Source organism: Perca fluviatilis, chromosome 10 (assembly GCF_010015445.1).
Source record: "Perca fluviatilis chromosome 10, GENO_Pfluv_1.0, whole genome shotgun sequence".
Classification (NCBI taxonomy): Eukaryota; Metazoa; Chordata; class Actinopteri; order Perciformes; family Percidae; genus Perca; species Perca fluviatilis.
Window position 1 is genome coordinate 27,928,175 of NC_053121.1, and position 120,800 is coordinate 28,048,974.

General features: G+C 39.5%; 11 protein-coding genes and 2 long non-coding RNA genes across 15 annotated transcripts; 4 read left to right on the forward strand and 9 right to left on the reverse strand.

The window, feature by feature from the left end:
• Nucleotides 1-6,119: 6,119 nt before the first annotated feature.
• On the reverse strand, nt 6,120-8,361 carry LOC120566988 (signal-regulatory protein beta-2-like). Its single transcript, XM_039813756.1, has 6 exons — nt 8,319-8,361; nt 7,866-8,195; nt 6,974-7,330; nt 6,762-6,887; nt 6,346-6,407; nt 6,120-6,242 (listed from the first exon to the last, which is right to left on the reverse strand). The coding sequence occupies exons 1-6, from the start codon at nt 8,359-8,361 to the stop codon at nt 6,120-6,122; spliced, it is 1,041 nt and encodes a 346-aa protein (XP_039669690.1).
• Nucleotides 8,362-11,882: 3,521 nt separating this feature from the next.
• On the reverse strand, nt 11,883-14,172 carry LOC120566990. Its single transcript, XM_039813758.1, has 6 exons — nt 14,130-14,172; nt 13,647-13,976; nt 12,755-13,111; nt 12,543-12,668; nt 12,125-12,186; nt 11,883-12,020 (listed from the first exon to the last, which is right to left on the reverse strand). The coding sequence occupies exons 1-6, from the start codon at nt 14,170-14,172 to the stop codon at nt 11,898-11,900; spliced, it is 1,041 nt and encodes a 346-aa protein (XP_039669692.1). The 3' UTR covers nt 11,883-11,897.
• A 3,007-nt stretch (nt 14,173-17,179) lies between these two features.
• On the reverse strand, nt 17,180-54,382 carry LOC120566986. The gene is made up of 6 exons (XM_039813754.1): nt 54,314-54,382; nt 18,340-18,645; nt 17,881-18,228; nt 17,600-17,740; nt 17,451-17,509; nt 17,180-17,343 (listed from the first exon to the last, which is right to left on the reverse strand). Exons 1-6 carry the CDS (start codon nt 54,354-54,356, stop codon nt 17,212-17,214), a joined length of 1,029 nt encoding a protein of 342 aa, XP_039669688.1. The 5' UTR covers nt 54,357-54,382; the 3' UTR covers nt 17,180-17,211.
• LOC120566991 lies at nt 24,082-27,520 on the reverse strand. Of its 2 annotated transcripts, XM_039813759.1 has the most exons (6): nt 27,430-27,520; nt 25,742-26,074; nt 25,147-25,503; nt 24,858-24,989; nt 24,663-24,718; nt 24,082-24,550 (listed from the first exon to the last, which is right to left on the reverse strand). In XM_039813759.1, the coding sequence occupies exons 2-6, from the start codon at nt 25,776-25,778 to the stop codon at nt 24,416-24,418; spliced, it is 717 nt and encodes a 238-aa protein (XP_039669693.1). In that variant the 5' UTR covers nt 25,779-26,074; nt 27,430-27,520; the 3' UTR covers nt 24,082-24,415. The 2 variants fall into 2 exon arrangements, with proteins under 2 accessions (XP_039669693.1, XP_039669694.1); XM_039813760.1 differs by lacking the exon at nt 27,430-27,520 and having other exon boundaries at nt 25,742-26,160.
• Nucleotides 34,356-36,696, reverse strand: LOC120566992 (signal-regulatory protein beta-2-like). Its single transcript, XM_039813761.1, has 6 exons — nt 36,596-36,696; nt 36,127-36,456; nt 35,236-35,592; nt 35,024-35,149; nt 34,621-34,682; nt 34,356-34,524 (listed from the first exon to the last, which is right to left on the reverse strand). The coding sequence occupies exons 1-6, from the start codon at nt 36,672-36,674 to the stop codon at nt 34,402-34,404; spliced, it is 1,077 nt and encodes a 358-aa protein (XP_039669695.1). The 5' UTR covers nt 36,675-36,696; the 3' UTR covers nt 34,356-34,401.
• On the reverse strand, nt 39,890-42,188 carry LOC120566995. Its single transcript, XR_005640501.1, has 3 exons — nt 42,143-42,188; nt 40,212-42,023; nt 39,890-40,098 (listed from the first exon to the last, which is right to left on the reverse strand). It is a non-coding gene; the product is annotated as an uncharacterized LOC120566995 (long non-coding RNA).
• On the forward strand, nt 48,153-51,753 carry LOC120566985. Its single transcript, XM_039813753.1, has 6 exons — nt 48,153-48,208; nt 48,354-48,695; nt 48,812-49,147; nt 49,291-49,407; nt 51,161-51,225; nt 51,582-51,753. The coding sequence occupies exons 1-6, from the start codon at nt 48,166-48,168 to the stop codon at nt 51,732-51,734; spliced, it is 1,056 nt and encodes a 351-aa protein (XP_039669687.1). The 5' UTR covers nt 48,153-48,165; the 3' UTR covers nt 51,735-51,753.
• A 1,523-nt stretch (nt 54,383-55,905) lies between the features above and the next one.
• LOC120566546 (signal-regulatory protein beta-2-like) lies at nt 55,906-57,491 on the reverse strand. Its single transcript, XM_039813070.1, has 4 exons — nt 57,482-57,491; nt 56,774-57,106; nt 56,185-56,541; nt 55,906-56,033 (listed from the first exon to the last, which is right to left on the reverse strand). Exons 1-4 carry the CDS (start codon nt 57,489-57,491, stop codon nt 55,906-55,908), a joined length of 828 nt encoding a protein of 275 aa, XP_039669004.1.
• An 8,799-nt stretch (nt 57,492-66,290) lies between these two features.
• Nucleotides 66,291-68,740, forward strand: LOC120566983. Its single transcript, XM_039813752.1, has 6 exons — nt 66,291-66,348; nt 66,492-66,833; nt 66,936-67,271; nt 67,457-67,573; nt 68,033-68,097; nt 68,475-68,740. The coding sequence occupies exons 1-6, from the start codon at nt 66,306-66,308 to the stop codon at nt 68,619-68,621; spliced, it is 1,050 nt and encodes a 349-aa protein (XP_039669686.1). The 5' UTR covers nt 66,291-66,305; the 3' UTR covers nt 68,622-68,740.
• Nucleotides 68,741-75,359: 6,619 nt separating this feature from the next.
• LOC120566994 lies at nt 75,360-76,675 on the reverse strand. 2 transcript variants are annotated; one of them, XR_005640500.1, is made up of 4 exons: nt 76,612-76,675; nt 76,148-76,448; nt 75,715-76,036; nt 75,360-75,571 (listed from the first exon to the last, which is right to left on the reverse strand). It is a non-coding gene; the product is annotated as an uncharacterized LOC120566994 (long non-coding RNA). The 2 variants fall into 2 exon arrangements; XR_005640499.1 differs by having other exon boundaries at nt 75,360-75,574.
• Nucleotides 76,676-102,528: 25,853 nt separating this feature from the next.
• LOC120566547 (signal-regulatory protein beta-2-like) lies at nt 102,529-110,526 on the reverse strand. Its single transcript, XM_039813071.1, has 4 exons — nt 110,505-110,526; nt 103,397-103,729; nt 102,808-103,164; nt 102,529-102,656 (listed from the first exon to the last, which is right to left on the reverse strand). The coding sequence occupies exons 1-4, from the start codon at nt 110,524-110,526 to the stop codon at nt 102,529-102,531; spliced, it is 840 nt and encodes a 279-aa protein (XP_039669005.1).
• A 1,147-nt stretch (nt 110,527-111,673) lies between these two features.
• LOC120566548 lies at nt 111,674-114,194 on the forward strand. Its single transcript, XM_039813072.1, has 5 exons — nt 111,674-111,722; nt 111,825-112,160; nt 112,346-112,462; nt 112,922-112,986; nt 113,364-114,194. The coding sequence occupies exons 1-5, from the start codon at nt 111,674-111,676 to the stop codon at nt 113,532-113,534; spliced, it is 738 nt and encodes a 245-aa protein (XP_039669006.1). The 3' UTR covers nt 113,535-114,194.
• A 2,794-nt stretch (nt 114,195-116,988) lies between these two features.
• LOC120566550 lies at nt 116,989-117,980 on the forward strand. The gene is made up of 3 exons (XM_039813073.1): nt 116,989-117,056; nt 117,189-117,530; nt 117,628-117,980. Exons 1-3 carry the CDS (start codon nt 117,014-117,016, stop codon nt 117,978-117,980), a joined length of 738 nt encoding a protein of 245 aa, XP_039669007.1. The 5' UTR covers nt 116,989-117,013.
• The last annotated feature ends 2,820 nt before the right edge of the window (nt 117,981-120,800 follow it).

Genomic DNA, 120,800 nt, shown 5'->3' on the forward strand with positions numbered 1-120,800 from the left:
CAAGAAGGTCAGAAAAAATATTGTGTAATAATACCTCAACAAAAACATCATACAATTTTAGAAATAAGTATTCACAATGTATTCAACAATAACACCAGTACATGAAATGTACAGATGATGAGCACAAATATGTAAACAGTCTACACTAGGCGCGGCACTAAGTGCAGAATGTGTAAGTGACGTGTGCCATGAAAAAAATGCCTCATTTTTACTTTTTGTTTCAGTTAACAACAATGTTTTTTCCCACCTAGTTTTCGTTATTTCGTTCATTTTCGTTAAAGGGATACTTCACCGTTTAGCTTTAAGCTTTGTATCAGTAGAAACCCGGTAGTATTTTCGAATGACCGTGCTTCCCTCCCTCATGTCCCCTGAGACGAGAGAACTCTGTATTGTGTGTCTTGATCAAAACCTCTGATAACGCAAAAATTTTCGTTTTGCGTCATCGAAGTCATTTTTGCCCAGAGGCTATGGACTACAGCCAGCTAGTTCTGCATGTTTTCAACCCGCCCATAGGGGGTGGGACTGTCACTACCCGATGTGATTCGAGTGTCAGCCATCTTGAAGCTAAGCTAACAGGCTCTCTCTTTTCAGCAGCAACCTTGCAATTATGTGTATTCAAACTACCGCACATGTGTACCACCGGGATATATTGGTACAGATCGGAGAATATGCAGGAATCGTTATTACAGACGGAATACACGACACTCTACGCGAGCTTCGCCTGCTACGGAGACCGACACCTCAGCCTGCGGTGTCGCTCGATGCTGCTAGCCGGGGAAGGGGACATCGAAAGTGGTGCGCGAGAAAGCGGAAAAGCGGAAAGAGGGCAGGAGTTCGAGCTAGGTGGAAAGCTAACGCTAGCCGGCCACCTGTCCCACCCATCCTGATTGCAAGTGTCCGCTCATTAGACAACAAACTGGACTACCTCCAATTTCAACGAAACTCCCAACACCAGTTCAGAGACTGCTGTGTTTTTGTGGAAACATGGCTGAACAACAGTGTACCGGACTCCGCTATCCAGCTACGAGGCCTGATAGCCTGCCAAGCAGATAGAGATGCTCTGTCGGGTAAGACTCGTGGAGGTGGGCTGTGTTAACACGGACTGGTGCAGAAATGGTGCTTGTATCCAACTACTGCTCACCGCTGATGGAGTTTGTGACTGTTAAATGGCAACCATTTGCCATTCCATGCAAATTCATGATTGTTTTTATACTCGGTGTTTACATCCCACCAAGCGCTAATGCTACCAATTTGTTAGCTGAACTTTACGGAGCCTATAATGTGTGTGCACTAAATGTAGCTGCTAGTTTCGTATATCATTTTTATATAATGTCTTTTTTATATATTTTAAATGTGTAACACCACTTGAGCCACGGTGAAATGTTGTTTCGTGTATATGGTTGAAATGACAATAAAACACACTTGACTTGACTGCCTCTGTGTAACCAGTAGGCATGGCTTGGGAGTGGCCTCGTAGGGAAGCGAAGCAAGTGCATTCTGGGAGTTGTTGTCTTTCATCCACATGAGCCAAAAATACATTTTCTGTCTTTTCTCGGATTAGAAGGCACCAACTTCTACTACTACATAAATGACCCAATTTAATACATATTCATCTTTCCAGCAGTGAAATATCCCTTTAACGATTTTAAGCTTGATCACCAGTGAAAGGTCATCATTGAAGCTTTAGTGCGTAACTTTTATATATTAATGAACGTCCATTACATTCAAGCCATTGACAAATGATTTAAATCAAAGCTAATTAAGCTTATCAGCTCCACAAAACTCTCTCTGTATTTCTCAGTATGGCTATGTTTAGAAAATGGTGTCGTCCGATGACTTTTGCATGAGAAACTTGAGTGAAAATAATTACCTCTTCTGAAGAGTCCATATTGTTTTTCAATCCTCCTTGGTTACAAGCAACTACGTAGAGGAGGGGTGGGGGTGGAGCGCGATTCTGGGGCTTGTGTGATAAGGCATGGATACCCGACCCGAGTCCGCCGGGACCCAAAGGGCCGGGCTGGGTTCGGACAGATATTTAGAACACATTTAGGTCACATCAGCGTGATAAGGCATTTGTTGTAAAATGGTGCTGCGGCTCCTTTAAGAGAGCTCAGTGCGTGTGTGTGTGTGTGTGTGTGTGTGTGTGTGTGTGTGTGTGGAAAGTGGGCAGAAGAGAGACAGAGAAAGAGGAAGCAGACGTGTTGTAGGCTATGCAACCAGAGCAGAGTTGGTGGACAAAGCTTAAGTTTTGTATGTGTGTGTGTGTGGTGTCCGAAATAAACCCCAGACTGAAAGCCAAGTTCATTAATTTGCTCACCAGAAACGGGATATTAACCGACGTTATTCATGTTATAACGTCGGCCCCGGAGGTAGCGAGTATCCCCTGGTTTTCTGATCATGGTCGGAAACGAAGCAAGCAGGAAAGGTTAACAAATTGAACATTTTAACAGCGTATTAACGTGCGCTTGTTGCCCCGTGTGCGCTGATGCGCTCATCTGTTGACATTTCCGAATGCCTTCCTACAGTTGCTTAATAAAAGCGGGTTTTCCACACAAAAACGTAGCCTAGGCTACATGTGTCATTAATATGAGAAGAAATGAGATTTTAACTGTGTCGTGCTCGGGTCGGGCTCGGACACAAATTTCTTAATGCCTGTCGGGCTCAGGCCGGGTTTGGTCACGGCTCTGTCGGATGCGGGCCGGACTCGGACAGAAAAATTTGGCCTGATCCGGACTCTATTGTGTGATGAGGATGCAACCACAGTTGTATTATCGTTGCTTAGAGTTCCTCATGGGGAGACAAAAACTACGCACTATAACTTTAAGTTCTCATAGGAAGTACAACACAATAATCAATTTAGTGAACATAAATGTAGAGTCCACAAGAATACAAGTGGGAAAGAGTAGAATATATAACAGTCAATAAACAGTTGCTTAACATGTTGTATGAGCACAAGACAGCTTGGCACTAGAATGGCAAGCTCTTCATTCTGTTTCGCGATCAATAATCTTTTTGTTAGTTTTCTCTTCTTTGATTTGGCTACACAACACCATCCATTCAACACAACAAACACTACTAACCTACAGACTACATTACAAAGTTATGAATAATATATTAGTTAACTTACTTAAAATCCTGTGTGGTCTCCATCTTTGTCTAGCTATTTGAGCTAATTGTTGAAGGTGTGTCTGTCAGAGAACCTGAGGACCAGGATGAACATTATGCTTCCTCCACAAATGACAATGTCCAGCCTCACAGACACCACAACTAATGCTATTGTAGGGTGGTCTTTCAGTAATAATAATAAAAATAATTAAATAAGTTTATCACCAGGGGTTAACCTCAAATGGCGGACATATTGAATCCCAGCGGTAAACTGGAACTATCATGATTTGTGATGCTTCACTTTCACATGGACAACTGACCAAAAGTGCAGCACGTTATGTGTGTAACAACTTTCATACAAGTTCAGTGTGATAACAAGAGTGCTAGAATGTATGCCTGGTTATAAGTTTATCTGCAGAGGTTTTCATTAGTACACTTAATGGGTTAAATTTACCAGTGACCTCTGACCACCTGAACACAAACACCTAATGCCAGATAGCATGCAGTTTATTTTACTTATATTCTGTTATACTCTTTTTTCATCTCTCGGTAGTGTCAATATTGTTTTGTTTAAACAGAAAAATTATATTTAAGACTATGATAAAAACAAGACTAAGAGTCTTCAGCCATGCTAGTGCTCATAATGACAATGCTATAACATGCTGATAAGCAGCAAAATGCTTGGGTGTAACAAGTGTTGACATTTGTTAATTACCACTAAACACAAAGTACAGCTGAGGCTGATGGGAATGTCAATAGTTTTGCAGGTACTCAATCATAAACCAAAACATTAGGCAAATTGATATGGTCACTGGTGCAAGAAAAAAAAGTCAGGTGTCGTCTAAACTTATTAGAGTTCATCCTTTGGGCACGATGGATATCTGTACCAAATTCCATGGCAATACTTTCAATAACTTTTTAGATATTTCTGTCTAGACCAAAGTGTTGGACTGACTAATGGACCAACTGACTAGAGTCTGTGCTGCTTACAAGGGTACAAATAAGGGAAATCATTCATCACCATATATAGCAAATTAAGAGAAGGCTTGAACATGTCAACAGCTGGCCTTTAAAAATATATTTTTTGAACATTCCCTATGGAGTGCCACAAGGTTCAGTTCTGGGTTTATTACTCTGAGTCATAAGCCGTATTTACATTATTATGGAATAACAACTTTTGTGCTAGCCGTCTCTATACTGTGTATGTGGTGTGTTGCAATGGTCTTACACTGATGTTTATGGTGTTTAGAGCAGCACTGTGTCAAAAGTTCAAATTTGTTGAACTTTGGCCAGAGTTGCGCTGACCTTTGTGACCAAAACCAAAGTATACTATACTGCAGTGCTTGAAGTTGGTCAGTACCCTCCGCTATGGCGTACTAGCACTTATGATTTTTTTAGTTTTGAGTAGCTGTAATTCATATGATGTACAAGTCCCTACGTATAAACTAAAACAGTGGTTCAAATTTGCATGTCGTTTCTGCTAAGTTACAGTCATTCAATAAACAAGTCTTTAATTTCATTGTCAGTTTGGTAGCTCTTCATGAAGTATATTTATTTATTTATTAAGAAGAAAGCAACAATACACAACCACCAATTCCAGTTAGTACAGGCTATAAGAGCCTTATCATCAGAACGCTGACCACCGCTGTCAAACGCCTACACTGTTTGCAGACGCCGGCCAGCAGGCCGAAAAAACTCTGTTCCTGCACAGCAATCCTCTTCGATCGCAAGTGAGGCTCTGTGATTTCTCCTGTAGGTGGACACGGATCATCAAAGGACAAAACCTTTGCCCTTTCTTTGAGCCGCTATCGGAGACGACGACCCCCACAGGCTGGAGATACAAATCTGACAAAAGTAGGCTAGATCAAACATGCTGATTGATTTAAAGTTGATGTCTCATTCTGTCTTCTGTTGAGTCAAGTTAAATTCGTCGTTGTCTGTCTATTTAACCTTTTTTTTATTTATCCAGGTAAGTTGATTGAGAACAAATTCTCATTTGAAATGACGACCTTTCACATTCACACAGTTACACATTCATACCTGGAAGCTGCCCAGTACAACCACAGTCTGATCTGCTGGCCACTGAGCAGCTCCACTGGAGCGGTATTCTATTATTCATGTCAATTTGCAGCTAAGAATGTCACGGTATTCCATTTGAGACTGAAATAGCCTACTATAATTTTTAATTAACATATCATGTGTGATTCATTTACAATATACTTTAGATTTGATGGTTTAATCCATTCAATCTGAGCGTCTTCGGCTCTTAAAAAAAAGTGGTGCCCTATATTTTACGAGTGAAAATTATATTAATCCATAAAGTTGATCGATAAAATTAAATTTGAAATTAATTTCCAAAATCTAATATGTGTGTAGTACACCATTTATTGACGCTACACTTACAGAGATCAGAATTACATAGACCAATAACTAAAAACGTGAACCGATCCTTTAATACTTCATAGATTATAGCAGAGTTTATTATTTTACTTTTAAATGAAAGAATGAACATGAATTACAATTACATCATACTAAAGGTTTAAACAACATATTTTTTTCTGATATATTCTGAACATTGATCTATGACCATATCAATTGTGAATGATTTGAGGTAGCTTTTTTAAAATTGATGGATACAAAGAGATTGATATGTCATCTGTCATGGCTCAGGCCTATGATGTGTACCTGGGGCTCTTCTATTGAGAAGTATGTGGATCTATGCAAGTACATGTTCTGTATTAAGTTAGTTAGACCATTGAGAGTGGAGTTTCTGTTTCAAGATCAGGTCTTCTGCAAGTGAAACCAGCTTGGGTTAACATTTCTAAGATAAAAGAATGACAACACATAAAATGATGCAAGGATCAAATAATGGTAAATGCTATGATTGTGACTCTTGTATAAAACACCTCACTATCAAAAAAGTTAGAGGGGAACCCACAACGTTTAAAATGATCATCATTGTAAGAGGTCAGTACTCTAAACCAACCTTTATGATTTTATAGACACATTCACATTCAGCATTTAACTTGAGAGTACACACTTTCTTCAGTTTTCAACTCTGTCTTCTTTCTTCCTCTTGTAGGTTTTTTTCCAGAGAAATGCAATGCAGCGTAGTTCAGATCAGGTCCATCTTCAGTCTGTGCAGCAAATAAAAGGATGATTGTATTAATGTTGTTAAAAGCTGCTGTGAGTAATTATGTTTATGAAATACAACAAATGTAATTTGGTATCATTACTTACAATATCATGTACTGATTGTCTTGAGTTGTCATGTCTTGCTTGGGAAGAGGCACTTTCTATTCCTAATGATAAAAGAAAATAGAAATCTTATATACTGAATCTAAGTTTTCAATAAAGTTCCTCAGCTGGCAAAAGGTTTTAATTAATAAAAAGAAATGAATAAAATTGGAAACTATCCTTCATTAATGAAATTGTGTACCGCAAAGGTAAAGCTTAACGTAACACAAAATGTCAGTTGATACATTAATTTATGAATAATGTGAAAATAACTGACTTCTACTGATATCTATTATTTAATCCAACAACATGAAGTTGAGGTTCGTCATGTCCTGTCTGTTACACTTTCTACACTATATAAACTTTTTAAGTAAGACCATCGGCGAATAAAAATTCCTGACTCAGTCAACACAACTTACCTTTAAATTGTGAACATACTGGTGTTGAAGTTCGGTAACAGATGAAAACAATGTTTCCAGTCATAGAAATGACCAAGCAGACTGTTGCTATCACCAGCGCAATAAATTCAACACTTGCTGTTCGCTCTAGATAACAAAGTAAAAAACGTATCAGTGAAGATGTTATTAACATGTTTTGTATATCACCTCCAGTGTTGAACACAGAATCATACCGATTTGCAGTTTAGTTACATCTCCAAATAAAATCTCCCCACATGTGGCCACAGCACAGTAGTAAGTCCCGGCATCAGAGGAGCTGACGTTCTTAGAGAAACGATAAACACAACTCTTCTGAGTGTCACATCTCTTGTCACATTCATTATGTCTTCTTCCGTCAGTGTAGATGATGTCTGGATAAGATTTATTTGATCCGGCTCTGAACCAGAACACACTGTCATCTCCTGGACACGTCTTGTTCCCAGAGTCGGAGAGGACTGAACACTGGAGAGTCACAGAGTCTCCTGGACGGACTGGATCTGATACTGTCGGCCACTGAACAACAGTGTAGTTTGATGTCCTCTGAGTGTTTCCTGCATCATACAAAACTGTGTTAAAAGGATTTCCAAGCACATTTTGAAAGCCAAAGTAGAATTTAAGTATATCTCATATGTGACTTTAATAGTTTTTACATGATACTCTGCTGAAATGTAGCAAATTTATAGCCCTTTTCGTCCAGTGCATGTGTTCTCAGAGTAAAATACAGTTGTTGAAACAATGATTGGACCTACGGGAGTCATTGACAATCAACCTATTCTGTCATTTAGATATGAGAAAGTGTTGGACAAAACACAGGAACATGTTTAGTGTTAAGTGGTTGAAAAGATTATTTCGTCAAATAAGTAAGACAACACATACACAGCAACAATCAGTTACTCACAAACATTTGGAAATAATTAGATGACCTGTGTCTGTATATTTAATTGGACTGACATGGGAAGTTTTTAGATTTTTTCAAAACAGGCTTTTGATCTTTACACAGTTATTTTTCTTAAACATTACCAAAGTGAATGTTTAGATCAGTGTCTGAGGCATTTGCCAAACTCTATAAAAGTAGATCATAATTACCTTTTATTAACAAATATGTCCCACTCCATACAGGACTTGTAAGCCACTCCGTGGATGTGCAGTGATACATTCCCTCATCTTCTTGGATTGTCCTCAAAATGGTCAGATTGCTAAAATTGTTATCATTTTTCATTTCCAATCTTGATTCAGAAAACTCTGGTGCATACTCAGGTTTTGTAGATTCACGCTTTGTCACAATTAATTTCAGAGTTTCCCCGGCTCTCTGCTTGTACCAGTCGAGCTGTGGACGGCCAGTCTCCTTATAATGGAGAGCACACGTGAAGGTTGCAGGTTCACCAAGTCGAACTGTGTTAACTGGAACTAGCGAATCTAAAATAAATAAAAACATACCATACATGAAAAAAAAAAGACAATTAGTGTATGATGTATAACATTTGTCATGCAAATGCAAATTCTTAACTGAATACTTGCACAGAATAAAGTAGCACTTACATCCTTGATGAAGAACAAACAGTGTAACCCATAACAGGATCATCTTGACATTGTGTCTTGTGCACTTCCTGTCACATTGGTCTCATCCTGGCCTTTGAGAAGCATTTCACCTCATTCTTCTCTTCACACACTTAGTATTTTTTACTGGATACAATTGTGAAAATGTGACAACAGTATTGGACAACAAATTTCATGATAGGTATAATAAATAAAAAAGGATGACATTCTATTAAAAGGTGTTGGACCAAAGTAAAATGTAAAATGTGTAAAAAGGAAACTAGATTTACAAAAGCATAGACTAGCTGTCAAATGAGTTACATTGTGCTTCATGTCAGAAAACAAAGCATCACCAGCAAGGTTATTATAGTTTTTCATTTTTCATTTGTTTTTTATTTTTATTTCGTTTTGAATTTTTGTTTTCAAATTCAGTTTAGTTTTAATTTTAAAGCGGTTTTGTTAGTTTACTTTTTATTTTTTTGAAAATGCTTAGTTTTTGTGTAAGTTTGACTCTTTTTTTTGTAATATGGGTTATTTGTCAGGGGCAAGATACAAAAAGGTCAGCAAAAGTGTTGTGTAATAATAACTCAACAAAAACATCATACAATTTTAGAAATATGTATTCACAATGTATTCAACAATCACACCAGTACATGAAATGTACAGATGATGAGCACAAATATGTGAACAGTCTACACAAGAGTGCCATGCAAAAACCTAAATAGCCAATGGACTAAAGAAGACATACATGAACAGGTGTTTTGAACTTCGGTTCGAGAAAAATGGCGAACTTTTTGAAGTCAATCGACTCACACAGTTGTGTAGACATCCCAGTATCAATACACATTTTATTCCACGCTTCCTCCCGCTTTTGGTGTTCCTGCGTATTTACTAACCAGCAGCTATCGGGTCGCAGGTGAAAGCACGCCTGTAGTGTTCGCTGTCCTACGGTTGTCTCCATCATGCTGCCTGGCCCTGTACCCATACATCCATGCCCTGTACTGGGGTTAACTTCTGTGCTGCAAAGTTCTGAAGTGGGAATCTGTCATGAAGGTGCTAGTGTCTGTATAAACTTCATCAGAGCAAACGGACTTAAACACAGGCAGTTCCAAGCAGTTCTCTCCGAGCTAGAGTCTGCGCACGGAGATGTGCTTTACCACACACAAGTCTGAAGGTTAAGCCAGGGCAGAGTTTTGAGGCGTTTTTTATGAGCTGCTACCCAAAATCAACGCCTTTCTTCTGACAAAGGGAAAAACTGTCCCAGAACTGATCGATACAGAATGGAAATGGGACCTTGCCTTTATAACATACGTGACAGAAATGTTGAACAGCCTCAACGTGCAGCTCCAAGGCAAGGGGAAACTAGTATGCAACACGTATGCCCACATAAAAGTATTTGAGGTGAAACTAACACTGCTTGTGGGAAAAGTGCAAAAACAAGACTTCACCCATCTCCCTACTACCCAACGCCTCTCAGCTGAGAAACCAGAGGCCCCATTCCCAGCTAAAAAGTCTGTGGAAGCGCTGGAAATGCTTAAGGCGGAGTTTGTTGTGCGATTCCGTGAGCTACATGTCCACGCTAAAGAAATCCACCTTTTCCAGAACCCCTTTGCTGTCGACATTGACGAAGCCCTGCCTTCTTTTCATTTTGAGTTGGCTGAGTTACAGAATTGTGATGTTTTGAAAGACGCATTTAAACCCAACAGTCCCATTGAATTCTATGCTGCCGTCCCTAACGAGACATACCCAAAAATCAAAAGGCATGCAATGAAGATGTCCACACTTTTTGGCAGCACGTATATCTGTGGGCAAACCTTTTCACGTATGAAACTGATGAAAACTCCCCTGAGATCAAGACTAACTGATGAACATTTGCATCAGTCTTTGAGACTGGCTGTGACAGGAAATGAACCTGACATTGGACATCTCACCAGCCAGAAGCAAGCCCACAGTTCACACTGAATGTATGTATGTTTTGATTTCAATAGCAATAAATATGAAACAATTTCATTATGATAGTAATAATGCTCTTTTAATAGGGTGTATTTCTCTTGAAAAGTAATGTTCCTTTGTCTGTGCAGTGCATAACGAAATAATAATCTAACATTAATCTAGATTTAGGAGGCATACTAAATATATTTAAAATCATAAAAGAATCTCCACAATAATACTGTTAGTCACTCCTGCCCATGTAACTTTTTGTCACAGACCGACCCGGCCCCCCATTAGAGAAATGGAAAATGATTTGGCCCTCACAGAAAAAAGTTTAGGGACCCCTGGCTTACTGTGTTTATGTTTCTTAAGAAAAACAACTTGACTTTGTGTCACCAAGCATTTTTGGAGAGGATTTCTAAATTCATCATACAATATACAATACATTTCAAATATTCAATCAAAATGTTGTGTTAGGTATATGACTCTGTTTAGTCAATGTTGAGGTTAACTATCTAATTAATGTCCTGGAAAATGTATTTGTTAATATTTCTGCAGAGTATTACGTCAAATCCATGTTACATTTGAACTATTCTTAAAAACTTTTTAATATTTTAAAATTTGTGGTGATCGTAAACTTTTGATAATTCTGTGCAGTTTCATTACTGTGCAATATCATTACTTCACACTGCATATCACACACTGTATATAAAACCATAGTTATCTTTTTATTTTTTATATATGTATATAGCGTCTCAGAACTGTGCACCTTTACCAGCCCCTTCGTTCTCAATGGCAAAACACTGCTACAACACACACGAGTTCCCCATAATCTACAAAAGAACTACTTACATGTCCCTGTTCTGCAGGTATTCCACACAAAGTTGGAAGTGCGCTCTCATTTAGAAGAAGTCTCCCGGCTAATCCTGCCTTGTACTGACTGAAGTTAGAGAAACAGCTAGCTAGCTGATGTGATCCTTACCTAGCTACTGCACATGTGCGAATTCCAACAAAGATAGTACAGTAGTGAGATGTCTCACTCTGTAGCTAAAATAGAAACCCGAACACACAGAGTGAAAAGAGGAGCCGCAGCAATGTGCAGTACAACAAAAATATGGTGTTTTTTGAAAATGAAACCATGTAAACCTATTCTGGTCAAACCTCAAAATACAATTATGAACCTGAAAATGAGCAGAATATGGGCGCTTTAAACTATATGTTGTGCAGTGGCCAAAAGTATCAGATCCAGTCCGTCCAGGAGACTCGATGACTCTCTAGTGATTAACATTTATGTGTAATAAATGTGTATAGACCCAGCATATTTTCACATTAAAATTGGTGTATCAAGGTGTTATTTCAACCAAATCAGCGTGGTGATTGTTGGAACAGCCCTGATAATAATTTCAGGGCTGTTTCATGTTAACAAAAAGGATCTTACTCTTTAAAGGTTAACATTTTGAAGATAAAAGAATGACAACACATACAGACACATAACATGATGCAAGGATCAAATAATGGTAAATGCTATGAATTTGACTCTTGGTATAAAACACCTCACTCTCAAAAAAGTTAGAGGGGAACCCACAACGTTTAAAATGATCATCATAGTACTCTAAACCAACCTTTATGATTTTATAGACACATTCACATTCAGCATTTAACTTGAGAGTACACACTTTCTTCAGTTTTCAACTCTGTCTTCTTCCTTCCTCTTGTAGGTTTTTTTCCAGAGAAATGCAATGCAGCATAGTTCAGATCAAATCCATATTCAGGCTGTGCAGCAAATAAAAGGATGATTGTATTAATGTTGTTAAATGGTGCTGTGAGTAATTGTGTTTATGAAATACCAACAAATGTCATTTGGTATTGTTACTTACAATATCATGTACTGATTGTCTTGAGTTGTCATGTCTTGCTTGGGAAGAGGCGCTTTCTATTCCTAATGATAAAAGAAATCAGAAATCTTATATACTGAATCTAAGTTTTCAATAAAGTTCCTCAGCTGGCAAAAGGTTTTAATTAATAAAAAGAAATGAATAAAATTGGAAGCTATCCTTAATTAATGACATTGTGTACAGCAAAGGTAAAGCTTAACGTAACGCAAAATGTCTGCTGATACATTAATTTATTAATAATGTGTGAAAATAACTGACTTCTACTGATATCTATTATTTAATCCAACAACATGAAGTTGAGGTTCGTCATGTCCTGTCTGTTACACTTTCTACACTATATAAACTTTTTAAGTAAGACCATCAGCAAATTAAAATTTCTGACTCAGTCAACACAACTTACCTTTAAATTGTGAACATACTGGTGTTGAAGTTCGGTAACAGATGAAAAAAATGTTTCCAGTCATAGAAATGACCAAGCAGACTGTTGCTATCACCAGCGCAATAAATTCAACACTTGCTGTTCGCTCTAGATAACAAAGTAAAAAACGTATCAGTGAAGATGTTATTAACATGTTTTGAATATCACCTCCAGTGTTGAACACAGAATCATACCGATTTGCAGTTTAATTCCATCTCCAAATAATATCTCCCCACATGTGGCCACAGCACAGTAGTAAGTCCCGGCATCAGAGGAGCTGATGTTCTTAGAAAAACGATAAACACAACTCTTCTGAGTGTCAGATCTCTTGTCCCATTCATTATGTCTTCTTCGATCAGTGTAGATGATGTCCGGATAAGATTTATTCGATCCGGCTCTGAACCAGAACACACTGTCATCTCCTGGACACGTCTTGTTCCCAGAGTCGGAGAGGACTGAACACTGGAGAGTCACAGAGTCTCCTGGACGGACTGGATCTGATACTGTCGGCCACTGAACAACAGTATAGTTTGATGTCCTCTGAGTGTTTTCTGCGTCATACAAAACTGTGTTAAAAAGATTTCCAAGCACATTTTGAAAGCCAAAGTAGAATTTAAGTATATCTCAAATGCGACTTTAGTAAATTTTACATGATACTCTGCTGAAATGTAGCAAATTTATAGCCCTTTTCGTCCAGTGCATGTGTTCTCAGAGTAAAATACGGTTGTTGAAACATTGATTGGACCTACGGGAGTCATTGACAATCAACCTATTCTGTCGTTTAGATATGAGGATGTGTTGGAAAAAACACAGGAACATGTTTAGTGTTAAGTGGTTGAAAAGATTATTTTGTCAAATAAGTAAGACAACACATACACAGCAACAATCAGTTACTCACAAACATTTGGAAATAATTAAATGACCTGTGTCTGTATATTTAATTGGATTGACATGGGAAGTTTTTAGATTCTTTCAAAACAGGCTTGTGATCCTTAAACAGTTATTTTTCTTAAACATTACCAAAGTGAAGGTTTGGATCAGTGTCTGAGGTATTTGCCAAACTCTATAAAAGTAGATCATAATTACCTTTTATTAACAAATATGTCCCACTCCATACAGGACTTGTATACCGCTCCGTGGATGTACAGTGATACATTCCCTCATCTTCTTGGATTGTCTTCAGAATGGTCAGGTTGCTAAAATTGTTATCATTGTTCATTTTCATTCTTGATTCAGAAAACTCTGGTGCATACTCAGGTTTTGTAGATTCACGCTTTGTCACAATTAATTTCAGAGTTTCCCCGGCACTCTGCTTGTACCAGTCGAGCTGTGGACGGCCAGTCTCCTTATAATGGAGAGCACACGTGAAGGTTGCAGGTTCACCAAGTCTAACTGTGCTAACTGGAACTAGCGAATCTAAAATAAATGAAAACATACAATACATGAAAAAATAAATGACAATTAGTGTATGATGTATACCATTTAGCATGCAAAACCTCCATATCCACAGTAGCTAGTTGGCATGCAAATTCTTAACTGAATACTTGCACAGAATAAAGTAGCACTTACATCCTTGATGAAGAACAAGCAGTGTAACCCATAACAGGATCATCTTGACATTGTGTCTTGTTAGAAAAATTGTTGGCATTTCAGTGAGAAAATGGGTGATGTCACAGGGCCATGATAATGTATGTCACACTGTCAAATGCATCTGATTGGTTATCACAGAATAAATATTCAAAAGTGCACTTCCTGTCACATTGGTCTCATCCTGGCCTTTGAGAAGCATGTCACCTCATTCTTGTCTTCACACACTTCCAATGAGGGTTAAAGACAGCGGATTGCCTTCGTAGTTTTTACTGGATACAATTGTAAAATTGTGACAACAGAATTGGACAACTATTCCATAATAGGTATAACAAATAAAAAAAGGATGACATTCCATTAAAAGGTGTTGGACCAAAGGTATTGTAAAATGTGTAAAAAGAAAACTAGATTTACAAAAGCATAGACTAGCTGTCAAATGAGTTACATTGTGCTTCATGTCAGAAAACAAAGCATCACCAGCAAGGTTATTATAGTTTTGCATTTTTCATTAGTTTTTATTTTTATTTCGTTTTTACTTTTTGTTTTCAAATTCAGTTTACTTTTTATTTTTTAGTTTTTGAAAGCGGTTTTGCTAGGTTAGTTTAGTTTTTATTTTTTGAAAATGCTTAGTTTTAGTCTTTTATTGTAATATGGGTTATTTGTCAGGGGCAAGATTCAAAAAGATTTGCAGCTATCGGGTCGCTGGTGAAAGCACGCCTGTAGTGTTCGCTGTCCTACGGTTGTCTCCGTCATGCTGCCTGGCCCTGTACCCAAACATCCATGCCCTGTACCAGGGTTAGCTTCTGTTTCGGGGAAAGGGGGCTTTGCGTTCTCCTTTACCTTTTTAAGGTAAGCTAGGTTAGCCTCTTTGTGCACGCTTCTCAAATGTACTTTAAAATTCCTGGGATTTTTGTATTTAATAAATTGTCCACATATTTTACCACCTTCCACTTCAAGGCACTTGCTTTTATGTGACAGAGTCATAATCAAACAGGACTCTGCCGCTTTCTTCCGACTTTCGGTACCGCCATGATGCCAGGCGAAGGGCATGGAATATGTTGTGTTCTCTTTGACATGGAATGGTTGTGTGTAACAACTTTCATACAAGTCCAGTGTGATAACAAGAGTGCTAGAATGTATGCCTTGTTTTAAGTTTATCTACAGAGGGTTTTCAGTAGTACACTTAATGGGTCAGATTTACCAGTGACCTCTGACCACTTGAACACAAACAAACCCATAATGCCAGAAAGCATGCAGTTTATTTTACTTATATTCTGTTTATACTCTTTCTTCATCTCTTGGTGGTGTGGATATTGTTTTGTTAAAACAGAAAAATTATATTTATGGCTATGATAAAAACAAAACAAGACTAATAGTCTACAGTCATGTTAGCGGCTCAGTGAGGCTGTACTGTACTTAGGCATCAGCATGCTAACATGCTCATAATGACAATGCTATAACATGCTGACAAGCAGCAAAATACTTGGGTGTAACACATGTGGTGTAAGAAACAAATGTCAGGTGATGTCTAACCTTGACTATTACGCCACTGTTCATCACACCCCCAACCGGCACCGTCAGACACCGCCTACCAAGAGTCTGGGTCTGCCGAGGTTTCTTCCTAAAAGGGAGTTTTTCCTCGCCACTGTCGCAATAGCCACTGCTAATGCTTGCTCTTGAGGGAATTACTGTAATTCTTGGGGCTTTGTAAATTATAGAGTGTGGTCTAGATCTACTCTATCTGTAAAGTGTCTCGAGATAACTCTTGTTATGATTTGATACTATAAATAAAATTGAATTGAATTGAATTGTTAGAGTTCATCCTTTGGACACCATGGATATTTGTACCAAATTCCATGGCAATCCATTCAATAACTTTTTAGATATTCCGTCTGGACCAAAGTGTTGAACTGACTGACCAATGGACCAACTGACTAGAGTCTATGCTGCTTACAAGGGTCCAAGAAGATTTTTTCTTTTTTTGAACATTCCCTATGGAGTGCCACAAGGTTCAGTTCTGGGTTTATTACTTTGAGTCATAAGCCGTATTTACATTATTATGGAAAAACAACTTTTGTGCTAGCCTTCTCTATACTGTGTATGTGGTGTGTTGCAATGGTCTTACACTGATATATATGGTGTTTAGAGCAGCACTGTGTCAAAAGTTCAAATTTGTTGAACTTTGACCTGGGTTGTGCTGACCTTTGTGAGCAAAACCAAAGTATGCTATACTGCATTGCTTGAAGTGGGTCAGTACCCTCCGCTATGGAATACTAGCACTGATTTTTTTAGTTTTGAGTAGCCGTACTTCATATGTCATGTACAAGTCCCTACGTATAAACAAAAGAAAAATAACGAAACAGCGGAAATTTTATAATTTCAGGGCTAGCTTAAGTTACTCATGTGTTTATATCTATTAGTCACACCCAATGCGGGGAATTTTTTTAATTTGGCATGAATCTGGATTGCATCACCATGTTTTGTTACTAATGCTGAAATGAGTAAAAACTATAAAAGTAATGTAATATACCAGTATTTGAATCTACCGAGTAATTACTTTTAATAGTCGTTTATGTTAAGTTGCAGTCATTCCATAAACAAGTCTTTAATTTCATTATCAGTTTGGTAGCTCTTCATAAAGTATATTTATTTATTTATTAAGAAGAAAGCAACAATACACAACCACCAATTCCTGTTAGTACAGTACCTTTGCATAGCATTGACAAAGACAGCGCGCGTAATGTAGGCTAATGGAGGAAGATAACAGACTTGAAAGTTCATGATGTACAAAGGGAAAGATAAGCTAATTTTCTCAGAGTTTAAAAACTTTGATAAGAATTAAACAAATGTTTATAGATATGGGATCCCTACAGCACAGGTTTATTACTAAAATGCTTAACTATTGTATTACTTTTACAAAACAGATAAATATAATCTCAGATGAAATATAAGCTATTACATGTTTTTTATTATCTAAAATAAAGAATTATTTACCAACTTTAGAGGTACTTTTATTTTTACCATGTGCAGACAGAAATGAGTAGCAAATCTAGTGTTTAGAGTGTTATTCCAACCCCAGAGCCCTGACGTCAGAGTAGACACTCTCTTCCTCCTCTGTTTTTGCATCCCTTGTCCCTCCTTTGCTAGCTTTCCTACTGGTAAAGATTGGTGCAGAATAAACCAAGTCCTCATCTGTCTGAGAAAATGTAAGAAAAACTGTTATGAGACGACATATTTTTACACATGCAGAGAGAAAAACATACTGATAACTTTCCAGCTACATCTTTCCTTCATATACCTTACCTGCTGACTTTGCTGATGACCACTGGCTGTTGCAGCATTTGTTTGCAGTCCAACAGCAGCTGTATTATAAAATAAAAACACAGCATTAATGTGAATCCACATTTGCCAAACACCGTTTGATGGTTATATGTATGAGTGACTTTGCTTACTGTTGCAACAACCACAAGATTTTTTCTTGAGCTTCTTGATTGAATAAATGAGAAAGGCTATAACAATCAGACTTATAGCCAAAGCAGCACCTAACAGACAGATAACTGTATGGTCCTTCTGAGAGTCCTGCATGTTGACTGCTGACACAATATGAAAAGTTAACAATTAGTGAAAGTGTAATTAAGAGTAATTCATACATATTTAATGTTGTGGCACTTGACCTTAATCGAACACACACATATTCTAATTATCTTATTACATTTAAATATGATGCAGTTACCTTCAGTTTCGAGTTTTGATCCGTTTCCAGAAAATATCTCCCCACATGTGACCACAGCACAGTGATAAGTCTCGCCATCAGAGGAGCTGACGTTCTTAAAGAAGCTGTAGATACATTTCTTTGTCGAGAGTCCCTCTGGATTCTTTTCATGTTCTTCAACACTGTTTCCTTGAGTATAATTAAAACCTGGGCCACAATGATGTGATCCAGCTCTGAAACAGAACACACTTTGTTCTTCTGGACACGTCTTGTTCTCAGAGTCCGAGAGGACTGAACACTGCAGAGTCACTGAGTCTCCTGGACCGACTGGATCAGATGGAGGGACAGCAGTGGGATCAGGTTCTGGTCCTAGGAAATGTAATAAAGTTTAAAACTTCAAACATTGATTTTCAAACAAAAGACAACTGTCCCCATACTTTTTAAGAATAACTCTGTAATGAAATTAAGGAATGCATTTACCTTCAACTCTCAGGTCTGCTCCTTTCAAAAATGTGAAGTTGTGTTGATGTATTCTCATACAGTAGTAAACTGCAGTATCACTTAGCCTTGCTTTTGCAATATGCAGAACAAATGTCCCGGGCTCCTCTGTGGCGGTAATGCGAGGATCACTCTCAAAGCTAAATGTTTTTCCTAAGACTTTAGGAAATTCTCCAGAAACGAGCCTGATCCAAAACAAGCTTCCCGTAGACTTGCGAGGACAAGTCAGTCTCACATCGCCTCCCACACCAACAGTCCTGGTCTCAAAGATCTGATCATCTGTGCATCCTGAAAATATATATATATTACATTAACAATGGAGAAATAGTTAAACTGTATTACTCTAAAATAATAACAATACTTTAAATATACATCTGGAGTCAATCTGATATTTCTAACATATACTTACGCCCCACTCTGAGTATCAGCAGTAAATAAACCACAATCATCATTTCCAGGTTATTCCACTTGAGACTGCTGTAATTTAGATCACATTATGAAATGATTCATCGCAATCTGTACATCAAGTGGGAGGGAACAGTGTCAGGGCAATTTGATTGGCCCCTCATTATGTTAGAGTTTACCACCCCAGTGGAAATGAAATGAACCATATTTCCAACCTAAACACATGACAACAACAACAACAGCATCCGTTGGTTTCATGTTTCATGGTGGGTTTCTATAACTGACACAGTAAACACAACAGATGATTTGATCTTAATGTGAACTACAGTTATCCAAAAACGAAAAGCAAAGAAACAATATGATACAATACATTTCTGAGTTGTACATCTTTAGTATTCCATTGGGCTTGTTCTGCAAACCCAAGATTACGTTCAATGATGATATTTTCAAACGTTCAATGCGCTCTTTTTATTTATTTTATTTTCACAACATGGTTATGTTATGATTGAGGTTGAGCAACTAAAACTACTTGGTTTATGAAATATTGGCAAAAAACAACAATGATGAAAGTCAGGATTAACATATGCTAAATGATTGAATGAAAGTTATTTGTGATTTCCACCTCTACAGTAGCAGAAAACTTTGATGAGAGCGGTGAGAGTCAACAACGAGCGGAATGATGCTGAAACCCTCTGAAGAGCCGAGGGGAGCAGCAGGGTCAGGTTTTGACTCTGTGGTTTTGTTTTTGCATGCAGCCTCTCTCACATACAGTTAGTCCAATATGAATATATTGACCGTAGCAGCTTTAAATAGGAATTTAATAAAAAAAAAGTATTTGTGACAGTATTACAGAGGAGCAGTCTGATTGTGAATGTAGTCTGAAATAGCCAGACCTAACGCTACAACACAGCAGACAGGGGGTGGGGGGGTTACACCATCCTACCACTATACCTGCTAAATTCCTACTCAGTGAGGTAAAAGGCTGGAGCAGAAATTTTGATTCAACTGACCTGCATGTTTCGATTTGAAGTAGGTAATCCATGTAAACCTGGGAGGAGATAAAATAATATTGGATTTGAACCCAAGACCTTGTCGTGAGACAGCATGGTTTATTTTTATTTATTTTTTAATAAAAAGGAAGCTTTTTACAGTGAAAGGAACATCTGACAAGTTAATGCAGTCCAGTACACCTCAAACACGAGATTTTACCAAAATAGAGTGGGGGTTTCTAGCACAAAACATTTGTCAGACCGCTGCGTTGTGGTTTGGGGCCTTCATCGCTTCATCATGTGGTTTAACAATAAAGTTGTTCTTATTACAAGTGTTGCTGGACAATAAAAAATGACCATACAGTTAAATCCTTATCCCCTGACACAATGTTGTTTCCAGCCCCTGTACCAGAGATGGGAAGTAACGAAGTACAAATACTTCGTTACTGTACTTAAGTAGATTTTTCGGATATTTCTACTTTACTTTACTATTTTTTTTTGTGGCGACTTTTTACTTTTACTCCTTACATTTTAACACGAATATCGGTACTTTCTACTCCTTACATTTTAAAAATTGGCTCGTTACTTTAGTTTTGTACAAGAAGTGTCGTAATGTCGGAGAATAAGCGGACAGCGCCTCACACCCGATGGCGGGCGCGTGCATACACAGAAAAAGTGAGAAAAAAAGAAAGAGACTGCTGTCGGCGGATAATCAGTTGAGTGCGTGTGTCCTTGAGAACTGTAAAGTCGTAATACATATGTTGTCAGTTAATGTAAGCCTGTTGTTGTATTGGTCTATAGTTCCTGCACAGTTAAAGTAGGTTAGCTAGTGATTTAGTTGTTTGTGTTCTTCACCTGTTAGCTAGGTTTCCACGTTGCTACACGCAACGTCATTCCCAAGCATCAAAAAAGAGAAGTTGTCCGTGTTTTACAGACACACCTGGGGAGAAGTTTTAAACCAGCATCAGCTTTAAATACGGTCCTAATCTAGTCCTCACTAGCAAATTTCAAATAATTTCACTGGAGTTACCGTTATTATTTTTCACGTGATCAATACTGAATTCAATCTAATTGGATGGGAATATACTGTAGGCTACGTTGCATGTAACGCACCACTACAAGACGACTCGACAGATTCGGCCGCATTCTGCATTCATTTGCGGCAAATAATTGCAGCATGATGGTGGTAACGTTAGCACTAGTAGTATGGACGGCGACATGATTGAAAATGAAGAAAACGGAGATCCCAGAGATCCCAGAGATTAGGCAGACAAGCAGCAAGACATTCCCAATCATCCCTGGCCTTATCTGAGAGAGATGTTTGAGATAGGTTAGGAGGCATCAAGTATGACTCCTGGCCAATGTGCTGTGTAACTCTAAAAGTATGGGGAACTTCTTAATTAATCTATGTTTAGTAATTCATATTGTATCCTTTATTTTCTTTCTATATTTGAGCACACACACATACATGTAGATTCCTTTAAATGTTAAGGGGACCATTAAAAAAGAGAAACTGGATCTGTGAATTCTCACAGAATCACAATTGAATTCATATCTTGCTACTCAGTCAGAATCTTATTAAGCTGGAGTCCCAGTCTCTGTCACAATAATCATATATGTGATGTTTGGCAGACATCCATTTAAAATGTAGACAATGGCATATAAAGAGCCTGGTTTTTATGTCCACTGAAGTTTCTCAGCTTGCACTCTAGTAACGTGTGTGGTCCAGGTAGCTTTGCATAAAAAGTGGTTGTCATTCGCAAGCCTACTTTTACTTTTATACTTTAAGTACATTTCAAAGCCTGTACTTTGTTACTTTTACTTAAGTAAAGAAGTTAAATCAGTACTTCTACTTTTACCAGAGTATTTTTTAACACAAGTATCTGTACTTCTACTTAAGTACGGGAAGTGAGTACTTTTGCCATCTCTGCCCTGTACACATAACATACAAATGAAAGAACGCAGGAAAAGTAAAATGTAATTTAAACAAAAGCAGAATATACTTTCATGTACTTTGTGTACTGCTTTGTACCATCTGCTTTTTCTTAGTGTGCACAGCACTGCTTGCACCTGAGAAACACAGACGGACACAGATAGATACATGTTCAGTCACCACTGATAAACAAATGATGCATGGAAACTTCAGCATTGCTGTGGTTGGGCTTTCAAACTTGAGGTGTCAAAACAGAGGGGCTTTTTTCTACCTTTCTCACTGTTTTAGCATCAGGAAGCTGACTTCTGTTTTAAAAAAGGCAAGTGGAAAAACACAACAGTCACACTTTCATGACTATTAATAATATCACAACAACTTACAGCAAGGGTAAAGTCACGTTTTTGTTTGCATACTATTTTTTTTTTTTTATCAACACCTGCGTTTGTTTGTTTTTGTTGTTGTCAGGGGGAAGGTTGTTTGCTTGTTTACAGGTGGGTCATTGAGGAATCTGTTACATTTATATTAAAGGAAAAAATATAAAAAACAAAAAAAAATAATATACATCTGTGATATTTTCAGATGCAGATGCATACGATTGTAGTTGTATCTTTGAAAACACAAGAAAGAAAGACATGATTTGTATTTTGAATGAGCACATTAATAAGTAAGAGTAGTAAGTAAATCAATCATTTGAGTTTGTTGAATTAAATATAGCCTGCTGAAGCCTCTAGTAGCTCTTCCCTCACTACACATCCTGTTGAAGCCCATAGTCAGGTCTGTTCTGAGTAAACAGCCTTGATGGTTGGTCAAAGGGTGGAGAAATGGCCCACCACAGCTTATGTCTGTCAGTGTAGCTGTTGCATGTGGCTTTGCTTGTTATTCTCATGACAGACATGAAGAAGGCCTTTACAAAGTGCTGTCAGAACAGAAAGAGGGAGGAGTTTATTTAGTTGAGTGGTTGACCTCTGACATTTTTTCATAATGTATATTTATGTAGGAAGTTGTGGTGGCCAGTTACAAAGCAGTTCACTGACATGAACTGGTGATGCTGCAGTTTATGTTTGGCATCTTAACTGCGGGACACAGAGCTGTCTGCCCCTGCCATGTAATTCTTACATCACTGTGTACATTGCACTGCACTCCGTTCAGTAACACATTACACACAACACCAACTATGTCAACCTGCTCATGGCACTAGATGAAAAGTTAGGAGATCAAAATACTTATTAGGAAACATCGCCTGGAAACCTTGACTCTACGAACTTTCATGGCAATCCATCCAACATTTGCTGAGATATTTCAGTCTGAACCAAAGTAACTGACTGACCGACAGAGCCATGCTACTATTGTGGCTGAAATAAACATTTGGCATACGAATTGCTATCGGCATGAGTTAGTGTTGTTAGTCCAATGAGTGACATATTGTGTAGATTTAGTCCATTTCATCAGCGTCCATTTTCCTAATGCTTCTCAATCTGTCTGTTCTTATAACTAGGCCTTCCTTCACCTCTGTCCTCCTCAGACTGTGTGTAACTCTCTGCATCTAACAGTAACAGTCACACTCAAACAAAATCAGCACAGACACATCTCAGAAACCAACTACACACAAATATTGTCACTAACCCATCATAAATCAGCATGTAAGTAGTCTGTGTTTTTATTTTTTCACGAGCAAATGTGAGGAACATGTTTGCGCTGAGAATTATAAATACTAATGAAAATTAGGAAAATGAATTGATATAAGTGTGAAAAAGATCAGCATGAGCAAGCATAAGTAAGAAACATTAAGCAATATGATTGATGATACAATATGATTGGGCCATTATAGCCTACTGGGTATTTATTTCTACTGTTACACATTAAAAAAGAAAACCAACCAATATTATTTTTTAGAGTGCATGAGTATACATGAGAGCAATTAAAGTTATTTTCAACATAAACAAATCATGACTACATATTTAAAAATGAAACAAAATTTACCATAATAAAAGCAAATAGAAAACAAAACTTTTAAAAAGCCTGAAAATGGTGCACCTTAACAATTGCATTGAAACATATATGAGAAGTAAACAGCCTGAAACTGCATGTCAGACAAAAGAGACGGATAGGAAACCTTCCTTAAAGTGTAACTCTAGCCAAAATGCAACCCATGGTCTTTTTGTGAATGTACCCGAGTCAAACTTTCGTTTAAAAACATAATTAGGACGGAAGCGCCACTTTTAAGATTAACCGTATTATCGTTTTCGGTCAAATGGTCTTTTGAATGGGAGTGCTAGGGGCACTGCTATGATAGCATCAAAATTGCTATTTTTAAAACACTAAGAAGGCTCGACACAACATGAAACTTTGCTTGAAGTATCACCAGGGGCTCTACACATGAACTCACAAAAAGACCCTAGGTTGCATTTTGGCGAGAGTTACACTTTAACCGCGCTCTTTCAAGGTCAATCTGTCAAACAGTCTGTTTGAATGGTAGCACTATAAACTTCTTCAAAGACTTTAATAAAGAAAGAGTGCTGTAGAATATCACCAAAAGTCAATACAAAAGATTTTTGCATCATGACATTCCCTTTTATAAAAAAAGTCATACAATTATTGCAATCAGATTTAACATTTGTTAAGGTTATTCAGATAAAATATTGTTACTGCTCAGATGTGAATATTAAGCAGCATATTTACAGTGTGCCAGATAAGAATCATATTATCTTTAATAAGCAAAGCCAGATGATTATTAATCGATCACTAGAGTCCTGACATCTGTGTAGACTGTCTCTCCCTCCGCTGTTTTAACATTCCTTCTCTCTGCTCTGCCAGTTTTCCTTTTGTTAAAGGTTGGTGCAGAATAAGCCAATAAGTCAGTGTCTCTCTGAGGAAATATATGGAAAAATATTATGAGACAAAATATTTTAATATATGTTAGAGAGAAAATATGCCACTATTTTTTTCCCCCATTGTCATCCTTTCTTTATGTGCCTTACCTGCTGACTTTGCTGATCACCGCTGGCTGTTGCAGCATTTGTTTGCAGATCGGCAGCTGTATTAAGAAATAAAAAGAAAGATTTAAGATGATGATGCCAGAGGTTAATTTACACAAATTAGAAATGTAAATCCTGTGAAGTTAACTTTTGCAAAATGCTGTTTAATAGATTGATGTATGAGAAATGTAAGATTACCGTTGCAGCAATCACAAGTTTTCTTCTTGATGGTATAAATCAAGAAGGCAATAATGATCAGACTTATAGCAAAAGCTGCACATAACACAAACAGAACTGTGTTGAACTTTTGCAAATCCCACACGTTGAATGCTGAAACAATATAAGGAGCAAATAATAAAAGTTAGCATCTATTTTGACAAGATTTCATAATGCAATAGGAACAAATGTTTTGTGATACATCATCTTAATGTTTTCAAAAACAAATTAATGATTAGTAATGATTTATATAAAAATGTTCTGCAGGTACCTTCAATGTCCAGTTTTGTTCCACTTCCAAATAAAATCTCCCCGCATGTGGCCACAGCACAGTAGTAAGCCCCAGCATCAGAGGAGCTGACGATTTTAGAGAAGTTGTAAACACATTTCTGTGGAGAGTAAGCCTCAGGACTCTTCTCACATTCATCACCGTGGTTTCCATGAGCATAAATTAAACTGGGATGAGATTCATCTGATCCGGCTCTGAACCAGAACACACCGTGTTCACCGGGACATGTTTTCTTCTCAGAGTCCCTGAGGACTGAACACTGAAGAGTCACTGAGTCTCCTGGATGGACTGGAACAGATGGATGGTCTTGGATGATGGCAGTAATATTAAGTTCTGATTCTGGGAAATATAAAGATGAAAGTAAAATTGCTTTACTCCCTTTGATGAAGAAGAAAACAATAAATGTGAAAAATTTCTAATATAAAACACTTTCCTTTGAACAATTCAAACGTATCCTTATATAACATATAGGAACATTTTAAGCATTTAATCTGCTATCATCAATGGTGTTTGATAAAAGCAGAATTATTCCTTTTTTTAAAGAATGTGAAAGGTCTGTTTGCTGAATTGTATTTACCTTTGATTCTCAGAAGTGTTCCATTCAAAAATGTCATTTCGGTCTGTCTTTCTACCTTTATGCAGTAGTAAACTCCAGTATCGCTCGGTTTTGCTTTATTAATATGCAGAATAAATGTTCCAGGTTCTTGTTTTGCTGAAAAGTGAGGAGTCTTGTTAACAACATCAAAATTAATGGCAAGTGTTCCTGCCAAGAATTCAGGAAAGTTTCCAGAAACTAGTCTGATCCAAAACAAGGCTCCTGTGTACTCAGATTTCTGCCGGTTACAATTTAAAGTCACATCCTCTCCAACACCAACAGTCTTTGTCTCAAAGATCTGATCACCTATGCATCCTAAAAATAATAGAGAAACACAGATGAGTGATAAACAACAGAGAAAGAATCATCTATGTCCTGCCAAATCACTTTGAGAACATGACAATGCATTCAATATATATCTGGAGTAAATCTAACATTTCAACATATACTTACGGCCGACTCTGAGCATCAGCAGAAAATAAAATATGGTTATCATTTTCTGGTTGTTCGACTTGTAACTGCACTTAAAATAAATTGATCAGAAGATAATGCACCTTAAAGTAATCATATCAAGTGGGAGGGAACAATGTCAGAGGTTGGCCTCTCGTTATGTTAGCCTTTCACTGTACCACCACAGTGGAAATAATATCAACCATCTTTCCAACCTAAACACATGAAAACAACACCAACAGCACTTTGTTTCATGTTTCATGGTGAGTTTCTATATTTGACACTGAAACTAAATACAGGTAAATGTGTCTTTTAACATTGACGTCTCCAGTTTGCCATGCAGAGTTCCTGGAATACATTTCCAAACCCACTGATGGACGGAAATGACACACAGCAGAAAGGTCCAATATAAATGTATGCCAAAGGAGACCATAGAGCATATTACATTTAGGGATTGTAGGATTTATATATTCAAAAATGAAATTTCCTGAGATCCTGTTGCTTTGTTGCCAAAGCATGGCTCCTAAAAAGTTTTGGGATTAGATTAGATTGCCAGTGCAAACCCATGCAAAACAATTTTAATTCAACATACATAGTTTGTCCGGATTTTCTGAATGGAATGCCGTCGAAGAAAGAGCATCAAGCCTGAAATGCCGCGGAAATTCCTGAGGGTCCAAGCGTATTTTTTGTGTGTTTATGCCATTGGGTGCCTGTATTTGTGCAGATATTTAGCATATAAATGGTTCTGTGCATTGAATACCTCTTCTGTGTTTGATTGGACATTAATAATTTGCTCTTTTTTACATCCCTGCCGCCATATTTGAGTGAAACTCAAATGATTTAACAAACAGAAGATACATAATTAACTTTTTTCAGAAGCTATTTTAAAAAAGGCACTGATAGCACTAATCTTTAAATATGAATGCATCACCTGTACTGTAACTCTAAATATATAGGCCTATGTCTAGGCATGATAAAAAAAATACTACAACAGTTACAACAGTAGCCCTCAGTTAAAAATGAATTTAATGTTGATATGTGTGCATTTGCTGAAGTGACACACTAAAACAGAGGAGCCATCTTATATATTGTAAGAGCCAGCCAGTTCAGATGCTCCACATCATTAATGATGACCCCCCAACTCTGCCTGTCAGTCACTTCAGCAGGAAGAGCACAGCATACAGAGGAGGGCTTTCAAACCATCCATCCTCTATACTCACTTCTTTTCAGTGGTGATGAAAGGCAGCAGCAGAAAGACTCTCTCACAGTATCACAGGAACAAATTCACCTCGAGGTGATTTACAGTTACTGACCTGCATATTTTTATCTGAGGGAGAAAGTCACAAATAAAATAACGCTGTGATTAACAAGGTAATTAACATAAAACAATCCTGTGCAACCATCCTTTATTGGTTGACACCCTCACTATAATGTGGACAGGAATGCCTGACTATATAATACAGTCCTGTTAAACACCACAAACTCTGGCATTAAAAAATTACCAAAACAGAGAAGAGGTTTATTGCCAACTTGAAAGATAGTATAGAGAATAAAAATAAACAGAGACAACGTATCTGCCATAACACAACTTGTACTTTCACGTAAACAGAAACAGATAAAGACACATTTATAGTCACCACAAATGATGCATGGAAACTTTGTGGTTGTGCTTCAATTTAAAGTGTTAAGGGCTTTTGTACCTTTCTCACTTTCTGTTTTGGCCTCAGGAGAAAGGCAGTTTTACCTTCTATTTTTTAAAGGCAAGGAATACCACTATATTATTTGTATGAATATTTCAACATTTATAACAACAACTTATATCAGAAGGTAAAAGACACACACACGTGCACACGCACACACACACACACACACACACACACACACACACACACACACACACACACACACACACACACACACACACACACACACACACACACACACACACACACACACACACACACACACACACACACACACACACATAGCCCCAGTCACACTATATGACCAGTGCATTTCATTGGTAGTTGCTGTCAGAGATGGGAATGGGAGGTGCTAATCATTCACTTGTCCCACCCTGGTGCCTCTCTTAGTCATGCTATTATAATTCTAGACTGCCGGGGAAGTTCCTTCCTTCCTATGAGACACTGAGCTGCTCTCTCCTCTCTTTTTTCATGTCTTTCCTTTTGTATGCATCCTGTTCCAGAAATGCTTGTTACTAACCTAGCTCTGGGGACTTTACTCCCCGGAGTCCTTATGCTTCCTCTTCAATGCCCGGCTGTGTCCTGCTGCATCATGCTGCGTCATGCTGCGTCTGCCGCACCCACCCATGCTCTGCAGTGCCACGTTAATGCTTGCTCTTGGGGGAATTACTGTAATTGTTGGGGTTTTGGAACTTATAGTGTGGTCTAGACCTACTCTATCTGTAAAGTGTCTCGAGATAACTCTTGTTATGATACTATAAATAAAATTGAAGTGAATTGAATTGGTCTTCTTCCAATAGACGGAGTTTGAACTGTGATCTTAAGTTAATTTGCCCTGTTATCCGCCAAAGCAATGACAGCGTGCTAAAGTCACTTGATGCAGTGATGGACTGGAAGCCTGTTTTAATTAATAGTGAATGAAAGAATCAACATTAAAACTAAATAGAAAATGAATGTGCTAATGTGCATCTGTGATAATTGAAGAGCGCATATAGTTGCTTCTTTACAAACACACAAAAGATAGACATTATTTGTACTTTGAATGAGCACATTAACAAACACGACTAAAACTATAATTTAGCCTGCTGAAGCCTCTTGTAGCTCTTCACTCACTACACATCCTGTTGAAGCCCATACTCAGGTCTGTTCTGAGTAAACAGCCTTGATGGTTGGTCAAAGGGGGGAGAAATGGCCCACCACAGCTTATGTCTGTCAGTGTAGCTGTTGCATGTGGCTTTGCTTGTTGTTCTCACGACAGACATGCAGAAGGCCTTTACAAAGTGCTGTCAGAACAGAAAGAGGGAGTTTATTCATTTGAGTAGCAAGTTGTGCGCTGACATATATATATATATATATATATATATATATATATATATATATATATATATATATATATATATATATATATATATATATTTTTTTTTTTATATATATTTTTAAACTGTTTATTTTCTAACAAAGGAAGACTTATTATGTCTACAACATACAAGTTATACATTTTTGTAAGCTATGCTTCTGTCTACCGTTGGGGGAAGTTGTGGTGGACAGATACACAAATGTGCACATGGCAAAAAGTTGAGTGAAACCAAAGTGGATAAGACCTTTTTCACTGCAGACATTTAGACTGGTTAAACACAGGTGTTACTAGTAAAACGTTTAATTGCAATCATATCTGAAATGGGCCCATCTTTAATGTTACTGGTTTCACTTTCACTTTTCCTGCTATGCAAAGTCAAAATGTCCATTTGTGAAATATGTTTTACAAAACTGATGCATTTGGGAACGATAAACAGCAACATCTAATAGTTCTTGCAAGACTATAAAGTTTTAGGTTAGCAATATGAGTACTGGGAGTTCACTGCCAATATATCATGGGAGCCTTGTGTATTTGGTGAACAAACCGTTATGAACAAAATAAAGACATGAGAACATACACATAGAAAATGTAGTCATCCCCTGCCCACCCACCAACATAAACACACAAAAAAAAAAAAAAAAGAGAAAGACAGAGAGAGAGAGAGAGAGAGATAGAGACAGGCAGAGAGATGAAGGCAAGCTAGCCATAGGCCTGAGAGAACAGGGAGGTCTCATGCTTGCTTTTAAAAGAAGAAAAGTTGTGGTACATCTTATATCACCAGAAAGTTTGTCCCAGAGAGTAGGCCCATAATAACTGAATGCACCATCATCAGATTTAGCATTTAGCCTTTAGATTTTGTAAGTAGTGAGCAGGTCAGAGAAGTCATTAGGACCAAAGCCATTAAATGATTTGTAGCAATGAGCAAAACTTTAAAATCAATTCTGTATTTTATCTAAAGGTAGTGAAGTGATCTAAGTATAGGAGTAATATCTCTCACATATAGATTTACCTGCGAACTCTTCACATCTCATATTCTGTGGTTTTGGACACATTTCTTCTCACCTTGCAACTGTCCCTCAAACTTGCAGGCTACCACCTACGCTGTAGCTAACATTATTAGAAAAGTTCCCTAAACACAGGAAGTAAAACAGCTAGCCTACCCTGAAAGGGGACAATGCAGTTTTCAACAACTCGCAGGGCCCTATTTTAATGATCTGAAACGCAAGTATAAAACGCAAAACGCAAGTAGCTTTGTGGGCGGATTTCGGGCTCTGTTGCTATTTTACCGGCGGGATAAATGACTCTTGCGCCCGACACAAATCTAAAATGGGTTGGTCTGAAGTAGCAAGGTGTGGTTTGGGCGTAATGTGCAATAAACCAATCAGAGCGTCATCTCACATTCCCTTTAAGAGCAGGGCGCTTGTTCCATGGCGGATTGCTATTATGGCGGGCGGATTGCCTGGCGCACGCCAGCGGGAGCTGTCGATGCGAGATGCGGCAAAGTAATAAATGCCCGTCTTGGCCGGGGGGCGATGTTGCTGCGGCCCCTCGGGCGCATCTCCTCAAGTCTGGAGAGGATTGCTGCAGCCATGGAGCGTGGGCCTCCAAACGCACCACCTGCACCTGTTGTGCCCCTTCCTCCTCCCCCCACTCCATCTCCGTCCACCCGCTCCACCAGGAGCACATCGCGCATTACTCCCGGACCAGATCCCGCTGTAGTTCAACATCACGTCTCCTTAAGTCCTCTAATATTTCCTCATTTATGTCATCAACACATCCATGATTCATGGAAATGTTGTGTAAAACACAACAAGCCACAAAGAATGCTGCGACTTTTTGAGGACTGTACTGTAAAGTGCCTCCTGATCTATCCAAACACCTGAAGCGCATTTTCAGTAATATTTTCCTTTTGTAATTATGTACTGTATGGTTTGCAAAAATGGGAACTGCTGCATCCATTTAGATGAGAGAAGTGTATGCACGTTGTGCACACCTACATTATGGCCAAGCACGCGCCCCTAAAATAGCATCTGAATAACGCGCTACTGACTTTAGACTAGCGCCACTGACTTTAGACCAGGTTTTTCCTGGTCAGTGGCAGAATTGTTTTCTGAAACTGCAGAATAGCACTAAGTAACGTTTGCGCCGGAACACGCCTCCTCTTTTCGCTGAACCGCCCCCAGGAGCGCAAATACATTCCCTAATTTACCGACGTGCGTCTGTGGAGGGAAAAGTCTGCTGTGCGTCTGGTGCAAAATAGGAATGATACATGCGTCGATGTACAAAGGCAATTGCGCTGAGTGCAAGATAGGGCCCCAATAGTGTCTTGTTTACATGATGCATCTCATTAGCTAGCAACGGAGCCACCTCTACATCCAAGAAATGATCAGGTTTCGTTCAGTTACAAAAGTGTGCTAAGCCAGCAACGTCACTGTGAGAATAGTTTGATAGAGTTACAAATCACGTTTACAAAATAGTTACACTCACCTACAACAAAACAGATAATGGTATGGATTCAGATGTAGAAACTAAATACACAGGGTAAATGAGAAAACAAGGAAAACGAAGCCTGGGGAACAGGTGCAACACATTAGGAGTGGGCAGGGTAATCAAAAAGGTTGGAAAACACAGGAAGTAAAACTAGACAAGACAAGGGAGAAAAACAGACTATCAAAATAAAACAGGAAACAGAAATATAAACAACCACAACAGAAATATACACAACCGGAAACAGAAATATACACAACCATAACAGAAATATACACAACAGTTTCTGTGTTCACTATGTCTATTGTCAGATCCTTTTGTTTCTGTAGTGTCTCCCTGTGTCAGTTCAAGTCAAGTTCTGTGCTCCCCGAATTTCCTTTTGTCTCAAGTTCCTGGTTTTTGTACTACCTTTGTTTTTTGGATTCCCTGTTCTTGGTTGCTACACTCTGGGATTAGTATTTGCCTGCTACTCTCAGGACTCCCTTTGTTGATGAATACTTTGTTCTTTTTGTCCAAATAAATCCTCAAGATCAAACGTTCCCTCACCTGCTCTCTGCGTTTGGGTTCTCTAATTCCCTGGATTGTGACAATGGGCCCTATCTTGCACTCAGCGCAAATGCCTTTGTACACCGACGCATGTATCATTCCTGTTTTGCACCCGACGCACAGCGGACTTTTCCCTCCACAGACGCACGTCGGTAAATTACGGAATGTATTTGCGCTCCAGGGGGCGGTTCAGCAGTCCTATTTTGCAGTTTCAGAAAACAATTCCGCCACTGACCAGGAAAAACCTGGTCTAAAGTCAGTGGCGCTAGTCTAAAGTCAGTAGCGCGTTATTCAGCAGATGCTATTTTAGGGGCGCATGCTTGGCCATAATGTAGTGTGTGCACAACGCGCATACACTTCTCTCATCTACAGCAGTTCCTATTTTTGAAAACCATGCATAATTACAAAGAAAAATATTACTGAAAATGCGCTTCATGTGTTTGGATAGATCAGGAGGCATTTTACAGTACAATCCTCAAAAAGTCGCAGCATTCTTTGTGGCTTGTTGTGTTTTACACATTTCCATGAATCATGGATGTGTTGATGACATAAATGAGGAAATATTAGAGGACTTAAGGAGACGTGATGTTGAACTACGGTGGGATTGGACAGTCCGGCGGAATCTGGTCCGGGAGTAATGCGCGGTGCGGTCCTGGTGGATCGGGTGGACGGAGATGGAGAGGGGGGAAGAGGAAGGGGCACAACAGGTGCAGGTGGTGCATTTGGAGGCCCACGTTCCATGGCTGCAGAATCCTCTCCAGACTTGAGGAGATGCGCCCGAGAGGCCGCAGCAACATCGCCACCCGGCCAAGACGGGCATTTATTACTTTGCCACATCCCGGACAGCTCCCGCTGGCGTGCGCCAGGCAAATCCACCGTTATAATAGCAATCCGCCATGGAACAAGCGCGCCTGCTCTTAAAGGGAATGAGAGATGACGCTCTGATTGGTTATTTTCACGTTACGCCCAAACCACACCTAGCTACTTCAGACCAACCCATTTTAGATTTGCATCGGGCGCAAGAGTCATTTATCCCGCCGGTAAAATAGCAACAGCGCCCGAGATCCGCCCACAAAGCTACTTGCGTTTGGCGTTTCATACTTGCGTTTCAGATCGTTAAAATAGGGCCCAATATCTCTTGAAAGTAATGTTCGTTTGTCTGTACAGTGCCTAACAAAATAATAATCTAACATTAATCTAGATTTAGGAGGCATACTAAATGCATTTAAAATCATAAAAGAATCTCCACAATAATACTGTTAGTCACTCCTGCCCATGTAATCTTTTGTCACAGACCGACCCGGCCCCCCGTTAGAGAAATGGAAAATGATGTGGCCCTCACTTACTGTGTTAATGTTTCAATGTGCAATATTATTATTTCACATTGCATCACACTATATAAAACCATATTTATCTTATCTTTTAGCATCTCAGAACTGTGCACCTTTACCCCCCCCTTTCTTTTGCTCTACTTATTTTATTCCATGTTGTTACATTTCTTTTACGTACATTTGGACAGTGGAAAAGGAGTTGCTTTTAAACTCGTTGTGCCTGTGTATAATGACAATAAAATGCATTCTATTCTACTCTATTCTATTTTACCAGTTTTGTTTGACACAGGAAACACTCAAGAGGACTTTAAACTATACTGTTGTGCAGTGGCCAAAAGTATCAGATCCAGTCTGTCCAGGAGACTCGATGACTCTCTAGTGATTAACATTTATGTGTAATAAATGTGTATAGAGCCAGCATATTTTCACATTAAAATTGCTGAATCAAGGTGTTATTTCAACCAAATCAGTGTGGTAATTGTTGGAACAGTGGGTTTGGCGATAGTAAATTCAGGGCTGTTTCATTTTAACAAAAAGGATCTTACTCTTCAAAGGTTAACATTTCCAAGATAAAAGAATGACCACACATATAGACACATAAAATGATGCAAGGATAAAATAATGGTAAATGCTATGATTTTGACTCTTGGTATAAAACACCTCACTCTCAAAAAAGTTAGAGGGGAACCCACAAGGTTTAAAATTATCATCATTGTAAGAGGTCAGTACTCTAAACCAACCTTTACGATTTTATAGACACATTCACATTCAGCATTTAACTTGAGAGTACACACTTTCTTCAGTTTTCAACTCTGTCTTCTTCCTTCCTCTTGTAGGTTTTTTTCTAGAGAAATGCAACGCAGCGTAGTTCAGATCAAATCCATCTTCAGTCTGTGCAGCAAATAAAAGGCTTATCATTGTTAAATGGTGCTGTGAGTAATTATGTTCATGAAATACCAACAAATGTCATTTAGTATCGTTACTTACAATATCATGTACTGATTGTCTTGAGTTGTCATGTCTTGCTTTGGAAGAGGCACTTTCTATTCCTAATGATAAAAGAAAACAGAAATCTTATATACTGAATCTAAGTTTTCAATAAAGTTCCTCAGCTGGCAACAGGTTTTAATTAATAAAAATTAAATAAAATTTGAAACTATCTTTCATTAATAACATTGTGTACTGCAAAGGTAAAGCTTAACGTAACACAAAATGTCAGTTGATACATTAATTTATTAATAATGTGAAAATAACTGACTTCTACTGATATCTATTATTTAATCCAACAACATGAAGTTGAGGTTTGTCATGTCCTGTCTGTTACACTTTCTACACTATATAAACTTTTTAAATAAGACCATCGGCAAATTAAAATTTCAACACAACTTACCTTTAAATTGTGGACATACTGGTGTTGAAGTTCGGTAACAGATGAAAACAATGTTTCCAGTCATAGAAATGACCAAGCAGACTGTTGCTATCACCAGCGCAATAAATTCAACACTTGCTGTTCGCTCTAGATAACAAAGTAAAAAACGTATCAGTGAAGATGTTATTAACATGTTTTGAATATCACCTCCAGTGTTGAACACAGAATCATACCGATTTGCAGTTTAGTTCCATCTCCAAATAAAATCTCCCCACATGTGGCCACAGCACAGTAGTAAGTCCCGTCATCAGAGGAGCTGATGTTCTTAGAGAAGCGATAAACACAACTCTTCTGAGTGTCAGATCTCTTGTCACATTCATTATGTCTTCTTCCATCAGTGTAGATGATGTCCGGATAAGATTTATTCGATCCGGCTCTAAACCAGAACACACTGTCATCTCCTGGACACGTCTTGTTCCCAGAGTCGGAGAGGACTGAACACTGGAGAGTCACAGAGTCTCCTGGACGGACTGGATCTGATACTGTCGGCCACTGAACAACAGTATAGTTTGATGTCCTCTGAGTGTTTCCTGCATCATACAAAACTGTGTTAAAAGGATTTCCAAGCACATTTTGAAAGCCAAAGTAGAATTTAAGTATATCTCAAATGCGACTTCAGTAGTTTGACATGATATTTTGCTGAAATGTAGCAAATTTGGAGCCCTTTTAGTCCAGTGCATGTGTTCTCAGAGTAAAATACGGTTGTTGAAACATTGATTGGACCTACGGGAGTCATTGACAATCAACCTATTCTGTCATTTAGATATGAGAATGTGTTGGACAAAACACAGGAATATTTTTAGTGTTAAGTGGTTGAAAAGATTATTTTGTCAAATAATTAAGACAACACATACACAGCGGCAATCAGGTATTCACAAACATTTGGAAATAATTAGATGACCTGTGTCTGTATATTTAATTGGATTGACATGGGAAGTTTTTAGATTTTTTCAAAACAGGCTTGTGATCCTTAAACAGTTATTTTTCTTAAACATTACCACAGTGAAGGTTTGGATCAGTGTCTGAGGCATTTGCTAAACTCTATAAAAGTAGATCATAATTACCTTTTATTAACAAATATGTCCCACTCCATACAGGACTTGTAAGCCACTCCGTGGATGCACAGTGATACATTCCCTCATCTTCTTGGATTGTCCTCAGAATGGTCAGGTTGCTAAAATTGTTATCATTGTTCATTTCCAATCTTGATTCAGAAAACTCTGGTTCATACGCAGGTTTTGTAGATTTACCCTTTCTAACAATTATTTTCAGAGTTTCCCCGGCACTCTGCTTGTACCAGTGGAGCTGTGGACGGTCAATCTCCCTATCAGGCAGAGCACACGTGAAGGTTGCAGGTTCACCAAGTCGAACTGTGGTAACTGGAACTAGTGAATCTAAAATAAATGAGAACATACAATACATGAAAAAATAAATGACAATGCATAACATTTATCATGCAAAACCTCCTTATCCACAGTAGCGAGTTGGCATGCAAATTCTTAACTGAATACTTATAAATAAAATAGCACTTACATCCTTGATGAAGAACAAGCAGTGTAACCCATAACAGGATCATCTTGACATTGTGTCTTGTTAGAATAATTGTTGGCATTTCAGTGAGAAAAGGAGTGATATCTCAGGGCCATGATAATGTATGTCACACTGTCAAATGCATCTGATTGGTTATCACAGAATAAATATTCAAAGTGCACTTCCTGTCACATTGGTCTCATCCTGGCCTTTGAGAAGCATTTCACCTCATTCTTCTCTTCACACACCAGGTGTTGGACCAAAGGTATTGTAAAATGTGTAAAAAGAAAACTGGATTTACAAAAGCATAGACTAGCTGTCAAATGAGTTACATTGTGCTTCATGTCAGAAAACAAAGCATCACCAGCAAGGTTATTATAGTTTTGCATTTTTCATTAGTTATTTTTATTTCGTTTATTTTCATTCAGTTTAGTTTTTATTAGTTTTTATAGCGGTTTTGCTAGTTTAGTTTATTTTTTATTTTTTGAAATGCTTAGTTTTATTCCCTTTTTGTAATATGGGTTATTTGTCAGGGGCAAAATTCAAAAAGGTCAGCAGCTATCGGGTCGCTGGTGAAAGCACGCCTGTAGTGTTCTCTGTCTTACGGTTGTCTCCGTCATGCTGCCTGGCCCTGTACCCAAACATCCATGTCCTGTACCAGGGTTAGCTTCTGTTTCGGGGAAGGGGGCTTTGCGTTCTCCTTTACCTTGTTAAGGTAAGCTAGGTTAGCCTCCTTGTGTGCGCTTCTCAAATGTACTTTAAAATTCCTGGGATTTTTCCATTTAATTAATTGTCCACATATTTTACCACCTTCCACTGCAAGGCACTTGCTTTTATGTGACAGAGTCATAATCAAACAGGACTCTGCCGCTTTCTTACGACTTTCGGTACCGCCATGATGCCAGGCGAGGGGCATGGACTATGTTGTGTTCTCTTTGACATGGAATGTCGGAATTTCTGTTGTGTGTAACAAGTCCAGTGTGATAACAAGAGTGCTAGAATGTATGCCTTGTTTTAACTTTATCTACAGAGGGGTTTCATTAGTACACTTAATGGGTCAGATTTACCAGTGACCTCCAACCACCTGAACACAAAGAAACACCTAATGCCAGAAAGCATGCAGTTTATTTTACTTATATTCTATAATACTCTTTCTTTATCTTTTGGCAGTGTGGATATTGTTTTGTTAAAAAAAAAAAAAAAAGTATGGCTATGAGAAAAAAAAAAAAAAATAATAATTTTACATTCTAAACCCCTTTTTTTTTTTTTTTCACAAAAAAAAAAAAAACAAAATGCTATAACATGCTGACAAGCAGCAAAATGCTTGGGTGTAACACATGTTGGCATTTGCTAATTACCACTAAACACAAAGTACAGCTGAAACTGATGGGAATGTTGATAGTTTTGCAGGTATTCAATCATAAACCAAAACATTAGGCAAATTGATATGGTCATTGGTGCAAGAAAAAAATGTCAGGTGATGTCTATTCTTATTAGAGTTCATCCTTTGGGCACCATGGATATTTGTACCAAATTCCATGGCAATCCATTCAATAACTAGATATTTCCGTCTGGACCAAAGTGGTAGACTGACTGACCAATGGACCGACTGACTAGAGTCTGCTGCTCACAAGAGTACAAATAAGATATATTTTTTTAACATTCCCTATGGAGTGCCACAAGGTTCAGTTCTGGGTTTATTACTTTGAGTTATAAGCTGTATTACATTATTATGGAAAAATAACTTTTGTGCCAGCCTTCTCTATACTGTGTATGTGGTGTGTTGCAATGGTATTACACTTATATATGGTGTTTAGAGCAGCACTGTGTCAAAAGTTCAAATTTGTTGAACTTTGACCTGGGTTGCTCTGACCTTTGTGAGCAAAACCAAAGTATACTATACTGCAGTGCTTGAAGTGGGTCAGTACCCTCCACTATGGAGTACTAGCACTTCTGATTTTTTTTGTTTTGATTACCCGTACTTCATATGATGTACAAGTCCCTACGTATAAACTAAAACAGTGGTTCAAATTTGCATGTTGAAAACACTTGAGAATACCAAAAGAAAAATAACTAAACAGCAGAAATTTTATAATTTTATATCAGTTTGATATTATTGAATTCACGGTTACTTCAGGGCTAGCTTCAGTTACTCTTGTGTTTATGTCTATAAAGGCCGGGACACATCAGGCCGATTATCGGCCGTGGGATAGTCTGGCGAGGTCAGTGACTCGAGTCTGTTCGGTGTGTCCCGTGCCTTCGTCCGTCTGAGGGGCTGTCGGCGTTCATTTTGGCCGACCTGACATGTTCAGTCGGCGGCAGGGAAGTCGGAACTCACCCGGAAATGACGAGCGCAATGAGGTGACTACAGTCTCTCAAAATCTGGTGTAAATCTTTTAAACTGACCTCTCAGAAACACGTTTCAGTGAACTATTTTAGTACAATATGAGATCGTATTCTGAAGGGCCACCATGACAGTCTGGCTCTGAATTTCCGGAGAAAACAAACCCATGTGACGCGTTTGTCCAATCAGCTGCCGGTTTTCATTTCTTGGGCAACATTACAGATTAGCACCGCCTGCTGTTATAGGGATGTATTACGTCTCGTCTCCCCTCGTCTTTTTGGTCTGTTCTGTGGCAGTTTTTTGGACCTCGCGGACGCGACTGATCATATTGACGGGGTTTTCTGTCAACGGTCGCCCGTCGGCTGTATGTATCTACACCATTAGTCACACCCAATGCGGGGAATTTTTCAAATTTGGCATGAATCTGGATTGCATGTGTGTTAACAGATCACCATGTTTCGTGAGTATGTAAAAACTATAAAAGTAATGTAATATATCAGTATTTGAATCTACTGAGTAATTACTTTTAATAGTCGTTTATGTTAAGTTGCAGTCATTCAATAAACAAGTCTTTAATTTCATTATCAGTTTGGTAGCTCTTCATAAAGTATATTTATTCATTTATTAAGAAGCAAGCAACAATACATGTCATGACCACCAATTCCTGTTAGTACAGTACCTTTGCATAGCATTGACACAGACAGCACGAATGTAATGGAGGCTAATGGAGGAAGATAACAGACTTGAAAGTTCATGATGTACAAAGGGAAAGATAAGAAAATCTTCTCAGAGTTAAAAACTTTGATAAGAATTAAACAAATGTTTATAGATACGGGATCCCTACAGCACAGGTTTATTGCTAAAAAGCTTAACTATTATATTACTTTTACAAAACATAAATATAATCTCATATGAAATATAGACTATTACATGTTTTTTATTATCCAAAATAAAGTATTATTTACCAACTTTAGAGGCAAATGTTTTTACCATGTGCAGACTAAAATGAGTAGCAAATCTAGTGTTTAGAGTGTTATTCCAACCCCAGAGCCCTGACATCAGAGTAGACACTCTTCCTCCTCTGTTTTGCATCCCTTGTCCCTCATTTGCTAGCTTTCCTACTGGTAAAGATTGGTGCAGAATAAACCAAGTCCTCATCTGCCTGAGAAAATGTAAGAAAAACTGTTATGAAACGACAGATGTTAATTTTTACATATGCAGAGAGAAAAACATTCTGATAACTTTCCAGCTACATTTTTCCTTCATATACCTTACCTGCTGACTTTGCTGATGACCACTGGCTGTTGCAGCATTTGTTTGCAGTGCAACAGCAGCTGTATTATAAAATAAAAACACAGCATTAATGCCAGTGGGCCTGATAGCCGAGCAGAGTTGTATCGCTGGTCGTGAACCAGAGCTGTGTGGTGCTCTTCGTCTTGTCATTACTCCCTCAGTGGAGGGATTGTGTTATTGGTTGGATTAGTGGCTTGTTTAGTTTGAATGGTCTTTCACCTCCATTCTTTTAGGGTGGTTGTTTTGTGTTAATAGTGGGCTCATTTATGTCTAAATAAATAGTTTAATGGTACGAATCGTTCTGTTTCCTTTCTTTCTTTGAACACCCAGCTTATTATTTATTGTTGCTCCCCTTTTCCCCTGGACACCACAAATGAAGCTCAGCGTAAGTTCTTACAGGAAGACTTCAAATCTCTTTTTTCATCACTCCTAATTGATCAGCTGTTCCATGGCCTCCATTGGTTTCGGCTGTTTCATTGTTAGCTAAACCAATCAGATTCAGCCATGTATCACAAGCCAATCACAGCATAACATCCTGTTTTAAATCTTCTCTCTCCTCTGCAGTTGTCAACTGTCGTTTCAGGAACAGAGTCCTCCGGGGATCGTCAGCTGAATGGCAATCTTGATTGGGTCCTGGGCGCCTTCATCACCACCACCAGTGTCTGGACTCCATCGGGGGATATGTTTGGGTTCACTACCCCTTTTATAACATGGATTTGATGGAGTCTAATCTCCAGAGACTTTGCACATTTCATTTTCGATATTTTGTCCTGTACAATAAACATGTTCATATTTGCAAGGAAGTCTCTCCTGATTGAAATGGGGACGTAACAAGCTTCTTGATTGAATAAATGAGAAAGGCTATAACAATCAGACTTATAGCCAAAGCAGCACCTAACAGAACAGTATGGTCCTTCTGAGAGTCCTGCATGTTGACTGCTGACACAATATGAAAAGTTAACAATTAGTGAAAGTGTAATTAAGAGTAATTCATACATATTTAATGTTGTGGTACTTGACCTTAATTGAACACACACATTCTCATTATCTTATTACATTTAAATACAATGCGGTTACCTTCAGTTTCGAGTTCTGATCCGTTTCCAGAATATATCTCCCCACATGTGACCACAGCACAGTGATAAGTCCCGCCATCAGAGGAGCTGACGTTCTTAAAGAAGCTGTAGATACATTTCTTTGTCAAGAGTCCCTCTGGATTCTTGAGTATAATTAAAATCTGAGTCACATTGATGTGATCCAGCTCTGAAACAGAACACACTTTGTTTTTCTGGACAAGTTCTCAGAGTCAGAAAGGAATGAACACTGCAGAGTCACTGAGTCTCCTGGACCAACTGGATCAGATGGAGGGACAGCAGTGGGATAAGGTTCTTGTCTTGGGAAATTTAATAAAGTATAAAACTTCAACATTGATTTTCAAACAAAAGACAACTGTCACCATACTTTTTAAGAATAACTCTGTAATGAAATTAAAGAATGCATTGCATGCTCCTTTTAAAAATGTGAAGTTGTGTTGATGTATTCTCATACAGTAGTAAACTGCAGTATCACTTAGCCTTGCTTTTGCAATATGCAGAACAAATGTCCCGGGCTCCTCTGTGGCGGTAATGCGAGGATCACTCTCAAAGCTAAATGTTTTTCCTAAGACTTTAGGAAATTCTCCAGAAACGAGCCTTATCCAAAACAAGCTTCCTGTAGACTTGCGAGGACAAGTCAGTCTCACATCGCCTCCCACACCAACAGTCCTGTTCTCAAAGATCTGATCATCTGTGCATCCTGAAAATATATATATTACATTAACAACGGATAAATAGTTCAACTGTATTACTGTAAGATAATAACAATACTTTAAACATACATCTGGAGTCAATCTGATATTTCTAACATATACTTACGCCCCACTTTGAGTATCAGCAGTAAATAAACAACAGTCATCATTTCCAGGTTATTCCACTTGAGACTTCTGTAATTTAGATCACATTATGAAATGATTCATCGCAATCTGTACATCAAGTGGGAGGGAACAGTGTCAGGGCAATTTGATTGGCCCCTCATTATGTTGGAGTTTACCACCCCAGTGGAAATGAAATGAACCATATTTCCAACCTAAACACATGAAACAACAGCATGCGTTGGTTTCATGTTTCATGGTGGGTTTCTATAACTGACACAGAGTAAACACAACAGATGATTTGATCTTAATGTGAACTACAGTTATCCAAAAATGAAAAGCAAAGAAACAATATGATACAATACAATACATTTTTGAGTTGTACATCTTTAGTATTCCATTGGGCTGGTAGCCTGATTTCCAGAAACCCTGAAATAGACAGCACCTGCTATTATTTTTGTGATTAAAGGGTGTTGTTCTGTCTTAACTCTGATTTTGATTAATTCTGCAAACCCAAGATTACGTTCAATGATGATATTTTCAAACGTTCAATGCGCTCTTTTTATTTATTTTATTTTCACAACATGGTTATGTCATGATTGAGGTTGAGCAACTAAAACTACTTGGTTTATGAAATATTGGCAAAAAAGGGTTAGGGTTTTAATTAAAAAAAAAATGTATTTGTGACAGTAATACAGAGGAGCAGACTGATTGAGAATGTAGTCTGAAATAGCCAGACCTAATGGTGCGTTCTTTTTGTCTTGTAATCGCGACTAGTAGCTCGAGCGTGACGTCACATCCGTGTCGAAAAACGGATAACCGCGGGTTGTTGCATTCTTTTTGTCACACAATACTACGAGTCGGAGAAAAGATGGATTTTTGTAACATTTTTAGTAGCATTTAGGATTCTATTCACCCAGTTATTGACATATTACACACATATATTTCACAGTTTGATACATGACAATTACGTTTTGATTAACGTTAACGTTAGGCTACTGCTCTGCTTTCTGCTCAAGACTCGGCTTAAAGCCATTGTTGTCATATAGCAACCGAGCGTCTCTAGCCAATTTCAGCTGCACAAGCTACAAAATAACTAATTAGGCGGTATTTAACGCCTAATAAGACTGTAGCGACATGCCTATAGGTAGCAGTATACAGCGCTATGTGTACGACTTCTTCAATTGGTTACAACAAAGACAAAAGTGCTTAAAATTGTAGATAACCACAATGTTTACAAAGTGTGATGCACGACGTAGCCATCTTTGAAAGTGAGCTCGGGGTCCTCTGAGTTCAGACGACTTGACGAGTCGTAAATACGACCTCAGGGGCATTCTTTTTGCAACTTCCGGGTCGTAACTCCGGAAAACAACTCGTAAAACGACTTCGGTGGACAAAAAGAACGGACCATAATGCTACAACACAGCAGACAGAGAGGGGGGGGGGGAGGGGGCTTTTACACCATCCTACCACTATACCTGCTAAATTCCTACTCAGTGAGGTAAAAAGCTGGAGCAAAAATTTTGATTTAACTGACCTGCATGTTTTGATTTGAAGTAGAGAATCCATGTAAACCTGGGAGGAGATAAAATAATATTGGATTTGAACCCAATGACTTTGTGGTAAGACAGCATGATTATTTTATTTTTTTTAATAAAAAGGAAGCTTCTTACAGTGACAGGAACATCTGACAAGTTAATGCAGTCCAGTACACCTCAAACACGAGACGTTACCAAAATAGAGTGGGGGTTTCTAGCACAAAACATTTGTCAGACCGCTGCGTTGTGGTTTGGGGCCTTCACTGTGGTCAATTTTGTTGATCGCATGCAAAAACATGATTTAACAATAAAGTTGTTCTTATTACACAATAAAAAATGGACAATAAAAAATTAGCATACAGTTAAATCCTTATCCCCTGACACAATGTTGTTTCCAGCCCCTGTACACATAACATACAAATGAAAGAACGCAGGAAAAGTAAAATGTAATTTAAACAAAAGCAGAATATACTTTCATGTACTTTGTGTCCTGCTTTGTACCATCTGCTTTTTCTTAGTGTGCACAGCACTGCTTGTACCTGAGAAACACAGACGGACAGAGAGACACACGTTCAGTCACCACTGACAAACAAATGATGCATGGAAACTTCAGCATTGCTGTGGTTGGACACACACACACACACACACACACACACACACACACACACACACACACACACACACACACACACACACACACACACACACACACACACACACACACACACACACAGCCCCAGTCACACTATATGACCGGCACTTTTCATTGGTAGTTGCTGTCAGAGATGGGAATGGGAGTTTGAACTGTGATCTTAAGTTAATTTGCCCTGTTATCTGCCAAAGCAATGACAGCCTTGCTAAAGTCACTTGATGCAGTGATGGACTGGAAGCCTGTTTTAATTAATGGTGAATGAAAAAAATCTACATTAAAACTAAATAAAAAATGAACTAATATGCATCTGTGATAATTGAAGGTTGCATATAGTTGCTTCTTTACAAACACACAAAAGATAGACATTATTTGTACTTTGAATGAGCACATTAACAAACATGACTAAAACTATAATTTAGCCTGCTGAAGCCTCTTGTAGCTCTTCACTCACTACACATCCTGTTGAAGCCCATAGTCAGGTCTGTTCTGAGTAAACAGCCTTGATGGTTGGTCAAAGGGGGGAGAAATGGCCCACCACAGCTTATGTCTGTCAGTGTAGCTGTTGCATGTGGCTTTGCTTGTTCTCACGACAGACATGCAGAAGGCCTTTACAAAGTGCTGTCAGAACAGAAAGAGGGAGTTTATTCATTTGAGTAGCAAGTTGTGCGCTGACATATATATATATATATATATATATTTGTTTTTGTTTATTTTTTAACAAAGGAAGACTTATTATGTCTACAACCTACAAGGCTCCGTATGCATTTTTGTAAGCTATACTTTTGTCGTGGGAAGTTGTGGTGGACAGATACACAAATGTGCACATGGCAAAATGTTGAGTGAAACCAAAGCGGTATTAAAACGGCGGATTTGCCTGGCGCACGCCAGCGGGAGCTGTCCGGGATTCGGCAAAGTAATAAATGCCCGTCTTGACTGGGTGGCGATGTTGCTGCGGCCTCTAGGGCGCATCTCCTCAAGTCTGGAGAGGATTGCTGCAGCCATGGAGCGTGGGCCTCCAAACGCACCACCTGCTCCTGTTGGGCCCCTTCCTCCTCCCCCCACTCCATCTCCGTCCACCCGCTCCACCAGGAGCGCATCGCGCATTATGCCACTCCCGGACCAGATTCCGCCGGAGTGTCCAATCCCGCCGTAGTTCAACATCACGTCTCCTTAAGTCCTCTAATATTTCCTCATTTATGTCATCAACACATCCATGATTCATGGAAATGTGTAAAACACAACAAGCCACAAAGAATGCTGCGACTTTTTGAGGACGGTACTGTAAAGTGCCTCCTGATCTATCCAAACACCTGAAGCGCATTTTCAGTAATATTTTCCTTTTGTAATTATGTATGGTTTGCAAAAATGGGAACTGCTGCATCCATTTGCGCGTTGTGCACACCTACATTATGGCCAAGCATGCGCCCCTAAAATAGCATCTGAATAACGCGCTACTGACTTTAGACTAGCGCCACTGACTTTAGACCAGGTTTTTCCTGGTCAGTGGCGGAATTGTTTTCTGAAACTGCAAAATAGCACCAGGTAACGTTTGCGCCTGAACACGCCTCCTCTTTTTGCTGAACCGCCCCCTGCAGCGCAAAAACATTCCCTAATTTACCGACGTGCGTCTGTGGAGTGAAAAGTCTGCTGTGCGGAATGATACATGTGTCGGTGTACAAAGGCAATTGCGCTGAGTGCAAGATAGGGCCCTTAAAGCTGTTATATACTAGACGCAGCCAAGGTGGCGCGCGACATCGTGACGTCAAAATGATGTAACATCCGGCCGGCGCGTCCGATTTATGGCGCGCGAGCCGAGGTCGCGCACGGCTCTTTTTTTTTCAGCGGCGTGCGACAAAGCGGAAACAGGAGGCCTGAATAAGTTCGCCGACAACCGGATGCCAGGACTCTCAGGGGTAATTTACGAGATACAAACGTGGGTCCGTTAGCCCCTGCGCTAAGCTATTCAGCTGATAACGCTACTCTACGCTAACGCTCCCAATGTTAGACCCAGGTGAAAAAAGCTTCTGGGGGGGTGTTTGGCTCGAGGTCATGGTGCAAAGGACCCTAGGGTGAATTACTCCGAACCATCACTTTAATCTTACTGGTTTCACTTTCACTTTTCCTGCTATGAAAAGTCAAAATGTCCGTTTGTGAAATACGTTTTATAAAACGGATGCATTTGGGAACGATAAACAGCAACATTCAATAGTTCTTGCAAGACTATAAAGTTTTAGGTTAGCAATATGAGTACTGGGAGTTCACTGCCAATATATCATGGGAGCCTTGTGTAGGCTATTTGGTGAACAAACAAAATAAAGACATGACAACGTACACATAGAAATTGTAGTTATCCCCTGCCCACCAACATAAACACACATACCCAAAGGAGAGAGAGAGAGAGAGAGAGAGAGAGAGAGAGAGAGAGAGAGAGATAGAGACAGGCAGAGAGATGAAGGCAAGCTAGCCACAGGCCTGAGAGAACAGGGAGGTCTCATGCTTGCTTTTAAAAGACAACACAGTTGTGGTACGTCTTATATCACCAGAAAGTTTGTCCCAGAGAGTAGGCCCATAATAACTGAATGCACCATCATCAGATTTAGCCTTTAGCCTTTAGATTTTGTAAGCAGTGAGCAGGTCAGAGAAGTCATTAGGACCGAGGCCATTAAATGATTTGTAGCAATGAACAACATTTTAAAATCAATTCTGTATTTTATTTAAGCTAGTGAAGTGATCTAAGTATAGGAGTAATATGTTCGGTTTATCGAACCGAGAGCCCTCTTTCTCTCACATATAGATTTACCTGCGAACTCTTCACATCTCATATTCTGTGGTTTTGGACACATTTCTTCTCACCTTGCAACTCTCCTTCAAACCTGCAGACTGCCACCTACGCTGTAGCTAACATTATTTCAAAAGTTCCCTAAACACAGGAAGCAAAACAGCCAGCCTACACTGAAAGGGGACAATGCAGCTTTCAACAACTCCAATAGTGTCTTGTTTACATGATGCATCTAATTAGCTAGCCACCGCTACATCCAAAAAAACATCAGGTTTCGTTCAGTTAGAAAAGTGTGCTAAGCCAGCAACGTCACTGTGAGAATAGGACTTCAGCCATTCAGTGGACTACCATTTTGAAGTGACCATATGTGGAGGAGAGGGTGGAGCTGAGGAGGAGCGAGGGGTGGATCTGACTGACACCCGAGGATATCGCCGTGGTAGCGACTTGTCTATCACAAGGGAGCGACGCCCTAAAACATATCCCTGCTTTATCGTCTATTTTACTGTAAATGGGAATCAAAATTTACAAAAGGAACATCATGCTGTATTAAAGAGGACTTTAAACTAGTGATTGAGGCCATAAACTCATAAGGAAAATGTTAACTGAGGTATTACATCAAGTGAGAAGTAGGGGCATTTCAATTACGACTTCTATATAATCAGACTTTTTGCAACCAGTGGAGTCGCCCCCCCGCTGGCCATTAAATAGAATGCAGGTTTAAGGCAGGTTTAAGGCACTTTTGCATTAGCTTCACTTTTTAGGTCCAGAGTTTGACTGTTGAGTGCAACCTCTAAATACACACATACAGTGTGTCAGTAAGACCGATTTAGCAGAAACAATAAAAAAACACCGGCTTTTGAAAAAACAACAACCTAGAACATGTAGATTTCCTATCAAATTAAAATGGATCACAGGTTTGCTAAATGAAGGGGGGAAGGTCATTTTCTACATTTCAGCCAATCACTACAATTTCTGCTTTGTAAACCTTGATCAACTCACTACATCTTCCATTTGAGCGTTGAGACATCAGTAGTGTAAGAGAAAGCTGCTGCACCACAATGATCAGAAGACTGGCTGTTTTGATTCTACTTAGTACCACGTGTAAGTGCAATTCTTACCTAGTGTGAGACCATGTACTGTACTGTAATCATCTAACGGTAAGCCATTTACATTATTTATTGTCTTTGTTTTTTTTCTTTGTTCTCTCATGTTTAAACTGTTACTGTTTGTCTGTTTTTTTCTTCAGACCTGATTCGAACTGCAGAGGTTCCTCACCAGATCTCTTTAACTGTGGTTGAAGTTGGTAGAAATGTAACTTTGGAGTGTCCAGTTTCGGAGACAGGAGGCAAATTCTTTTACTGGTACAAGCAGCCTCTTGGATATACGTTCCAACGTGTTGTTGCTGAAATTCATGGCAAATTAACTATTAGTAAAGAATTTAACAACTCACATTTCACAGCTACAAAAAGGGATGCTCAGTATTTTCTTACCATTACAAATATCAGCAAAGTGGACGAAGCAACATACTTCTGTCACTATGGAGAGACATATACAGAGAGTTCAAATGGCTTCTTCTTGGCTGTGAACGGTAAAACATATTTTACTTTCCGTGTTTGTGCACGTTTTTGCACGTACAAGTTTTATGTCAAGCAAATCATTTATATCATGAATTTCTTTTGATGTCTTTTTTAATGAATCATGCAGATCATAATCAGCAGAAAGCTCTGTATGCAAAACAAAGACCGGAGACTGAGTTGGTCCAGCCGGGCGACTCAGTGACTCTCCAGTGTTCCCTTCTCTCCAAGACCAAAGGAAACACAGATCAGTGTCCAGGTGAACACAGTGTGTACTGGTTCAGATCTGGATCAGGAGAATCTTACCCAGGCATCATTTACACTCACAGTGATGAAGAAGAGGAAAGAAGTTGTGTCTACAGTCTGTCCAAAACTATACAGAACTCCTCTGATACTGGGACTTACTACTGTGCTGTGGTCACGTGTGGAGAGATCCTGTTTGGTGAAGGAACTAAAGTGGAGACAAGTATGTTTTTAAAAGTTTTAGGCCTATCAAAATCATGTATGCATACAAATTGTGCCTGGTGACAAACATAATTAATTTTCTAAGTGATTACTCCCAAGGGTCCAGAATAAAATAATTCTTATTTAGAAGTGTATGTGATTCAGGATCAGAACTGGAGCCAGATGTCCTTGTTCTTGGAGTCCTGTTGGCCTGCTGTGTGACTGTAATCGCCGCCCTTATTTTCTACGGAAATCGAAGGAAAGTTTGTGAACATTGTAAAGGTAGGTTCACCACACTTACTTTTTTAATTTCACTTAAGTCTGACTGTCTGAACCATAACAATACCATAATATACATTTGTATTTCTAATTAACAAAATATGATGACAGTGAAAATAATCAAATACTTTACCCAAATAAAACTATCACTACGGCAGACTAAATATTCTTTATGTAAATAAATATATATTGTATGTGAAGTAAGGCAACACCAACCTACTGGTTATCAGTGATGGGAGTAACGCGTTACCAAAGTAACGCAATTACAGTAATGTATTCCTTTTTGCTGTAACGCAGTAATATAACGCATTACTAATAAAATGTCGGTAATATTATACCAATTACAATCTCAGTAGCGCGAGTTACAACACATTTTAACTAGGGGTGGGGGAAAAAATCGATACAGCATAGTATCGCAATATTTTCCGTGGCAATACTGTATCGATACACAGACGCTCAAGTATCGATCTTTTATTATATATGTGTTGGTCTGCTTGACAATCCCATTTTGCTGCAATACAATTGAAATGAGATGAACAAACAGAGACATGTATCTTTTTAGACAAAACAGATGTTGACAGTTTTCTTTTGGGGACATAATTTGAAATTTGGAAAAATTTGAAGTTGGAAAAAAGGTAATAAATTGCAATATATCGCAGAATATTGCAATATCTTTAAAATCGCAATAATATTGTATCGTGACGTAAGTATCGTGATGATATTGTATCGTGAGGCCTGTGGTGATTCCCACCCCTAATTTTAACCCAACATTTAGTGGCGTTTTTTTTTTTTTTTGAAGAATTCACCAACACCGCGAAAACATTTCAGCACAGAAAAGAAAGTCCACGAGTGTTATTTCTTGTTGCTGTATTCAATGGTTGAGATGACTGCAGAGACAGATACATTTGCGAGATGGACATTATTTTTTACGCTGCGTGAGCTGTCCCGTCACCGTTCCCGTGGTCAGAGCCAGAACCAGAGACGGTAGGCTAGGGACATCTGTGTCCTGTCAGTGGCGACAGCAGTGTGTCCGAGCTGCAGACAGATAACATGTCGGGAATTCATGTTGAGGCTTGCTACAGAAGTAACTACTGTAGGCTACTTCGATTCAATTGTAACGTGATTTTAATTGTCATTTTCTCCTACTTATTAGGCTACTTCTAGTCGACCACAACTCAGAGTCAATAGGCTATTGTACGATTTACTATACTATTTATTTTATAGCTTTAGTTACTTTGCAGATTCAGATTAATAATACAAAATAATATGAATAAATTATGATTTATATAGTGGATTAAAAATGTTGGTGAAATTCACAAGCTGCCTGCCAAGTCATACGTCTGCTTTTATTTTGGTGAAAGTAACTCAAAAGTAACGCAAAAGTAGTGTAAAGCATTACAATTCAGAGACAGAAATATTGTAATGTAACTAATTACTCTCAAATGACACTAACTAGTAATCAATAATGTATTACATTTTGGAAGTAACTTGCCCAACACTGCTGGTTATTATAGATAATGTCCCACCACCATATCCTATTGCAGCAGAAACATCTAATTATAGAAGTTACATGCTATTACAAACTACTGTCCAGTTGCTCTTGAGCAAATCACTTCACCCGCAACTGCTCAAAGCTGTAGTGTAGTTAATAAGTGGTTATCATTATAACACTGAAGGTGTATTGAACACATTATGTCCTCTAGTGATAGGGTGAAAAAACACGCTGGAGGATGTTATCTTCTTTTTTTTTTAACAGGAGCATTGAGTGCCTCCCATCATCGTGATAATGACAGGTCAACTGTGGATCAATCAAATGATCTGGTAAATATGTAGCGGTGTGTTGTCTGTTTTGCACTGGCTGTGGGTTTGTGATAAATATTCTGCCTATACTCTCACTCTTTTTATTCATCAGATTATCTGGACATGACACATAATATTAGTCATAACAAAACCAATATAAAACTAACTGTTGAGCTGGTACGACATCGGTTACTGTATGATAAATGGGTTTAAAGTCAAACAATCTACTGATGAATGAGAAATTATGACATAAAAGAAACTGTTAAGCTCACTGTAAATTCACTGTAAAGCAATCTATACTCTAGAGATGTTTTTTTTATGTCACAGACCTAATCTCTGAAATATTTGTACTTGACACAAATATTACATGTTTGCAGGATGGTGAAGCAAGGGCAATGAACTACGCAGGACTGGATTTCTCAACGAGAAAAGTGAAAAGAGGGAAGAGGAAGAAGAGAGAGTCACCATCAGAGTGTGTGTACTCTGTTGTTAAAGCACATGACCACAACCAGCACCAGCCATCTCTGTAGACAGAGCAGGGTCTGTGGAACTGTTACAGAGTCTGTACAGAGAGACACGTAGCTTTTTATTCCCAATTGCCATCCAATAGTGATAGGGTGTGTATCAGTCTGACTGTGAATATTTTCTTTAGAAGTTTTGCACTCAGCTGATTTTGTGAAAGATCTTCAGATCTTCAGATTTTCAGTTGCTTTTTTACTTTAATGTCAAAGCATATGTGCCTGTATTTCTGTAAGAGGACATGTTGTCAACATTTCTGTTTGCTTTCACAGAAATCTGCAGCAAAACCAACACTTGTTTATTTGACAGATCCCACCAACTTTAGTCTGGCTAGTCCACACAACAGGAGAAAAACCTGCTGTGGTTTATTGAAATTTCTTTAAACCAACCACAATCGTCAGGTGCAATAATGGTGCCGCTGCAAAATAGCCTCGGGAAGGAACTTGTTTTGGTGGAACATGTGTACGTTCAAAAGTTGTTTTAGTCGTGCAACAGAAAAGTCAGATTGGACAGATAGTCTAGCTAGCAGTCTGGATTTACCCTGCAGAGATCTGAGGAGCAGTTAACCATAGTCCTCATAAGTCGACCGGAGTTGAGAATGCCAACATAAAGAAAACGGAAATTGAGGGACATCTGGACAAAAATGCGCGGAATCTCCTAAATGAATCGTCGTCGATATTTAGACTACACCAGCAGCAACAGTTTGGCACTAAAAAGCAGTGTGTTTCATTTATTCACATTGTTTGATAGAGTTACAAATCACAAATAGTTACACTCACCTACAACAAAACAAAAAACAGATAATGGATGCAAAATCAGAACAGAACAGAATTTCTCGATTGTTAGGATTTGTTATGTATCAATGTCAACACTGCTCCAGAAGTAACATTTTCTTTTTTTCTGTGTAGCAAAATTAGGAATAACCCTGTTGTCATAGATATGTTTTATTTATTGACATTGTTTGATAGAGTTACAAATCATGTTTACAAATAGTTACACAGCAACAACAATAAAATTCACATTTGCATAAAAGAGACACAAGTTAAAACTTATTTAGAGTGATATAACACTTACAGCATTACCTAAAAGCCACAGATAGCAAACCATATAGCTCCAAACAGATTAACATACAGTACCAACTGATGGCAAACAGACCTGTTAACTCACTAATCCAACCCAAAAGCCTTGACAGCAGCGTAGCTCCTCTGTCTCTCTGCTGCTTTTGAATCCTTTATCGCACCACTTCCAGTTTTCATCACAGTGAAGACGACAGCAGAATAAATACTTCTGTCTTTATCTCTCTGAGGAAATGAATGAGACGACAAAATAAAAAAAAAAGTCATAACAATTTTAATAAGGTTACTTCTACTGTACCATTATGGTTTTTACCTGTGGAATTTTCTGACCACCACTGTGTTTTTTCACGCTAACAGCAGCTGAAATGATGAAACAGAAAATATATAGATATTAAATAAGAATGCAGTATTTTTTATGTACTGCTGTTAGATAGAGAACTATGAGTAGATTCACTTACTGTTGTTTCTCTTGATGGCGGAAAGATAATAGTATTGGCCTTCTGTGACCACCCGCTGGTTCCTGAAACATTATCAAATGGAAAAAAAATAGGTAAAAGTAAATTATGTTTTATGTCACCTGCTGGTAAAATAATTTAAAAACACAATACTTGATTTTAATAGCTTACCTGACAATCTAGCACTTAAGTAAGCAAATGTCCTAATTAACAGCACAATGACAGTTACCTTCACTGTCCAGTTTTGATCCGTTTTCAGAAAATATCTCCCCACATGTGACCACAGCACAGTGATAAGTCCCGTCATCAGAGGAGCTGACGTTCTTAAAGAAGCTGTAGATACATTTCTTTGTTGAGAGTCCAACTGGATTCTTTTCATGTTCTTCAAAACTCTTTCTTTGAATATAATTAAAACCTGGGCCACATGGATGTGATCCAGCTCTGAAACAGAACACACTTTGTTCTTCTGGACACGTCTTGTTCTCAGAGTCTAAGAGGACTGAACACTGCAGAGTCACTGAGTCTCCTTGACCAACTGGAGGGACAGCAGTGGGATCAGGTTCTGGTCCTGGGAAATAAAAAGTTAAATAAACTGTTAACATAATTTTTTTTAAACAAAGTTGTAATAAAATCAAGGAATGCATTTACCTTCAACTCTCAGGTCTGCTCCTTTCAAAAATGTGAAGTTGTGTTGATGTATTCTCATACAGTAGTAAACTGCAGTATCACTTAGCCTTGCTTTTGCAATATGCAGAACAAATGTCCCGGGCTTCTCTGTGGCGGTAATGCGAGGATCACTCTCAAAGCTAAATGTTTTTCCTAAGACTTTAGGAAATTCTCCAGAAACGAGCCTGATCCAAAACAAGCTTCCCGTAGACTTGCGAGTACAAGTCAGTCTCACATCCCAACAGTCCTGTTCTCAAAGATCTGATCATCTGTGCATCCTGAAAATATATATTGCATTAACAATATATTAAGAATTAAACGTATTACTGTAAGAACATGACAATACTTTAAATATATATGTAGAGTAAATCTGACATTTCAACATATACTTACGCCCCACTCTGAGCATCAGCAGTAAGTAAACCACAATCATCATTTTCTGGTTATTCCTACTTATTCCTACTATACTTGAGACTGTTGTAATTCAGATGGCATTATGAAAATGATTGACCATAATCTATATCAAGTGGGAGGGAACAGTTTCAGAGCAATCTGATTGGCCTCTCATGTGTTGCAGTTTATGACCACGGTGGAAAACAAATCAACCATCTTTCCAACCTAAACACATGAAACAATACCAACAACACACTTTGGTTTCATGGTGAGTTTCTATAACTGACACTGAGAGTAAACACAAGTTAATATGTCTTTTAAACTTGACATCTCCAGTTTACAATGCAAGGTTCCTGTTGTTGTCTCCAAACCCACTGAAGGACATGAATGACACACTGCAGAAAAGTCCCATATTAATCTGTTTCTAAAGGAGACCAGGCAGAATTACTGCCACTAATTTTTTGTATATGTGTTTGTGTATACATTTAAGGATCAAACAAGTCTCCTAAGATCCCTGTCAGTTTGTGGCTTAAAGGTCCTATGACATGGTGCTCTTTGGATGCTTTTATATACCTTTAGTGGTCCCCTCATCACTGTATCTGAAGTCTCTCCTGAACTGCCTTGGTGCAGAATTACAGCCACTACGAGCCAGTCCCACAATGAGCTTCCTTAGCACGCGCGCCATTTCTGTGTCTGTGTTTTAAATGCTATTGAGGAGAGGTAAGCAAGGTGGAGGGTGGGGGTGTGGCCTTGACCAGCCTTTGCCTGGTTGTAGCCTCCTATTTCCTCACGGTGGGCCAAATTCTCTTGGGCAGCCAGGGCGGCGGCAAAGCAGACAAAGGGAGGCAATCTTTCCCTCTTATGACTAGAGATGAACCGACATAACTTCTAGGCCGATTCATTTGAGTTAGCCAAATGAGCACCGATTTTAATGATTCGGATTTCCATAAATTTAACCACTACAGCACACAATAAATATTTATTTTCTATCTTTCTTTAATAGAATGTGAATTTGTTTTTGGTGTCTTCCTCCATCACTTCTACTTTCCTTTGTGTTGCATATATGCCATCAGGGCACTCTGCTATGTAACTTTTAACTGTACACATTTGCATGAAAGAGACACAAGTTAAAATGTTAGTCAAAGTGATATATAGCCTAATGCTACAGCATTACCTCAGATAAACCCTTTAGCTCCAAACAGACTAACATACAGTACCAACTGATGGCAAACAGACCTGTTAACTCACTAATCCAACACAAAAGCCTTGACAGCAAGCGTAGCTCCTCTGTCTCTCTTGCTGCTGCTTTTGAATCCTTTATGCGCACCACTTCCAGTTTTCATCACAGTGAAGACGACAGCAGAATAAATACTTCTGTCTTCATCTCTGCGGGAAATGTGAGATGACAAAGTCAAATAATTAAAATAACTATTTTAATAAGGTTACTTCTGTACTGTTGTGTTTTAACCTGTGGAATTTTCTGACCACCACTGTGTTTTGCTCAGCCAGCGCAGCTGAAATTATGAAACAGAAAATATATAGATAATAAATACAGATACAGTAGTTTTTATGTAATACTGTTGCACAGAGAACTATGAGTAGTTTCTATTACCGTTGTTTCTCTTGATGGTGTAAATGAGGAAGGCTGTAACAATCAGACTTATGGCCGAGATAACCGAGAAAATAATTGTATTGGCCTTCTGTGACCACATGCTGGTTCCTGAAACATTATCAAATGGAAAAAACAATAGGTAAAAGTAAATGGTGTTTAATTCAACTCATGGTTGTATAATTTTGCTTGTAAAATAATATAAAAAATAATATTTAAAATAAAACACTTTAATAAGCAAATTTACTTATTACACAGTTACCTTCAATGTCCAGTTTAGTTCCATCTCCAAATAATATCTCCCCACATGTGGCCACAGCACAGTAATAAGTCCCAGCATCAGAGGAGCTGACGATTTTAGAGAAGTTGTAAACACATTTCTGTGGAGAGTAAGCCTCAGGACTCTTCTCACATTCATCACCGTGGTTTCCATGAGCATAAATTAAACTGGGATGAGATTCGTCTGATCCGGCTCTGAACCAGAACACACCGTGGTCACCGGGACATGTTTTCTTCTCAGAGTCCGACAGGACTGAACACTGAAGAGTCACTGAGTCTTCTGGATGGACTGGAACAGATGGATGGTCTTGGATGATGGCAGTAATATTAGGTTCTGATTCTGGGAAATGGAAAAGTAAAATTGTTTTACTACCTTTGATGAAGAAGAAAACAATAAATGTGAAAAATTTCTAATATAAAACACTTTCCTTTGAACAATTCAAACATATCTTTATATAACATATAGGAACATTTTAACCATTTAATCTGCTGTCATCAATGGTGTTTGATAAAAGCAGAATTATTCCTTTTTTTAAAGAATGTGAAAGGTCTGTTTGCTGAATTGTATTTACCTTTGATTCTCAGAAGTGTTCCATTCAAAAATGTCATTTCGGTCTGTCTTTCTACCTTTATGCAGTAGTAAACTCCAGTATCGCTCGGTTTTGCTTTATTAATATGCAGAATAAATGTTCCAGGTTGTTGTTTTGATGAAAAGTGAGGAGTCTTGTTAACAACATCAAAATTAATGGCAAGTGTTCCTGCCAAGAATTCAGGAAAGTTTCCAGAAACAAGTCTGATCCAAAAGAAGGCATCTGTGTACTCAGATTTCTGCCGGTTACAATTTAAAGTCACATACTCTCCAACACCAACAGTCTTTGTCTCAAAGATCTGATCACCTATGCATCCTAAAAATAATAGAGAAACACAGATGAGTGATAAACAACAGAGAAATAATCATCTATGTCCTGCCAAATGACAATGTATTCAATATATATCTGGTGTAAATCTAACATTTCAACATATACTTACGGCCGACTCTGAGCATCAGCAGAAAATAAAATACGGTTATCATTTTCTGGTTGTTCGACTTGTAACTGCACTTAAAATAAATTGATCAGAAGATAATGCACCTTAAAATAATCATATCAAGTGGGAGGGAACAATTTCAGAGCAATTTGATTGGCCTCTCGTTATGTTGGCCTTTCACTGTACCACCACAGTGGAAATAATATCAACCATCTTTCCAACCTAAACACATGAAAACAACACCAACAGCACACTTTGTTTCATGTTTCATGGTGAGTTTCTATATTTGACACTGAAACTAAATACAGGTAAATGTGTCTTTTAACATTGACGTCTTCAGTTTGCCAGCCTCCCTGGTAAAGTCTACTCCAAGGTGCTGGAAAGGAGGGTTCGGCCGATAGTCGAACCTCAGGTTGAGGAGGAACAATGCGGATTCCGTCCTGGTCGTGGAACAACGGACCAGCTCTTCACTCTCGCAAGGATCCTGGAGGGGGCCTGGGAGTATGCCCAACCGGTCTACATGTGTTTTGTGGATTTGAGAAGGCGTATGACCCGGGTCCCCCCGGAGAATACTGTGGGACGTGCTGCGGGAGTATGGGGTGAGGGGTCTCTACTCAGGGCCATCCAATCTCTGTACGACCAAAGTGAGAGCTGTGTCCGGGTTCTCGGCGTAAGTTGGACTCGTTTCAGGTGAGGGTTGGCCTCACCAATCCTGTTTGTAATATTTATGGACAGGATATCGAGGCGTAGTCGGGGTGGGGAGGGGTTGCAGTTCGGTGGGCTGGGGATCTCATTGCTGCTTTTTGCAGATGATGTGGTCCTGATGGCATCATCGGCTTGCGACCTTCAGCACTCACTGGATCGGTTACGCAGCCGAGTGTGAAGCGGTTGGGATGAGGATCAGCACCTCTAAATCGGAGGCCATGGTTCTCAGCAGGGAAACCGATGGAATGCCTTCTCCAGGTAGGGAATGAGTCCTTACCCCAAGTGAAGGAGTTCAAGTACCTTGGGGTTTTGTTCGGCGAGTGAGGGACAATGGCGCGGAGATTGGTCGGAGAATCGGGGCGGGTGCGGTATTACATTCCATCTATTGCACCCGTTGTGACGAAAGAGAGCTAAGCCAAAAGGCAAAGCTCTCGATCTACCGGTCAGTTTTCGTTCCTACCCTCACCTATGGTCATGAAGGCTGGGTCATGACCGAAGAAACGAATCCAGGGTACGCGGCCGAAATGGGTTTTCCTCAGGAGGGTGGCTGGCGTCTCCCTTAGAGATAGGGTGAGAAGCTCAGTCATCCGTGAGGAGCTTCGGAGTAGAGCCGCTGCTCGCTTGCGTCCGAAAGGAGCCAGTTGAGGTGGTTCGGGCATCTGGTAAGGATGCCCCTGGGCGCCCTCCCCAGGGAGGTGTTCCGACACGTCCAGCTGGGAGGAGGCCTCGGGGAAGACCCAGGACTAGGTGGAGGGATTATATCTCCAACCTGGCCTGGGAACGCCTCGGGATCCCCCAGTCGGAGCTGGTTAATGTTGCTCGGGAAAGGGAAGTTTGGGGTCCCCTGCTGGAGCTGCTCCCCCCACGACCCGACAGCGGATAAGCGGACGAAGATGGATGGATGGATGGATGGTCTCCAGTTTGCCATGCAGAGTTCCTGGAATACATTTCCAAACCCACTGATGGACGTAAATGACACACAGCAGAAAGGTCCAATATAAATGTATGCCAAAGGAGACCATAGAGCATATTACATTTAGGGATTGTAGGATTTATATATTCAAAACTGAAATTTCCTGAGATCCTGTTGCTTTGTTGCCAAAGCATGGCTCCTAAAAAGTTTTGGGATTAGATTAGATTGCCAGTGTGTAACCCATGCAAAACAATTTTAATTCAACATACATAGTTTGTCTGGATTTTTGGAATGGAATGCTGTCAAATAAAGAGCATCAAGCCTGAAATGTCCTCTGCCGATCCAAGCATATTTTTTTGTGTGTTCATGCAATTGGGTGCCTGTATTTGTGCAGATATTTAGCAAATCAATTGTTCTGTGCATTAAATATCTCTTCTGTGTTAGATTGGACATTAATCATTTGCTCTTTTTTACATCCCTGCCGCCATATTTGAGTAAAACTCAAATGATTTAACAAACAGAACATACATAATTAACTTTTTTCAGAAGCTATTTTAAAAAGGGCACTGATAACCTTTAAATATGAATACATCTCATGTACTGTAACTCTAAATATATAGACCTATGTCTAGGCCTGATAAAAAAAATCCTAATTTAATTTAATATTGATATGTGTGCATTTAAAAAAGATGAATCCAGCCATTTGATGAAGTGACACACAAAGACAGAGGAGCCATCTTAAATATTGTAAGAGCCAGCCAATTCAGATGCTCCACATCATTAATGATGACCCGCCCACTCTGCCTGTCAGTCACTTCAGCAGGAAGAGCACACCATACAGAGGAGCGCTGTCAAACCATCCATCCTCTATACTCACTTCTTTTCAGTGGTGGTGAAAGGCAGCAGCAGAGAGACTCTCTCACAGTATCACAGCAACACATTCACCTCGAGGTGATTTACAGTTACTGACCTGCATATTTTTATCTGAGGGAGAAAGTCACAAATAAAATAACCCAGTGGTTAACAAGGTGATAAACATGAAACAATCCTGTGCAACCATCCTTTATTGGTTGACACCCTCACTATAATGTGGACAGGAATGCCTGACTATATAATACAGTCCTGTTAAACACCACAGGGTGAACGTGAACGTACTGTTTTACTGCCTGATGAACGTTACCGTGAACTCGTTCATTCTGGTGTCTGTGAACGGCACGCTCTCTCAGTTTAACTTGGTTCAATAGGGTGCCAGATTTCTATAGAGCCTTCCAGGTGAAAACCCGGCTAAAACACACCGTAAACAGGCCTTAATATGTAGGAAAAAACACCCAATCTGGCAACACGAGCCACCAGTGTTGCACCGCTGCCGTGTATCAAAACAGAAAGCAGCATGTAGGCGACAAAGCAGCAAGTAGGTGTCATATGATTATTTAAACGAGTTTCATGACAAGGTCAATGAGTATGGGAAAAATCTTACATTTCTGTGCAAACTTTGCCAGCCGGCTTTCAAAAAGAAAATCCGCACTTCAGTCACATCCACAGCAAACCTGAAACGGCACATTGAACTGAAGCACCCCGCGAGCCTTTCAATTTTGAAAAATAGCTCGCAGCAACATATTGAAAAAATTAACTATGAACTAGTTCATTTTTGGAACTGTGAACTTAGTTCAAAATTTTGAAGTATGAACTATGAACTGAACTAATTAATTTTAAAATTTGTGAACTGAACTTTGAACTAGTTCATGTAGAAAGTGAACTTTCCCAACACTGGACACCCTCAGTATAATGTGGACAGGAATGCCTGTGAGGTATATGGTCATCTTATTGTATCTGCATATTCCATATGATTTGTATTTAAGCTCTGGGTAACAAAGAAACCCAGATGAACTTTGGGCTACTTTCAGAAAACACATCTGGAAAAAGCATTATCAATGGGGCCCTCCAGGACAGAGACAGTTGGCATGAAGCCATAGGTCAGTTATCGATTCCACCCCAATTCATGGAATATACACATGTGGCACACACACAAAGAACTTTAGAGTGACTTTTGAGAATCTGGGAAACTGGTCGCTCTCCGGGCTCTTCAGAGCTTGTAAATTGATGCTGAATTCCTTGTTGTAAATAAACCTTTATAATCAAGAAACAGTGTCGGCAGATTCCTCTCTACACAGCAACCCATCATCGATACCAATTAAACAACACCTGACAACAGGACTGTTCAACACCACAAACTCTGGCATCAAAAAAATTACCATAACAGACAAGAGGTTTATTGCCAACTTGAAAGATGTATACAGAATAAAAATAAACAGAGACAATGTATCTGCCATAACACAATTTGTACTTTCACGTAAACAGAAACAGATGAACACACATTTACAGTCACCACAAATGATGCATGGAAACTTAAGTGGTTGGGCTTCAATTTAACCCTCCTGTTATCCTTGGGGTCAATTTGACCCCATTCAATGTTTAACATCTCTAAAAAAGTGCTTGACATCATTTTTTTGCTTCATATTGAATGACTTTTCCGAATTTAATGGGGACAACTGGGTAAACATAAAATTAACATGATGATATATTTTCAATGTCCTGTATGCATAGTAACACTATATTATTTGTATGAATATTTCAATATAACAACTTATAGCAGAAGGTAAAGTCACAATCACAATCACACACACACACACACACACACACACACACACACACACACACACACACACACACACACACACACACACACACACACACACACACACACACACACACACACTCACACACACACACACACAGCCCCAATCACACTATATAACCATTGTTTATATAGTGTGATTTTCATTGGTAGTTGCTGTCAGAGATGGGAATGGGAGGTGGTAATCATTCACTTGTCCCACCCTGGTCTTCTTCCAAAAGACAGAGTTTGAACTGTGATCTTAAGTTAATTTGCCCTGTTATCTGCCAAAGCAATGACAGCCTTGCTAAAGTCACTTGATGCAGTGATGGACTGGAAGCCTGTTTTAATTAATGGTGAATGAAAAAAATCTACATAAAAACTAAATAAAAAAATGAACTAATATGCATCTGTGATAACTGAAGATACATATAGTTGCTTCTTTACAAACACACAAAAGATAGACATAATTTGTACTTTGAATGAGCACATTAACAAACACGACTATAATTTAGCCTGCTGAAGCCTCTTGTTGCTCTTCCCTCACTACACATCCTGTTGAAGCCCATAGTCAGGTCTGTTCTGAGTAAACAGCCTTGATGGTTGTAGGGGTCGAGAAATGGCCCACCACAGCTTATGTCTGTCAGTGTAGCTGTTGCATGTGGCTTTGCTTGTTGTTCTAACGACAGACATGAAGAAGGCCTTTACAAAGTGCTGTCAGAACAGAAAGAGGGAGGAGTTTATTTAGTTGAGTGGTTGTCCTCTCGCACTTTTTCATAATGTGTATTTATGTAACAATGGTTGTAAGAAGTTGTGGTGGCCGTTACACAGCAGTTCACTGACATGAACTGGGGACGCTGCAGTTTATGTTTGGCCTCTTAACCGCGGACACAGAGCTGTCTGCCTCTGCCATGTAATTCTTACATCACTGTGCATTGCACTGCACTCCATTCAGTAGACATTACACACAACACCAACTATGCCAACCTGCTGATGGCACTAGATGAAAAGTTAGGAGATCAAAATACTTATTAGGAAATATTGCCGGCAGCAAACCTTGACTCATCCAACATTTGCTGAGATATTTCAGTCTTAACCAAAGTAATTGACTGACCGACAGAGCCATGCTACTGTTGTGGCTGAAATAAACATTTGGCATATGAATTGCTATCAGCATGAGTTAATGTTGTTAGTCAAATCAGTGACATATTGTGTGGATTAAGTCCATTTCATCAGGTTCCATTTTCCTAATGCTTCTCAATCTGTCTGTTCTTACAACTAGACCTTCCTTCACCTCTGTCCGCCTCAGACTGTGTGTAACTCTCTGCATCTAACAGTAACAGTCACACTCAAACAAAATCAGCACAGACAGATCTCAGAAACCAACTACACACAAATATTGTCACTAACCCAGCGTTAATCAGCATTATACAAGTTGAACCTTATGGATTTTTTTGCAGAAGGTAAAAGACACACACACACACACACACACACACACACACACACACACACACACACACACACACACACACAGTCACAGTCACACTATATGACCGGCGCTTTTCATTGGTAGTTGATGTCAGAGATGGGAATGGGAGGTGCTAATCATTCACTTGTCCCACCCTGGTGTTCTTCTTCCAATAGACAATTGCCTGTTATCCGCCAAGCAATGACAGCGTGCTAAAGTCACTTGATGCAGTGATGGACTGGAAGCCTGTTTTAATTAATGGTGAATGAAAAAATCTACATTAAAACTAAATAAAAAAATTAACTAATACGCATCTGTGATAATTGAAGGTTGCATATAGTTGCTTCTTCACAAACACACAAAAGATAGACATTATTTGTACTTTGAATGAGCACATTAACAAACACGACTAAAACTATAATATAGCCTGCTGAAGCCTCTTGTAGCTCTTCCGTCACTACACATCCTGTTGAAGCCCATAGTCAGGCCTGTTCTGAGTAAATAGCCTTGATCGTTGGTCAAAGAGTGGAGAAATGGCCCACCACAGCTTATGTCTGTGAGGCCAAAGAGATGGAGGGGTTTATTCATTTGAGTAGCAAGTTGTGACATATATATTTTAGTTTATTTTCTAACAAAGGAAGACTTATTATGTCTACAACCTACAAGTTTGTGAAAAACATTTTATAAAACTGATGCATTTGGGAATGATAAACAGCAACATTCAATACTTCTTGCAAGACTATAAAGTTTTAGGTTAGCAATATGAGTACTGGGAATTCACTGCCAATATATCATGGGAGCCTTGTGTATTTGGTGAACAAACAGTTATGAACAAAGTAAAGACCTGAGAATGTACACATACAAAAATGTAGTCACCCCCCGCCCACCACCAACATAACACACATACCCAAAAAAAGAGAGAGAGAAAGAGAGAGAGAGAGAGAGAGAGAAAAAAAAAAAAAAAAAAAAAAAAAAAAAAAAAAGAGAGAGATTCTCATACTAATAGCACATGTATGTTTGTTTGTGTTGAAAGCCCGCATTTATTAAGCAACTGTAGGAAGGCATCCGGTAATGTCAACAGATGAGCGCATGGTAGTCCTCCATCCAGATATCTGTTTAACCTGACTCCGCTAGATGAATTGCTTCGCATTTGCTTGGCATATCCATCTGGGAACTTACTGTTGGAGAACTTTTGGGAAGAGGCGAAAATACTGGTTAGCTGATTAGATAAACCATCTGTCTATCACCACCTATGTTGGTGATAGACGGGCCAAATCAACAAATCAGATCAACAAAGCGTATGAAAATACAACCACAAGCCCCTGCTGCTGCAGGCAAAGCATAGCTCATTAGCTCAGCAAGCAAGCAACATGTCGGTAAAGGATATTTGCCGTTTGTGTAACGAGAATTTATGATTAAAAGGCACCATTTCAGGTTCCTGGTCCATATTCCAAAAGAAGGATCCAAGAGAAAGAAGCACTACCAGAATTCGGGCTACCGCTGTCTGAAAATACTGGTTAGCTGATTGGATTAACCATCTGTCTATCACCACCTAAACCCGCCTCAAAACCAATGCTGATTGGTCGGTCGTTTGGCGAACGGCTCCAAATTTTCTCTATCTCAAGATGCCAGACTGATCTGTGAGTGTAAAACTGGAGCTTGCGAGATCAGGACAGTCTCACGAGGCTAATATCCGTTGTCATTCCGATCAAATTCACCTCAGTCAGAATGTCATTTAACTGCTCAACCAGCTTTGCGTTTCTCTGTTGCCACCTCATGGCACCGTTTTGACACAGTGGTGGGGTCAGCCAGTAAGTTCTGCGCTGCCACTGAACCATATGTAGCACCGACGTTAATAAGCGGCTGGGCCAACTCAATGAATGACTTATCACGCTGATGTGGCCAAGCCCGACCCAAACCCAAACATAATTTCTAAATATGTGTCCGAACCGGTAGCCTGGCACCGCACTGTCGGGTCCCGCGCGGGTCCGGTATCCATCCTCTATACAGTAAGGAGTCCAGTGACTGATGATCCAAGAGTTCTGGAGGGTTTGTAAGCAGTGAGCAGGTCAGAGAAGTCATTAGGACCTAGGCAATTAAATGATTTGTAGCATTGAGCAACATTTTAAAATCAATTCTGTATTTTATCTAAAGCTAGTGAAGTGATTCAAGTATAGGATTTAGTAATATGCTTGATTTATGGTACCGAGGGGCTTTTTTTTTTTAATTTTTTACCTGCAAACTCTTGACATCTCAAATTCTGTGGTTTTGGCCACATTTCTTCTCACCTTACAACTGTCCCTCAAACCTGCAGACTGCCACCTACGCTGTAGCTAACATTATTTCAAAAGTTCCCTAAACACAGGAAGCAAAACAGCTAGCCTACACTGAAAGGGGACAATGCAGCTTTCAACAACTCCAATAGTGTCTTGTTTACATGATGCATCTCATTAGCTAGCAAGGGAGCCACTGCTACATCCAAAAAATCATCAGGTTTCGTTCAGTTACAAAAGTGTGCGAAGCCAGCAACGTCACTGAGAATAGGACTTCAGCCATTCAGTGGACTACCATTTTGAAGTGACCATATTTGGAGGGTGGAGCTGAGGAGGAGCGAGGGGTGGATCTGACTGACACCCGAGGATATCGCCATGGTAGCAACTTGTCTATCACAAGGGAGCCACGCCCTAAAACATACCCTGCATCATCATCTATTTTACTGTAAATGTGAATCAAAATTTACAAAAGGAATATCATGCTGTATTAAAGAGGACTTTAAACTAGTGATTGAGGCCATAAACTAATAAGGAAAATGTTAACTGAAGTACATCAAGTGATAAGTAGGGGCATTTAAATTATGACTTCTATATAATCAGATTTTTTGCAACCAGTGGAGTCGCCCCCCGCCATTAAATAGAATGCAGGTTTAAGGCAGGTTTAAGGCACTTTTGCATTGGCTTCACGTTTAAGCCGGAGTTTGACTGTTGATTGCAACCTCTAAATACACACATGCAGTGTGTCAGTAAAACCGATTTAGCTTAAAGACTTCCAGTGCTTGTTCTTAACTAAGCACAAAACACAAAAAAGTTAATCACAGAAACAATAGAAAAACACCGGCTTTTGAAAAACAACAACCTAGAACATGTAGATTTCCTATCAAATGAAAAATGGATCACAGATTTGCTCAATGAAGGGGGAAGGTCATTTTCTACATTTCAGCCAATCACGATGATTTCTGCTTTGTTAACCTTGATCAACTCACTACATCTTCCATTTTAGCGGTGAGACATCAGTAGTGTAAGAGAAAGCTGCTGCACCACAATGATCAGAAGACTGGCTGTTTTGATTCTACTTAGTACCATGTGTAAGTGCAATTCTTAACTAGTGTGAGACCATGTACTGTACTGTAATAATATAACAGGATTTATATATATGTGCCATTTACATTATTTATTGTTTTTGTTCTCTCGTGTTTAAACTGTTACTGTTTGTCTGTTTTTTCTTCAGACCTGATTCAAACTGCAGAGGTTCCTCACCCGATCTCTTTGACTGTGGTTGAAGTTGGTAGAAATGTAACTTTGGAGTGTCCAGTTTTTGATAAGGGAGTCAAATTCTTTTACTGGTACAAGCAGCCTCTTGGATATACGGTCCAACCTGTCATTGCTGAAACTCATGGCAAATTAATTATTAGAAAAGAATTTAACAACTCACGTTTCACAGCTACAAAAATGGATGCTCAGTATTTTCTCACCATTACAAATATCAGCAAAGAGGACGAAGCAACATACTTCTGTCACTATGGAGCGTTATATACAGAGAGTTCAAATGGCTTCTTTTTGGCTGTGAATGGTAGAACATCTTTTACTTTCAGTGTTTGTGCCAAGTTTTTATGTCAAGCAAATCATTTAAATCATGAATTTCTTTTGATGTCTTTTTTAATGAATCACGCAGATCGTAATCAGCAGAAAGCTGTCTATGTGAAACAAAGTCCGGAGACTGAGTCGGTCAAGCCAGGCAACTCAGTGACTCTCCAGTGTTCCCTTCTTTTCAAGACAAAAGGAAACACAGATCAGTGTCCAGGTGAACACAGTGTGTACTGGTTCAGATCTGGATCAGGAGAATCTCACCCAGGCATCATTTACACTCACAGTGATGAAGAAGAGGAAAGAAGTTGTGTCTACAGTCTGTCCAAAATTATACAAAACTCATCTGATACTGGGACTTACTACTGTGCTGTGGTCACGTGTGGAGAGATCCTGTTTGGTGAAGGAACTAAAGTGGAGACAAGTATGTTTTTAAAAGTTGTATCAAAATCATGTATGCATCTTGCATTAATTAATTTAGCCTGGTTAAAATGACATACACATTGTGCCTAGTGACGATTATCATAAGTCTTCTAAACTAACTAGTAAGTGATTACTCCCAAGGGTCCAGAATAAAATAATTCTTATTTAGAAGTGTATGTGATTCAGGATCAGAACTGGAGCCAGTTGTCCTTGTTCTTGGAGTCCTGTTGGCCTGCTGTGTGACTGTAATCACCGCCCTTATTTTCTACAGAAATCGAAGGAATGTTTGTGAACATTGCAAAGGTAGGTTCACCACACTTACTTTTTTAATTTCACTTAAGTATGACTGTCTGAACCATAACAATACCATAATATACATTTGTATTTCTAATAATTAACAAAATATGATAACAGTGGAAATAAATAAAACTATCACTACGGCAGACTAAATACTCTTTATGCAAAAATATTGTATGTGAAGGAAGGCAACACCAACCTACTGGTTATTATAGATAATGTCCCACCACCATATATTATTGCAGCAGAAACATCTAATTATAGAAGTTACATGCTATTACAAACTACTGACCAAATCAATTCACCCGCGACTGCTCTGGTGAAGTTAATCAGTGGTTATCATTATAACACTGAAGGTGTATTGAACACATTACAGGAGTAAATGTGTTTAACTGCAAAGCCCAAAACTGAAAATGTGATTAAAATATGTTGTTCATTTATCTCTGTCCTCTTTTTTTTTAACAGGAGCATTGAGTGCCTCCCATCATCGTGATAATGACAGGACAACTGTGGATCAATCAAATGATCTGGTAAATATGTAGCGGTGTTGTCTGATTTGCACTGGTTAGGGGTAGAGCTATAGATATAGATGTGGGTTTGTGATAAATATTCTGCCTATACTCTTACTCTTTTTATTTATCAGATTATCTGGACATGACACATAATATTAGTCATAACAAAAAAATATAAAACTAACTGTTGAGCTGGTACAACATATGTTACTGTATGATAAATGGGTTTAAAGTCAAACAATGTACTGATGAATGAGAAATGATTACATAAAAGAAACTTGTAAAGCTCACTGTAAATTCACTGTAAAGCAATCTATACTCTAGAGATGTTTTTTGATGTCACAGACTTAATCTCTGAAATATTTGTACTTGACACAAATATTACATTTTTGCAGGATGGTGAAGCAAGGGCAATGAACTACGCAGGACTGGATTTCTCAACAAGGGAAGTGAAAAGCGGGAAGAGGAAGAAGAGAGAGTCACCACCAGAGTGTGTGTATTCTGTTGTATATTACCACAACCAGCACCAGCCCTCTCTGTAGACAGAGCAGGCTCTGTGGAACGATTATACTGTATATCACACACAGTAGTAAACTACAGTATCTCTTAGTCTTGCTTTTGCAATATATGCCCATTGGTTGTTTTCTTAATTGACACTGGACTGGCCCAATCATATCTTTAAACAGCACCCTCTTTGGGTTTCTGCCTGAATGCAGTTTCAGCGCATCTGCCAGGCTAGAATAGTGATACATATCATGGAGAAGAAACGCGAAGGAGGTGCAGAGAAGCTGCGTGTGAAAAAGAAACAGGCCCTTCAAATTGACAGACATGTTTTTGGCAGTAGCACAATCTTTATCAGCTCCCGTGGCTGATGATAGTGGTCGTGTTGTCAGTGTCGGCGGCAGTGGCATGCACAGTGAGCAGGAGACTCAGGAGGAGAGGGACAGAGATGAGGGAGTGAGGGTAGAACCTGTGGTAAACACAACTCCCCTTAAAACACTTTACATCTTGATAAAACTCAGTGGTGGACAAACTGTTGGTGATAACACTACAACCAGTGATGGGAGTAATGCGTTACAAAAGTAACGCAATTACAGTAATGTATTCCTTTTTGCTCTAACGCAGTAATATAACGCATTACTAATAAAATGTCGGTAATATTATACCCGTTACAATCTCAGTAACGCAAGTTACAATGCATTTTAACCTGACATTTAGCGGCGTTTTTTTTTTTAAGAATTCACCAACACCATGAAACATTTCAGTACAGAAAAAAAGAAACTGTTATTTCCTGTTACTGGATTTGGTGGTTGAAATGACTGCAGAGACGGATACATTTGCGACATAGACATCATTTTCCGGAGTTGTTTACGCTGCGTTGAAGCTAGCTGTCTTGTCACTGTTCCCGTGGTCAGAGCCAGAACCAGAGATGGTAGGCTAGGGACATCTGTGTCGCGTCAGTGCCGACAGCAATGTGCCCGAGTAACTGACAGATAACAACATGTCGGGAATTAATGTTTAGTCTTGCTACACGTAATATCATTACATTTTATCAGCGGTGGAAAGTAACTATACCATATGTTGAAGTTAAAAAAGTTAAACCATTGGTGATGTCTGATAAAAAATATGCTTTTAGTTAAATGAACACTGTAGCTAGGAAAAACACTGAATCAATACCGATTGCATCACACCAGTCTTAATCAGCATTCAACTGCCTCACCCCAACGCTAGCTTCTAAAGAATTAATTAGGTCATGTCTGTTATTTAGCATAAAGGTAGAAGCTGCTTGTCCCCACACAAGGAGACCTATTGTTTAAACAGCTTTGAGAGCCATCCCCTGTTGAGCCAGACTTGATTAAGACAAAGAATGAGTATTCCCACCGACTTGGTAAGATCCTGCGACCGGGTGTGGCCTCAAGACACATGGATTGGGAAGTAACACCTTTTCTTTTGAAGACATCTGACCAATAAGGAGGGATTTAATTTGAGGAACCACCCAGGTGTAGGGAATAAATGGGTGATCCTGAGAATGATTCAGGGCTGTTTTTATGTGACTCAATCAAGGAGAAGCATGATTTCGGTCCGCTGTCAGCTGCAGTGTAACTTTCGCTTTTTGTCTTGTCATTTTCATCATGTTGTTTATTAAACCTTTTGCTTAATCTTCAGTTGGACCAAGCCTCTCCTTCCTCCTCAGAAATCAAACGAACACGTCGTTTAGAATTTCTTAACATATAGGATAATTCAATTCAATTGTAAGGTGCTTTAAATTGAATATCTTAATGTTCTCCTACTTATTAGGCTACCTCTAGTCCACCACAATTCAGAAAAATGTAGGCTATTGTACGATTTACTTAACTATTTATTTTATAGCTTTAGTTACTTTGCAGATTCAGATTAATAATACAAAATAATATGAATAAATTATGATGTATATAGTGGATAAAGATGAGACTTTGTTGACCCCGTGGTGAAATTCACAAGCAACCTGCCAAGACATACTTCCGCTTTTATTTTGGTGAAAGTAACTCAAAAGTAACGCAAAAGTAGTGTAAATCATAACAATTCAGAGCCAGTAATATTGTAATATAACGAATTACTCTCAAATGACAGTAACTAGTAATCAATAATGTAAACACATTAAATACTTCAAAAAAAAGTGTCATTTATTAATACATCAGTGTTGGGCAAGTTACCAAAATGTAATACTCTCACTGATTCATCCTTACTCATGACATGACGTTAGTAGTTTTAAGGAGTAGGAGTTGGTATACATATTCAGGGGAGCACAAGGACGGGTGGTATTTGTGATCTTATGTGGTGGGCCGGTCTGGGCCAAAATGCCACGGCCAAATTTTGGTCCCAGTCCGTCCCTGCTCACATCGCCTCCCGCACCAACAGTCCTGTTCTCAAAGATCTGATCATCTGTGCATCATGAAAATATATATTGCATTAACAACAGATGAAGAATTAAACTTAATTACTGTAAGAACATGATAATACTTTAAATATATATGTGGAGTAAATCTGACATTTCAACATATACTTACGCCCCACTCTGAGCATCAGCAGTAAGTAAAACACAATCATCATTTTCTGGTTATTCCTACTTATTCCTACTATACTTGAGCCTGCTGTAACTTAGATGCCATTATGAAAATGATTGACCATAATGTATATCAAGTGGGAGGGAACAGTTTCAGAGCAATCTGATTGGCCTCGTTTGTGTTTATGACCACGGTGGAAAACAAATCAACCATCTTTCCAACCTAAACACATGAAACAATACCAGCAACACACTTTGGTTTCATGGTGAGTTTCTATAACTGACACTGAGAGTAAACACAAGTTAATATGTCTTTTAAACTTGACATCTCCAGTTTACAATGCAAGGTTCCTGTTGTTGTCTCCAAATCCACTGAAGGACATACATGACACACTGCAGAAAAGTCCCATATGAATCTGTTTCCAAAGGAGACCAGGCTGAATTACTGCCACTCATTTTTTGTATGTGTTTGTATATACATTTAAGGATTGTAGAATTTATAAAAATGAAACTTCCTGAGATCCGGTCAATTTGTGGCTAAAGCTTGGCTCTTAAAAGTAGCCTTGGTATTAGATTGCCAGTGTGTAATAAATAAATAAATATTTTTTTTTTTAAATCAACATACTTTTTCATAATTTTCTGAATGGGATGCTGTCTGAGGAAAAGAACCAAGCCTTAATTGCTTGCTGCCGATACAAGCCATTTTGTGTGTTCATGCCATTGGGTGCCCGTGTTTGTGCACATGGTCAGTATATACAATGTTCTCCCTTTCTGTATTCAATTACTTCTCTGTTACATAAAAAATCTAACCTTTAAATATAAATGCATCACATTTGTAATGAATCTCTAAATATATAGTATAGGCCTATGTCCTTAGGCCTGATAGAAAATCCTACAACAGTGCCTGTAACACTCACTAATTATTGATTTAAGTTTGAATTATGTGCATTTAAAAAAGTTGACTGAAGTGACACACAAAGACAGAGGAGCCATCTTAAAGAGCCAGCCAATTCAGAAGCTCCACATCATCAACGATGACCCGCCCACCCACTGACTGTCAGTCACTTCAGCAGGAAGAGCACAGCATACAGAGGAGGGTTGTCAAACCATCCATTCTCAATACTCACTTCTTTTCAGTGGTGATGAAAGGCAGCAGCAGAGAGACTCTCTCACAGTATCACAGGAACACATTCACCTGGAGGCGATTTACAGTTTCTACCTGCATATTTTTATTCTGAGGGAAATGTATAGAGAATTAAAATAGTACAACCTCTCTGCCAAAACACACGTTGTACTGTCACACATAAACACACATTCACAGTCACAACAAATGTATGGAAACTTTAGCGTTGTTGCTGTTGGGCTTCAAACTAAGGTGTCAATACAAACTACTTTTCTCACTCTTTGTTTTGGCCTTAGGAGGCAGGCCGTTTGACCTTTGTTTTTTAAAGGCAAGGAATAACACTGTTATTTTTTATGATTATTTTAATTTCACAACAACTTATAGCAGTAGGTAAAGGGTTCAGGATGGATGGACACATATGCTTGCATGCACGCACACACTTTAGGGTTTTTACTTTGAATGAGCACATTAACAAGACAAACTATACAAATTAGCCTCCTGAAGCCTCTTGTAGCTGTTCCCTCACTACACATCCTGTTGAAGCCCAGAGTCAGGTCTGATCTGAGCAGGGGTGTCTGCATCATAATAATAATAATAATAATAATAATAATAATAATAATAATAATAATAATAATAATAATAATAATAATAATATTCTGATCATGGGTACAGTAAGGAGACCAGCAACGGATGATCTAAGAGTTCTGGAGGGTTTGTAAGCAGTGAGCAGGTCAGAAATGTAATTAGGAGTTAGGCCATTAGATTGTAAACAGTGAGCAATATTTTGAAATCGATTCTGTTTTTTATCAGAAGCCAGTGGAGTGATTTAAGTAAGTATAGGAGTAATGTGTTTGGTTTTTCGAACTGAGAGCCCTCTATCTCTCACACTTTCTTCACATCTCATATCCTGTGGTTTTGGCCACATTTCTTCTCACCTTGCAACTAGAGATTTAGATGTGGGTGTGTCAGGTGATAAATATTCTGCCTATAGTCCTAAGGTGTGCAAGGAGCGTTACTATTTTTATTTATCAGATTCTCTGGGGTCCGTTCCAGGTAGGAGGTTTAACAAACTCTATTTCCGCCGACCCGTTTGTTTGTGGTTGTTACCATGGTGAATCGTAGAATCATGGCTTCATTCATACTGCCTTATGTGCACGCGCGTAACCCTGAGTGAACCTACTCCGAGTTGATTGAACCAACTCAAATCAGCTGTTCTGGAACCGAAAACGCAGAGTTTCCCATCTCAGGGTAAATCAACTCAGACATCAGGGTTACACTCAGAGTTTGTTAAACCTCCTACCTGGAACGGGCCTCTGGCTAACAGCCAGGCTAAGATTAATCCTGGAGTCTGATGTATTAAATCAGCTGCCGCTCTGATCCGAAATAAACGTGTTTAACATTTATTCCGTTGTCTTCTGAATGTGTTCTACTTCATTTTATTAACATGCATTACTTGTCACTATTGCTGTCACGAGTTTGATTTAAATCCTACTACTGCAGTTGTTGAGATGGTAGCCTAATGGTAAAAAGTGGGACGATAGGAAATGGGCTTTTCCTCCGCTGCTGTCCCCGTGAAATATGTCCCCGCCCGTGCAACGCGGGGAGGCAGGGGGATCCTCCCACACAGTGCAGCGGACTCTAAAAGCGGACTTTTTGCATCAATAACGACGAAAATGGCACCTGATCAAATGTCCTTTTTTACCAAATGGGAGTGAGAATGTGTTGGAATGCCACAAAGCTTCTTAATCATTTTATTTTGGTGCTGTCACTTGTCATCTTGGAGCTTGGGAGTGAGAAAAAAAAACATGAATAATAACAGGCTACATTGTTTTACAGATGCTTACAGTGTGTATTGAAGTCACTTCTTTTTCTAGTTTTTGTCCAGTCATGCTTGTTCTGTATGAACATTAATTGTAGAAAGATATTTAGAATTAGACATAGCTTATGGAGATCTGTGCATATGGTTGTAAAACATATTCTCGCATTATGAATAAGCTTTGAAATTAAGCCTAGTCCTTATAAATTTCCCAGGAACAAGAATTATTATTTTTTTAGTTATATAGTGCTTTGCAGGCTACTCAAAGACACTTTACACTAAAACCAGCACATTTAGCGCATAAAAACAGATACAGCAATAAAACCAACACATAAAACAAGCATATTAAAGCAATTAAAACGTGGAGTGACTTTTTTTTCCGTTTGATAACAGCCGTATTTCCCTTTTTGCATATTATATGTTTCACCTCCTCGTAAATTTCCATTAGAAGCTGCTGCTCAACGGGTGAAACATATACTGCACACGTCTTTTCCATTTCTGCATCAGTAAATCTGTGATCGAAACTGTGGTCTATTTAAGAAATCCGTGAACGTGCACTTATCCCAGCTATGTAAACCTGGCTTGACATAGCTTCACCTACTTATCCTGGCTCGGCAAACGTCCAACCGATTGAGCCGCGATGAGTGGATCTCACTAAGTCAAGCTGCGCTTTTTCATTTATCCAGGATTTCTTTATTCTACTTTTGTGCAATAGGCCCCAGGTTAGGTTCACAGACTCAGTTACCATAGTAACTGACTCCGAGGTTAAGTTACCTCTCTTTCTGGAACGGAAAACCCAGAGTTTCCCTCATCTCAGGGTTAACCAACTCAGAGTTTTCACTAAACCTGCTTTCTGGAACGGGCCTCTGGACACCACAAATGAAGCTCAGCGTAAGTTCTTAAATGAAGACTTCAAATTTCTTTTTTCATCACTCCTAATTGATCAGCTGTTCCATGGCATTCACTTGTCAGCAGACAATCGGATTCAGCTGTTTCATTGTTAGTTAAACCAATCAGATTCAGCCATGTATCACAAGCCAATCACAGCATGACATCCTGTTTTAAATCTCTCTCCTCTGCGGTTGTCAGCTGTCGTTTCAGGAACAGAGTGCGTCCTGCCTCCTCCCCTTCAACCACCGGTCGGCTCATCCACGTACTCCGGGGATCATCAGCTGAACGGCAATCTTGATTGGGTCCTGGGCGCCTTCATCACCACCACCAGTGTCTGGACTACTCCATCGGGGGATATGTTTGGGTTCACTACCCCTTTTATAACATATGGATTCGATGGAGTCTAATCTTCAGAGACTTTGCACATTTCATTTTTCATATTTTGTCCTGTACAATAAACATGTTCATATTTGCAAGGAAGTATCTCCTGATTGAAATGGGGACGTAACAAGCTTCTTGATTGAATAAATGAGAAAGGCTATAACAATCAGACTTATAGCCAAAGCAGCATCTAACAGACAGAGAACTGTATGGTCCTTCTGAGAGTCCTGCATGTTGACTGCTGACACAATATGAAAAGTTAACAATTAGTGAAAGTGTAATTAAGAGTAATTCATACATATTTAACGTTGTGGTACTTGACCTTAATCGAACACACACATATTCTAATTATCTTATTACATTTAAATACAATGCGGTTACCTTCAGTTTCGAGTTTTGATCCGTTTCCAGAAAATATCTCCCCACATGTGACCACAGCACAGTGATAAGTCCCGCCATCAGAGGAGCTGACGTTCTTAAAGAAGCTGTAGATACATTTCTTTGTCAAGAGTCCCTCTGGATTCTTGAGTATAATTAAAATCTGGGTCACATTGATGTGATCCAGCTCTGAAACAGAACACACTTTGTTCTTCTGGACACGTCTTGTTCTCAGAGTCCGAGAGGACTGAACACTGCAGAGTCACTGAGTCTCCTGGACCGACTGGATCAGATGGAGGGACAGCAGTGGGATCAGGTTCTGGTCCTGGGAAATTTAATAAAGTATAAAACTTCAAACATTGATTTTCAAACAAAAGACAACTGTCACCATACTTTTTAAGAATAAATCTGTAATTAAATTAAGGAATGCATTTACCTTCAACTCTCAGGTCTGCTCCTTTCAAAAATGTGAAGTTTTATCGATGTATTTTCATACAATAGTAAACTGCAGTATCACTTAGCCTTGCTTTTGCAATATGCAGAACAAATGTCCTCCTCTGTGGCGGTAATGCGAGGATCACTCTCAAAGCTAAATGTTTTTCCTAAGATTTTAGGAAATTCTCCAGAAACGATCCTGATCCAAAACAAGCTTCCCGTAGACTTGCGAGGACAAGTCAGTCTCACATCGCCTCCCACACCAACAGTCCTGTTCTCAAAGATCCGATCATCTGTGCATCCTGAAAAAAAAAAAAAAAAAAAAATTAAAAATATATATATATATATATATATATATATGTTACATTAACAATGGAGAAATTGTTAAACTGTATTACTGTAAGATAATAACAATACTTTAAACATACATCTGGAGTCAATCTGATATTTTTAACATATACTTACGTCCCACTCTGAGTATCAGCAGTAAGTAAACCACAGTCATCATTTCCAGGTTATTCCACTTGAGACTTCTGTAATTTAGATCACATTATGAAATGATTCATCGTAATCTGTACATCAAGTGGGAGGGAACAGTGTCAGGGCAATTTGATTGGCCCGTCATTATGTTGGAGTTTACCACCCCAGTGGAAATGAAATGAACCATATTTCCAACCTAAACACATGAAACAACAGCATGCGTTGGTTTCATGTTTCATGGTGGGTTTCTATAACTGACACAGAGTAAACACAACAGATGATTTGATCTTAATGTGAACTACAGTTATCCAAAAACGAAAAGCAAAGAAACAATATGATACAATACAATACATTTCTGAGTTGTACATCTTTAGTATTCCATTGGGCTTGTAGCCTGATTTCCAGAAACCCTGAAATAGACAGCACCTGCTATTGTTTTTGTGATTAAAGGGTGTTGTTCTGTCTTAACTCTGATTTTGATTAATTCTGCAAACCCAAGATTACGTTCAATGATGATATCTTCAAACGTTCAATGCGCTCTTTTTATTTATTTTATTTTCACAACATGGTTATGTTATGATTGAGGTTGAGCAACTAAAACTACTTGGTTTATGAAATATTGGCAAAAAAAAAACAATGATGAAAGTCAGGATTAACATATGCTAAATGATTGGATGAAAATGATTTGTGATTTCCACCTCTACAGTAGCAGAAAACTTTGATGAGAGCGGTGAGAGTCAGCAACGAGCGGAATGATGCTGAAACCCTCTGAAGAGCCAAGGGGAGCAGCAGGGTCAGGTTTTGACTGTTGGTGGTTTTGTTTTCGTATGCAGCCTCTCTCACATATAGTTAGTCCAATATGAATATATTGACCGTAGCAGCTTTAAAAAGGAATTGAATAAAACATTTTTTTTAACTTGTGACAGTAATACAGAGGAGCAGTCTGACTGTGAATATAGTCTAAAATAGCCAGACCTAACGTCACTACACAACAGACAGAGGGGGGGCTGTTACACCATCCTACCACTATACCTGCTAAATTCCTACTCAGTGAGGTAAAAGGCTGGAGCAGAAATTTTGATTCAACTGACCTGCATGTTTTGATTTGAAGTAGGGAATCCATGTAAACCTGGGAGGAGATAAAATAATATTGGATTTGAACCCAATGACTTTGTGGTAAGACAGCATGATTATTTTTTTTTTTTTTATAAAAATGAAGCTTCTTACAGTGACAGGAACATCTGACAAGTTAATGCAGTCCAGTACACCTCAAACACGAGACGTTACCAAAATAGAGTGGGGGTTTCTAGCACAAAACATTTGTCAGACCGCTGCGTTGTGGTTTGGGGCCTTCATCGTGATCAACATTTTGTTGATCGCATGCCAAAACATGATTTAACAATAAAGTTGTTCTTATTACACAATAAAAAATGGACAATAAAAAATTACCATACAGTTAAATCCTTATCCCCTGACACAATGTTGTTTCTAGCCCCTGTACACATAACATACAAATGAAAGAATGCAGGAAAAGTAAAATGTAATTTAAACAAAAGCAGAATATACTTTCATGTACTTTGTGTCCTGCTTTGTACCATCTGCTTTTTCTTAGTGTGCACAGCACTGCTTGTACCTGAAAAACTCAGACGGAAACAGATAGATACATGTTCAGTCACCACTGACAAACAAATTATGCATGGAAACTTCAGCATTGCTGTGGTTGGACACACACACACACACCACACACACACACACACACAACACACACACACACACACACACACACACACACACACACACACACACACACACACACACACACACACACACACACACAGCCCCAGTCACACTATTTTACCGGCACTTTTCATTGGTAGTTGCTGTCAGAGATGGGAATGGGAGTTTGAACTGTGATCTTAAGTTAATTTGTCCTGTTATCTGCCAAAGCAATAACAGCCTTGCTAAAGTCACTTGATGCAGTGATGGACTGGAAGCCTGTTTTAATTAATGGTGAATGAAAAAAATCTACATTAAAACTAAATTAAAAAATGAACTAATATGCATCTGTGATAATTGAAGATTGCATATAATTGCTTCTTTACAAACACACAAAAGATAGACATTATTTGTACTTTGAATGAGCACATTAACAAACACGACTAAAACTATAATTCAGCCTGCTGAAGCCTCTTGTAGCTCTTCCCTCACTACACATCCTGTTGAAGCCCATAGTCAGGTCTGTTCTGAGTAAACAGCCTTGATGGTTGGTCAAAGGGGGGAGAAATGGCCCACCACAGCTTATGTCTGTCAGTGTAGCTGTTGCATGTGGCTTTGCTTGTTATTCTCACAACAGACATGAAGAAGGCCTTTACAAAGTGCTGTCAGAACAGAAAGAGGGAGGAGTTTATTCATTTGAGTAGCAAGTTGTGCGCTGACATATATATATATATATATACAGTACAGGCCAAAAATTTGGACACACCTTCTCATTCAATGTGTTTCTTTATTTTCATGACTATTTACACTGTAGATTCTCACTGAAGGCATCAAAACTATGAATGAACACATATGGAATTATGTACTTAACAAAAAAGTGTGAAATAACTGAAAAATAGCTTTTATTTTAGATTCCTCAAAGTAGCCACCCTTTGCTTTTTTGATAACTCTGCAAACCCTTGGTGTTCTCTCAATGAGCTTCATGAGGTAGTCACCTGAAATGGTTTTCACTTCACAGGTGTGCTTTGTCAGGGTTAATTAGTGGAATTGTTTCCCTTATTAATAAAAAAGCAAAGGGTGGCTACTTTGAAGAATCTAAAATATAAGACATGTTTTCAGTTATTCCACACTTTTTTGTTAAGTACATAATTCCATATGTGTTCATTGATAGTTTTGATGCTTTCAGTGAGAATCTACAATGCAAATAGTCATGAAAATAAAAAGGAAACACATTGAATGAGAATGTGTGTCCAAACTTTTGGCCTGTACTGTATATTTATTTTTTTGTTTATTTTTTAACAAAGGAAGACTTATTATGTCTACAACCTACAAGGCTCCGTATGCATTTTTGTAAGCTATGCTTCTGTCTACCGTTGGGGGAAGTTGTGGTGGACAGATACACAAATGTGCACATGGCAAAATGTTGAGTGAAACCAAAGTGGATGAGACCTTATTCACTGGAGACATTTAGGGCCCTATTTTAACGATCTGAAATGCAAGTATGAAACGCAAAACGCAAGTAGCTTTGTGGGCGGATCTCGGCCGCTGTTGCTATTATACCGGCGGGATAAATGACTCTTGCGCCCGACGCAAATCTAAAATGGGTTGGTCTGAAGTAGGTAGGTGTGGTTTGGGCGTAACGTGAAAATAACCAATCAGAGCGTCATCTCACATTCCCTTTAAGAGCAGGCGCACTTGTTCCATGGCGGATTACTATTATGACGGCGGATTTGCCTGGCGCACGCCAGCGGGAGCAGTCCTCGATTCGGCAAAGTAATAAATGCCCGTCTTGACCGGGTGGCGATGTTGCTGCTCCTCCAGGGTGCGTCTCCTCAAGTCTGGAGAGGATTGCTGCAGCCATGGAGCGTGGGCCTCCAAACGCACCACCTGCTCCTGTTTTGCCCCTTCCTCCTCCCCCCACTCCATCTCCGTCCACCCGCTCCACCAGGAGCGCATCGCGCATTATGCCACTCCCGGACCAGATTCCGCCGGAGTGTCCAATCCCGCCATAGTTCAACATCACGTCTCCTTAAGTCCTCTAATATTTCCTCATTTATGTCATCAACACATCCATGATTCATGGAAATGTGTAAATCACAACAAGCCACAAAGAATGCTGCAACGTTTTGAGGACTGTACTGTAAAGTGCCTCCTGATCTATCCAAACACCTGAAGCGCATTTTCAGTCATATCTTTCTTTGTTATTATGTAGCCTATGGTTTGCAAAAATGGGAACTGCTGCGTCCGTTTGGATGAGAGAAGCATTTAGCGTTTACATTATGGCCAAGCATGCGCCCCTAAAATAGCATCTGAATAACGCACTACTGACTTTAGACTAGCGCCACTGACTTTAGACCACGTTTTTCCTGGTCAGTGATGGAATTGTTTTCTGAAACTGCAAAATAGCACCAGGTAACGTTAGCGCCGGAACACGCCTCCTCTTTTTGCTGAACCGCCCCCGGGAGCGCAAAAACATTCCCTAATTTCAAATCGAAGCACTGACGTCAATGCTGCTGCCAGTTCTGCCGTTGTTTACCTTTTTCTTCTTCTTCTAGTCCGTAGAAAGAGCAACGTCGGTAACCTTTGCTCATTAGTGCCACCGCTGTTCAGGAGAAGACTGAAACTGGTGTCGCGACCACCAGCGCAGGTATAAATAGTCACAGAGATTTTATGACGTCACATATGCACGCGCCAGCTCGGCTGCGGTTACTGTAAAACAAGCTTTAGACTGGTTAAACACAGGTGTTACTAGTAACACGTTTAATTGCAATCATATCTGAAATGGGCCCGTCCTTAATCTTACTGGTTTCACTTTCACTTTTCCTGCTATGAAAAGTCAAAATGTCCGTTTGTGAAATACGTTTTATAAAACGGATGCATTTGGGAACAATAAACAGCAACATTCAATAGTTCTTGCAAGACTATAAAGTTTTAGGTTAGCAATATGAGTACTGGGAGTTCACTGCCAATATATCATGGAAGCCTTGTGTAGGCTATTTGGTGAACAAACAAAATAAAGACATGCCAACTACACATAGAAATTGTAGTTATCCCCTGCCCACCAACATAAACACACATACCCAAAGGAGAGAGAAAGAGAGATAGAGAGAGAGAGAGAGAGAGAGAGAGAGAGAGAGAGAGAGAGAGAGAGAGAGAGAGAGAGAGAGAGAGAGAGCGAGAGAGACAGGCAGAGAGATGAAGGCAAGCTAGCCATAGGCCTGAGAGAACAGGGAGGTCTCATGCTTGCTTTTAAAAGACAACACAGTTGTGGTACATCTTATATCACCAGAAAGTTTGTCCCAGAGAGTAGGCCCATAATAACTGAATGCACCATCATCAGATTTAGCCTTTAGCCTTTAGATTTTGTAAGTAGTGAGCAGGTCAGAGAAGTCATTAGGACCAAAGCCATTAAATCATTTGTAGCAATGAACAACATTTTAAAATCAATTCTGTATTTTATTTAAGCTAGTGAAGTGATCTAAGTATAGGAGTAATATGTTCAGTTTATCGAACCGAGAGCCCTCTTTCTCTCACATATAGATTTACCTGCGAACTCTTCACATCTCATATTCTGTGGTTTTGGACACATTTTTTCTCACCTTGCAACTGTCCCTCAAACTTGCAGACTACCACCTACGCTGTAGCTAACATTATTTCAAAAGTAAACACAGGAAGCAAAACAGCCAGCCTACACTGAAAGGGGACAATGCAGCTTTCAACAACTCCAATAGTGTCTTGTTTACATGATGCATGTCATTAGCGAGCAACGGAGCCACCGCTACATCCAAAAAAACATCAGGTTTCGTTCAGTTAGAAAAGTGTGCGAAGCCAGCAACGTCACTGTGAGAATAGGACTTCAGCCATTCAGTGGACTACCATTTTGAAGTGACCATATGTGGAGGAGAGGGTGGAGCTGAGGAGGAGCGAGGGGTGGATCTGACTGATACCCGAGGATATCGCCGTGGTAGCGACTTGTCTATCACAAGGGAGCCACGTCCTAAAACATGCCCTGCTTTATCGTCTATTTTACTGTAAATGGGAATCAAAATTTACAAAAGGAATATCATGCTGTATTAAAGAGGACTTTAAACTAGTGATTGAGGCCATAAACTCATAAGGAAAATGTTAACTGAGGTTATACATCAAGTGAGAAGTAGGGGCATTTCAATTACGACTTGTATATAATCAGACTTTTTGCAACCAGTGGAGTCGCCCCCCGCTGGCCATTAAATAGAATGCAGGTTTAAGGCACTTTTGCATTGGCTTCACGTTTTAGGCCCGGAGTTTGACTGTTGAGTGCAACCTCTAAATACACACATACAGTGTGTCAGTAAGACCGATTTAGCAGAAACAATAAAAAAAAACACCGGCTTTTGAAAAAAGAACAACCTAGAACATGTAGATTTCCTATCAAATGAAAATGGATCACAGGTTTGCTAAATGAAGGGGGAAGGTCATTTTCTACATTTCAGCCAATCACTACAATTTCTGCTTTGTAAACCTTGGTCAACTCACTACATCTTCCATTTGAGCGGTGAGACATCAGTAGTGTAAGAGAAAGCTGCTGCACCACAATGATCAGAAGACTGACTGTTTTGATTCTACTTAGTACCACGTGTAAGTGCAGTTCTTAACTAGTGTGAGACCATGTACTGTACTGTAATCATCTAACGGGAAGCCATTTACATTATTTATTGTCTTTGCTCTCTCGTGTTTAAACTGTTACTGTTTGTCTGTTTTTTATTTCAGACCTGATTCGAACTGCAGAAGTTCCTCACCAGATCTCTTTGACTGTGGTTGAAGTTGGTGGAAATGTAACTTTGGAGTGTCCAGTTTCTGAGACGGAAGGCAAATTCTTTTACTGGTACAAGCAGCCTTTTGGATATACGTTCCAACGTGTTCTTGCTGAAATTCATGGCAAATTATCTATTAGAAAAGAATTTAACAACCCACGTTTCACAGCTACAAAAATGGATGCTCAGTATTTTCTTACCATTACAAATATCAGCAAAGAGGACGAAGCAACATACTTCTGTCACTATGGAGTGACACATACAGAGAGTTCAAATGGCGTCTTTTTGGCTGTGAACGGTAGAACATATTTTACTTTCCGTGTTTGTGCATGTTTTTGCACGTGCAAGTTTTATGTCATGCAAATCATTTATATCATGAATTTCTTTTGATATTTTTTTTAATGAATCATGCAGATCATAATCAGCAGAAAGCTGTCTATGTGAAACAAAGACCGGAGACTGAGTTGGTCGGGCCGGGCGACTCTCCAGTGTTCCCTTCTCTCCAAGACCAAAGGAAACACAGATCAGTGTCCAGGTGAACACAGAGTGTACTGGTTCAGATCTGGATCAGGAGAATCTTACCCAGGCATCATTTACACTCACAGTGATGAAGAAGAGGAAAGAAGTTGTGTCTACAGTCTGTCCCAAACTATACAGAACTCCTCTGATACTGGGACTTACTTCTGTGCTGTGGTCACGTGTGGAGAGATCCTGTTTGGTGAAGGAGCTAAAGTGGAAACAAGTATGTTTTTAAAAGTTTTAGGCCTATCAAAATCATGTATGCATACAAATTGTGCCTGGTGACAGACATCATTAGTTTTCTAAACTAACTAGTAACTGATTACTCCCAAGGGTCCAGAATAAAACAATTCTTATTTAGAAGTGCATGTGATTCAGGATCAGAACTGGAGCCAGTTGTCCTTGTTCTTGGAGTCCTGTTGGCCTGCTGTGTGACTGTAATTGCCACCCTTATTTTCTACGGAAATCGAAGGAAAGCTTGTGAACATTGTAAAGGTAGGTTCACCACACTTACTTTTTTAATTTCACTTAAGTCTGACTGTCTGAACCATAACAATACCATAATATACATTTGTATTTCTAATTAACAAAATATGATGACAGAGAAAATAATCAAATACTTTACCCAAATAAAACTATCACTACGGCAGACTAAATATTCTTTATGTAAATAAATATATATTGTATGTGAAGTAAGGCAACACCAATCTACTGGTTATCAGTGATGGGAGTAACGCGTTACAAAAGTAACGCAATTACAGACATGTATTCCTTTTTGCTGTAACGCAGTAATATAACGCATTACTAATAAAATGTCGGTAATATTATACCAATTACAATCTCAGTAACGCGAGTTACAACACATTTTAACCCAACATTTAGTGGCGTTTTTTTTTTTTTTTTAAGAATTCACCAAAACCGCGAAAACATTTCGGCACAGAAAAGAACGTCCACGAGTGTTATTTCTTGTTGCTGTATTCAATGGTTGAGATGACTGCAGAGAAAGATACATTTGCGAGATGGACATTATTTTCAGGAGTTTTTTATGCTGCGTGAGCTGTCCCGTCACCGTTCCTGTGGTCAGAGCCAGAACCAGAGACGGTAGGCTAGGGACATCTGTGTCCTGTCAGTGGCGACAGCAGTGTGTCCGAGCTGCAGACAGATAACATGTCGGGAATTCATGTTGAGGCTTGCTACAGAAGTAACTACTGTAGGCTACTTCGATTCAGTTGTAACGTGATTTTAATTGTCATTTTCTCCTACTTATTAGGACTTCTAGTCGACCACAACTCAGAGTCAATAGGCTATTGTACGATTTACTATACTATTTATTTTATAGCTTTAGTTACTTTGCAGATTCAGATTAATAATACAAAATAATATGAATAAATTATGATTTATACAGTGGATTAAAAATGTTACTTTATTGATCCGGTGGTGAAATTCACAAGCTGCCTGCCAAGTCATACGTCTGCTTTTATTTTGGTGAAAGTAACTCAAAAGTAACGCAAAAGTAGTGTAAAGCATTACAATTCAGAGACAGTAATATTGTAATGTAACTAATTACTCTCTGACACTAACTAGTAATCAATAATGTATTACATTTTGGAAGTAACTTGCCCAACACTGCTGGTTATTATAGATAATGTCCCACCACCATATCCTATTGCAGCAGAAACATCTAATTATAGAAGTTACATGCTATTACAAACTACTGTCCAGTTGCTCTTGAGCAAATCACTTCACCCGCGACTGCTCAAAGCTGTAGTGTAGTTAATAAGTGGTTATCATTATAACACTGAAGGTGTATTGAACACATTATGTCCTCTAGTGATAGGGTGAAAAAAACATGCTGGAGGATGTTGTCTTCTTTTTTTTTTAACAGGAGCATTGAGTGCCTCCCATCATCGTGATAATGACAGGTCAACTGTGGATCAATCAAATGATCTGGTAAATATGTAGCGGTGTGTTGTCTGTTTTGCACTGGCTAGGGGTAGAGATCTAGATGTGGGTTTGTGATAAATATTCTGCCTATACTCTCACTCTTTTTATTTATCAGATTATCTGGACATGACACATAATATTAGTCATAACAAAACCAATATAAAACTAACTATTGAGCTGGTACGACATCTGTTACTGTATGATAAATGGGTTTAAAGTCAAACAATGTACTGATGAATGAGAAATTACATAAAAGAAACTGTTAAGCTCACTGTAAATTCACTGTAAAGCAATCTATACTCTAGAGATGTTTTTTTGATGTCACAGACCAAATCTCTGAAATATTTGTACTTGACACAAATATTACATGTTTGCAGGATGGTGAAGCAAGGGCAATGAACTACGCAGGACTGGATTTCTCAACAAGGGAAGTGAAAAGAGGGAAGAGGAAGAAGAGAGAGTCACCACCAGAGTGTGTGTACTCTGTTGTTAGAGCAGATGACCACAACCAGCACTAGCCCTCTCTGTAGACGGAGCAGGGTCTGTGGAACTGTTACAGAGTCTCTACATAGAGACACGTAGCTTTTTATTCCCAATTGCCATCCAATAGTGATAGGGTGTGTATCAGTCTGACTGTGAATATTTTCTTTAGAAGTTTTGCACTCAGCTGATTTTGTGAAAGATCACCAGATTTTCAGTTGCTTTTTTACTTTAATGTCAAAGCATATGTGCCTGTATTTCTGTAAGGGGACATGTTGTCAACATGTCTGCTTGCTTTCGCAGAAATCTGCAGCAAAACCAACACTTGTTTATTTGACAGATCACACCAGCAGTAGTCCGGCTAGTCCACACAGCAGGAGAAAAACCTGCTGTGGTTTATTGGCATTTTTTTAAACCAACCACAATCGTCAGGTGCGATAATGGTGCCGCTGCAAAATAGCCTCGGGAAGGAACTTGTTTTGGTGGAACATGTATACATTCAAAAGTTGTTTTAGTTGTGAAACAGAAAACTCAGATTGGACAGATAGTCTAGCTAGCAGTCTGGATTTACCCTGCAGAGATCTGAGGAGCAGTTACCATAGTCCTCATAAGTCGACCGGAGCTTAGAATGCCAACATAAAGAAAACGGAAATTGAGGGACATCTGGACAAAAATGCGCGGAATCTCCTAAATGAATCGTCGTCGATATATAGACTACACCAGCAGCAACAGTTTGGCACTAAAAAGCAGTGTGTTTCATTTATTCACATTGTTTGACAGAGTTACAAATCACAAATAGTTACACTCACCTACAACAAAACAAAAAACAGATAATGGATGCAAAATCAGAACAGAACAGAATTGCTCGAATTTTATAATTTGTTATGTATCAATGTCAACACTGTTCCAGAAGAAACATAGTGTCTTTTTTCCTTTTTTCTGTGTAGCAAAATTAGGAATAACCCTGTTGTCATAGATATGTTTTATTTATTGACATTGTTTGATAGAGTTACAAATCATGTTTACAAATAGTTATAAAAAGGAGAGATTGGGTTGTCTCCAGGAAGTAAACTGGTTTAGAGTGGCAAGGTGTGGGGTTGGTGTTCCTATTAAAGAACACGGATACAGATGTCCTGTTTTGGTGGGTTTATTTGGCTGTGGTCTGTAATAATACAAAGTAACAATCAGTACAGCAAACACCATATGTAACGCAAATACATACGCAAACCTAATAAAGGTAACTAAGGTAGCAAAGGACTGTATTCGGTACTAAAGTATACCACAGGAATCATGTAACGTACACAAATTATCCCACACGATGCATACAGACAGCTGTATTAGCTTATTAGCTTTAGCAACGCTAGTAACAATAACAGAGTTAGCATTAGCTTATGCACATCTAAACAGTACACAACGTTAGCATCCAGTCAGACAGTATAATGTTGTTAATCTCACCTTATGTCATTTACACACAGCAATAAACCAGGGAGGTAGATGAACGTTAAGAAGGCAAAGGAGATTACAATATATCCACCGGAGAACTAGCATAACAACACGGCGTTTTTTACATGTGGTGCATTCAATAGTATCGGAACGGCTATGGTACGCGCAAGCAGGTGGGATATATAGAAACTTACAGAGAACTGGCTATTACTGAATAGAACTTATCTCAATAAACAATGTAACAATACATTAACAGTGTGGGCTTTCTAACACAGCCGCCCCCGACTGTCTACACAGACAGTCGGATCCAAGGTAGAAAGACCACTCAGGTAGGTGGATCTTCGGTAGTGTCTTCAAGCTTTGGGAGCTGAACCAGACGAGCTACTGGTCGAATATATGTCCGTTCCTTGACCTTAATGGCGGCAGTCCGGACGCGTCCATCAGCTCCAGGATAAGTAGCTGTTACCTTCCCAACAGGCCATAAAGCTCGTGGAAGCTGAGGATCCACAATGAGCACCACTTGATTTGGTTCAAGGTGTTTCCCATCTTTCTGCCACTTTCGTCTCTCCTGTAGGCTGGGCAGGTAGTGACTGATGAATCTGGACCAGAAATGGTCAACGAGGACTTGACTGTGCCGCCATCGACGATTCCCAAGGGTGTTACTAGAGTCATAAAAGGCCTGGGGAAGTGATGCATTATGGCGTCCCATCAGTAGGATACTAGGTGTGATGGGGTCCGGATCAGCTATGTCTGAAGAGACGTAGCCAAGGGGCTTAGCATTCAGGATGCCCTCCACCTCCACAAGAACTGTGCGGATCACTGTTTCAGGCGCTGACTGCTCCTTAAGTATGACCCTGAGAGCAGTCTTCACGGACCTCACTTCTCTCTCCCACGTTCCACCAAAGTGAGGAGCGCTGGGGGGATTAAAACAGAACTCAATCTGCTGTTTGGCTAACTGTTCCTTCAGGTGAGGGGCCATGGCCTCAAAGGCCTCCACGTACCTCGGGCTCCACCGGCGGAAATTTGTTCCATTATCGGACAGGAGCTCAAAGGGTTTGCCCTTTCTGGCTAGTGAATCGTCGTAAAGACATCAGGAAAGCGTCAGCGTCGAGGCTCTCCAGGAGATCTAGATGTACACAGCGAGTTGTCATGCACTTGAAGATAATGCCCTAACGCTTCTCTGTTCGGCGTCCGATCTTCACTGTGAAGGGGCCAAAACAATCAACTCCAGTCGAATAGAAGGGTGGCTTATAGAGACGTGAGGCGGCGGTGCAAACCGCGCCATCTTAGGGACAGAAGGATTGGCGCGCCATGTCTGGCATTGCATACAGCGACCCTGATACCTCTTGACTGCTTCCCTCCCCCGCAGGATCCAAAACCGACGACGCAGCTCACTCAGCACTCTTTCCGGTCCAGGATGCAGGAGTGTCTCATCAAAATCCTGGATGATAAGGTTGGTCAGCGGATGCCTATGGTCTAGCACGATCGGGTGAATGGTGTCTAATTCAAGCTGCTCCGTTCTCCGTAACCTCCCCCCGACTCTAAGGAGTCCTGTATCCTTGTCATACTCAGGAGATAATGAACCCAAACGGCTGGAGGTTGGTAAGGGTCGGTCAGAGATGAGAGCCTTTACCTCCTCTGGGAATGCCTCCAACTGCGCCTGTTTTAGGAGCAGATTCTCAGCTTTGATGTAGTCAGCTGCTTCACTGGGTGAGTCAGAGTTCGGATTGGCCGCCCCGTGAAGGGACCGTGCCGTTGTCCGCATGAGGTCCTTCCATGTGGAGAACTGGCTGACGTCAGGGAGTTGAGGACAGGTGTCGACAGTCACATGTCCGCAGAAGGAGGATTTCTTCAACTCACTATCATCTATTGCTGGATGGGATGATGGGTTAGTCGGCCAGTGATCCTCTGCGTGTCTTAGGAAATCAGGACCTTGATGCCAACGATGTGGTTGGCACAACTCTTTCAGGGTCTTGCCCCTTGTGATGTCGTCAGCCGGGTTGTTTACACTATCCACGTATCTCCAGTTATTCACCGCTGTAAGACTCTGAATCTCTGCCACACGTGTACCCACAAAGACCTTGTAGTGACAAGATTCTGACTTGATCCAGTGTAGAACCGTGGTGGAGTCAGACCAGAGTGTGATCTTCCTGATGGGTAAGGTGAGCTCAGTATGAGCGTCTTCTGTCCTTAAGTAGGCAACAGACCCGTAAGCCCTCTCCGAAGCGTCGCAGAAGATGTGCAGATCTCTGCTGGATGTCGGTAAGTCTGTAGACGCTGGTGCATAACATCTGGGGATTTCCATCTGGATGAGGTCTGGAATCTCCCGTTCCCAGGCAAGCCATCTGTCACGGAGGCTCTGTGGCTGAATCGGGTCATCCCAGCCGATTTGTTCCCTCCAAAGATCTGGAACTAGGATCTAGTTCTCACTGGATAACAATGTTCCGATAGTCCCAGGTTGTCAGCGGTGAATGCCTGACGTATGTGATACTTCCTTTCAGGTTTAGTCAGGGAAGACACGTAGAAAGCAACTGAGGCACCGTGAAGCTGCACTACGTCTTGGTGAACAGTTCGAAGGGTAAGTGTTTCAGGCTGTGCGGTGAGGTTCAGGCGTTGCAAAGCGTGTGGCAAGATGATGCTTCGCTCTGAGCCGTCGTCTAGCACTGCATAGGTTTCCAGTACTCGGTCTTGATTATGAAGTAAGACTTTCACGACTTTCAACATCACCTTGGGGTGATGTTGAAAGATCCGGAACTAGGATCTTGGCTCTGGTGGTAAATGGTACGATATAGCCTAGCGGGTCATATTGGCAGGCAAGTACCTTGTAAACGTTCCTCAACGTTGGTTCAGTTCTCTCCACGGGTCTATGTTTGTACTTCAGGCTGTCACGGAGACAATCCCATCGTAGCCCAAGAGTTGGCTCCTGAAGGTCCGTGCTGGATTGGGACAGCCATAACTCACTGCTCTCAGATCTGATGTCGGACGGAAGGTGTTTTATGACTGCCGAGACGTTACTAGCCCACTGGCGTATCTCGAAGCCCCCGGTGTGAAGTAACTGGCACAGACCATCAACAAGATCCTTTGCTTCCTCCTTTGAGTGGGTGCTGTGGAGACAGTTATCCACGTAGAATGACTGTTCGACACAATCAACAAGATAGCTGTTGGACTCACTTGTGTCTTGGACGTGTCGCTGCAGGGCATAGATGGCACAGCAAGGGCTGCACGTAGTGCCGAATGGCAGGACTTGCCATTCGTAGACCTTTGGCTCTTCGGCCCTCTTCATATCTCGCCAGATGAAGCGCAGAACTGGTTGGTCGGCTGGCAGAAGACGTATCTGGTGGAACATACCTTTGATATCACCACTCACTGCAACTGGGTACTGTCGAAACCGAATGAGGACTCCTAGCAGCGATGGGCCTAGGGCAGGTCCAGGGAGGAGAAGGTCGTTGAGAGACTTTCCTTCATACTGAAAGGAGCAGTTGAAGACAATCCTGTCTTTGTTGTTGTGCCGCACCATATGGTGGGGTATAAACCACGATTCTGATGTTAATGTCACTGTGGAACCTCCGCTACATAGCCCATCTTCTCTAGCTTCTGGATCTCCTGACAATATATCTTGGCGCGCTGGGGGTCTTTAGCAAGTCTCCTCTCAGTGCTACGAAGACTTGGCAACACTGCTTCCATAGGAGCTTGAAGAGTAGTGGAGTCGGCTCGGCGAAGCAACGGCGTAGCATATCTCCGGACCCCGTCAACATTGACCCTGACAGTGGATGTCTGGAGCAGGTTTAAGGCTTGCTGATCTTGCTTCGATCGGGTCACCTGCTTCTCGCTCAGATAAGGCAGTGTATCTATTTGCCAAAGACGTTCAACGTTCTTAAAGAGCTCAGAGGTAGGTGAGACTGTCGCTGTGAACAGGCACTGCTGCTTAGATGCAGGAACTTGGTCGATACTGGTGGGACCTTGAAGTGACCAGCCGAGCTCGGTGTGGACTGCGGCCCCTGAGGGGCCCAACTCCACCGGCTCTATGGGTGTCAAGAGATGAGGCATGTCAGATCCAATTAGCAGAAGAGGTTGAGCATGGTCTACAGGAGGCAAAGGCAGGTTTCGGAGGTGCTTATATCTCCGTTGGAGAGTTCTCACTGGATAACAATGTTCCGATAGTCCCAGGTTGTCACGGTGAATGCCTGACGTATGTGATACTTCCTTTCAGGTTTAGTCAGGGAAGACACGTGAAAGCAACTGAGGCACCGTGAAGCTGCACTACGTCTTGGTGAACAGTTCGAAGGGTAAGTGTTTCCGGCTGTGCGGTGAGGTTCAGGCGTTGCACAGCGTGTGGCAAGATGATGCTTCGCTCTGAGCCGTCGTCTAGCACGGCATAGGTTTCCAGTACTCGGTCTTTTATTTTATTTATTTTTATTTATTTATTTATTTATAGCTTTTATTTTGAACATGTAAATACAATACAACATCCAAAGAAAATATTAATGTAAAAAAGAGCAGTTAAAAAAAATAAACTCCATAATTTCTTGTACTTAAAGACCTATTTTAACATTCAAAAGGAGTAGGAAGAAGTAAAACTTATGTACTCCTACCCCTTCATACCCTTTCATTCCTATTAAATGTGTTATATTAATAATATAATATAATAATAATAATAATGTTATAATAATAAGTCAGAGATAAAAAAAAATTGTAATTAATGGAAATTCATATATTTACCTATAAACAATAATTATACACATACTACACATTGTTCAATGTAAGCCCAGATTATTAATTAATTGCACTGTTGTTATCTGTACCTCTGGAATATAGTTTCTTTGAACATATTTTTAAATTGGAATATGTTTGGACATTGCTTTAATTCATTACTTAGTGTGTTCCACAATTTAGTGCCGCTGACAGATAGACAGAAACTTTTCCTTGTAGTGCGAAAACTGGGAATCTTAAAATTTGACTTTCCCCTCAAGTCATAGCCCCCCTCTCTTTCAGAAAATACTTTCTGTATGTTGCCAGGCAATAAATTGTTTCTCGCTTTGAACATAATTACACCTTTCTGAAATTCAACTAGGTCAAGTAATTTTAATGCTTTAGACTGTAAAAATAGTGAATTGGTGTGTTCCAAATATCCAGTGTTGTGAATTATTCTTATTGCTCTTTTTTGAAGTATAATTAACGATTTCAATGAATTGTGATATGTGTTACCCCAAACCTCTACACAGTAATTTAAATACGGTAACACCATTGAACAATACAAGATGTGAAGTGATTTGTTGTCTAAACTGTGCTTTGCTTTAGCCAAAACTGCAATACTTCTAGACAGTTTTGCTTGGATATGTTTTAAATGAGGTTTCCAGCAAATCTTGTCATCTATAATCACTCCAAGAAATTTGATTTCACATACTCTTTCTATATTAACACCCTCTATTTGTAACTGTACATGATTGATTGATTTATGTTTACCAAATATCATGAATTTGGTTTTACTCACATTTAATGATAGCTTATTCATATCAAACCACTGTTTTATTTTTCTGAATTCTGAAGTGATTATATCCAAGAGTTGCTGTAAATTCTGACCAGAACCAAAGATGTTTGTATCGTCTGCAAATAATACAAATTTCAATAATTCAGATACTTTACATATATCATTTATATAGAGGATAAATAACTTTTGGTCCCAATACTGACCCCTCTTGATTATGAAGTAAGACTTCCACGACTTTCAACATCACCTTGGGGGATCTGCTTGGTCTATCCAGGTACACTTTTGCAGTCTGAGCAGTCACCATGAGGACACTCTTCTGGGTTTGCTGGACTGCATCATGCTGCAGTACGGTTAGGCGTTGCTTTACACAACTTTGGTTGTGCAGACTGTCCTTTGGAGCCATGGTCACCACTGGCAGTGAGGAAGAATGCTGTCGACTTCTCCTTCGATTTGTTGAAGGGCGCTTGGTCCTTCTTCAGTGGCCTAGGTGCTTCATAGTTATAAAGTGAAGCTGCTTCCGACCTGCTATGCCTTAGCTTGGGATTTCATCTGTAGCCAGGAGCTCAGATCAGGTAGGGTGTAAGTTTGATCGGTACCTGTCCGAAGAATACCTTGGTTCAGGCAGTATTCCACGAACCCATCACGATAGCTTGGCGGCATCTTACTCAGTAATCGGTCGACATGGGATCCACATCGTAGTTCGTAGCCGTTCTGACCCTCCAGGGTCTTAAGCATGCCTACCAGTGACTGGATGGATAAGGCGAATGCATCAAAGGCTTCAGGGTCACCAAACTTAAAGGCTGGAGTGTTAAGGATGGCACCTAATTCACTTTGGACGAGCTGACGGGGTTGACCATACTTCTCCTGTAGGGCCTGCATAGCTGTTGTATATGGTCTTGGATCGTGCATGTAGGCTTTGGCTAGTTGGAGCGCGCTCTGTAATTTCAGGTGTCCAAGGAGCACTTGGTATTTGTAATGCTCGTTCAGGTGCAGATGGCTGTTCAGCAGGTTGTCGAGCGCCATCTTCAATAAGGCAAAGTCACTTTCTTTGCCGCTCTCAAAGCAGGGAATCATAGGTTTGGGAATGCCGTAGGATGTGGCGGTGAATGGGAGCACAGCAGCTGCCTGTGGCTGTTGTGGACTGGACTGAGGCAAGCCTGAAGCAGAGCATGACGTTGCCTGGACAGGGTAGGTGAAGGCTGAGTTGGATGGGTGATACTGTGGAGTAGATGCCAGGTTGTAGTTTACAGGTGCTAAACTAGGAGGCAAGGATGCAGGGGGAAGAGCAGACTGTAGCAGTGGCGGAAGAGATGGATACTGCACAGGAGACGGAACCAGAGGTTCGGAATGCGGAGCTGTGTGGAGCACTGGAGGCAGGGCGAGGAGGTGGAACCACAATCGCTGGAGGTGGAGTTGTGTGAAGCACTGGAGGCGGGGCCAAGGCCACAGGAGGTGGAACCACAATCGCTGGAGGCGGAGTTGTGTGAAGCACTGGAGGCGGGGCCAAGGCCACAGGAGGTGGAACCACAAGAGCTGGAGGCGGGGTGGTGTGAAGCACTGGAGGCAGGGGCGAATGGTTACTTGCATTGCTATAATCCGGTGGATATGATGAGCATCTGGCACCATCAGGGTCCTGTGGTTTCTCTTTAAGTAGAGAAGTGACCATCTTAGCTATCTCCAGCTCATTCACTCTCTTCTTTAGCTGTCTTCGCCTCTCCAGCTGCCTAGTTAGCGACTCTTGTGTTCTAATGGCTTCCTCCTGTAGCTGTTGGGCTTCTCGGGCTTGAGATTGAAGTCTCTGACGCTCCTGTTCAATTTGTTGATCCTCCTCTATGTGCTGCTGTAACTCCTCGAGCTCCATTTCTTTCACTCGCTCCTCAAGCTGGGCTGTTTCTAGCTCTGATAAAGTAATAGAGGTGAGTCTGCTCATGGATGAGCGAGATGACCGTGTGGACCTGGGGTTGGAGCTCCTCCGAGATGAGCATGATTTCCGGCTATGTGAGCTCTGGGTAGTGGTGTGGGTTTGTCCCTCTGAAGGGGGAGTTGCCACCACATAGTCACCTCAGGTAAGCTGGGGGTGACGCGCTCTTCGCGCGCGAAGGGTTGGAGTGCAGGCTCATCCTGGGCATCTGTAGGATCCATACCTTGGTTGTTACTCTAATCCGGCTCGAAGGACCATAAAAAGGAGAGATTGGGTTGTCTCCAGGAAGTAAACTGGTTTAGAGTGGCAAGGTGTGGAGTTGGTGTTCCTATTAAAGAACACGGATACAGATGTCCTGTTTTGGTGGGTTTATTTGGCTGTGGTCTGTAATAATACAAAGTAACAATCAGTACAGCAAACACCATATGTAACGCAAATACATACGCAAACCTAATAAAGGTAACTAAGGTAGCAAAGGACTGTATTCGGTACTAAAGTATACCACAGGAATCATGTAACGTACACAAATTATCTCACACGATGCATACAGACAGCTGTATTAGCCTATTAGCTTTAGCAACGCTAGTAACAATAACAGAGTTAGTACTATAGCTTATACACATCTAAAAGTACAGATTAACATCGATCAGATAGTCCAGGAAGGATAACGCGAGATTACAATATATCCACCGGAGAACTAGCATAACAACACGCCGTTTTTCACATGTGGTGCATCCAATAGTATCGGAACGGCTATGGTACGTTCAAGAGCGTGGGACATATAGAAACTTACAGAGAACTGGCTATTACTGAATAGAACTTATCTCAATAAACAATGTAACAATACATTAACGGTGTGGGCTTTCTAACAAGTTACACAGCAACAACAACAAAATTCAGGTTACAGGCTGATACAGAGTACTAGTCTGAAATCAGTGTTCTTTTTCTCGAATTTTAGAATTTGTGATATATCTTTGCCAACACTGATCCAGTGGAAAATTCCATATTTACAATTACTCCCAGTTACAGTAGAAACCTTATTATTTATATGTAATGTCCATCTTAACGGAAACTTAGTTTCTTTTTTCTTTTCTGCTGTGTTGCAACATGAATCACCCAGTTGTCATAGACAGATTTAGCTGGAAAAAGTTAATTATGGTGACATTTTCTTTTTTAACAATTTTTGGGGGTAAGTATTTTTTTCCTTTTATTGAATAGCAATAGTAGCAACATAACAGGAAATGAGGGAGAGAGAAAGAAAGAAAATTACATTTAAAAAAGGTTTCCAGCTGGACATGAATCAGAGCTGTTGCTGTTCGTGGACCCATCTTAAACCCATCTGTAAGCCATCAGGGCACCCTGCTATGTAACTTTTGATGGTGCACATTTGCATAAAAGAGACACAAGTTAAAACTTATTTAGAGTGATATAACACTTACAGCATTACCTAAAAGCCACAGATAGCAAACCCTTTAGCTCCAAACAGACTAACATACAGTACCAACTGATGGCAAACAGACCTGTTAACTCACTAATCCAACCCAAAAGCCTTGACAGCAGCGTAGCTCCTCTGTCTCTCTGCTGCTTTTGAATCCTTTATCGCACCACTTCCAGTTTTCATCACAGTGAAGACGACAGCAGAATAAATACTTCTGTCTTCATCTCTCTGAGGAAATGAATGAGACGACAAAATAAAAAAAAAGTCATAACAATTTTAATAAGGTTACTTCTACTGTACCATTATGGTTTTTACCTGTGGAATTGTCTGACCACCACTGTCTTTTTTTCACGCCTACAGCAGCTGAAATGATGAAACAGAAAATATATAGATATTAAATAAGAATGCAGTATTTTGTATGTAATGCTGTTGGATAGAGAACTATGAGTAGGTTCACTTACTGTTGTTTCTCTTGATGGCATAAAGAAAGATAATTGTATTGGCCTTCTGTGACCACAAACTGGTTCCTGAAACATTATCAAATGGAAAAAAAAAAATAGGTAAAAGTAAATTATGTTTTATGTCACCTGCTGGTAAAATAATTTAAAAACACAATACTTGATTTTAATAGCTTACCTGACAATCTAGCACTTAAGTAAGCAAATGTCCTAATTAACAGCACAATGACAGTTACCTTCACTGTCCAGTTTTGATCCGTTTTCAGAAAATATCTCCCCACATGTGACCACAGCACAGTGATAAGTCCCGTCATCAGAGGAGCTGACGTTCTTAAAGAAGCTGTGGATACATTTATTTGTTGAGAGTCCCACTGGATTCTTTTCATGTTCTTCAAAACTCTTTCTTTGAATATAATTAAAACCTGGGCCACATGGATGTGATCCAGCTCTGAAACAGAACACACTTTGTTCTTCTGGACACGTCTTGTTCTCAGAGTCTAAGAGGACTGAACACTGCAGAGTCACTGAGTCTCCTGGACCGACTGGAGGGACAGCAGTGGGATCAGGTTCTGTTCCTGGGAAATAAAAAGTTAAATAAACTGTTAACATAATTTTTTTTAAACAAAGTTGTAATAAAATTAAGGAATGCATTTACCTTCAACTCTCAGGTCTGCTCCTTTCAAAAATGTGAAGTTGTGTTGATGTATTCTCATACAGTAGTATACTGCAGTATCACTTAGCCTGCTTTTGCAATATGCAGAACAAATGTCCCGGGCTTCTCTGTGGCGGTAATGTGAGGATCACTCTCAAAGCTAAATGTTTTTCCTAAGACTTTAGGAAATTCTCCAGAAATGAGCCTGATCCAAAACAAGCTTCCCGTAGACTTGCGAGGACAAGTCAGTCCCACATCACAACAGTCCTGTTCTCAAAGATCTGATCATCTGTGCATCCTGAAAATATATATTGCATTAACAATATATTAAGAATTAAACGTATTACTGTAAGAACATGACAATCTGACATTTCAACATATACTTACGCCCCACTCTGAGCATCAGCAGTAAGTAAACCACAATCATCATTTTCTGGTTATTCCTACTATACTTGAGACTGTTGTAATTTAGATGACATTATGAAAATGATTGACCATAATGTATATCAAGTGGGAGGGAACAGTTTCAGAGCAATCTGATTGGCATCTCGTGTGTTGCAGTTTATGACCACGGTGGAAAACAAATCAACCATCTTTCCAACCTAAACACATGAAACAATACCAGCAACACACTTTGGTTTCATGGTGAGTTTCTATAACTGACACTGAGAGTAAACACAAGTTAATATGTCTTTTAAACTTGACATCTCCAGTTTACAATGCAGGGTTCCTGTTGTTGTCTCCAAACCCACTGAAGGACATGAATGACACTGCAGAAAAGTCCCATATTAATCTGTTTCTAAAGGAGACCAGGCTGAATTACTGCCACTCATTTTTTTGTATATGTGTTTGTGTATACATTTAAGGATTGTAAAATTTATAAAAATGAAACTTCCTGAGATCCTGTCTTCCTGTGTTTTTTGGCTTAAAGGTCCTATGACATGCTGCTTTTTGGATGATTTTATATAGGCCTTAGTGGTCCCCTAATACTGTATCTGAAGTCTCTTTCCCGAAATTCAGCCTTGGTGCAGAATTACAGCCACTACGAGCCAGTCCCACAATGAGCTTTACTTAGTTTGTGCCATTTCTGTGTCTGTAGCTTTAAATGCTATTGAGGAGGAGAGAGGGGGGGCAAGGTGGAGGGTGGGGGTGTGGCCTTGACCAGCTTGCGGCCACGGTTGTAGCTCTATTTCCTCACAGGTGGGCCAAATTCTCTGGGCAGCTGTGGGCGGCGGGCAAAGCAGACAAAGGGGAGGTAATCTTTCCCCTTATGACTAGAGATGCACCGATTACAACTTTCTAGGCCGATTCCGATTTCACGATTTTCTTTGAGTTAGGCCAGCCGATACCGATTTTAGCCGATTCCGATTTCATTTTTCTAACCACTACAGCACACACAAATATTTATTTTCTATCTTTTCTTTAATAGAACATTTTGCACAGAACATAGAACACTTTTTGAACAGATAATGGATCACTATAGAATAGAACTATATAAATTACTCCTGGGGTGGGAAATTCACACACATCTAAAGTGCAATGTTAGAACCATTTCCTTCTTTTCACATCCAATATCCAACTAAAAAAATGTGAATTTGGTTTTTGGTGTCGTCCCTCCACGCCCTACTTTTTCCTTGCAGGTGTTGCATATTGCAAACTTGTTATCTTCTGCACACACGCTGACAGGTTGCAGGTTAATTCACGAGGTTCCCTACATGTGTGAGAATAGCGCGGACATGCGCTTCACACCGCCAGCGGGTACACGCGACACACGGCGGAAAAGTTGAGAGAAAGGAAAAAGAGACTGTGCTGTCGTGTGTGCGTGCGTCCTTGAGAACTGTAACTCGTATAACTTATGTTGTCAGTTAATTGTAGCGTTGACCGGCATGAAATCGGCATATGTCAGACTGACCTGCCGGTCGCCGGTCGTGGCCGAGCACGTGAAAACGGGCCAATTCCGGTCAGCGGCCGGTCTATCGGTGCATCTCTACTTATGACATCATAAAGGGAAGATTCCAGGTTGGCCCATCTGACCTTTAATTTTTTAAAAGGCGGAGCAGGATACCCAGGGCTCGGTTTACACCTATCGCCATTTCTAGCCACTGGGGGACCATAAGCAGGTTGGGGTAACGCATATTAAAACCTCATGAAGTGAAATGTTCATGCCATGGGACCTTTAAACGTTCAGCCTTGGTATTAGATTGCCAGTGTGTAATACATGCAAAACTATTTTAAATCAACATACTTTTTCAGAATTTCCTGAATGGGATGCTGTCTGAGGAAAAGAACCAAGCCTGAATTGCTTGCTGCCGATACAAGCCATTTTGTGTGTTCATGCCATTGGGTGACCGTATTTGTGCACATGGTCAGTATATACAATGTTCTCCCTTTCTGCATTCAATGACTTCTCTGTGTTAGATTAACTTATTTTTTTTCAAATGCTAAATATTCATTTTAAAATGGACACTGATTCATCTAACCTTTAAATATAAATGCATCACATGTAATGAATCTCTAAATATATAGGCCTATGTCTTAGGCCTGATAGAAAATCCTCCAACAGTGCCAGTAGAACTCAGTTAATCATGACTTTAAGTTTGAATTGTGTGCATTTAAAAAATATGTCTCCAGTCATTTGCTGAAGTGACACACAAAGACAGAGGAGCCATCTTAAATATTGTAAGAGCCAGCCAATTCAGATGCTCCACATCATTAATGATGACCCGCCCACTCTGCCTGTCAGTCACTTCAACAGGAAGAGCACAGCATACAGAGGAGCGCTGTCAAACCATCCATCCTCTATACTCACTTCTTTTCAGTGGTGGTGAAAGGCAGCAGCAGAGAGACTCTCTCACAGTATCACAGGAACACATTCACCTGGAGGCAAACCTACAGTTTCTGACCTGTATATTTGTATCTGAGGGAGATGTATAGAGAATTAAAATAGATACAACCTAGTATCTGCCACACTTAACAGATAAACACACATTCACAGTCACAACAAATGTATGGAAACTTTAGCATTGTTGCGGTTGGGCTCCAAACTAAGGTGTCAATACAAACTACTTTTCTCACTCTTTGTTTTGGCCTTAGGAGGCAGGCCTTTTTTTTTAAAGGCAAGGAATAACACTGTATTTTGTATGATTATTTTAATATCACAACAACTTATAGCAGAAGGTTAAGGGTTCAGGATGGTTGGACACATACGCACGCACGCATGCACGCACTTTAGGGTTTGTTAACATTAACAAGACAAAGTACAAATTAGCCTCCTGAAGTCCCTTGTAGCTGTTCCCTCACTACACATCCTGTTGAAGCCCAGAGTCAGGTCTGTTCTGAGCAGGGGTGTCTGCATCATAATAATAATAATAATAATATTCTGATCATGGGTACAGTAAGGAGACCAGCGAAGGATGATCTAAGAGTTCTGGAGGGTTTGTAAGCAGTGAGCAGGTCAGAGATGTAATTAGGAGTTGGGCCATTAGATTGTAAACAGTGAGCAATATTTTGAAATCAATTCTGTTTTTTATCAGAAGTCAGTGGAGTGATTTAAGTAAGTATGGGAGTAATGTGTCACCACCAGAGTGTGTGTTCTCTGTTGTTAGAGCAGATTACCACAACCAGCATCTGCCCTCTCTGTGGACAGAGCAGGGTCTGTGGAACGGTTCCTGAGTCTCTACAGAGAGCTTCAGTTTGGGTGGGACATAGCTTTTTATTCCCAATTGCAATCCAATAGTAGGGTAATGCTGCTTGTTGTCAACATGTCTGCGTTTGCTTGTGTTGACATAAAAAATTATATTTATATTGTCTTTTCATATGGAGTAACTGCATCTTCACTCATCACAAATACTTTGAGAGCAGCAGTTTGCCTGTGAAATACTGTACCTATCAGGTTGTTAAGGTTAGAGACTTGATAAATTCTGTTTTGTTATCATTTAAATGTTGAATGGATTTCAGTGATTCTGGCAAATGATAGAGAATCTGCAGCAGAACCAACACTTGTTTTTTGGAGAGATCACACCAAAAGCAACAGTTTGGCAAAAAAAAAGCGGTTTTCTTTATTGATATTGTTTGATAGAGTTATAAATTATGTTTACAAATATTTACACAGCAACAACAAAAATACAGGTTACAGGCTCATACAGAGTACAAATCCGAAATCAGTGTTCTTTTTCTTGAATTTTAGAATTTGTGATATATCTTTGCCAACACTGATCCAGTGAAAAATTCCATATTTACAATTACTCCCAGTTACAGTAGAAACCTTATTATTTAAATGTAATGTCCATCTTAACGGAAACTTAGTTTATTATTTCTTTTATTGCAAAATTGAGAACATCCTAGTTGTCATAGGCAGATTTAGCTGGAAAAAACTAATTATTTTCTTTTTTAGCAATTTTTGGGGAGGCATTTTTGTCCTTCATTGAATAGCAATAGTAGCGAGAGAACAGGAAATGAGGGAGAGATAAATCATGAAATTTTAAAAGGTTTTTCCAGCTGTTCGTGTTCTTTACCTGATCCATATGCCATCAGGGCACCCTGCTATGTAACTTTTAATTGTGCACATTTGCATGAAAGAGACACAAGTTAAAATGTTAGTCAAAGTGATATATAGCCTAATCCTTACAGCATTGCCTCAGATAAACCCTTTAGCTCCAAACAGACTAACATACAGTACCAACTGATGGCAAACAGACCTGTTAACTCACTAATCCAACCCAAAAGTCTTGACAGCAGCGTAGCTCCTCTGTCTCTCTGCTGCTTTTGAATCCTTTATCGCACCACTTCCAGTTTTCATCACAGTGAAGACGACAGCAGAATAAATACTTCTGTCTTCATCTCTCTGAGGAAATGTGAGATGACAAAGTCAAATAATTAAAATAACTATTTTAATAAGGTTACTTCTGTACTGTTGTGTTTTTTACCTGTGGAATTTTCTGACCACCACTGTGTTTTTGCTCAGCAACAGCAGCTGAAATTATGAAACAGAAAATATATAGATAATAAATACAGATGCAGTAGTTTTTATGTAATACTGTTGCACAGAGAACTATGAGTAGTTTCTATTACCGTTGTTTCTCTTGATGGTGTAAATGAGGAAGGCTGTAACAATCAGACTTATGGCCGAGATAACTGAGAAAATAATTGTATTGGTCTTCTGTGACCACATGCTGGTTCCTGAAACATTATCAAATGGAAAAAACAATAGGTAAAAGTAAATGGTGTTTAATTCAACTCATGGTTGTATAATTTTGCTTGTAAAATAATATAAAAAATAATATTTAAAATAAAACACTTTAATAAGCAAATTTACTTATTACACAGTTACCTTCAATGTCCAGTTTAGTTCCATCTCCAAATAATATCTCCCCACATGTGGCCACAGCACAGTAATAAGTCCCAGCATCAGAGGAGCTGACGATTTTAGAGAAGTTGTAAACACATTTCTGTGGAGAGTAAGCCTCAGGACTCTTCTCACATTCATCACCGTGGTTTCCATGAGCATAAATTAAACTGGGATGAGATTCGTCTGATCCGGCTCTGAACCAGAACACACCGTGGTCACCGGGACATGTTTTCTTCTCAGAGTCCGACAGGACTGAACACTGAAGCGTCACTGAGTCTCCTGGATGGACTGGAACAGATGGATGGTCTTGGATGATGGCAGTAATATTAGGTTCTGATTCTGGGAAATGGAAAAGTAAAATTGTTTTACTACCTTTGATGAAGAAGAAAACAATAAATGTGAACAATTTCTAATATAAAACACTTTCCTTTGAACAATTCAAACGTATCTTTATATAACATATAGGAACATTTTAACCATTTAATCTGCTGTCATCAATGGTGTTTGATAAAAGTAGAATTATTCCTTTTTTTAAAGAATGTGAAAGGGCCGTTTGCTGAATTGTATTTACCTTTGATTCTCAGAAGTGTTCCATTCAAAAATGTCATTTCGGTCTGTCTTTCTACCTTTATGCAGTAGTAAACTCCAGTATCACTCGGTTTTGCTTTATTAATATGCAGAATAAATGTTCCAGGTTGTTGTTTTCCTGAAAAGTGAGGAGTCTTGTTAACAACATCAAAATTAATGGCAAGTGTTCCTGCCAAGAATTCAGGAAAGTTTCCAGAAACAAGTCTGATCCAAAACAAGGCTCCTGTGTACTCAGATTTCTGCCGGTTACAATTTAAAGTCACATCCTCTCCAACACCAACAGTCTTTGTCTCAAAGATCTGATCACCTATGCATCCTAAAAATAATAGAGAAACACAGATGAGTGATAAACAACAGAGAAATAATCATCTATGTCCTGCCAAATGACTTTGAGAACATGACAATGTATTCAATATATATCTGGAGTAAATCTAACATTTCAACATATACTTACGCCCGACTCTGAGCATCAGCAGAAAATAAAATACGGTTATCATTTTCTGGTTGTTCGACTTGTAACTGCACTTAAAATAAATTGATCAGAAGATAATGCACCTTAAAATAATCATATCAAGTGGGAGGGAACAATTTCAGAGCAATTTGATTGGCCTCTCGTTATGTTGGCTTTTCACTGTACCACCACAGTGGAAATAATATCAACCATCTTTCCAACCTAAACACATGAAAACAACACCAACAGCACACTTAGTTTCATGCTTCATGGTGAGTTTCTATATTTGACACTGAAACTAAATACAGGTAAATGTGTCTTTTAACATTGACGTCTCCAGTTTGCCATGCAGAGTTCCTGGAATACATTTCCAAACCCACTGATGGACGTAAATGACACACAGCAGAAAGGTCCAATATAAATGTATGCCAAAGGAGACCATAGAGCATATTACATTTAGGGATTGTAGGATTTATATATTCAAAACTGAAATTTCCTGAGATCCTGTTGCTTTGTTGCCAAAGCATGGCTCCTAAAAAGTTTTGGGATTAGATTAGATTGCCAGTGTGTAACCCATGCAAAACAATTTTAATTCAACATACATAGTTTGTCTGGATTTTTGGAATGGAATGCTGTCAAATAAAGAGCATCAAGCCTGAAATGTCCTCTGCCGATCCAAGCATATTTTTTTGTGTGTTCATGCAATTGGGTGCCTGTATTTGTGCAGATATTTAGCAAATCAATTGTTCTGTGCATTAAATATCTCTTCTGTGTTAGATTGGACATTAATCATTTGCTCTTTTTTACATCCCTGCCGCCATATTTGAGTAAAACTCAAATGATTTAACAAATAGAAGATACATAATTAACTTTTTTCAGAAGCTATTTTAAAAAGGGCACTGATAACCTTTAAATATGAATACATCTCATGTACTATAACTCTAAATATAAAGACATATGTCTAGGCCTGATAAAAAAAATCCTAATTTAATTTAATATTGATATGTGTGCATTTAAAAAAGATGAATCCAGCCATTTGATGAAGTGACACACAAAGACAGAGGAGCCATCTTAAATATTGTAAGAGCCAGCCAATTCAGATGCTCCACATCATTAATGATGACCCGCCCACTCTGCCTGTCAGTCACTTCAGCAGGAAGAGCACAGCATACAGAGGAGCGCTGTCAAACCATCCATCCTCTATACTCACTTCTTTTCAGTGGTGGTTAAAGGCAGCAGCAGAGAGACTCTCTCACAGTATCACAGGAACACATTCACCTCGAGGTGATTTACAGTTACTGACCTGCATATTTTTATCTGAGGGAGAAAGTCACAAATAAAATAACCCAGTGGTTAACAAGGTGATTAACATGAAACAATCCTGTGCAACCATCATTTATTGGTTGACACCCTCAGTGTTGTACCTGAACGCGTTCATTTTTTGGGTGAACGTGAACGTACTGTTTTACTGCCTGATGAACGTTACCGTGAACTCGTTCATTCTGGTGTCTGTGAACGACACGCTCTCTCAGTTTAACTTGGTTCAATAGGGTGCCAGATTTCTATAGAGCCTTCCAGGTGAAAACCCGGCTAAAACACACCGTAAATAGGCCTTAATATGTAGGAAAAAACACCCAATCTGGCAACACGAGCCACCAGTGTCGCACCGCTGCATGCGTCATCAAAACAGAAAGCAGCATGTAGGCGACAAAGCAGCAAGTAGGTGTCGTATGATTATTTAAACGAGTTTCATGACAAGGTCAATGAGGATGGGAAAAATCTTACATTTCTGTGCAAACTTTGCCAGCCGGCTTTCAAAAAGAAAATCCGCACTTCAGTCACATCCACAGCAAACCTGAAACGGCACATTGAACTGAAGCACCCCGCGAGCCTTTCTATTTTGAAAAATAGCTCGCAGCAACATATCGAAAAAATTAACTATGAACTAGTTCATTTTTGGAACTGTGAACTTAGTTCAAAATTTTGAAGTATTAACTATGAACTGAACTAATTCATTTTAAAATTTGTGAACTGAACTTTGAACTAGTTCATGTAGAAAGTGAACTTTTCCAACACTGGACACCCTCAGTATAATGTGGACAGGAATGCCTGACAGGACTGTTCAACACCACAAACTCTGGCATCAAAAAAATTACCAAAACAGACAAGAGGTTTATTGCCAACTTGAAAGATGTATACAGAATAAAAATAAACAGAGACAATGTATCTGCCATAACACAATTTGTACTTTCACATAAACAGAAACAGATGAACACACATTTACAGTCACCACAAATGATGCATGGAAACTTAAGCATTGTTGTGGATGGGCTTCAATTTAACCCTCCTGTTATCCTTGGGGTCAATTTGACCCCATTCAATGTTTAACATCTCTAAAAAAGTGCTTGACATCTTTTTTTTGCTTCATATTGAATGACTTTTCCTAATTTAATGGGGACAACTGGGTAAACATAAAATTAACATGATGATATATTTTCAATGTCCTGTATGCATAGTAACACTATATTATTTGTATGAATATTTCAATATAACAACTTATAGCAGAAGGTAAAGGCACAATCACAATCACACACACACACACACACACATACACACACACACACACACACACACACACACACACACACACACACACACACACACACACACACACACACACACACACACACACACACACACACAGCCCCAATCACACTATATAACCATTGTTTATATAGTGTGATTTTCATTGGTAGTTGCTGTCAGAGATGGGAATGGGAGGTGCTAATCATTCACTTGTCCCACCCTGGTCTTCTTCCAAAAGACAGAGTTTGAACTGTGATCTTAAGTTAATTTGCCCTGTTATCTGCCAAAGCAATGACAGCCTTGCTAAAGTCACTTGATGCAGTGATGGACTGGAAGCCTGTTTTAATTAATGGTGAATGAAAAAAAACTAAATAAAAAAATGAACTAATATGCATCTGTGATAACTGAAGATACATATAGTTGCTTCTTTACAAACACACAAAAGATAGACATTATTTGTACTTTGAATGAGCACATTAACAAACACGACCTGCTGAAGCCTCTTGTAGCTCTTCCCTCACTACACATCCTGTTGAAGCCCATAGTCAGGTCTGTTCTGAGTAAACAGCCTTGATGGTTGGTCAAAGGGGGGAGAAATGGCCCACCACAGCTTATGTATGTCAGTGTAGCTGTTGCATGTGGCTTTGCTTGTTGTTCTCACGACAGACATGAAGAAGGCCTTTACAAAGTGCTGTCAGAACAGAAAGAGGGAGGAGTTTATTTAGTTGAGTGGTTGTCCTCTGACATTTTTTCATAATGTATATTTATGTAACAATGGTTGTAAGATGTTGTGGTGGCCAGTTACACAGCAGTTCACTGACATGAACTGGGGACGCTGCAGTTTATGTTTGGCCTCTTAACCGCGGGACACAGAGCTGTCTGCCTCTGCCATGTAATTCTTACATCACTGTGCATTGCACTGCACTCCATTCAGTAGACATTACACACAACACCAACTATGTCAACCTGCTGATGGCACTAGATGAAAAGTTAGGAGATCAAAATACTTATTAGGAAATATTGCCTGGCAAAACCTTGACTCATCCAACATTTGCTGAGATATTTCAGTCTTAACCAAAGTAATTGACTGACCGACAGAGCCATGCTACTGTTGTGGCTGAAATAAACATTTGGCATATGAATTGCTATCAGCATGAGTTAATGTTGTTAGTCAAATCAGTGACATATTGTGTGGATTAAGTCCATTTCATCAGGTTCCATTTTCCTAATGCTTCTCAATCTGTCTGTTCTTACAACTAGACCTTCCTTCACCTCTGTCCGCCTCAGACTGTGTGTAACTCTCTGCATCTAACAGTAACAGTCACACTCAAACAAAATCAGCACAGACAGATCTCAGAAACCAACTACACACAAATATTGTCACTAACCCAGCGTTAATCAGCATTATACAAGTTGAACCTTATGGATTTTTTTGCAGAAGGTAAAGAAGACACACACACACACACACACACACACACACACACACACACACACACACACACACACACACACACAGTCACAGTCACACTATATGACCGGCGGCTTTTTATTGGTAGTTGATGTCAGAGATGGGAATGGGAGGTGCTAATCATTCACTTGTCCCACCCTGGTGTTCTTCTTCCAATAGACAATTGCCTGTTATCCGCGACAAGCAATGCAGCGACGCGAAAGTCACTTGATGCAGTGATGGACTGGAAGCCTGTTTTAATTAATGGTGAATGAAAAAATCTACATAATAAAACTAAAAAAAAAAAAGAACAAATACACAGCTGTGATAATTGAAGGTTGCATATAGTTGCTTCTTCACAAACACACAAAAGATAGACATTATTTGTACTTTGAATTAGCACATTAACAAACACGACTAAAACTATAATATAGCCTGCTGAAGCCTCTTGTAGCTCTTCCGTCACTACACATCCTGTTGAAGCCCATAGTCAGGCCTGTTCTGAGTAAATAGCCTTGATCGTTGGTCAAAGAGTGGAGAAATGGCCCACCACAGCTTATGTCTGTGAGGCCTTTACAAAGTGCTGTGAGGCCAAAGAGATGGAGGGGTTTATTCATTTGAGTAGCAAGTTGTGACATATATATTTTAGTTTATTTTCTAACAAAGGAAGACTTATTATGTCTACAACCTACAAGTTTGTGAAAAACATTTTATAAAACTGATGCATTTGGGAATGATAAACAGCAACATTCAATACTTCTTGCAAGACTATAAAGTTTTAGGTTAGCAATATGAGTACTGGGAATTCACTGCCAATATATCATGGGAGCCTTGTGTATTTGGTGAACAAACAGTTATGAACAAAATAAAGACATGAGAATGTACACATACAAAAATGTAGTCACCCCCCGCCCACCACCAACATAACACACATACCCAAAGAGAGAGAGAAAAAGAGAGAGAGAGAGAGAGAGAGATTCTCATACTAATAGCACATGTATGTTTGTTTGTGTTGAAAGCCCGCATTTATTAAGTAACTGTAGGAAGGCATCCGGTAATGTCAACAGATGAGCGCATGGTAGTCCTCCATCCAGATATCTGTTTAACCTGACTCCGCTAGATGAATTGCTTCGCATTTGCTTGGCATATCCATCTGGGAACTTACTGTTGGAGAACTTTTGGGAAGAGGCGAAAATACTGGTTAGCTGATTAGATAAACCATCTGTCTATCACCACCTATGTTGGTGATAGACGGGCCAAATCAACCAATCAGATCAACGAAGCGTATGAAAATACAACCACAAGCCCCTGCTGCTGCAGGCAAAGCATAGCTCATTAGCTCAGCAAGCAAGCAACATGTCGGTAAAGGATATTTGCCGTTTGTGTAACGAGAATTTATGAATAAAAGGCACCATTTCAGGTTCCCGGTCCATATTCCAAAAGAAGGATCCAAGAGAAAGAAGCACTACCAGAATTCGGGCTACCGCTGTCTGAAAATACTGGTTAGCTGATTGGATTAACCATCTGTCTATCACCACCTAAACCCGCCTCAAAACCAATGCTGATTGGTCGGTCGTTTGGCGAACGGCTCCAAATCTCAAGATGCCAGACTGATCTGTGAGTGTAAAACTGGAGCTTGCGAGATCAGGACAGTCTCACGAGGCTAATATCCGTTGTCATTCCGATCAAATTCACCTCAGTCAGAATGTCATTTAACTGCTCAACCAGCTTTGTGTTTCTCTGTTGCCAGCTCATGGCACCGTTTTGACACAGTGGTGGGGTCAGCCAGTAAGTTCTGCGCTGCCACTGAACCATATGTAGCACCGACGTTAATAAGCGGCTGGGCCAACTCAATGAATGACTTATCACGCTGATGTGGCCAAGCCCGACCCAAACCCAAACATAATTTCTAAATATGTGTCCGAACCCGGCCTGGCCTGTCGCGTACTGTCCGGTCCCGTCAGGCTCGGGTATCCATCCTCTATACAGTAAGGAGTCCAGTGACTGATGATCCAAGAGTTCTGGAGGGTTTGTAAGCAGTGAGCAGGTCAGAGAAGTCATTAGGACCTAGGCAATTAAATGATTTGTAGCAATGAGCAACATTTTAAAATCAATTCTGTATTTTATCTAAAGCTAGTGAAGTGATCTAAGTATAGGAGTAATATGCTTGATTTATCGTACCGAGAGCCCTCTTTCTCTCACATATAGATTTACCTGCAAACTCTTGACATCTCAAATTCTGTGGTTTTGGCCACATTTCTTCTCACCTTACAACTGTCCCTCAAACCTGCAGCATGCCACCTACGCTGTAGCTAACATTATTTCAAAAGTTCCCTAAACACAGGAAGCAAAACAGCTAGCCTACACTGAAAGGGGACAATGCAGCTTTCAACAACTCCAATAGTGTCTTGTTTACATGATGCATCTCATTAGCTAGCAAGGGAGCCACTGCTACATCCAAAAAATCATCAGGTTTCGTTCAGTTACAAAAGTGTGCGAAGCCAGCAACGTCACTGAGAATAAGACTTCAGCCATTCAGTGGACTACCATTTTGAAGTGACCATATTTGGAGGGTGGAGCTGAGGAGGAGCGAGGGGTGGATCTGACTGACACCCGAGGATATCGCCATGGTAGCAACTTGTCTATCACAAGGGAGCCACGCCCTAAAACATACCCTGCATCATCATCTATTTTACTGTAAATGGGAATCAAAATTTACAAAAGGAATATCATGCTGTATTAAAGAGGACTTTAAACTAGTGATTGAGGCCATAAACTCATAAGGAAAATGTTAACTGAAGTACATCAAGTGATAAGTAGGGGCATTTAAATTATGACTTCTATATAATCAGATTTTTTGCAACCAGTGGAGTCGCCCCCCGCCATTAAATAGAATGCAGGTTTAAGGCAGGTTTAAGGCACTTTTGCATTGGCTTCACGTTTTAGGCCCGGAGTTTGACTGTTGATTGCAACCTCTAAATACACACATGCAGTGTGTCAGTAAAACCGATTTAGCTTAAAGATTTCCAGTGCTTGTTCTTAACTAAGCACAAAACACAAAAAAGTTAATCACAGAAACAATAGAAAAACACCGGCTTTTGAAAAAACAACAACCTAGAACATGTAGATTTCCTATCAAATGAAAATGGATCACAGATTTGCTCAATGAAGGGGGAAGGTCATTTTCTACATTTCAGCCAATCACGATGATTTCTGCTTTGTTAACCTTGATCAACTCACTACATCTTCCATTTTAGCGGTGAGACATCAGTAGTGTAAGAGAAAGCTGCTGCACCACAATGATCAGAAGACTGGCTGTTTTGATTCTACTTAGTACCACGTGTAAGTGCAATTCTTAACTAGTGTGAGACCATGTACTGTACTGTAATAATATAACAGGATTTATATATATGTGCCATTTACATTATTTATTGTTTTTGTTCTCTCGTGTTTAAACTGTTACTGTTTGTCTGTTTTTTCTTCAGACCTGATTCAAACTGCAGAGGTTCCTCACCCGATCTCTTTGACTGTGGTTGAAGTTGGTAGAAATGTAACTTTGGAGTGTCCAGTTTCTGATAAGGGAGGCAAATTCTTTTACTGGTACAAGCAGCCTCTTGGATATACGGTCCAACCTGTCATTGCTGAAACTCATGGCAAATTAACTATTAGAAAAGAATTTAACAACTCACGTTTCACAGCTACAAAAATGGATGCTCAGTATTTTCTCACCATTACAAATATCAGCAAAGAAGACGAAGCAACATACTTCTGTCACTATGGAGCGATATACAGAGAGTTCAAATGGCATCTTTTTGGCTGTGAATGGTAGAACATCTTTTACTTTCAGTGTTTGTGCCAAGTTTTTATGTCAAGCAAATCATTTAAATCATGAATTTCTTTTGATGTCTTTTTTAATGAATCACGCAGATCGTAATCAGCAGAAATCTGTCTATGTGAAACAAAGTCCGGAGACTGAGTCGGTCAAGCCAGGCAACTCAGTGACTCTCCAGTGTTCCCTTCTTTTCAAGACAAAAGGAAACACAGATCAGTGTCCAGGTGAACACAGAGTGTACTGGTTCAGATCTGGATCAGGAGAATCTCACCCAGGCATCATTTACACTCACAGTGATGAAGAAGAGGAAAGAAGTTGTGTCTACAGTCTGTCCAAAATTATACAAAACTCATCTGATACTGGGACTTACTACTGTGCTGTGGTCACGTGTGGAGAGATCCTGTTTGGTGAAGGAACTAAAGTGGAGACAAGTATGTTTTTAAAAGTTGTATCAAAATCATGTATGCATCTTGCATTAATTAATTTAGCCTAGTTAAAATGACATACACATTGTGCCTAGTGATGATTATCATAAGTCTTCTAAACTAACTATTAAGTGATTACTCCCAAGGGTCCAGAATAAAATAATTCTTATTTAGAAGTGTATGTGATTCAGGATCAGAACTGGAGCCAGTTGTCCTTGTTCTTGGAGTCCTGTTGGCCTGCTGTGTGACTGTAATCGCCGCCCTTATTTTCTACAGAAATCGAAGGAATGTTTGTGAACATTGCAAAGGTAGGTTCACCACACTTACTTTTTTAATTTCACTTAAGTATGACTGTCTGAACCATAACAATACCATAATATACATTTGTATTTCTAATAATTAACAAAATATGATAACAGTGGAAATAAATAAAACTATCACTACGGCAGACTAAATACTCTTTATGCAAAAATATTGTATGTGAAGGAAGGCAACACCAACCTACTGGTTATTATAGATAATGTCCCACCACCATATATTATTGCAGCAGAAACATCTAATTATAGAAGTTACATGCTATTACAAACTACTGACCAAATCAATTCACCCGCGACTGCTCTGGTGAAGTTAATCAGTGGTTATCATTATAACACTGAAGGTGTATTGAACACATTACAGGAGTAAATGTGTTTAACTGCAAAGCCCAAAACTGAAAATGTGATTAAAATATGTTGTTCATTTATCTCTGTCCTCTTTTTTTTTAACAGGAGCATTGAGTGCCTCCCATCATCGTGATAATGACAGGACAACTGTGGATCAATCAAATGATCTGGTAAATATGTAGCGGTGTTGTCTGATTTGCACTGGTTAGGGGTAGAGCTATAGATATAGATGTGGGTTTGTGATAAATATTCTGCCTATACTCTTACTCTTTTTATTTATCAGATTATCTGGACATGACACATAATATTAGTCATAACAAAAAAATATAAAACTAACTGTTGAGCTGGTACAACATATGTTACTGTATGATAAATGGGTTTAAAGTCAAACAATGTACTGATGAATGAGAAATGATTACATAAAAGAAACTTGTAAAGCTCACTGTAAATTCACTGTAAAGCAATCTATACTCTAGAGATGTTTTTTGATGTCACAGACTTAATCTCTGAAATATTTGTACTTGACACAAATATTACATTTTTGCAGGATGGTGAAGCAAGGGCAATGAACTACGCAGGACTGGATTTCTCAACAAGGGAAGTGAAAAGAGGGAAGAGGAAGAAGAGAGAGTCACCACCAGAGAGAGAGTCACCTCCAGAGTGTGTGTACTCTGTTGTTAAAGCACATGACCACAACCAGCACCAGCCCTCTCTGTAGACAGAGCAGGCTCTGTGGAATGGTTCCAGAGTCTCTACAGAGAGACATGTAGCTTTTATTCCCAATTGCCATCCAATAGTGATAGGGTATGTATCAGTCAGAATGTGTATATTTTCTTAAGAAGTTTTGCACTCAGCTGATTTTGTGAAAGATCTTCAGATCTTCAGATTTTCAGTTGCTTTTTTACTTTAATGTCAAAGCATATGTGACTGTATTTCTGTAAGAGGACATGTTGTCAACATTTCTGTTTTCTTTCAAAGAAATCTGCAGCAAAACCAACACTTGTTTATTTGACAGATCACACCAGCAGTAGTCTAGCATTGCCAGACCTTCCTCCACAGCACTGCGGAGAAAGGTCTGGCTAGTCCACACAGCACTCTGGGATGGGAGAAAAACATGCTCTGATATATTGGCATTTCTTTAAACCAATCACAATCATCTTGGGTGGCGCTAAGCACCAGGTGCAATAACGGTGCCGCTGCGAAATAACCTCGGGAAGGAACTTGTTTTGGTGGAACATGTGTACGTTCAAAAGTTGTTTTAGTCGTGCAACAGAAAACTCAGATTGGACAGATAGTCTAGCTAGCTGTCTGGATTTACCCTGCAGAGATCTGAGGAGCAGTTACCATAGTGATCTTAAATTAATTTGCCTAATGGACTGGAAGCCTATTTTAATTAATGGTGAATGAAAAAAAACTATATTAAAACTAAATTAAAAAATTAACTAATATGCATCTGTGTTTATTGAAGATCACATATATATTGCTTCTTTACAAACACACAAAACATAGACATTGTTTGTACTTTGAATGAGCACATTAAACATGACTAAAACTATAATTTAGCCTGCTGAAGCCTCTTGTAGCTCTTCCGTCACTACACATCCTGTTGAAGCCCATAGTCAGGTCTGTTCTGAGTAAACAGCCTTGATGGTTGGTCAAAGGGGGGAGAAATGGCCCACCACAGCTTATGTCAGTGTAGCTGTTGCATGTGGCTTTGCTTGTTCTCACGACAGACATGCAGAAGGCCTTTACAAAGTGCTGTGAGTCCAGAGAGATGGAGGGGTTTATTCATTTGAGTAGCAAGTTGTGCGCTGACATATATATATTTTTAAACTGTTTATTTTCTAACAAAGGAAGACTTGTTATGTCTACAACCTACAAGGCTCCTTATGCATTTTTGTAAGCTATACTTCTGTCTACCGTTGGGGGAAGTTGTGGTGGACAGATACACAAATGTGCACATGGCAAAAAGTTGAGAGAAACCAAAGTGGATAAGACCTTTTTCACTGCAGACTTTTAGACTAGTTAAACACAGGTGTTACTAGCAACACGTTTAATTGCAATCATACCTGAAATGGGCCCGTCCTTAATCTTAGTGGTTTCACTTTCACTTTTCCTGCTATGAAAAGTCAAAATGTCCGTTTGTGAAATACGTTTTATAAAACTGATGCATTTGGGAAATGATAAACAGCAACATCTAATAGTTCTTGCAAGACTATAAAGTTTTAGGTTAGCAATATGAGTACTGGGAGTTCACTGCCAATATATCATGAGAGCCTTGTGTATTTGGTGAACAAACAGTAATGAACAAAATAAAGACATGAGAACGTACACATAGAAAATGTAGTCATCCCCTGCCCACCACGAACATAAACACACATACCCAAAGAGAGAGAGAGAGAGAGAGAGAGAGAGAGAGAGAGAGAGAGAGACGGAGAGATGAAGGCAAGCTAGCCATAGGCCTTTTATTGCACTATTTTCACATTATCGCTGTACATTTCATATTTTATATATTATTACTGTATATTTGTTTTTTTATATATGTTTAAAGTATTGATAATATATGTTGTTTTTATTTGTTGTTTGTATACCTGGAGTGGTAACGAAAATAATTTCCCCCTGGGATTATTAAAGTATTTCTGATTCTGATTCTGATTCTGAGAGAACAGGGAGGTCTCATGCTTGCTTTTAAAAATCAACACAGTTGTGGTACATCTTATATCACCAGGAAGTTTGTTCCAAATAGTAGGCCCATAATAACTGAATGCACCATCATCAGATTTACTTCTGATCACCGGTACAGTAAGGAGTCCGGCGACTGGTGATCCAAGAGTTCTGGAGGGTTTGTAAGCAGTGAGCAGGTCAGAGAAGTCATTAGCATAGGCGCCGATAGTATAGGAAAATACTGAGCACCCATGTGTGCCAGACTGCCATTAGGATACATTCATTTAAAATTTAACATTGCAGTTGGTGCTGAGTGGAGCGTCTGTCATAGTGTGATTGGTTATGTCGCTGTCAGTCCCCTGCTCCATATCCTATCCACCAATTACAGCGTCTCATGGATGAAAATGCCTCTTTAGTGACCACCCTCCATCCCCCCACTATACAGTCAGAGTGATACTAAAATGGACAGATTTGTTATTAAAAAAGCAAGACCTAATGATGCAAGTGCATTGACGACATCCACCACCAGTGCAGAGAGTTCCACCAGTGTCCTGTAAGAAGCAGCATTAAATTCTTAATTTCCCACAAAGCTGATCGCGGTTACGTGTCAGTTAAACTTTTCATCTCCAATCCTATCTGTATCTTTATTATCGAGTTAATAGACGTGGCCGCTGTCCATTTCCTAAGGTTCTGAAATGCAAACATTTTTTGACAACTTTTTTTTTTAAAGGGAGTGCGCCCGTGAGCACCCACAGAGGAAAACATAAATCACTGCCTATGGTCATTAGGACGTAGGCCATTAAATGATTTGTAGCAATGAGCAAAACTTTAAAATCAATTTTGTATTTTAGCTAAAGCTAGAGAAGTGATCCAGGGATAGGGGTAATATGTTCGGTTTATTGAACCGAGACCCCTCTTTCTCTCACATATTAGATGCATTTCTTCTCACCTTGCAACTGTCCCTCAAAATTGCAGGCTACCTCCTACGCTGTAGCTAACATTATTTCAAAAGTTCCCTAAACACAGGAAGCAAAACAGCTAGCCTACACTGAAAGGGGACAATGCAGCTTTCAACAACTCCAATAGTGTCTTGTTTACATGATGCATGATGCATACTTTTTGCAACCAGGGGAATCGAATGCAGGTTTAACGCAATTTTGCATTGGCTTCACATTTTAGGCCCGGAGTTTGACTGTTGATTGCGACCTCTAAATACACACGTACAGTGTGTCAGTAAGACCGATTTAGCTTAAAGACTTCCTGTGTTTGTTCTTAACTAAGCACAAAACAAAAAAAAGGTTATCACAGAAATAATAAAAAAAACATTGGCTTTTGAAAAAACAACAACCTAGAACATGTAGATTTCCTATTGAATGAAAATGGATCACAGGTTTGCTAAATGAAGGGGGAAGGTCATTTTCTACATTTCAGCCAATCACGATGATTTCTGCTTTGTAAACCTTGGTCAACTCACTACATCTTCCATTTGGGCGGTGAGACATCAGTAGTGTAAGAGAAAGCTGCTGCACCACAATGATCAGAAGACTGGCTGTTTTGATTCTACTTAGTACCATGTGTAAGTGCAGTTCTTAACTAGTGTGAGACCATGTACTGTACTGTAATAATCTAACAGGAAGCCATTTACATTATTTATTGTCTTTGCTCTCTCGTGTTTAAACTGTTACTGTTTGTCTGTTTTTTTCTTCAGACCTGATTCGAACTGCAGAAGTTCCTCACCAGATCTCTTTGACTGTGGTTGAAGTTGGTAGAAATGTAACTTTGGAGTGTCCAGTTTCTGAGACGGGAGGCAAATTCTTTTACTGGTACAAGCAGCCTCTTGGATATACGTTCCAACGTGTCGTTGCTGAAATTCTTAGCAAATTAGCCATTGATAAACAATTTAACAACTCACGTTTCACAGTTACAAAACGGGATGCTCAGTATTTTCTTACCATTACAAATATCAGCAAAGAGGACGAAGCAACATACTTCTGTCACTATGGAGTGACATATTCAGAGAGTTTCAATGGCATCTTCTTAGCTGTGAACGGTAAAACATATTTTACTTTCAGTGTTTGTGCCAAGTTTTTATGTCAAGCAAATTATTTAAATCATTCTTTTGATGTCTTTTTTAATGAATCACGCAGATCTTAATCAGCAGAAAGCTGTCTATGTGAAACAAAGTCCGGAGACTGAGTCAGTCAAGCCGGGCGACTCAGTGACTCTCCAGTGTTCCCTACTCTCCAAGACAAAAGGAAACACAGATCAGTGTCCAGGTGAACACAGAGTGTACTGGTTCAGATCTGGATCAGGAGAATCTCACCTAGGTATCATTTACACTCACAGCGATGAAGAAGAGGAAAGAAGTTGTGTCTACAGTCTGTCCAAAACTATACAGAACTCCTCTGATACTGGGACTTACTACTGTGCTGTGGTCACGTGTGGAGAGATCCTGTTTGGTGTTTGCTCCTGTGAAGTTAATCAGTGTTTATCATTATAACACTGAAGGTGTATTGAACACATTACAGGAGTAAATGTGTTTAACTGCAAAGCCCAAAACTGAAAATGTGTTGTTCATATATCTCTGTCCTCTAGTGACAGGGTGAAAAAATCACACTGAAGGATGTTATTTTTATTTTTATTTTTTTAACAGGAGCATTGAGTGCCTCCCATCATCGTGATAATGACAGGTCAACTGTGGATCAGTCAAATGATCTGGTAAATATGTAGCGGTGTGTTGTCTGATTTGCACTGGCTAGGGGTAGAGATCTAGATGTGGGTGTGTGATAAATATTCTGCATATACTCTTACTCTTTTTATTCATCAGATTATCTGGACATGACATAATATAGTCATAACAAAAAAGTATAAAACTAACTGTTGAGCTGGTACAACATAGGTTATTGTATGATAAATGGGTTTAAAGTCAAACAATGTAGTGATGAATGAGAAATGATTACATAAAAGAAACGGATAAATTCACTTTGAATTCACTGTAAAGCAATCTATACTCTAGAGAAGTTTTTTGATGTCACAGACCTAATCTTTGAAATATTTGTACTTGACACAAATACAAATTTATAAAATGTTTGCAGGATGGTGAAGCAAGGGCAATGAACTACGCAGCACTGGATTTCTCAACAAAGGAAATGAAAAGAGGGAAGAGGAAGAAGAGAGAGTCACCACCAGAGTGTGTGTACTCTGTTGTTAGAGCAGATGACCACAACCAGCACCAGCCCTCTCTGTAGACAGAGCAGGGTCTGTGGAACGGTTATACTGTATATCACACAGTAGTAAACTGCAGTATCACTTAGCCTTGCTTTTGCAATATGCAGAACAAATGTCCCGGGCTCCTCTGTGGCTGTAATGTGAGGATCGCTCTCAAAGCTAAATGTTTTTCCTAAGACTTTAGGAAATTCTCTAGAAACCAGCCTGATCCAAAACAAGCTTCCGTAGACTTGCGAGTACAAATCAGTCTCACATCGCCTCCCACACCAACAGTCCTGGTCTCAAAGATCTGATCATCTGTGCATCCTGAAAATATATATTACATTAATAACAGATACAGAATTAAACTTAATTACTGTAACAACACAATACTTTAAATATATATATATATATATATATATATTTCATTGGTTTGGGTGTAGGACACAAATTGTCCACTGGAGGCACTAATAGGCATATGAGCCATGTCTATATAGGTAGGAACCTAGGGTAACTAGCAATGCTGACCGCTTGTATTACCTGGAGCGGTTTACTAGAGGGCAGCCAAGGGAGCTGGTTCGTAGTTGCCAACATGCTGAACCTGCTGAAGGTTATGCTCATGCAAAAAAGTTGTTGCATGAACATTTTAGAAATGAATATTGCTGCTGCATAAAAGGCTTTGGCTTGGCAATCAATAAAATCAGAAGATGTGAATGCATTACAAGCCTACTCTCTGTTCTTGCGTTCATGTTGTAATGTCATGGAGAAGTTACAGTACATACAAGAGTTGGATAAGACGAACAACATGACAGCAGTGATGTCCAAGTTGCCATTTAGGTTAAGAGAGTGATGGAGAACTGTTGCACATGACATTCTGGAAAAATCCAACCGCAGAGCTCTGTTTAAGGATTTGGTTGCATTCATTGAAAAACATGTCAAAGTCCTCTCAGACCCTTTATTTGGCGACATTCAGGAAACATCGTCAGGAAATTCTGGATCAAGGGTTGTTAACAGGTTAAAAACACAGACATGGAATAGAGCTAAGGGAAATAGCTTTGCAACCGCCATTGCACCTGTGTCATCAAATGAGAGCCACAGAGACTTAAAGGCGGTCTCATATGTCTCTACGGTAAAGTCTACTTGTGTGTGTTCTCAAGATCATTCTTTGGTAGACTGTCAAAGGAGCTCGAGATAAAATACACTTTTTGAGGGAGAAGGAGCTCTGCTTCGGTTGCTTATGTGCAGGGTATAGGAGTCATGACTGCAGTGAGCGTCTGACCTGTAGGAGTTGTGGTCAGAACCATCTAAGTGTGCTTCATATCGATAGGAGAAATGAAGTCAACACAGACAAGGAACATTCCAAAGAAAAGGTCACTTGCAACATCACTGCATCTCATAAAACCTGTGGTCATACAGGGGCCGGTAGGGATCGCTGCCTTCTTTCCATCTTGCTAGTGCAAGTCAAGTCCATCAAAGGACACCGGATAATTAACGCATTTTTGGACCTTGGTAGTACTGCCACCTTCTGTTCAGAACATCTCATGAAAAGACTCAATCTGCCTGGTAGAAGAACACACTTTTTGCTGCAAACCATGGGACAAGAAAAGGTTGTGCCGGCATATGAATGTTCAGACTTGGAAGTTTCTGGGTTGGAGAGTAACCCCTTCTATAATCTACCAGAAGTCCTCACCCAAGAGAAAAATGCCTGTCAGTACAGATAACATTGTGACCGAAGGAGATTTGGCAAAATGGCCATATCTGTCAAATGTTCAAATCCCCAGCATTAAGGCTAATGTGGACCTGTCGAATGGAAGCAACGCACCCAAGATGTTGGAACCTTGAGAGGTCATTAACAGCCGAGGGGATGGCCCATATGCTATAAGGACAGCATTGGGTTGGGTTATTAATGGACCTTTAAATGGTAACGACTGCAACATCTCTTCAGCAGTAACTGTCAACAGGATTTCCGTGTCAAGATTGGGGGAATTGCTGAATCAGCAGTATTATCATGAGTTCAATGAGAGAGCAACAGAAGAGAGAGGTCTATCAAGAGAGGACATCAAGTTCATGGAAAATGAGGACAAACGTTTCCATACCTTTGTGGCTAACAGGG

What these genes read in the sequence shown, in the direction of transcription:
- LOC120566988 (XM_039813756.1), bottom strand. Translation starts at nt 8,361, where the DNA reads ATGATCCTGTTATGGGTTACACTGTTTGTTCTTCATCAAGGAT. An exon ending in GACATATTTGTTAATAAAAG is followed by an intron (nt 7,331 to 7,865) that starts GTAATTATGATC and finishes TGTATGATGCAG; the next exon opens with GAAACACTCAGAGGACATCA. An exon ending in TGTAACTAAACTGCAAATCG is followed by an intron (nt 6,888 to 6,973) that starts GTATGATTCTGT and finishes TTTGTTATCTAG; the next exon opens with AGCGAACAGCAAGTGTTGAA.
- LOC120566990 (XM_039813758.1), bottom strand. Translation starts at nt 14,172, where the DNA reads ATGATCCTGTTATGGGTTACACTGCTTGTTCTTCATCAAGGAT. An exon ending in GACATATTTGTTAATAAAAG is followed by an intron (nt 13,112 to 13,646) that starts GTAATTATGATC and finishes TGTATGACGCAG; the next exon opens with AAAACACTCAGAGGACATCA. An exon ending in AGTATGTTCACAATTTAAAG is followed by an intron (nt 12,187 to 12,542) that starts GTAAGTTGTGTT and finishes TTTTATCATTAG; the next exon opens with GAATAGAAAGCGCCTCTTCC.
- LOC120566991 (XM_039813759.1), bottom strand. Translation starts at nt 25,778, where the DNA reads ATGACATTTTTGAATGGAACACTTCTGAGAATCAAAG. An exon ending in AACAAAACTGGACATTGAAG is followed by an intron (nt 24,990 to 25,146) that starts GTACCTGCAGAA and finishes ATATTGTTTCAG; the next exon opens with CATTCAACGTGTGGGATTTG. An exon ending in AACTTGTGATTGCTGCAACG is followed by an intron (nt 24,719 to 24,857) that starts GTAATCTTACAT and finishes TTCTTAATACAG; the next exon opens with CTGCCGATCTGCAAACAAAT.
- LOC120566992 (XM_039813761.1), bottom strand. Translation starts at nt 36,674, where the DNA reads ATGCCAACAATTATTCTAACAAGACACAATGTCAAGATGATCCTGTTA. An exon ending in GACATATTTGTTAATAAAAG is followed by an intron (nt 35,593 to 36,126) that starts GTAATTATGATC and finishes TGTATGATGCAG; the next exon opens with GAAACACTCAGAGGACATCA. An exon ending in TGGAACTAAACTGCAAATCG is followed by an intron (nt 35,150 to 35,235) that starts GTATGATTCTGT and finishes TTTGTTATCTAG; the next exon opens with AGCGAACAGCAAGTGTTGAA.
- LOC120566985 (XM_039813753.1), top strand. Translation starts at nt 48,166, where the DNA reads ATGATCAGAAGACTGGCTGTTTTGATTCTACTTAGTACCACGT. An exon ending in GATTCTACTTAGTACCACGT is followed by an intron (nt 48,209 to 48,353) that starts GTAAGTGCAATT and finishes TTTTTTCTTCAG; the next exon opens with ACCTGATTCGAACTGCAGAG. An exon ending in AGTTTGTGAACATTGTAAAG is followed by an intron (nt 49,408 to 51,160) that starts GTAGGTTCACCA and finishes TTTTTTTAACAG; the next exon opens with GAGCATTGAGTGCCTCCCAT.
- LOC120566986 (XM_039813754.1), bottom strand. Translation starts at nt 54,356, where the DNA reads ATGATGATTGTGGTTTACTTACTGCTGATGCTCAGAGTGGGGC. An exon ending in GCTGATGCTCAGAGTGGGGC is followed by an intron (nt 18,646 to 54,313) that starts GTAAGTATATGT and finishes ATATATTTTCAG; the next exon opens with GATGCACAGATGATCAGATC. An exon ending in ATCTTGTGGTTGTTGCAACA is followed by an intron (nt 17,510 to 17,599) that starts GTAAGCAAAGTC and finishes TTTATAATACAG; the next exon opens with CTGCTGTTGGACTGCAAACA.
- LOC120566546 (XM_039813070.1), bottom strand. An exon ending in AACACTTCTGAGAATCAAAG is followed by an intron (nt 56,542 to 56,773) that starts GTAAATACAATT and finishes TCCATTTCCCAG; the next exon opens with AATCAGAACCTAATATTACT. An exon ending in AACTAAACTGGACATTGAAG is followed by an intron (nt 56,034 to 56,184) that starts GTAACTGTGTAA and finishes ATAATGTTTCAG; the next exon opens with GAACCAGCATGTGGTCACAG.
- LOC120566983 (XM_039813752.1), top strand. Translation starts at nt 66,306, where the DNA reads ATGATCAGAAGACTGGCTGTTTTGATTCTACTTAGTACCATGT. An exon ending in GATTCTACTTAGTACCATGT is followed by an intron (nt 66,349 to 66,491) that starts GTAAGTGCAATT and finishes TTTTTTCTTCAG; the next exon opens with ACCTGATTCAAACTGCAGAG. An exon ending in TGGATCAATCAAATGATCTG is followed by an intron (nt 68,098 to 68,474) that starts GTAAATATGTAG and finishes ACATTTTTGCAG; the next exon opens with GATGGTGAAGCAAGGGCAAT.
- LOC120566547 (XM_039813071.1), bottom strand. Translation starts at nt 110,526, where the DNA reads ATGGCGATATCCTCGGGTGTCA. An exon ending in AACACTTCTGAGAATCAAAG is followed by an intron (nt 103,165 to 103,396) that starts GTAAATACAATT and finishes TCCATTTCCCAG; the next exon opens with AATCAGAACCTAATATTACT. An exon ending in AACTAAACTGGACATTGAAG is followed by an intron (nt 102,657 to 102,807) that starts GTAACTGTGTAA and finishes ATAATGTTTCAG; the next exon opens with GAACCAGCATGTGGTCACAG.
- LOC120566548 (XM_039813072.1), top strand. Translation starts at nt 111,674, where the DNA reads ATGGAGCGATATACAGAGAGTTCAAATGGCATCTTTTTGGCTGTGAAT. An exon ending in CATCTTTTTGGCTGTGAATG is followed by an intron (nt 111,723 to 111,824) that starts GTAGAACATCTT and finishes TGAATCACGCAG; the next exon opens with ATCGTAATCAGCAGAAATCT. An exon ending in AGGAACTAAAGTGGAGACAA is followed by an intron (nt 112,161 to 112,345) that starts GTATGTTTTTAA and finishes TATGTGATTCAG; the next exon opens with GATCAGAACTGGAGCCAGTT.
- LOC120566550 (XM_039813073.1), top strand. Translation starts at nt 117,014, where the DNA reads ATGATCAGAAGACTGGCTGTTTTGATTCTACTTAGTACCATGT. An exon ending in GATTCTACTTAGTACCATGT is followed by an intron (nt 117,057 to 117,188) that starts GTAAGTGCAGTT and finishes TTTTTTCTTCAG; the next exon opens with ACCTGATTCGAACTGCAGAA. An exon ending in CATCTTCTTAGCTGTGAACG is followed by an intron (nt 117,531 to 117,627) that starts GTAAAACATATT and finishes TGAATCACGCAG; the next exon opens with ATCTTAATCAGCAGAAAGCT.